This window comes from Leptopilina heterotoma, unplaced genomic scaffold, assembly GCF_015476425.1.
Source record: "Leptopilina heterotoma isolate Lh14 unplaced genomic scaffold, ASM1547642v1 Lhet_228, whole genome shotgun sequence".
Classification (NCBI taxonomy): Eukaryota; Metazoa; Arthropoda; class Insecta; order Hymenoptera; family Figitidae; genus Leptopilina; species Leptopilina heterotoma.
The window spans coordinates 700,613-844,791 of NW_025110946.1; the positions used below are offsets into that span (position 1 = coordinate 700,613).

Here is a 144,179-nt window from a genome sequence, read left to right on the forward strand (position 1 = left end):
CGACTACATGACGATTCGATGTTTTTATCATTCGACATTTTGAACAATCGACGTATTGACAATTCGATGTTTTTAACATTCGAAAAATTGATAATTCGACGTTTTGAACATTCGTCGTATTGACGATTCGATATTTTTAACATTCGACTAATTGATATAAATCGACGAATTGATAATTCGACGTATTGACAATTCGATGTTTTTAGCATTCGACTAAATGCCGATTCGATGTTTTTAGCATTCGACGTTTTGTCCATTCGATTACTTGGCATTCGACTATTTGATCATTCGACGACTGGGCGATTAGGGGGAGACGCCTTATTTTGGCCTAAATTCTAAAAGTTAGAAAAACCATTTGTTAGAATTTCAAAAGTTAGAATGTTTATTTGTTAGAATTTCCAAAAGTTAGAATGTTTATTTGTTAGAATTTCCAAAAGTTAGAATGTTTATTTGTTAGAATTACCAAAAGTTAGAATGTTTATTTGTTAGAATTATTAAAAGTTAGAATGTTTATTTGTTAGAATTTCTAAAAGTTAGAATATTTATTTGTTAGAATTTCCAAAAGTTAGAATGTTTATTTGTTAGAATTATTAAAAGTTAGAATGTTTATTTGTTAGAATTACCAAAAGTTAGAATGTTTATTTGTTAGAATTATTAAAAGTTAGAATGTTTATTTGTTAGAATTTCTAAAAGTTAGAATGTTTATTTGTTAGAATAGCCAAAAGTTAGAATATTTATTTGTTAGAATTTCTAAAAGTTCGAATGTTTATTTGTTAGAATTACCAAAAGTTAGAATGTTTATTTGTTAGAATTATTAAAAGTTAGAATGTTTATTTGTTAGAATTTCTAAAAGTTAGAATATTTATTTGTTAGAATTATTAAAAGTTAGAATGTTTATTTGTTAGATTTTCCAAAAGTTAGAATGTTTATTTGTTCGAATAGCCAGAAGTTAGAATGTTTATTTGTTAGAATTTCCAAAAGTTAGAATGTTTATTTGTTAGAATAGCCAAAAGTTAGAATATTTATTTGTTAGAATTTCTAAAAGTTCGAATGTTTATTTGTTAGAATTACCAAAAGTTAGAATGTTTATTTGTTAGAATTATTAAAAGTTAGAATGTTTATTTGTTAGAATTTCTTAAAGTTAGAATATTTATTTGTTAGAATTTCCAAAAGTTAGAATGTTTATTTGTTAGAATTATTAAAAGTTAGAATGTTTATTTGTTAGATTGTCCAAAAGTTAGAACGTTTATTTGTTAGATTCCCCAAGTGTTAGAATGTTCATTTGTTAGAATTTTTTTTGAGCAGCGAGTTTCCTTTCTATGTTACTGTTAGGCCTTAACTTCATTTACCATTTGTCCCAACAGTGTACAAGATTCTTCGTACACATGTTAGATGGAGCCAGAAGTAGTATTTACTGTATTTAAAGAAACATATGCTGTAGCAATTTCTTGATCTTGACAGTATATACACAATTTACAAAATATTAGTTTTTAATGAAAAATTCTAATACTATATGAAAAATATAATATTTTCCAGATAATAATTGAATGCTATTATTTAACTTTATATTTTTTGCCTCGTAAAATTTTATGTTTGTGTATAATAAAACTATATTAAAATGCTTTTAATATTATATATGTGACATCATAATGTCAATTTGACACAATTTTTTTGTCAAATATTTTCAGAGTTTTCTAGCGACTAAAAATGGTTAATTTAAACAGAACGAGTGATTTTTGAGCGAACTTTGGGTAAACTTTTTTTTTCTTTAGACAATATTAAATCGCAACAAAAATATCTTCGATGGAAAAAGTTACGCAATTCAAGTTTATATTTGTCCGAATTATAACTTTTACTTGTTAACCAATTAATGCGGGGTTGCCACAAGTCAGGGTAAGACAGGGAAAAGTCAAGAATTTTTAATAAAAGTACTGGAAAAAATTAAATTTTTAGAATTTATTAAAAAATTCGGAATTTTTGGGTCTTTTTTGTTTGCCTCATAAACTATGAAGTTGACAAGAATTCTAATACAAACCCTTCAATTTTTTCTATTTCTAACAATAATTTCTTTTTATGTAACTTCATTCTTGAAGAACTATCAATTATTATTCATTAAATAATTTATAAGTAATAAGTTTACTTAAAAATATCAAAATTAATTAGATTTCAAAAGAGTTGCGTTCACAACTTTATAAATAGATAAACTTCAAAGGTTTCAATTTGAAATTTTAGAAAATATCAATTATTCAATTATTTTCAAAAATTTTCCTCATTTCCATTATTTTTAATATTTACTATTTTAATAAAATTTTCCAAAAGAATTCCATTACTTGAACAAAATTTTAATAAAAATTTAACAGGAACTCAAATACTTACCAAATTTTTATAAATTTCTTCGTATATCAATTCAATTATTTTTATTTTTTTAATGAAGTTTCTCCAAAGAATTCAAATATATTCAGAGAATTGAAAAAATAGTTCTGAGAAATTCATTTATTTCGAAAAATTTAAATAAAATTATTTTAAAAGTTCTATTATTTTGAAAAATTTTGACAAAATTTTTTACAAGATTTAGTTAATTTAAAGTTCTCCTATATACAATTCAATTATCTTAAATATACAATTCTTCTTCAGAATTTAATTATTAATAAAAAAGTTGAATAAACTTCTTCTCTTGAAATCAATTATTTTCATAACTAATAAAATTTTTCTTGAGAATTCAATTATTTAAAAAAAAATTTGATAAAATGCTTTTATAAATTTGAAAAATGAAAATAAAATTGGTCATAGAATACAATTATTTTCGTAAAATACAACATTCTTCCTAGGAATACAAATAAATTTTTATTTACATTGTTCAAAGGTAATTAAAATTTAAAAATTATTATAAAATAATTCCAATAATTAGTCAAATAATTAATTTTCTGAAACTAATTGAATTACTCAAAAGAATTTTTGTATAATTTAAAAAAAACTAATTAAATTTTTGATGAATTTGAATTAAAAATTTTGAACATGATTGTTTTCCCCAAAATGTTGAAAAATAATTCTAAAATATTATTATTTTTGTATGTATTTGAATTTTTGGAAATATGTTATTGAAAACACTGAAAATATTGAAAAAAAGTATCAATTTTCTTAATTTCCCTGACAAAAAATTTTTGTCATGAAATTTTCTAGATTTTACTGACAAAAAATTTGTTTCCCTGACATCTCCCTGACTCTACTGACGTTTATCCGACCGGAAATAATTTGTAGATTTAATGATAGTTTTTTCGATTTGAAAACAAATACAAGGTGATGAAGCAATTCTGACTTCATATTCGTTTTCAGCGGGTAAAAATACTACAAGACATGTAGATCTGATTTAATAAACAGGCCACTTTTATTTTTTTGTGTACCTTTGTTAATGATTTTCAATATTATTAATGCTTCTTTCTTATTTGGATATTATTCGATAATACTCGACTTGTTGTCGCAATATCTTTTTTAAGAAAGGATTAAAAGAAAATTAAGAAAGTTTAAACAATTTTACAAAAGTAGACAAAATTTTATTCAAATCATTATCTATTATTAATAATGAAACAATATAAAAGGATTATAATTATAATTTTAATGAAAAACTTTTTGCACCGTTGTGTAAGGAGTTTTACAAAACGGGCACTTTTTTGTTGGAGTATTTTTATAAATATTCCAGCATCTTTCGCAAATTTTAAAATGTCCGCATGGCATTTTGAAACTTTGATTTCTGAAAAAATTTAATATTTAATTAATAATTAAATTATTCGATACAATTCAATTATTTTTATAAGAAGTCAAATTTATCGCAAGAATTAAATTATTTTTTTATAAATAATAAAATTCTCCTCAGAAATTTAATTAATTTCAATTATAGCTGTGCAAAATAATTCGAACCGAACTGTTCGAATTTTTTCGCCTAGGTCGAATATTCGACATTCGAGTTAGCTTAGTTCTAATGTCGAAAATTCGCCATTCGAACTAGCCCAGTTCGGATATCGAATATTCGACATTCGACATTTCGGCGTCCAAAACCGAATAAAACTCTGTTTGGTTCGAATTTTGCACAGCTCTAATTTCAATGTAATTTTAATAAACTTAAAAAATTAAATATTTGATTACAATTATTAACAGACACAATTTATTTTAAAAAGTTGCATTTGTTGGACGTTATATTCCACTCATTTATTTATGCCATGCGGACATTTTAAAATTTGCGAAAGATGCTGGAATATTTATAAAAATACTCCAACAAAAAAGTGCCCGTTTTGTAAAACTCCTTACACAACGGTGCAAAAAGTTTTTCATTAAAATTATAATTATAATCCTTTTATATTGTTTCATTATTAATAATAGATAATGATTTGAATAAAATTTTGTCTACTTTTGTAAAATTGTTTAAACTTTCTTAATTTTCTTTTAATCCTTTCTTAAAAAAGATATTGCGACAACAAGTCGAGTATTATCGAATAATATCCAAATAAGAAAGAAGCATTAATAATATTGAAAATCATTAACAAAGGTACACAAAAAAATAAAAGTGGCCTGTTTATTAAATCAGATCTACATGTCTTGTAGTATTTTTACCCGCTGAAAACGAATATGAAGTCAGAATTGCTTCATCACCTTGTATTTGTTTTCAAATCGAAAAAACTATCATTAAATCTACAAATTATTTCCGGTCGGATAAACGTCAGTAGAGTCAGGGAGATGTCAGGGAAACAAATTTTTTGTCAGTAAAATCTAGAAAATTTCATGACAAAAATTTTTTGTCAGGGAAATTAAGAAAATTGATACTTTTTTTCAATATTTTCAGTGTTTTCAATAACATATTTCCAAAAATTCAAATACATACAAAAATAATAATATTTTAGAATTATTTTTCAACATTTTGGGGAAAACAATCATGTTCAAAATTTTTAATTCAAATTCATCAAAAATTTAATTAGTTTTTTTTAAATTATACAAAAATTCTTTTGAGTAATTCAATTAGTTTCAGAAAATTAATTATTTGACTAATTATTGGAATTATTTTATAATAATTTTTAAATTTTAATTACCTTTGAACAATGTAAATAAAAATTTATTTGTATTCCTAGGAAGAATGTTGTATTTTACGAAAATAATTGTATTCTATGACCAATTTTATTTTCATTTTTCAAATTTATAAAAGCATTTTATCAAATTTTTTTTTAAATAATTGAATTCTCAAGAAAAATTTTATTAGTTATGAAAATAATTGATTTCAAGAGAAGAAGTTTATTCAACTTTTTTATTAATAATTAAATTCTGAAGAAGAATTGTATATTTAAGATAATTGAATTGTATATAGGAGAACTTTAAATTAACTAAATCTTGTAAAAAATTTTGTCAAAATTTTTCAAAATAATAGAACTTTTAAAATAATTTTATTTAAATTTTTCGAAATAAATGAATTTCTCAGAACTATTTTTTCAATTCTCTGAATATATTTGAATTCTTTGGAGAAACTTCATTAAAAAAATAAAAATAATTGAATTGATATACGAAGAAATTTATAAAAATTTGGTAAGTATTTGAGTTCCTGTTAAATTTTTATTAAAATTTTGTTCAAGTAATGGAATTCTTTTGGAAAATTTTATTAAAATAGTAAATATTAAAAATAATGGAAATGAGGAAAATTTTTGAAAATAATTGAATAATTGATATTTTCTAAAATTTCAAATTGAAACCTTTGAAGTTTATCTATTTATAAAGTTGTGAACGCAACTCTTTTGAAATCTAATTAATTTTGATATTTTTAAGTAAACTTATTACTTATAAATTATTTAATGAATAATAATTGATAGTTCTTCAAGAATGAAGTTACATAAAAAGAAATTATTGTTAGAAATAGAAAAAATTGAAGGGTTTGTATTAGAATTCTTGTCAACTTCATAGTTTATGAGGCAAACAAAAAAGACCCAAAAATTCCGAATTTTTTAATAAATTCTAAAAATTTAATTTTTTCCAGTACTTTTATTAAAAATTCTTGACTTTTCCCTGTCTTACCCTGACTTGTGGCAACCCCGCATTAATTGGTTAACAAGTAAAAGTTATAATTCGGACAAATATAAACTTGAATTGCGTAACTTTTTTCATCGAAGATATTTTTGTTGCGATTTAATATTGTCTAAAGAAAAAAAAAGTTTACCCAAAGTTCGCTCAAAAATCACTCGTTCTGTTTAAATTAACCATTTTTAGTCGCTAGAAAACTCTGAAAATATTTGACAAAAAAATTGTGTCAAATTGACATTATGATGTCACATATATAATATTAAAAGCATTTTAATATAGTTTTATTATACACAAACATAAAATTTTACGAGGCAAAAAATATAAAGTTAAATAATAGCATTCAATTATTATCTGGAAAATATTATATTTTTCATATAGTATTAGAATTTTTCATTAAAAACTAATATTTTGTAAATTGTGTATATACTGTCAAGATCAAAAAATTGCTACAGCATATGTTTCTTTAAATACAGTAAATACTACTTCTGGCTCCATCTAACATGTGTACGAAGAATCTTGTACACTGTTGGGACAAATGGTAAATGAAGTTAAGGCCTAACAGTAACATAGAAAGGAAACTCGCTGCTCAAAAAAAATTCTAACAAATGAACATTCTAACACTTGGGGAATCTAACAAATAAACGTTCTAACTTTTGGACAATCTAACAAATAAACATTCTAACTTTTAATAATTCTAACAAATAAACATTCTAACTTTTGGAAATTCTAACAAATAAATATTCTAACTTTAAGAAATTCTAACAAATAAACATTCTAACTTTTAATAATTCTAACAAATAAACATTCTAACTTTTGGTAATTCTAACAAATAAACATTCGAACTTTTAGAAATTCTAACAAATAAATATTCTAACTTTTGGCTATTCTAACAAATAAACATTCTAACTTTTGGAAATTCTAACAAATAAACATTCTAACTTCTGGCTATTCGAACAAATAAACATTCTAACTTTTGGACAATCTAACAAATAAACATTCTAACTTTTAATAATTCTAACAAATAAATATTCTAACTTTTAGAAATTCTAACAAATAAACATTCTAACTTTTAATAATTCTAACAAATAAACATTCTAACTTTTGGTAATTCTAACAAATAAACATTCGAACTTTTAGAAATTCTAACAAATAAATATTCTAACTTTTGGCTATTCTAACAAATAAACATTCTAACTTTTAGAAATTCTAACAAATAAACATTCTAACTTTTAATAATTCTAACAAATAAACATTCTAACTTTTGGTAATTCTAACAAATAAACATTCTAACTTTTAATAATTCTAACAAATAAACATTCTAACTTTTGGAAATTCTAACAAATAAATATTCTAACTTTTAGAAATTCTAACAAATAAACATTCTAACTTTTAATAATTCTAACAAATAAACATTCTAACTTTTGGTAATTCTAACAAATAAACATTCTAACTTTTGGAAATTCTAACAAATAAACATTCTAACTTTTGGAAATTCTAACAAATAAACATTCTAACTTTTGAAATTCTAACAAATGGTTTTTCTAACTTTTAGAATTTAGGCCAAAATAAGGCGTCTCATTAGGGGATATGCATGCGTCTCGTTTTAAGAAGGTCTTTGTTGCGTTTGATTGTTTCAGGAGAGAAGTTCGGAGCAAGAGAATTTACTTGCTCATTAATCATGGAGATGAAGTACGAAGGTAGTGATTCTAGAATTGTTGGAACAGGTGTCGTGATAGGTGATCGAAATTGGGATGAGAGTGCGAAACCATTGGGAAGATTGGAGGAAGGTTCACAACTTCAGAAAAACGACGATGATGAGACGAGTTTTGTGAGGTGAGCGATGGAGCTGGCGTTTCACCCAATTGTGGGAAATTCGAAAAGTTAAAAGTGTTTGTGTCCGTTGTCGATTTTTTTGGTCGAAGGATAGATTTGGCTTCCATGAAAGAAACTCTGTGTACAGTAGCGTAAATTCTTATTTCCTTCTGTAGGATGAATTCCGGGCAATAGATTTGGAGGTGGCAGAATGAGAGCCAGAGCAATTGGGGGCCGTCCATATACCACGTGGACAGTTTTTTAAAGATTTTTGACCCCCCCCCCTCCCCCTTGTGGACACAAAAATACATGGGATCGTGGACATTTTCAAAATTTTTTAACCCCCCCCCCCTCCCCCCAAAAGTGTCCACGTGGTATATGGACGACCATGGCACACTTAGGCGTTTTAGAAACTGGCATTGGGCAAGGGTTAGCTTCATCATGAGAAACACTCTCTCCACAAGATTTGCATCTTGGATTTGAGCGACAGTGTTTCGCAATGTGACCGAATCTCATGCATTTCATGCATATTCTTTGGTAGTGCCTTGAAAGGTGAGTAAAACAGTTTTCGACGGAATGTATTTCACAGACTTTGTTTTTTCATCAAAGATTTTCCTATCTAAACGCCTAGCTTGAACGATTTTGATTTTATGAACATGTGGTCCGACAACCTCGCCATGTTCAAGGATCTCGTCCATGGTTATGTCCAGATCAACATTATTCATAATGCCTTGACACGAAACAAAACTTGCAGGAATTATGCCAATTAAACCTTTTTCTTTCAACGAGGGGTCATTATAATAAGCTGATTCGCAGCTTTTCCGGATTTTACAACGACTCTGACTTTACCGCGGCCGCTTTGGTTGATATCAACGATTTGGTCAGGAAGCATCGGATGAAGCATGGGACCTATAGACATAGGCCCGAGATCTTTTTGGGAATCGGCGGACTTGGGATCGCGTTGAATAAATATCGTGCAATGAGTTCTTGAATTGTTGTCGTATCTAAGATTGAGGTTAGGAGTTTTGTTATTGCTAGCACCGCTGTTTGGGTCTGTTATTTTTTCTATTGATGGTGGAGCTGTCGGAGGTCCATTATTAAGGCAGTGCCTTTTTGGATTTGGAGAATCTGTTTGATCAGTTATTCCCTTTAGGAACAATAATTCGCGCGCGGCTAACTCAACTTCCATGTTGTTAGACAATAACGATTGGGATTCGTCAGTTTTATCCAGAATTTCGGAATTCATGGCTGATGTGCCGGAGGCAAAACCTCCGGCAAGTATGCTTTGATGCCAAGACAGGTCTCAACAAGAATAAATTCGGAAAAAGAATACAGTCAATAAAAATGGCCGCCCAAGGCGGTAGGAGCGACGCTCAGACGCGTCACGAAAATATGGTCGCCCTACTAAAAATAAAATCAGGAATCGTCATGAATGGTCAGAATTTCTGAACATTCCTGAACAGTCTCACCACTTCTGACATTTTCGAACGTTTCTCACCATTCCTAACCAAATACTTTTCAAGCTCCTCCCACTTTACTCCCACCATTTTCGAAGCTGTGACCATTTCTGAAATTCCTGACCATTTCTGAAATTCTTGACTATTTCTGAAATGTGTGAACACATAACCTATAAAAATTTTGGTACATCTTTCTAATTTTGGTAAAGTCTCATGAAAATTTATATATACATATAAAATCTTTCAAATTTATTTTTTACATTTCAGAATACATTATTCTATTATAAAAATTGTTCTTTTAACTTAACAAAACCCTATATATTAAAGAACCAGTAGAACCGGGTAGAATCAGGAGCCTACTTGCTTTAAAGTTGGTTATTGTCACGTAAGTTCCAATTTCAAACCAGTAGATAAGTATTTTCAGCTGGTTTGAATTTGGAATGTCAAGTTCAAAATGAACTGGTCTCAGTTTGAACATTACAGTCAACCGGAAATTCCAAATAGGTTACATTGTACAACATGAACTTGTTTCAACTTGGATATCGATTCACAATTGGAAATCCAAGGTGATTACAATTGAACAGATAGTTTTGAAAAAAAATATTTGTGGAAAAAATAATAAAAAATTCTTATGACCATTAATAACTTTATATTCTTAGCACGCTCCAAACATACAAACATTTTAATTAAACTGGAAGAATTAAATTAAAACTTGAACCCTATGGGAATCGAACCCCGTACGTATGACCTATCTATCTAAACGCTTAACGACCGCGGCTACCGAATCGACTTGAGAAATATTTTTCGACCTGTCTATGAAGGAGTTTACACCGTAAGCCTTAAATATAAGCCTCCGCGAGCATAAACGGATATGCCTCCATGAGGATATACTTGCGTCTGCGCAAAGTGTTTACCTGCAGCTGTGTTGTGAACACGGGGGTGACACTGGTGCAGTTTCCCATTAGAATAAACTAACCTGAGAGTTGACCGTCGCCACTGGTGGCGCTGGCTGGTTAGTTGGCCGATAATGAGTGAAAATGCATTAGAAAAAAAGAAAAATTTATTTTAGAATCAATAATATTAATTTAATGGTATTTATTTGTATATAATATTAATCCAGTATCTTTTTAGCATTTTTTATAATATTAAAAACTTAGAAAAAGCGTTTAACATTTTATTTATAAAGAAAATTGTGCAACAATTCATGGCGGGAAATTTAAATTAAATACTAAATAATATTATAATAAATAAATTATCAAACAAATTTTTAATTATACTGTAAAATATTATTAAATAATAGTCAGTAGCAATAATTAAAATAATAAAAAATAATTATAATTTTATTAATTTAAATTTCCCGCCATGAATTGTTGCAGACTTTTCATTATAAATAAAATATTAAACGCTTTTTCTAAGTTTTTAATATTATAAAAAATGCTAAAAAGATACTGGATTAATATTATATACAAATAAATACCATTAAATTAATATTATTGATTGTAAAATAAATTTTTCTTTTTTTCTAATGCATTTTTACTCAATATCGGCCAACTAACCAGCCAGCGCCACGGTGGTCACCAGTCAACAGTATGGTTAGTTTTAACTCGAGAGTGTCAGTCCCGTGGTTGTGAAAGAGTTTGCCTTGACCACGTGTTCGCGCAGGCGCAAATATATGCTCCTGGAGGTATATCCGTTTATGCGCGCGGAGGCTTATATTTAAGGCTTACGGTGTAAAAAATTTTAATTAAATATTTAATACATTTTTGCTCAAATGTCATTTGACCGCTTTGTAATTTTTTGCAAAAAATAACATTAAGCGAAATAAAAAACTGAAAATTCGTAAAAATTAAAATTCCCAAAATGACTATGCCAGACCAGCTCAACTGTGTTAAAAAAATTTCATTGATTTTCTAAAATGTTAAAACTTTTATGAATACCAAAATTTTTTTTGGGGGGTTTCAAGAAGAGACTACTGAGTATACTTCCTATAAGTTTCATTGCAACAGGAGCGGTCGAACACATAAATAATTAAAATTGTTTATAAAATTGTTATTAAAAATACGGAATTTTTAAATTTACAATCATGCAAATATTTTCTATTAAAAGAGTGTAAACAATGTTGTGTAAATAGTGTAAGTTTCATTAATTTATTGTAAACGGCTTTTGAGGCTTTTGAGTTATTAATTTTTTTTAAATTTTGTAATATTTTGTTAATGCAAAAAATATAACAAAAATTTAAAATTTCAAAAAAACGGTTAAAAGTGTTTTATTGTTTTGTTGTGAACTACAAATTTTTATAAAATTTCAAAATTCACAAAATTACAAATAGCTAACAGTAACAAATTCATAAAAATATCAATTCGAGAAATGCAAATTCGCAAAAATAAAATTAGCAAAAATAATGATACACAACAAAGCAGTTTCGCAAAAAATAACAATTAGCAAAAGTATATCTAACAATTTGTAAAACTTTCAATTGCGAAGAATGCAAGTTTGCAAAAATAACAAATTTGCAAAATAACAGTAAACTAAAATAAATATTTGTAAAAATGTAAATTTGCAATAATAATTCTTTGCAAAAATAACAATTGGCGTAAATGACAATTTAATGAATTCCAATTCGCGATTAATCAAACTCTTTAAATTTGAACTTGAAATTCCAAATAGAATGCATCCCCGATTCAAATTAAACCAAGATGACATTAATCCTTCACTGTGCTACATAAATTTGGAGTTGAAAATTCCAAACTCAAGCTTGTTGATTTTTAATTTGACAGGACAAGTGAAATGTAGTATTCGAGAATCCAAATTGAACCAAGTAGATACTTGAACTTAATTTTTATATTTGGAAATGCAAGCTGATACTTGTAGTACGTGCGAACTTGGAAATACAAGTAGAAATGATAACATTGGAAATCCATGTTAAAACAAGTCGAAACAAAAATTGAAGAGGACAATCCAAGATAGAACCATTTCAATTTTATCTTGGATATCCGTTTCAGTTACATGAATAGGATTTCCAAGTTAAAACCAGTAGAATTGCTACACGGAAAAGTTTTTCAATTTGGAAAGCAAGTTGACACCAGTAGATCCATGTTCAATTTCTACTGGTCTCAACTGGTTCTTTAATATAGGGAAGTTCTCATTTTTCGAATTGGTATAATTATTGAATTAATTATACAGCAAAAGTAGGTAAATAAATCAAAACATTCGGACTATTCTTTTAAAATTATTTAATATATTTATGTAATGTATATTTATAATATATTAATTTAATATATGTATATTTACTTGTAATTATTTAATATAGTTAATTAATAATAAATTTTGTTTCATAATATTAGTAATTTACTATACCAGTCAGTACTTATTATGAGAAGTATTTGCATTATAATTGAAATACAGTTATATTTAAATTATATATTATTAATCATTAATAGAATAATTTCTTACTATAATGATTATTAATAATTTAAATTTTAAATTTATAAAAATTTCAATATTGCATTAATAATTCATTATTATTATAAATTATAATGTTAAATTAAATTAATATTAAATACTAAATTCATTTTAAATGCAGATATAATAATAATTATTATTAATCTGTATTCGATCCCCGTAGGTTCCAAATTTTAATTTAATTCCGGGAATTAGTTTCAAGTTGTTCCGTATGTAAACAAACTGATATTAATTAATAAAATATATTTTTTAAAATTAATTTGTTGCAACTTTTTGCATATTGTTTAAATAAATAAAACAGAAGTGGCTTAAAAATATGGTCAAAAATGAGATACAAATGGTCTCAAATAGTCACCAATTATGGGCGGGGTCAACAAAGAGGAGGGGATAGTAGCAAACTTGTGACCACTTTAAACTTCCTCCTGATCAGTTTTGATAGATTTCTGACGAGATCCATCCAGAATCGTAAGAAAACTGGATTAAATTGGTCAGGCGGCCTGACCATTTGTCTGACCATTCCTGATTTTATTTTTAGTAGGGCGTGCCCCTGGCACTCGACGCTTATAGCTCGAACAATGTGTACGCAAAACGCTGCCATGGGACTGCGGCCTTAGGGTGAAGTCCCATGGCAGCAGCGTTTTGCGTTGCGTTTTGTAACTAGGCCATGAGTGCAAATATAAGGTTTGTTCTCGCTATAGCTACACTTTCTACAAAAGTGTACACTACGGCGTTCTCGTTACCAGAAGTGACGCAATAGTGTACACCTAACTCCCTAGAAGCCGGTGCACTTTTCCCTATTTTATTACACCCGATTGCGAGCGAGTGTAATTGAGTGTTCTGATTAAAATGGCGGTAAATGGACATTTTATTTAAAATGCATTAATTATTTTATGAACATAAAATTATAATATGTTTCTTAGTGACTTTTAATTTGTAAAATTATTAGTAAGCAATTCTTATTTTGTTAATATTCATATAAAGTACCACATTATAAACAATTAACATTGTAAAGCAATTTTTAAATAATTATTTTCCCATTTATTAAAACCAAACTTTATTTACATAGAATTTAAAAAAAAAATTCTTAATTTTATAATGGTAAACATATTTCTTAAAAAATAATAGAATTTATGAAAAAAATTAAGTTTGAAAGATAACCTTTAAGGTGCCGTCCCATGTCGGCGTAAAAACGTCAAAGCGTCGGCGTCAAAACGTAAATGCATGAGAGTGAAAGAAACAACCTTATATCACTATCTCGTTCACTCTCATACTTTAACGCCGACGCTTCGACGCTTTGACGTTTTTACGCCGACATGGGACGGCACCTTTAGAATATTTCAAAACATGTCGCTTCCGTTTTTCTTGAAACTTATGTGAAAATGAAGCTTAAAAATTCTAGTTTTATTCTCTGTAAACATTAGGCTGGAGTCCCATGATAGCGTTTTGCGTTGCGTTTTGTAACTAAGCCATAAGTGTGAGAGAGATACAGATATATGTTTGCTCTATTTGCACTCATGGCCTAGTTACAAAACGCAACGCAAAACGGTGCCATGGGACTTGACCCTTATAATGAGCAAATCGGTTGAAATTAAGAAATTAATTAAATTTTACAAAGATGTCAGAGTTTAAACTGTGTAAAAATTTGAAAAAATTAAATTCTGCTCGGTACATACATTTAACCTTCGAAATTCTTGTAAAATTTAATTAATATCTTAAATTTCCATGAATATTGCCCATTATAAAGTTTACAGGGAATAATAGAAATAAATCCTATTATTTAAAAAAAAAATATTAACATCATAAAACTGATAAATTTTTCTCTTAAAATCATAATAGTAAATAAATTTTGGCTTTAATAAATGTGAGAAATAATTATTTAAAAAATTGCTTCACAATGGCAATTGTTTATAAGGTGGTTTGTTTTAAATAAAATGACCCATATATTTATTTATAAAACCTAACTATATTACAGATTGTATGCAGTTTACAATAATTAAGATAGCGTTAATTTTTTTTTCATTTTTTCGTGCACTTTCTCTACACTTTTGCGTTCTCGCTAGATTTTGTACTTTGTTTAAGTGCGCATGCTCCGTTTTACACTCTTGTTACACTCGAGTGTAGCGGTGTAGCTAGCGAGAACAAACCTATTGTAAACATATATCTCCATCTCTCTCACACTCGTGGCCTAGTTACAAAACGCAACGCAAAACGCTGCCATGGGACTCCACCCTAAAGGCGCTTGCACACTTCCAAAATTTTGGGCGAGCAGCGAATTTTCATGGCCTTGAAACTCATATTACTAAATATGATTGGCTCTACAAAAAGCTGCGTGAAAATGTACTTTGTCAGAGCCAATCATATTTAGTAATGTGCATTTCAAGGCCGTGAAAATTCGCTGCTCGCCTAAAAATTTGGAAGTGTGCAAGCGCCTTTAGGCTGGAGTCCCATGGTAGCGTTTTGCGTTGCGTTTTGTAACTAGGCCATGAGTGCAAATAGAGTAAACATATATCTGTATCTCTCTCACACTCATTGCCTAGTTACAAAACGCAACGCAAAACGCTGCCATGGGACTTCAGCCTTAAGGCGCTTGTACACCTCCTCCGTTCTGAGTATATTCAGAAACGTCCAGCGTTTTGATTGGCTATGCTCATAGAGAATTTCCAAAACATTAAAATTTTTGGAAATTCTCTAAGAGCATAGCTAATCAAAACGCTGGACGTTTCTGATATACTTAGAACGGAGGAGGTGTACAAGCGCCTTTATGTTTTTGGTACAGACGGTCGCACCCCGTTTTTGAAGGGGTTGCAAGAAGACTATATACAGGAGAACTAACTCGCCTGCTTGTTCATAGAGAGCAGTGGTCCCGATTTTAACGTACGACTGGGTGTACTACCCCGAGGCGCACTAGTCTTCTGCACATCTCAACACATGCATAACTGTATAAACTCTATCTGTGTATCTTTAGATAATGTGTGTTTGTTTTGTTTACAATTTTCTTGGTCTAATGTGTGTGACGCTTGGAAGGAGAGAGACTTCGATATGGTGGGGATGACTCTCACCAGCCAGTTGGTATTGCTCAGCTTCTTAGGTCCCTTTCTTCATATCGCGTCACATATTATAATAGGAGCGATAATAATTTATAATATAACATGCCCTTTTTTTTATTGTAAGATAAAAAATGGTTATGAAAATCCCATTACAACTTTTATTATTTAAATTAACACTCTTCATCAAAACGAAGCATAATTAAAAACACTAGTGTTAAATACACTTCTCACTTTTTTTTAGAAATTTTTGTATTAAAAATATTAAGTTCACTTAATATTTACACTTATTATTCAATATGGAGGAGATAATAAAAACTTGCAGCTGTTACAGCTGTCAGATGGAATATATATAAAATATACACAGTTATGCATGTGTTGGGATGTGCAGAACACTAGTGCACCTCGGGGTAGTACGCCCAGTCGTACAGTACATTTCAATTATGCCTTCTTAGTTTGAACGTGTCGCACTCATATGTTTCCATGGAAACATATGAGTGCGACACGTTCAAACTTGGAAGGCATAATTGAAAACTACAAACTACTGTACACTCGTGCTCATTAATGCCTTCCCTCAGGGAAGGCACTAATTTCACGAACTTTGCCTACCATCTATATTGTATAAAAAATCAACCAATGGAAAAGTAAAATTCCTATGGAATTATTGGCACAAACTATAAAAAATATAGAAAGTGGGCAAAACGCGTCAAATTAGTGCCTTCCCTGAGAGAAGGCATTAATGAGCACGAGTGTACGTTAAAATCGGACCATCGGAAATACTCGAGTTGTTTCTCCTGTATATAGTCTTTTTTGAAAAGGTATACATCATTACGTATCCAACCCTGATTTTCATTTATTTTCATTTTTGTTGTCACTCGATAATCAAGAAATTTGCAAAAAATAAAAATTTTGCCGGTTAAGAGGAAAGTAAATATTTCATCACCTGAAATTTGCTGAATTCTTGTACTTTAGCACTGAGTTTATCAATTATCAAAATGTTAGAAATGTTATACTAATTATATCAGGATTCATTATTAATTCGTGTCAAGATTGTAGTGTGTGAAAAGTTGATCGTCAAAGATAAAATTTTTCTCTATATTTTACGAACAATATAATAATGAAGATAAATAAAACAATTATGATTCCTACAAGAATAATAAAAAATATTATTAACAAATTATTAAATGTGCATAAAAAAACAACGCAAAGTGTACAAACGGCAAGAGATGCAGCAGTTCGTGGTGGCCTTATCATTATCAGTGCTGTACTAATTGTATGGATATCAATTTTTCTATACACTGCTTTTTATTATGCATACATGCCAAGTATGTCGTATGTTCGACCGGTGCATTTACAATTTCGGTAAGTACTACCGAAATTTTATTATTTATATCCAGGGACGATCATAAGTAAACACCGTAAACACAGAAACATAACCTCAAAAAGATTTAATTTAGAATATATTATTCTTTATTAACATGACTTATGTCATAGTATATTAAATATTTTAAAACATTACAGCAAATATGTAGTACGCACACTATACAGAAATAGTTGATAAAATTAATGTCATACAATGAAAAAATTTGCAGACCATGTGATCACGCTAAGGGAGTTTGTAGTTTTCCGTCCGCTCATATACAATTAACGAAAAAGCAACAATTTCTGATGGTTGGGCAACCATATAAGGTTAATTTACATTTAGAAATGCCAGAATCACCTGCTAATAAGGAACTTGGTAAGAAATTAATTGAATTTCGAAAAGAGCTCAACTCGGTTCTTTACTATAGGTATGTTACTTGTTACATGAAAGAATGTTAAAAATTTAAAATAGTTAAAATATAGTTGTCCTTAATGAAAGAGCCTTGGAGAAAATTGATATTATAGTTGTCAGTTTTCTAAGTTGCTTGAAATTGTGACAATAAATTATTTAAAGATTTATAATTTTAAAATAATATTTTCGTTGGTTAAAAATTAATATAAACAAAAATATGTTGGGTAAATTTTTCCTTTTGAAAAAACTTTAATGAATATGAAATAATGTGAAAAATTGAAAGAAAGAAAATTTTCAAAGAATCTTAGTTAAGTCCTTTTCGAAGTTGACGATTCAATTATATCTTCCGTTTTTAAACTATTTTTTTACGACTATCTCACAGGAACTTTAAAGAATATTTAATAATATTTTATTATTTTAGGAATGTTCATGGTGTGCGCTGAATTAAAAAGTCAATACAATAGATTAGTTGATCATTCTTGTCGTTCTGCGATGCTTCATTACAGAAGTACATTGCTACATTTTATATCAACCCTCACATTTTCACCGATGATGATTTTCGGAACTACGGAAGAAACGCAAAATATTGTTCTCGAGTTGTTCGGCAATTTCGAGGAAGATCAAGTGAGTGTTTTGATATTATATACCTATTGTATTTGCATTTTATTTATTAATGAAATGGAACAAAAGTAATTTTGATGTTAATTAGAGTCAGCCAGTGACGCGTTTGTACGTGGAGATTCAATCACGACACATTGAATTTTATTCGGCTACATTGACAATAAATGCTCATTTATCTGGGCTACGATATTTGATGTTTCACTGGCCCATTTTATCGGCCATGGTTGGCATTAGCACCAATTTATTTTTCATAGCTCTCGTCTGTATCTTGTCGTATTTACACTTTGTTGCTGAAGAAGATACCGCGGAGGACGATTTTGAATATGAGAAAGGAGACTTTGAGGAGGAAAGGGATCTAAAATCAAACAATGATCGTAACTACATATTTTTATTTCAAACTATACTCTTAATATTATTATTATTATTATTACATAGGGGAGAGTTGGGTTGAAGCGAACGAATTTTATTCGGTCTTGGATTGTTTGAATGGTTGTCTAAGTCTATTATTACCCTTTCTGCCTTAACAAATTTCAAGAAAAGGGAAATACTTGGTTTATAATTTTTTACATTAGTCACGTTAAAAAATTTTAGAATGAACCCCTAAAATGATTTTAATAATTTATAAAAAATGTTATTAATAATGATTTTCCAAAGATGTAATTTTTGAACTTTAACTAACGTGTCCTTCGGACAAATAATTATAAGTGGATTCCCTCTCTACTTGGTTATTTTTCAACCAATAGGTAGAGAACCCTATTCTTGTTTGTATGGAATGAGCCGTTATTCTTTTTATAATTTATTTGCTGACTTTGTGCTTTGTTTTACTTTGATAACTGCCCAGATTTCCCAGTGTCAATCAATTTTATTGAAAGACAATGTAGTGAGGAAATCAATAAATCATATTGATAAATTTACTTAGCCAATTCGATAGTAGAAAGAAATGTGTGAACAAGGAAAAAAATTTCCTGTGAAAATTACAAGATTTCCTGTGCCATCCATGAACGGCGGTTGTAGTATCCACAAACGGCTGAGTTTGGGAAATACACAAACCAGAATGAGTCTTTGTCACAAACTTCAGTTTATGATTCAACAGCTTAAGGCCAACGCAGAATAGATCTGTAACCGGAACCGCAATCGTAACCGTAAGCGTAAGAATGAGTTAGAGAAGGATAAACAATATACCTATCCTTCTCTAACTTATTCTTACGGTTACGCTTACGATTGCGGTTCCGGCTACAGATCTATTCTGCGTTGGCCTTAAAGCACAACTTAACCTATTTGTATATTTTACGAAAAAGTTTGTGTTTTCTATAAGAAATTTTTTTCCGTGAAGACATCCTGTAATTTGAACTCAGGCCTTTCACCCTTAAGTTGTGAAATTCACAAAAATGTTGAAAGTTAATTTAAAATGTTTCCTTTCTTAGGTTTTTTTTCTTATTAATCCACCTTCACTATATTGAATCAAAATTCCAAACATTAGAATGTCTTTTAGGAGTTTACATGGAAAATAGTCTGTATAATTGTTTATAACATGTTATCTGGAAAGTCGTGTTTGTGTATAATTTGAATTGAACAATTCATTTAATTTTTAATTTAGATGTTACTAAAATTTGATTAATATAGATGGTTAAAAGTTACGGAGTTGGCCGTAACAGCAAGCAAAAAATTTCAAAATCAGGGAATAAGATGTCCGAATCACTAATTTTTTAAATTTATAATTATAGCACATCTCCGGTTTGCTTCACTCTCCCCTATTATAAAAACTAAAAAATAATTATATTATTATTAATTAATTTCTTTGCATTCTTTGCATGTTAGGATCTTCAGAAACATCGTCTTTGGAGGATGCTTCTTTACTTGAAGACATTACAAAACCTCATGAAGGACATTCATCACATTTGATGGATCCTGTGTTGGATAAACCCAGTTATATTCAAGAAATTTCAAAATTAATTGATGAAACAGCAGGAGATTTATCTTCAAAATAAAATTAATTCTAAACAAATATTTATATGAGAGATAAAAATAGACTGGTCTATTAAAATTTTAAATCAGGTATGTGATAAATTCTTTAAATTTAAAGGTTGCTGAAGTTGGGGTCGGCGCTTAGCATCGAGAACTATTTATTCCGATTTCGTGAAAAACATATTTGTCTATGTTAACTTCAGGGAATTTATATTTCAAGGGAAAGAAAAAAAGAAAAGTATTAATTTAAAAAATTTATAATTTTATTATAGAAAGTTGAAAAAAGATTCTATCTTTTCTAAAAATTTTGCCATGAAGAATGACATCGAAAGTGAAAATTAAAGTGATATGAGTATTCAATAGTATTGAATATTTATAAAATATTATTGACAAAATTGAAAATTAAGAATTTGTAAGTATTTATTATTTGTCAAAGATATATGTTAATTTCTATTTACAATATGTGAAAATTTTTTTTCTTCTTTAGAAGTAGAATATTATTTTTTAATGTATTTTCTCTTTATTTAATTATATGTTATTATACAACTCATTGTTCTAACCACGAAATGTTAATGTGATGTTTAAAATGTTGTAAATTGTATAATGACTTACAATTGTGTCATAAAGCTTTTTCATTTGTAATTTTGATTTTTTGCTTTAAAAATCTATTATTTATCTATTATTTCTATTACAAATAGAAATGGTGGAATTTTGATTTTCAAAACTCGAATCACTAATAGAATTCTCAAACAAATTTATAATCTCTAGCTAGGTGACCCTTTCGTTCCTCTTTTCTTTGTTTTGAAATAATAAATAAATAAATTGGAAGAAAGTCAAAATGAATGATAAAAAAGTAATTCTAGAATATTCTACGAATTCAATTTAATAAATTGAAAAATTTTTAGATTTTTAAAAGTTTGACATCTCCGGCAAATATGGACATAATTTCTATTTAATAATCACAATTTATTAATAATAATAAATTATTTTTAAACACAAGTTTGAATATTTTCAAAGAATAATGAGCATTTTTGAGTTACTCCATCAGTACATGTAAAAAGGCTGATCTCATCAGTTCCATTCGTAGAATATAATTGCATATTATTTAATCCTTACTTTGTTAATACTAACATTATGTAATTTATTAATTTTTATGTTAATTGAATAATTTCTCTTTGAAATATGAATTATTTTCTTCTTTACAAATTTTTCTCGAGACCGAGACGAGACTCTTAAGAATATCGTTTTGTCTCGTCTCGTGCGCAGCTATTTTATTTTTTAAGCAGTATTTTAAGAAAGTTAAGGGTTTTACCTTCGAAAGGAGACAAAAAAATTAATCTTCCTTCGAACGGGTTTTCCTTCCATTATACGGAATTTAACATTGTTTACATTTAAACAGGATCATCCCGTTTACTTTTCAAAGGATTCCGGCGCGCGTAACAAGAAGAACAAAGTGCTGCCTCCATGTGCCCTGCTTTTAAAACAGTGTTTAAAAAGCGCGCGAAATATTTGAAAATTATATTTGGAGAGAAAGAAAAGAGTTTAAATCGTCTAAATATATTAGGGCCGGTTCCACAACTGTATTAACCGAGTTTAAATCGATGAACTCGATCTAATTACATTACTACCGAGTACACAAAGCAAAATGTGTTTGAATAACAATTATTTATTATTTCTTCAAATGTTCAAATCTCGCCCCATAATGTAACCAACATGTCAACCTGAAAATTTCAAAGTCGTAGAATTTGATTTATCACATTTTTTCAATGTTTTTCTTTTACATTTGTGAATTTTAATATCCTCTCGATTGAAACAATAAAAAGTAGGAATATTAATTTTTAGAAAAATAATTTGACTACTTATCAGAAATAAATTTAAAAAATATATTGCGCGTGGCGAACCTGCCAGCCATTTCCGCTATTTGCTTTGTCATGAGGTGACGTTTCGTTTACTACGTTTGCTTCAATCTTGACAAGTTTAAGGTGTGTTCTCGAAAAGCGTTTATTAAAATCATTTAGAAAATTAACTGAAATAAAAAATTAAGTTTAACGAACTGCCCGGATTGCCCCTTTTTCCCCGAATCGAACGTAATTTATCCTGAAATAATTTTTTAGGTTAGAAAATCCTTGAAAATCGAGGTGAATTTGTTGCACCCGTTGCACCTCATCCAAGTTTCAATTTTTTTCAAAGAGACTTTGTGTGTTTGTCAAAAACTGAAAACACCACCATCGTCCATCAGGTGATCAGGTTTAGAATCAGTTTAGAATCATGGGTTTGACTATCAGCAGTGTGTTAACTCGACTTTTTGGCAAGAAGCAAATGAGAATTCTTATGGTTGGCCTCGATGCCGCTGGTAAGACGACCATACTTTACAAATTAAAATTAGGCGAAATTGTTACAACCATTCCGACAATCGGCTTTAATGTTGAAACCGTCGAGTACAAGAACATCTGTTTCACGGTGTGGGACGTTGGTGGCCAAGATAAGATTCGACCACTTTGGAGGCACTACTTTCAGAATACCCAGGTAAACATACGTGTTTTCATTTTTTGGTTAGAATTATATTGTTTACAAGTTGGTTCTACATAAAGTGTCAAAGTAATTTTTTACATATGCTTTCTTCTGAATTGTGAAATAAAAAAGTAAGTGACGTGTTGCTTAATTCAAGTCATTAGTGTGACTACATTGCAGTTATCTTTGCAGGGCCTTATTTACGTAGTGGATAGTAATGATCGAGAACGCATTAGTGAAGCGGAGAAGGAACTGGCCAACATGCTGCAAGAAGATGAGTTGCGGGACGCGGTGCTTTTGGTGTTTGCCAACAAGCAGGACTTGCCAAATGCAATGTCAGCCACAGAATTGACGGATAAGCTCGGTTTGAACTCGGTTCGTGGACGACGCTGGTACATTCAGAGTACGTGTGCCACTCAAGGCCACGGCTTATACGAAGGACTCGATTGGCTCTGCAATGAACTCGCCAAAAAGTGATACAATTCCATAAAATCGTCAAGCAAGTACTTTCCAAGCTCTGGCTACATCAGCGGTGATGCCAAGACACAAAGCGTCATTTTTTGCAAATCGAGCAAAATTTGTTAATGACTCTTTTGTTAATGACTCTTTTTAGTATCATAATATAGTGACAGGGGAGATAAATTGAGATTTATTTAATCTCAAAGATGCACATTATTTGTATCGATCCGATTTTTTAAAGAAACTTTCGTGCAGCAATCCGTTTTGTATAATCTTTGTACATACATTTGTACTACAAAACACCTTTATTAATACCAACACCTTTTTCTATAATTATCTAGAGATTTATATATTTCATTCATTTTTCTCCTTCATCGAATGGAATTTATTCAGTAATATTTGAATATATTTTTCCTTGTTAATGTTTTTTAGGGATCGTTAAAAAATATTTGTGAAGACCAAAATTATTCTTTAAAAACAAAGCTTATGTCTGTATGAGGTGAACATTTGAAAAACATATTGTAGTATAAGGTGTTTCATTTTTATGAAAAAGAAAATTGTCTTTTGCATTTTAAGATATTAGTTTGTAAGTCTATTGAGAATAATAAACTACGAAATAGTTCGAGTTACTAGTCTTTGACATTTATAGAATTTTTTATGTCCCTTTCCAAGTAGCACGGAGAATGTTACGTTTTATTTTAACATTATTAATTTTAATAATGTCTTCCCCAAGGGAATATTGCAGTAGTGTTACAGTTACAGTAATGTTACAAAGAAAGATCACAAAGTTCCGCCCTGTCTAAAATGGGAACAAAGAAAGTAGGTTGATGATTCAATTTGTAGTTAGAAAATACATATTTTCTATTTAAAACACATTTCCAACATTCACTAACAACACTCATAAAGGACTTTTAAAAAGATAAAAAGATTATAAAAAAATGAATTCCTTTTAAAAGATTAATTTAAAAAATGGACGGAAACTAGGACATTCAAAAGGGTTAAAATCTCTTTTTACAAATTAATCTTGTACTTTATTAATAACTTTAATTATTGTACAAAACATGATGGAAGTACAACCGTTATTTTTTATTTACTGTCCAGTCCATCATTTTTAAACTGTGCCTTTAAATTGTTCTCTTTATTTTTCGAATGCTTTTCTCTTGTGTATGCTCGTTATCTAAATAATATCTATTGAAACTACAAACAAATTATATAACATAATTTGCCATTTATGTACATGCACGCACTTAAACACACTAGGCACGCACGGATTTATTTGAACAGAAAAAGGAGAAAAGTTTATTTAAAGTTGCTGTTCAACACAAAGAATTACATTATTTCTACATTTGTTTTGTTTTCTTATAAAATATATATATATATACTATACATCCGACAAAAAATTCTCGATCGTCGATCGTCTTCAATAAATTTTGAATCTTAACTTCGTTACATATATTCGATTCTTGACAGGAAATTAAAATAAGAAACTTTATGTTTCTAACCAAAATAGTGTAAAATCTTAAAAATTGGATTTTGAACACGTTTTTACAAAAAGTTGATTAGTCAAAATATATTGAAAAAATTTCTTTTAAATGCTTGAAAGTTTACTTTTTGAATGTTTTGAAACTTGAATAAATTACACAAACCGAGTCGCTCCGAGAAATAGATTACTTCACCAGGAAATAAATAATTTGAGTGTTTTTTAATTTTTTTATTTGAATTCGATTATTTTCGAACCCATGTTTTGTTTGAATGTTCAATGGCGATTTTTTCACCGAGGGCCGGAAATGTATGACTGGACAAATGCGATTGAAGATCGGCACTTGTTAATATTTGTCCGCATGTCGCGCATAATTCTAAGTTTTTTATTTGGCCGTTAACTTCCTTTTTATGGACTTTAAAGAGTTCCTGTTGCTTTTTAATATCTGGCAATAGAACAAGAAGTTCGGTGAAGACACTTTCAAAAGTTGACGTGCCCATAACAGCTCGACAACGTTCATAATAGTCATTGGCATTACAAACATCTTGACGAAACAACCCACTGACAAAACGGAACTCATCAATCAATTCTTGATCCAACACTTGATTTACTTTCTCCACGAGTTGACGGTTCCTCTTTTGAAAATCAGGCGGCGATATATAGGGATAATTTTTACTTTGACAATCATTGTCGGGAATTATTGAATAACTTTCACCGGAACTGTTGGTGAACGTCAAACCATTGTCATTTTGCAGTCGTTTCACATTATTCAGCTTGACGAAAAATCCTGGCGGCGGCACTGAAGTGGAGAAACCAGGCGGTGGATTTGTAAGCCCTGGTGGTTTACTCCCCCCACTAGATAATGCCGGGAAATCCTTGGATTTGTCAAATCTATTGTTGTTTGTTGAATTTAAACTATCGATCTTTAATTCGGATCGTTTTCTTTGGTTATTATCCAGTGATTCATTTTCAATTTCATAGTTGCTTTCTTCTGCTTTCTTCTGCTTGTTTCTCGTATCCCTCTTCGGTAATGGTTTTTGATCATTAGGCGAGTCATTGGATTGAGAAAACTCCTTTTTCGGTGATTTCTTCTTTTCCGATTTCTTCGATTCTTCTTTCTTGGCATTGGGAGTATTCCAATCGATATTTAAATTTCCGTTTTGCTTGACTTTTTTCTTTTTCGCTTTACCTTTCGTCGCGTCACTTGTGCTTTTCACTGTGTTTGTGTCCGTCTGAAAAGAATTTCTCTTTTTAATAATTGTCATTTCTTGAAATTGTGCATTAATTTTACCTGTGGCGTTGTTGGTGGCGGCGGCGGCGGCGGCTCCCACGAGGAACTGGAGGGCACGACGGAAATAGTTGACTGTTTATTGTATTTGGAGGACTTGAGTAGAGTTGGAAAATCCTCACCAGAGTTTATGGTTGGCGGTGAGGCGGCGAGAGGTGCGGGGGCGACTTTCTTGGATTTCTGGGTGACGGCCGGTTGTTTCACGCAAGTGATCTTCGTCCATTGGGAAGTATTCGAATTGCTCGTTGAGGGTTCGGCTCGACCTAACGCCGGGAATTCGGAGTCTCTCGAGGGCCTGATTCTGATATTAGTGCCGTTCGCCTTATGGTTCACGTGAATGGAGACATTCGTGGGAGCTGAGTTTTGTTGGCGTTGGGTTCCACTCGTGCCGTATTTATTCGTGCTGGACACACTCAGGTTGACCGTTTTCGAAATGCCACTGTTTCCGGGTTCGGGGCCCAAGACGGGGAAATTCTCGTCCGTTATTTCCAGGGGTTGCCGCAGGGTACTGCGAATCGTAACATTACCACGGCCGCCCTTGTTCTTGGGTATAATTGGAGCCGAGTTTCCGAGACTTGGAAACTGTTCAGTGCTCTGAACGTCAACCAGTGGTTGCTGAACGTACATTTCCGGCGGAATGAAGTCACCGCCCACGGCGCCCGCGTCCTGCTCGCGAGGGTTCCAATCCTGTTCCCTCAAGTTCCTCGAGGTCGGCGGACCCATGCCCCGCCTGTAGCGATTGTCGCCCCTCGGCGCCAGAGTGAATTCCAATTCGAGGGTTCGCGCTTGTTTGGCCGCCGCTTTCCCCATTTGTCGTCCGTGAATCGTGGCCTTGTGAGCCTTCAAGTCGATGTTTGTTCGAAAAACGCTTGTGAACTTCTCCTCGGCGCAGGATCCTTCCTCACAGAGATAATGCTCATGTCGAAAATGCTCCCTGAGGTAGTCGTACGAACTGTAATATTGGTGAAGACCATCGGCGTCACAATAATGGCAGTATAAATGGTCCCTCCTCAAGTGTCGGTATAATTCGTCATTGTCCATGTAGCGTTTCACGCAGAACTTGCACTGCGGATGGCCCTTGTGACTCTTGTCGTCCAAGTCTCCCTTTACAAGATGCTGATTCAATTCGTGTCTCGAGTAGGAGCGCCTTTCGTGCGAAAATATCTGCAAATAAATTACGCTTTTTATTTATTTATCTCTCTTGTGAATTAATGATGAATTAATTTCATGAATAATTATGAAGAATTCACCTTTAAATTGTCGACACAAAGTTCGCAAAAGAAACGATCGTGCCTCCGTCTCATGTGATCGTTTAAACTGGTAAAGCTACTCAAGACTTGTCTCTCGGGACATATTGAGCAACTGTGAGCCAGCAATTCAGTGAATCTCTCCTGGATTTCGAGATTTTCGAAAAATATGTTGTATCTCTCGTCGACCAGCGGTCCTTTCCTCAGATGTCGAAATGGCTTTTGCTCACGAGTAAATACAACTTTTGGAAGATCCTGACGACAAATGGGGCATTCATTTTGTTGACAAAGTACACGCATTCGTGTACTGCATTCGTAACAAACGGGATGTTCACACATTCCAATGCTAAAGATGTCAACATTTTTGTAACAAACAATACAAGTGTTGCTACCGAAACTGTCGTTTCCTTTCGACATTTTCTCGACTGGTTGAGTTTTCAAAAATCTCAATTATACAATAAACAAGCGTTAGTAATTGAAAATTCAATACATCCTTTTCAAAATCTTTAAAAAATCCCTTATAAATTTAATTGACTTGTAAATAAATGTTTTGATAAATGTGCACAACTCCTGTTGAACCAAATCTGCAAGTAAAAATAATGGCTCAATTTCTTTATCAAATTGCAATTCAGTTTACTTGAAATTTTGTGTTATTATTTTCCAATAAGAATTTATTTTTAGAAACATTTTCCAGTAGGTATTCGAAAAAGGCTAAACCTGAATATTTCTCTAGCTATTAATAATGACATTGACTGACGTTTTACTTTTCTAAATTTTTGTTACACATGGCTATGACAATTTATTGAAATTCAAATGAATTCTACACTAGTAAAAAAGCACATAAGAAATAGGTACGAAATTGAACTCATCGCATCGTTTACGGAACTTATTAACAAAAGAAATGAAAGAAACTTTCTTACCTACATTCTGTAATCTATTACATGCATAACATGTTAAGTAATGTGAAATATCACAGTAATTGAATGATTTGATTTTATTAAAAATGAATGTAAACTTACTGTCGTTAAATATTCTTCAAGGATGCCAAATATATTCTGTCTTGTGATGGTTTTTAAAGTACTATTTGATCCCAAAATAGCTATACTTTTATGAAAATTGGCAACAAACAGATGGTGAACTATCAGCAATCGTGAAGGTTATCAGTATATATCTTTTTCAAAAACAAATATATTGTGAGCGAACTGTTTCTCACACAACATGCATTTTATTCCATCCAATAACTAAGTTTTTTAATTTCAAATTTTAGACACGTCAAGAAATTAATTATTATTATTCCAAAGTTGTATTTTTGATTGCAATCATAAATCATTGCAATAGTAGTAGGCATGAAGTAGTATAGGTAAAGCCTAAAGCGTAAAGTAGCCTAAAATTCTTTTTGAGCGGAAATTATCAGAACTGCATGTGTCATGTGTAAATGATGATTTGATTCTTTTTTCCCAACTTCCTGGCGCTAAATTTAAAACTCATTGTAAAAATTACTAATGAAATCCTGTCAGTTTTAAACTTGAAAACATTTTGTTTTGTTTGTGGTTTTAATAGGCGGTTAACTCAAATGACGAAAAGTGTCTCAATTTTAGGGACACAATTAAAATTTTAAAAATAATTAATTACTCGTAAAAATGTTTAAAACTTTAACATCGCTTTAATAATTATTGATTGAAAGTATATGGTACGTAACGTAACATACGTTACTTGTGTACCTTATGTAACGACTTGCCCGTCATAACCTTAAAATTAACATGATGGGAGGTGATGGGAGGCAGGCAGTCAAAAGGAAAAGGGTCAAAAGTGTTTATAACTTTTGCAATGATTTTAAAATAAACAATGTAATGAACATTATTTCACAAATGAGTAAATATTTTGTGCAGTAGTTGTTTCTTCTTTCTTCACAATGGTATTTTTGTAGAATTTAAATGATGTTTATTAAAACGATTAAAACGGCTACAAGGGAAGTTGTGGAAGCAAGTTGTGTTTCCTTCTCCTTCCAGTTTCAACTTTTTATCACAAAACCAAGTAACTCTATTGACTCATAGAAAGAACATATTCGGATACGAAAGAGAAGAATTTCTCCGCTTAACTCCGTTGTAAATCATATGATTTGATACATGAACAACTTGATACACTTTCCAATGAAAGTTCAACTGTCGAACAAAAACGATTCACATGTGCTCCACATAGTGGAAGGAATTTCCAATTATTTAATTTAATTATTTACATACTTGGCTAGATTTTTATTAACTAGCTCAAAATGATTGTTGACAGAGGTTTTATAAATGTAATAACATTAAGTGTAGGATTTATGTTGGTGTTTTCGGCTTTTCAAACGATGGGCACTATAGAGGTGAGTTATTTTCAATATTAAATTTAATTTTCAAATTTATTAATTGTTAATTATTATTATATCCCTGTGTTATGTTCAGGCATTATGGGATGTTACTTTCGTTATTGTAGATACACTGTAAAAAAAAATTTCTGTAGATTTACAGTTTTGTTTAGAATTTTATAAAAACTTGTAAAATAACTTCTTTAAAAGTAGTGAATTTAAAATCCCTTCTGTAAAATTAATACTTTTAATGTGTCAATTTTACAATTTTCTGTAAATTTACTACTCTGAATGTAGGTAATATTTTTGTCTTTTTATTACCTACATTCAGAGTAGTAAATTTACAGAAAATTGTAAAATTGACACATTAAAAGTATTAATTTTACAGAAGGGATTTTAAATTCACTACTTTTAAAGAAGTTATTTTACAAGTTTCTATAAAATTCTAAACAAAACTGTAAATCTACAGAAAATTTTTTTTACAGTGTAGATATCAACAATGTGGCATCAAATGCATTTGTTTTAACAAGTTTCTATTTATAATAATAAAAGTATTGCTTTTAATAATAAATTATTAAAACATTCTAAAGTTTGTTACCATTTTTATATATAATTTTTAATTATTTTTAAACAAATTGTAAATTTATACTTCATTTTTTTATAAATACAAAGGAACATAAGAGTCAAAATCAAAAAATCGACAATATGTGCCTAATTTTTTAAAAGAAAATAAAATCTTTGAAATGTTGAAAAAATTGTCTGTTTTGTTAGTTATGTTCTAAAATATGTCAAAAATCATAAAATGCAAGATCAAGGAATACTTATTAGCTTAATAATATTTTTTTTAGTAATCACATATTTAACCTATTTCAATATGATGATATTACAAAAAAAAGTTTATAGTAATAATTAATTTTTTATTTTTAGTTAGTTTAATTATTTAATTACTGAATTTACCTGTTAAATAATAATAACATATTATTTAGCGTGTTAATCGTTTTAATATGAATTTCTGAAAATATTTTTTGATATCTAACCAAATAGATTTTAGAAATTTTCTTTCTGTCTATGTAACGTCTGACTTCACTCCTAAAAAAATATAATTATGTCAGACGGGACACGATGACAAAAAATAATAAACATGAATTTTTATTTTTGTTATTATTCGAAAACTTGAATTTAGTTTTAATTGTACATTTACACAAATAATATACATATACTAGAAAATTTTTTTATACATTAATTACAATTTAAAAATGTTCGCCTTTAAAAAAAAACTTGTGGACACGATGACAAAAAAAGATGTACTCTTTTCTTAATATTATCAAAATATCATTTTACTGATTTTTAAATTGATTTTGACATTTCTCTATGCTCACGTATTATCAAATTTATATCGTACTTGATTTATTTCATAGTTTTTCAACTTTTAATTGCGATACCAATTTGAAAACCGGTAAATATGTGTGTGAGGACACGATGACATTAAAAAATTCCAAATCTGGGGACACGTTAAAAATTCTTTAATTTTCGCATTTAGTGCTATAAAAATTCTCACCACTTTCCTATATTACACTTTATACATTGGAGAACACGTACACGAAGATAAATTTTATTTTATATAATAAAAAATTGAATTAAAAATTTTTTTATATCGTAAAATGTATATAGGGACACGGGACACGATGACATTTTGGACATATTTTTACTATTTTGTACCTGTTGTATCAATAAAAAATTAAATTAAATAACCAGGTATTGTAGATAAAATTATACTCTGCAAGATGTTTGTATTTAAAATCATGAATTTTTAACAACCAAATTATTATTTATCTAGGACAAGATTTCAACGATTTTTTGATTTTAACCCATAAATACTTTGAAATTCCTTTGAATGATAAATTACTAGTTTTAAGATTAGGTCTCTGCATCAAACATAATGCCCATGTCGCCAGATTGAATAATACGAAAGAATTTGCGCTAAAATAAAGAAAAAAATTTGTTTTAAATTTAAATGAATATTCTAACAATTTTTAAAACTATAAAAGGAACATGCATTTATATTTTTTTCCGAAGATAATAATATAGTAAACAATAGCTTACTTATACAACATTTTATAGGATAATAAAAAAAAAGTCACAAATGTTATGAAAATACCATAAGCCACGTAATAATTTATTTCTCAAGTCTGGTTATTTTTAACAGTTATTTATGTTTTATAACAGAGAAATGAAAAAATTGAGAAAATCAGATTTAGAATATAAATTGATATGTATGTGTGTATGTATATTGTACATTGGTATATTTTGAACGAACTACATACTTTTGTATAGGAACAGTTTCAAAAACTGAATTAATTACATGATTTCACGAAAGAGAGATTCTGATTTCATTGCATTTTTTACGTGTTCTTATAAAACCGGTTTTCATTATTTTTAATATTAATAAAACAAATTAAACATTTAGGATAATTTGAGATTTTTTAAGGAAAACTTAAAAGAAATTTATACGAGAAGTAATAAATAAAAATAGGAAAATTTTAATTCGTTTTTGAAAAAAGAATAATCATCGTATCGGTATTAGCTGCTAATTTATACGGTCTTTTCCTTTGTATAGTAATTTTATTAATACACTGCTTCCTTATTATAGCTTGTTAACATTTAATCTGTCTTTTTTAATTTCACGATATACAAGACATATTTGATAATTAGTTACTTTTCTCTTTAATAAAATGTTAAAATGCATATATTTAAGATAATTTTCTTAAAGCATTAGTCTAAGGTTTATTTATTATTTAATCGAAGAATAATTTATTTTTATTATTATATATAGGTATGGTTTCATTATGAATAATTATTAATATATTATTAACATGCTAATTTTACATTGCACCAAAAGCAATGTAATTATAAAAATTATTTAATTAAACAAAAACGTTGTTTAAATTTAATACAGTTTTTTAAAGCCCTTTTATAGCATCTTTCTTTGAATACTTTTGAATAACTTAAATTATTATTTATGCAAATCAGTCTGGAATTTATAAGCAGAATTGAGAAATAAATAAAAATGTTGCATTTCACACTTGTCCATTTATATTTTTTTAATAAAAAGTAAAGAATGGAATTTTTTTCCAAATGTCATTTCCTAGTGTATAAAGTAGAAAAAAATGATAAGATTTAATTCATTTTATTTCATCATCAATTTTTGCAAATAAGATAAAAAAATGTTATTTCAAAAAGATTTGTAGATATATAATGTTAATTAATTTTATAATAAAAAATGTCTAATTATAAAACATACATATAATAAGTAAAAAATTAAATTAGGTGTTTTTTCGACAACCTAAAAATAATTTTTTAACACGTTTGGTTCGAATATCGCCATAAATAAACAATATAAGAAAACATATGTGGCCTGAATAATTAAAGTAATTATTAGTGTCTTATCGACCTCCTTCACGAGAGATAGGCGTATAAATTTACAATAAATAAAATAAATTAAGAATCAAATTTATTATTTTTTATTGTATGAATTTGAAAAATGTATTTAATTTTAAATCTTTGCATATTTTTTGTCAAAATGGATTTAGAATATTTTTAATAAATTTCTTATTAAATTCAAAATAAATTGATATTTATGATCTAAAATATGTTTTTTAGAGATTTTTCTATATTTAAATTATTTATACTTTTCTAACATGAAAAACGCCAATGTCTGCGTCTCTTATAAATTATTTATAATATACAAACCATATGCTAATAAATTTAATATTACTCGGTGGTAAACTAATAAAATAGACATTTTCATTTAATTTTAATAAGTTAGTTAATTTTACGTTTTTAGCTTTTGTGGATTTATATGGGATTTATAGGCAAATAAATTATTTTAGATATAAATATTATAATTAAGTGTGCGATGCATCTGTTGTTTATTCGATTCGAATGTTATCAGCATTTCTTTATACAAGATAAATAATAATGAAATAAACAGTCTTTCAAAATTCGTATCGAAAGTTAAAAAATTCCAAGCTTGTATAAAAAAAGAACATTTTTTACCCTAATTTATCATAAAATGGCGTTTTGTTTTTTTCTTAAATTTTTAAAAAGAGATTATAATGCGGGTACTCAGGTATTTTTCATGACATTAATAATTGTTACGAAAGAAATCAATACTCGAGAGGAATTTAACTGATCCTCTTATTAAATCCAGGTTATTGGTTTTCTTATCCGCAGGTAATAAATATTGTCTGATTCATACTGATAATAAAATGGGCATTTTTAATTAAAGACGAAAAAAAAGTTTTTTTCTAGGGTACAAAATAGTTTATGAATGAATATTGCTGATTAGCGAACATTATTTTGACATTTTTTTTATTACTTTAAATTTATTAATTTAAATTTAATTTCTAGTGAATAAGAGAATACCCCGTCTTCGTTATTTTAATTTCATGGCAGTTCCTCGGTCAGTTTATCATGCACACTAATTTCCATGACTTGTTGGGATTTAGCTCTAATTTAATAAATTTATTAGGTACTTTAAATTGGTTAAATAGAACTAAAGTTACACGACTATCAAAAAAAGTGCAAACATTTTCAAAATGCCATATTTTTGGCCAATTTGTTTTTCACTACTAAAATAATAAATTTATAGAAGTACGGCCTCATCCCATCAATTTACGAAAATTAGTGCGATGAACTGACGTGAAATCCACCTATTTATTCGTAGGGGAACATAGTCTAGGTCGGCCACCTTTTTGACTTTTGTTTATAACTTTTTTTTAAAAATGAATTTGGACAATTGAAGTATATGGTTGGAAAGTCCTGTTTAATAGGAACATCTTTTCTGTACAAAGTAAATTGATTGGTTTTAAAATGAAAAAGTTATAAAGATTTAAAAAAAAAAATTTGTAGTCGAGGTTGGCCATTACAGTCAAGGTCGGCCATGTTTAAAATTCAAAGGGCATTAATCGTTAAAAAATAAAATAACATGTTTGGAGTTACGGAAAATTGATTCTTTATTGTTTACAGTTTGTAACTTAATGAAATAACAAAATAATAACAATAAACAATATAAAAAAATAAATATAAATAAAAAAAAATTTTGCACTAAAATATTAATAAAATTAAATAAAAATATTAATAAGATGATCAATTATATTATGAGTTATACAGAATTGCAGTTTTTGCAAATGAAGTTGCTCGTCCTCATCTTTGCGCATTTTAAACACATAGTGGCCGACCTTGACAGTAAGTAACATTGCCGAATTGTTGTAACCATAAAAAAATACGTTTCGGGATTCGATTTTTTACTTTGTTTTTCTTTCAACCATGAGTTCCACAAATTTTCTGCATACTTGCCTTGACGATTCAATTTGTTTTTTATCTTTTATTAATGGTTTTTCACATTATGCACAAAACTTTTTTTGAGCTTTTTTTGTACCGACGTCACAGAAAACACAATTTTCGATTTTCCGAAAATGTAATTGAACAAAAAGTTAGGGCGGTATTCATAGTCCCGACTTAAGCAAGGACTTAAGCTTTGCTTGATCAAGTCGGTCTTATTCGAATGAGTCGAGCTTAAGACCGTATGTATTCATAGTCAAAAATAAGCAATTGCTTGGTAAAGGAAATGCAGCTTAAGAACTTCTTGACCAAGCAAATGCTTAAGATGATCTTATTGAGCGTTCGGCTTTTTCCGTCAATATTCTCTTGTATCTACCAATAAGCGATAGTAGATAGCTTATATTCATTAGAAAAAATGACGCTAATGCACATAAAATATCTGATAAGGGAGAGGAGGGGGGGTCAAAAAAACTGAAAAATATGCATATTTTAATATTTTTATGATAAAAGTTATAAAGTAAAAGGATACAAGAAATGACTACCAGAATGATGAAAATTGAAATATTCTTATTCCTCACGAAATATTATATTTAGATTCTAAATTTTTCTGTATTAAAAAATAGAAAAAATTATTTTAACTATTATTATATTGTTTCTAAAAAAAATTATTGAGTCAGAATCAGTGAAATTTAAAAAAAAATAAGGAGTATTTTTATAATCGAAATGAAAAAAAGCATTTTTATTTGGCCATTGTCTCTAACAAACAAACGACAGAAAAAATTTTGTTTAAAAAAAGTTATTGTAAAATGAATTTTTTTGCAACTTTTTATAAAAAAATCTTATTTTTCCTAAAACAATGAACCAAGAGTGCATATAAACGGGGTAAAACAATTAACTTTCATTTGGAACTACAAAATTTTTAAAAATAGTATTTTTTAATAATTATTTAATATTAACAGTTTTATTTCCTCATAGGGTGTCGATTTTCTTAGAATCAATTATTTTTACAAATTTTCAAGTATAGCGTATATAAATATTTCAACATGGGGAACAAATTCTCCGGATGTATGTGTGTGGATGCATATCGAAATGTTTTTTCAACATTTCGATGAAAAAAAATACTTTTTATTTCTCGTGAAAATTTTATAAATTTTGAACCTTTTTTCTAAATTATTAAATTTTAATTATTATTAAATTGTTTTTAACAAAAAATCTTTTCATTTTTATTATAAATATTTATAAAAAGACAATAAGTAATTGCTTAAGTCATGTAAAGCGTTGACTTAAAATCATAACCTCAATTCGTTCAAATAAGTTCACCGGCAATGTCAAATAAGATCATCTTATTTGACTATGAATACTTGTCATTCTTAAGATGGGACTATGCATCTCAAAATCGAAGCATTTACTTTATCAAGCATATGCTTAAGTTGCGGCTTAAGGCAATGCTTATTGCACGACTATGAATCTAGGTGGCAGCTTAAGTCGCTGCTTAAGAAATAAGTATCGACTATGAATACCGCCCTTAGGTTACACTAAGACAAGCTTCGACAAGCATGCGCGTAGGTGGCGCTAGTGAACTTGTCCAAAAAATCGCGATGGCCTACCTAGACAGTAAACCAACCTTGACTACATTCCCCTATTATTGTATAAATAAAATATTAATTAAACTTTTTTTTTTTACTTATTTTTAATATATAATAACAATTTTATTTTTTTAATTTAATTTTTGTTTCGCACTATTCATAAAATTATTTCTTTAAGTTTTTACTTAGATCTCGAATTGACTTCAAGACAGAGTATTTTTACAAATACATGGAACTTTCATATAATACTGTATTCCGAATTGTTATATTTACCTTTTTTAAATAAATATTTAATAATTATTACTTTTCTATAGAAATTAAAATTTTACAAAACATTCAAATTCAAAACCTTTTTGAAATTAAAGAATTTTAAAAAAATTGTTATAAAACATGAAGAAATCGATCACTCCGAGTCATTAAAGATGACCGAATGATAAAATCATTATTTTATATTATAAGAATCTTGTTATTGTAACTTTATCAAAATTATTTTCATTTCAATTCAATTATTTTCTAAAATTCTTCTTTAAATAAATTATTTTTAATAATTTTTGAAAAATTTCTTTGAAAATTTTCAATTCCTTTTGTTTACAATTCAATTTTACGAAATTTCATCTATTATTCGGAAATTGTTCAATCAAATATAGGTATATTAGAAAATAAAAACTTCAAGTAACTTAAAAAAAATTCAATTTAACTTTTTCAAAAAAATTAAATGTATACACAATTTTTAGTTAAAAGTATGAAAAATTCAAACATTCAAAGATTATAATTTGAAACCTTTTCAAAATTTAATTATTTCTAAAAATTTGAATTAGTAAAAATAAAAATGCTTACTAATTGTAAGTAGTGACTGACTTTTCGCTTTTGAATTAGTAAATTTTACTATTAAATTAGTAGAAACAATATAATAATAATAATATTCCCTTGCTGAAAGAGGCTTTCAAGGAGGCAAAAAGGAACCTCAAAAAAGAGATCCGCAAGTCGCGACGCCGTAGCTGGAAGGACCTAATTGAGGAAGTCGATAAGGACCCATGGGGCCTGGCTTTTAAAATCGTTGCTAAAAAATTAGTAACGAGGCAAAAGACCCCCGGCCTGGACAATCCCGATTGGGTCAGAAAGATAATAAGTTCTTTGTTTCCTCCTGCGGAGCCATACCTTAGAAGGGACTGGAGTTCAAAGCAAAGTCGAAGAGGAAGAACTCTTCACACTTAGTGAACTGCAAAAAGCAGGCAAAAGATTAAAAACAGGCAAGGCGCCTGGAATCGATGGGATAAGTAACGAGATCCTAAAGTTGGTGATCGACACTTCACCCCAGATTTTGCTTCGATGCTTCAATCTTTGCCTTGAGAGAGGAGAGTTCTTCCGCGACTAAAAGCGACAGAGGTTGGTCCTCCTGAGGAAAGGTGAAAAACCTCTACACGGAGAAAATTTCTTTCGTAATGATTACAATAGTCTATATTACAGCTCGGATATGTGACCACTTTTTGTAATGATTACGAAAACTATGTAATTTATTAAGAATTTAGTAGGAGCGATTACTAAAGTTACTTTAATGAATCCAAACACTGTATTAATTGTGTTGAAATTTATTTTTTGGAATCATTAATAGTTTAGATGTACAGGTTCAGAAAGGGTACTGTGGGCATTCACGCAGAGACTTGTTATAATTACAATAGTCTACGTTAAAAGGAAATCTTGGATACTGTTCACATTTGTAGCGGTCTAAGGAAATCAGTGATACAGACTGTAGTAGCCTTTACAACAGGACTATTGTAAAATAAGGTAACCGCGGCTGCCTTGCCTTCTTATTTTACTATAGTTCTTCGTAAAGACTACTATTGCTATATTTCTGATTACAAATGACTGTTGTAAAGTTAAAAAAGAAAATTTTCAACTAAAATAAAATTTTTTTGTAATTCATGACTTGCGTAAAGTACGTAAGTTACCTAAACTATTAGTACAATTTACACTAATTCGCCCATTACGTAACTTAAGTTATTTACGTAAGTGTAACTTACGTTATTTACGTAACTTATATTTTTACGTATCATACATTATTTACGTAACTTACGTAATTTACGTAAGTTAACTTATTTAGCTGTGTAACTTACTTTTGTTATTTACGTAGCTTGCGTAAGTTATGTAACTTACGTAAGTTGTGTAAATTATATAACAATTTATACAGGCAAGAAATCTTGTACCTTCGCTGCGTGTGTTAGAAAAAAAATGTTCACTATGGAAATGTAATAAAAAATAGACCTTACAATATTAAAGACTAGCAATGAACAATAATTTTATTAATTATTGAGAACGAAGTGATTTTTTTACATTTAAAGTGTATAAGTCTTTCTCGCAAGCGGTGAACTTTCATAGCAGTTTGTATATAAGGAAGTTTAAGTCATGTATAAATATGTGTAAATAGCGATCGTTATTATGTTATGCGTTTAGTATTTAAGTTAGATTTATGTACTTAGGGTTTAGTGAAATTGTCTAGTTTAATAATATAATTAATCTTGAAGGGGGTAGTCTTGGAAGAGTGAAATTAATGTGCAATACATGATTAGAAGTCATGAATTACAAAAAAATTTTATTTTAGTTGAAAATTTTCTTTTTTAACTTTACAACAGTCATTTGTAATCAGAAATATAGCAATAGTAGTCTTTACAAAGAACTATAGTAAAATAAGAAGGCAAGGCAGCCGGTCACCTTATTTTATAATAGTCCTGTTGTAAAGGCTACTACAGTCGGTATCACTGATCCCCTTAGATTGCTGCAAATGTGGATAGAATCCAAGATTTCCTTTTAACGTAGATAAAAGTTTTGTAATCAGTCACATAGACTTTGTGCTAACTCATATTTAGTTCGTATTTATTTCAAATAAATTTTTAATGAGTACGTTCGACTTACAGAATTGTTACAACGAAGCTACTTTAGGCATTACGAAAAGTGGTCACATATCCGAGCAGTACTGTTCGACTATTGTAATCATTAATAGAAAATTTTTCTCCGTGTAAATAAAGTCTCATCATACAGGCCTATATGCCTGCTAGATACTATGGGCAAACTGCTAGAGGATATGGTTCTGCAGAGAATGCAAAGCCACTTGACCGGAGAGAATAGTCTATCGGATCACCAATTTGGTTTCTGTAAAGGCAAGTCCACAGTTGATGCCATCCAGGCAGTTGTGGACATAGCCAAAGCAGGAAATAACAAATTGGGACCTGGGAAAAAGAAGAGCTTCTGCGCGTTGGTAGCAATTGACATACGCAACGCGTTTAATTCCGCAAGATGGAAAGATCTCATCGAGTCGATGGAAAAGAAAAACATGCCGCCCTACTTGTTGCGGATAATGGATAATTATCTTAGCGACAGGTGGGTTATATATGAGGGAGACACCTGCACTCTCAGGGAAGAGATGCAGCGTAGGGCACCTCAAGGCTCGAGGGTTGGTCCATTTGTATGGAATGTATCTTACGATGATTTTCTGCGAATGGATCTGCCCGAAGGTGCGGTGATCATCGGCTTTGCGGACGACGCGTTGTTCGTGTGCACTGCCGAAAGTGAGGAGGCTCTTGGGACATTGGTGAACGAATGTCTGCGACTAGCAAAAAGCTGGCTGGATACCAGAGGTCTTGAAATGGCCCTGGAAAAGACCGAGGCACTGCTAGTCACAGACAGACGTGGTTATGAGCTCCCACGAATCGTGATAGACGGATTCGAGGTCAAGTGGAGTAAGCAAATTAAATATCTTGGTGTGGAGTTAGATGGAAGGTTAAACTTCCACCACCACATGGCTACGGCGTCAAATAAGGCGATCGAGTGTGCGGCTAATCTTTCACGGCTAATGCCAAATGTTGGCGGACGATAACAACGCGTATCATCTCTGCAAATAAGACGGTATCTACGAGTGCTGTGCAGGTCCTTGCAAGTGTCCCGCCAGCAGATCTTTTGGCGAGGAAAAGGGAAGAAATGTTTCTCTTTTCTAAAGAAAGCAGTTCCACGGATGAGGAATTGAGACCAAGCAAGGGCCTGATACGCAAAGAAGCGAGGCACAGGCTCATAGAAAGATGGCAAGAAAGATGGGATGGTGAGGAAAAAGGTCGATGGACTTATCGCCTTATCCCGGCACTCGCCACCTGGATAAATAGGAAACACGGTCAGGTTTCCTATTATATGACTCAGGCGCTCACAGGTCACGGGTGTTTTAACTCGTACCTGTGTCGCTTTAAATTACGCGAGGACGAGGTGTGTGCATATTGCCAGTTCCCTGAGGACAACGCGGAGCACACCCTCTTCTCATGCAGAAAATGGGACTTGAAGAGGCGGGCCATGTTTGAAAGTGTAAACAGTCAAGTTACACCGGAGAACATGGTATCGCTGATGACCCAATCAGAAGAGAATTGGCGGCACGTCGAGAACTTCATAATCTCGGTTATGTCGAGGAAAGATCTTGACGGCCGCCAAAAAAGCGTAATTTAAACAGCTTTCAAATTTATTTGTTCGTTTCTTATTAATTTATTTTGTGATTTATTTGTCCTTCTACATTTTTTAATTTGTTTTGTTTTGTTTTATTCGTTTTTGTACAGTTTTGTCTTTTCAACGCTATATACCTGTTTACATTTTTTTTCTTTTCTTTTTTATATCCGTTTACAATTTTATCTTTTGACTTTTAACACTTCTTAAACAATTTTTTTTTTATTATTGTTGTGCTGTAAATTCCGCTTAGACTATGAAATAGTTTTAATCATTTTTTTAACTACGGACGCAGGAAAACCGCAGAGAGAAGAAGAAGGTCGCATTAGCGACAGAGTTGGAGCGCCACCCTCGAAGGCTAAAGTCTTACGACAGTTCCGAGGGAGGGTAAAGGGCTCCAGAAGAAGGGTTACGGGTTTTAGTGGGTCGGGCTGGCAGTAGGTCGCCAGTTTATTAAATTTACTATTAATATATATATATATTTATTTTTCTTTTTTTGTATTTCCTTTTGTTTTATCATACCAACCCCACATAACCTTGGAGCGCGGAATCCAAGGTATCTGTAGGCAGATTTCCCAAAAGTCCCTAAGCAAAAAAAAAAAAAGAAAAAAAAATAATAATAATAATTAATAATAAATAATTTATTGATGAATTGAATGTTTCTTAAAATTGAACTTACATTTAAAAAATTTTAAAAATAAATAAATTTTTAAATAGATAATTAAAATTCTTTTGATGAATTTCAATAAAAGTTTTAAGAATAATTTCATTTTTCGAGAAATAAGATTAAAATTGTATTCAAAATAATTGAATCTCTGCAAAAAAATTTAATTGAATTGAGAAAAGTTTTTGAAAATAATTGAAATTTTGCCAAGAATTTTATTAAAATTTTTGAAAATAATTGAATTTTGGAGAAAAATTTTATTATTTTTAAAGATAATTGAAATTTTGTCAATAATTTTTAAACTTTACTTCTGAAAATAATTGAATTCTTGAGACGAATTTTATTAAAATTTCTTTTTAAATAATTGAATTCGTTTGTGAAATTTTATTGAAATATGTATTAGACATTGAAAATAATTGAATTTTAACAAATTTTTGAAATTAATTAAATTTCTATGAAGCATTTAATTAAAATTATTTTGAAAAAATTGAATTGTTAAAAAGAATTTCATTAAAATTTTTGAAAATAATTTAATTCTTGCAAGAAATTTAATTAAAAATGTATTGACAATAATACTTAAATTCTAATAAATAAATTATAGGAAGGTTTTTTAAAATAATTGAATTTCTTTGATGAATTTTAATAAAAATTTTAAGAATAATTACATTTTTCTAGAAATTCCATTAAAATTTATATTAAAAATAATTGAAATTCTGCGATGAGTTTTATTATTTGTGACAGAGACAGTTGAAAGGGAACTACGGTCCGAAAAAAAGATTTCGAGTAAAACGACTTTGAAGTTTACCAAGATGATTTTTTTGCACTGTTTTTTGTCAAAGTACCTAACTTTGAAGTTGAATTGTGAGAAAACTAATGCAGCTAGAAATCTGCGGTTTAATGCGTTGGAAAGAGAGGCCCGTTTACTATAAGAATCAATAAAAATGTGAAAATCGATTTTTTCGACCCGAGGTCCCTTTTAACTGTCCCTGTCACATTTATGAAAATAAATGAAAACCCTATAAAGTTTTTTTTATTATTTATGAAAATAATTGAATCTCGGTAAAAAATTTGATTATTTATCAAAATATAATTGAATTATTGCGAAGAAATTTATAAAGAATTTGTAAATAGGTAATAGAATTCCTGTGCAATTTTTATTATTTAATTAATTCATTCAAAATTGAAATTTTAAAAAATTGCAAATTGAAACCTTTTGAAGTTTATCTATTTATGAAAATTGTAAACGCAACTCTTTTAAAATTGAATTAATTTTGTAATATTTAAGTAAAATTAGATTTCCAGAATTTCGATCAAAATTCCCTGACTTTTCCAGGTTTTTTCAAAGTTTATAAAATGTTGTTAAATTTAAAATTTAAAAATATTTTTATAGAAATTATTTGATTTCAGAATTTCGGCAAAGTTTTGAGTTGAAATGATAAGAATAATTCAGATACTCTCCTTTCTTTAATTTTCTCAGGCCTTGTCTTAATTTTGTTGCTTTTGAAGTATTGTTAAATTGCGCCACAGTATTAATGGATTTAAAATTTGTTTCAGCCCTCGGTTTTGGAAAGTATTCACAAGGAAGATCCTTCGTTTACAGGGAAAGGATACACGAGTTTAGCGATAATTTACGCAGTGTTCGCATCCTGCAACTGGTTGGCGCCATCATTTATCTCATTAACAGGACCGCGAATAACAATTCTGACCGGTGCATTTTGCTACATATTTTTCATAGCAACATTTCTATGGCCATCGACGAATCTTCTGTACACTGCATCAGCTTTGGTGGGTGTTGGTGCAGCATTAATATGGACGGGTCACGGTCAGTATCTCACGGAGAACAGCGATGCCGAGACAATGACTCGAAATGCTGGATTGTTTTGGGCAATTTTTCAATTGTCGCTATTTGGCGGCAATCTTTGTGCATTTTTTGCATTCACAGAGGAGGAAATTCAAGAAGCAAAACGAAGAATTGTTTTTCAAGTATTGACGAGTTTGGCAGTGATTGGAGGCGGTGTTCTACTGCTAATGAAGAGTGCACCGCAAAATTTTGTCCTTGGCGAAGCTGAGGGTGTATCGAGTGCCGATAAAGAACTTCGAATACCGGAGAAGCCAAAAGAGAAACCATTGATGTCTGCGTGGCATGCAATTAGAGATGCTTTCGTACTATTCATTACGCCGCAAATTTTACTTTTATCATTGACATTTATTTACACAGGACTTGAACTTACGTTCTTCTCGTCAGTTTATTCATCGAGCATTGGATTTACCGAGGGAATGGGCGAATCGAGAAAGAGGTACATACCCTTGTCGGGTATTTGCATTGGAATTGGAGAAGTAGTTGGTGGTGCCATTTTCGGTATTCTTGGTACAAAGCGAACCAAATCGCTGTCTGGTTGGCCAGTTGTCGCAGCAGGATTTGTTATGCATTTAATCGTTTTTCTTATCACTTTACTCAATCTGCCGAACAATGCTCCGTTCAAGGTAATTACTTTTCAAAATGATACATTTTCTTCGCGAAACGTTAAAATAGTTATTTACTTAGCATAATTTAATTTTAGGATACCAATGACGTTGGATTCATCAATCCCTCTCCAGCACTCGCTCTGGTTGGAAGTCTTATTCTCGGTTTTGGCGACGCATGTTTCAACACTCAAATTTATTCCCTACTCGGCGTCATTTACTCGAAAGAAAGTGCTCCTGCCTTTGCACTTTTTAAATTCTGTCAATCTGTGGCAGCAGCCGTCAGCTTTTTCTACAGCACATATATCGGTTTACATTTGCAATTAGCAATTTTATTCTTGACAGTGATACTAGGAACTGGTGCTTTTTGCATTGTTGATTTGAGAAATAAGAGAGCCAAAAATACTATGCAATCTGTGATAGATACAACACAGTCAGAAGAATCGTGTGTCAGTGATTAGAATTCTTATTTCAAAAATTTCAGTGTCGGTTGTCGGTTTCGATAATTAATTAACAATAAATTGTTAACAAGCAAATCTAAAGAGATACCACTGCACATGCTTAACTCTGCGTGTTGTTTACAGCAGATGTTGACCAACCTCAATTTTATTTTTCTCGAGATTACTAAAAACGTGAAACGGAAATCATGTAGAGTGATAAATGTCATAAAGTAATGACACTACACTGGAAGATTTAAATGATGGGGTTTTGTAAAGCCGCTGTCAGGGCTCGAACCAGTTCAAGTATTTTAAAATACGGACTTTACGGACCAATTACTGATAAAAATATAAACAGTCCGAGTCAAATAAGAGAACATTTTACTTAAAACTATAAAACATAAAAATATCGATCACTCGGAGCAATCAATATCTTCATGTTTTATAATAATTCAAGTTGGCCCAGTGAAAAAATCATTTACAATTCAATTATTATTTATAAGAAGTTCCAACTAAAATTCTTCATTAAATCGATTTTTAATAATTTTCGAAAAAGTTCTTTGACAATTTTCAATTTTACGAAATTTCAATTATTCGTAAATTCTTCAATTAAATAGAAATTTTAAATAATTTTTAAAAAAATTGAATGAAACTTTTTCAAAAAAACTAATTTCAAAATTTAATTCACGCTATATTGCTTTTAATATTCAATTATTATCTAAAATTTTAAATCAATTTTTATGTGAAAATTCTACAAGAATTCAATTATTTAAATACAAATAAAATCCAAATAAATAATTTATTCAATAATTTAATTAAAGGAATTTAAGTAAAATTTTATAACAATTTTTGAAAATAATTGAAAATTCTTTGATGAATTTTATTAAAATTTTAAAAAATACTTGAATTCCTGAGAAGAATTTAAATAATAATTTATGCGAAGAATTTTATTAAATTTTGTTTAAATAATTAAAATTTTGACAAGAAGTTTATTACCATTTATGATAATAATTTAATTCTTGAGAAGAATTTCGCTATCTATTTATAAAGATAATTTAATTCTTGACGAGAATTTAACAGAAAATTTGAAAATAATTTAATTTCTGTAAAGTATTTTATTACTTTTCAAAAGAATTAAATTCATTTGGTGAATTTTAATACTTATGAAAATAGTTGAATTTTGGAAAAGAATTTTATTAAAATTTCTTAAAATAATTGATTTTATGGAGAGATAAAAACTCCAAATAGTAAAAAAAAAAAATTCAACAAAATTTTTTCAGAATTCTATTATTTCTAAAGATTTACGTTATATTGCTTTGAATATTCAATTATTATCTGCAACTTTAACTGAAATTCATTTTTAAATCAATATTTATTAGAAAATTCTACTAGAATTCAATTATTGAAATAAAACAAAAATTATTTATTGAATAATTGCATATTTATAAAATTGAATTCTTATAAAGAATTTTATCCATAAATTTTTAAATAATTGAATTCTTTTGGCGCATTTTAATAAAATTTTTGAGAATAATTACATGCGATTGAAATTGTATTAAAAATAATTGAAATTCTGCAATGATTTTTAATATTTATGAAAATAATTGAATTCCTAGAAAGAATTTTATTATTTACGAAAATAATTGAATCCCTGTAAAAATTTTATTATTTATGAAAATAATTGAATGATTGCAAAGAAATTTATAAAAAATTTGTAAATAATTGAATTCCTATTAAATTTGTAGTATTTTAGGTAAATTGAAGGGCTACATAAAATAAGGGGACGAACGCGAGGCTTGGAAGGGATACTACCAGTCGGGTAGCAGTGACAATCCTTGATATTATCCCTTTCAATCACGCGTTCGTCCCCTTATTGCAACTAGCCCTTCAATTTACTAAAGGTTTGCGTAGAATTTTAGTTACATTTTTTTTTAAATAATTGAATTCTTTTGGACGATCTTATTATAATAGTAAATATTGAAAATCATTAATTGAGGGAAATTTTTGAAAGTAATTGGAATTTTGCCAAGAATTTTATTAAAATTTTTGAAAATAATTGAATTTCAGAGAAGAATTTAATTATTTCTAAATATAATTGAAATTTTGACGAGAATTTAAAAGAATTTTTGAACATAATTGAATTTCTGCAAAAAATTTTATTACTTAATTTGAAAATAACCGAATTTTTGCAATAATTTGTAATTTCTTTAAAATTCTCCAAGTTATATCGTACAATTTACGGGATTTACAAACCTAGTTCGAGCCCTGCGCTGTTCTCCTTGTAGGCCACACTAAAGGTTTTTTATTGTCATTAAAAATTAATATTTTGAGTCTGACGTGTTGCCCTTGCAACACAAATAACTACATATTCAAAATTTTTTAAATCAACTTTATTCAAAATAGTTTTCAAATCAACGAAAACTGAATTATGATACTCGATAATTTGTTGACATTTTTTCAACAAATTCGCAAGGGTCTGCACGATTCTGTTTCTTCCTTTAGCTGTTGCCTTAGTATAATAATAATAATTTTTCGATTAATTAAAATTTAAGTCAAATTAAAAGAAATTTGTATACAAAGTAAAATTATAGATTTATTAAATTTATAATTGCTTTGTGCTCCGATACTCGATAATTATCACGAGATTAAGTCTTGTGGATATAAATAGTAGTCAACATAAAGAAAATTTTTTTTCCAAAAAACTATGGTTTTTTAGATAAAACTTATATTTTTACAAAATGAATACAATTTTAATTTAAAATTAATTATTTTAACACTTTAATTTAATTTAAAATGGTGTCAATCATCATAAATATTTGAATCAAAATAAATTATTTATTATATTTTTAATTCAATGTGTAATATCGTGTATTCTTTAAATGTTTCCTTTTTGAGAACTTTAAGAAGTAAAAAATTATCACTTTGTAAAGTAAAATTCATAAGCACTATATGCTTTATGTAAATATTTTATTTTATGTAATTTCATTGTATACTCATTTTTTAAATGTGCATATTAAATATATCAAAATATATTATCATATATCAAGAAAACAAAAAAAAATTAACTTTATAAAAAATATTGTAACTAGCAAAAATTTGTCACTGATGCACGAAAATTTGAAATGCATTCTAATAAATCTTCCATTATACAAGTTGTGGTTAACTTGCAATACTTAAACTTAATAAGTACTAATTAATTAGAAATTACATAATAAATAAGCCGAAAATGACTAATTAATTAGTATTTAGGTAATTAGATGAAATAGAGAGAAGTAAATGTGTCATGAATTTGATTAGAAATTAATTGAAAATATAAGGTAATCAAAGTTCAAAGAATGCCAAATGTAACAAAAATATTACATTTTTCATTAAGTATAGATAGGAGATGAAAATCGTGATGTATATAGATATATTGTGCAAAAATTGTGTAAAATTTAATGACATTGTAATAATTGTAAAATTGAAACTAAAATTATTTTTTCAGTGAGTAATTTTTATATTTTAATTATTTATTTTTAAATTAAAATGAATAGAACTTTAAACTTTGATCACATATTAAGATTTTTAAAAAATTATAACGAGAAATACGTAACATAGAAATATTGCTCAATTATTTTTTCAACGTACAGAAATGAATGAAACAAATGTGTTCATTTGTTTGTAATAATTAATTATGTATTGTGTCTAAATAAGTTTCTTATGATTTGTATCATAGAATATTTATTAAAATATTGTGTGTATATATATATATATATATATATATAAAGTTTATTTTGAGAGAAAAAAGAAATCTTTTGGTGATGGAAAATAAAATTTATATACATTTTTAATATTATATTGATATTTTTAATTTCCCCCACTTTTCTTACATTTTTATACCAATTGTCTCAATTTCGATTATAAGTCATTCGAATTTTTTTATAATTCTCAGAAATATTTAGTATAAAACATTCAAAATAGTATTTTTTAAAACATTATTTCATTTAAATAAAATTTGTTTACTGTACAAAATTATATGAATTTTTTAATTATAATAGGTGTATGTAATAAATATATTTAAAAAAAAAATTTTTTATTAAACATTCTAGATATTTTGTAATTTAAAAAAATAAATATTTTTATTGTAAATTTTATGCTGTTGTATAATTTTTAAATTACTGATATTTCTCACAAGTGGTGTTTTCATATTCTTTTGGGATATATAAGAAAAAAATTGTCAAAATTTTCTAAGGAAGTGAGGAAAAATTTTTTCATGATTTTCCATGAATGCAACCATTATTATGGGACGTAATTCTGATCCTTTTTAATAATATTTTTTTAAAACCTTTTTATATTAAACATAATCATTTTAAAAGAAAAAAGAAAAATTTTCTGGTTAATTAAATTTCTGAAAGCAGCACTGTCGCTATTAAATTGGGCGGTAATAATTCAAAATGATAAAATTTTGAGAATTCTTGAAATTTACAAATGATAAATTTTTTGTATTTGCATTTTTATTTGAATGTATTAGGTAAAAAAATGAATATAATAAAAATATATGCAATTAAAATAGCGAATACGAGAGAGAATGTTAAGAGAATGTGTTAATTTCAGAAGAAGTTTTAAACATTAAAACCTGTAGGACAAGTTTTTTTATTCTCGAACGAAATTGACAAGTTTTTCGAGGTGAACAAGAAGTTTATCGATTCTCTTCTTCCAAAAATAACTGAATATATTTAAAAAAAAATTGAATTTCATAATAAAATTTTATTTTTGGGTTTATCTTATTTATTGAAAATTGTTGTATTATTTATTAGGTTTATTTTATCTTTATGTTATAAACTTAAAACTGAATAAGTCGAAAAATTGCATTACAAGTACAATTGAAAGATTAATAACTAATTAGTGTGTACTTTTTATACTTATTGATCACAGTTAATTTCCTCGTCAACTTAATTCGTTTTCTTAAAGGACGCATTTTCCTTGGTTTTGCAAACACCATTCAGGTTGCAAAGTATCACTATTAATTCCTTTTTTAATCAATCGTTCCCGATGTCTTAAAAGTCTTTGCTCGGCTGATCTCCAACTCGATTCTGGATTTGTCCAAAGCCTTTCGGCTAATGCCGCGGCCCTCGGCCAAAATTTCATATCCAATGATAAACTATCCACTTGTTCCGACCATAGAGCTGCTTCAGCTCCTAAAGATTTCGAATTAATTATTATCTTAAATTTTATTATTTTAGAAATTGTAATTTTAAGAAACAATTTTTTGTATTCAAATTCAATTTTTGGAGATTTAATGAACAAGAATGAAAAAGGGAAAAAGCGAATAAAAATTCTAACTGTAGTAAAAAGTGAAAATTATAGTCAATTCCAAAACTATAAATAAACTATAATTGATTTTGTATATTCTAAACGTTCGAGAATAAATTAACAATTACCGAGAACTAATTTTCTTTTTTCATCGTCGACTCCTTGATTAGCGAGTATTTTATATGGCGAATTATCATAAACGAGTTGCCAACCTTTGTAAGGTGAACACCAATTATTACCTTCTCCAACCCAAGAGCCAAATCTGAATAATAAAAAACAAGAAATGTACATAAATTAATGCCTTCCATATTCCTTTCAATGCTTCTGTTGAAGTAACAGTCTTAACGATAAAACGATTTAAGACGAGTTAAAAAAATTAATAAATTTCGTAAACTCACCCACAATCAAAATAGAGAGCATCGTAGTTTGAAAGAATAACACGTAGATTTTTATTTAATAATCGTTTAATTGTCGAATCAACTTTTGTCGTCCATATTTGTACGATATATTTCTTTGGATCTAAATAATCGATATTTTCCTCATTCGTCAAATCGCTTGTCCAAAGAATTGCGGGCAATTCTTTGCCTCCATTTAATTTCTTCAACAAGCTATAAGCCCTATCTTGAAAATTTTTCCAAAGTTTGTGGAAATTTTTCGTATCTCGTGTCCAGTTTCGGGACTCCATCCATTTGCCAATGGACGCCGAGGAATTCCAACAATTGACATTTATTTCATCGCCGCCCATGTGAAACATATCGGGTCGAAATGCTTCCAAAAAGTCCTTATAAATTCCCTCTAAAATTTCATACATTCTTTCGCTGGTGGGATTTAATTGTCCGCAAGGTGGTTCAACGCAATAATTATTCCAGGGGTCAGCATTAAAGCAAACAACCGCATCATCTCCGACCTATTTTAATCAATAATTTCATTCCTATTCATTTTTTTGTCCTTTTACAATTACTTCAAAATAATTTATGTATGACAGTCAAATTTTTAATTTTATTATTTTTTAAAATTTTATAAATGAAGAAGAAAGAAATTAAATTAAATATATGATATAAAAAATTGTTTTGTGTTATTATTTTTGTAAGATAAATTAAAAAATTATTAAATTTTCACTAATTTCAGGGTTGCCACGCTGTTGCTCATTTCAAATTCCCTGACTTTTTCAGGTTTTTAAAACTACATTTGTTGTTGCCAACAAACATTTTATTTTGTTCTTCCCTGACTTTCCCTTGAATTCCAAACAAAATTCTTACTTCTCCTTGACTCTAAAGAATATTTTCATTCAGTTTAAAAATTATTACTCAAAAAAATGTTTCTATTGCTTCTTTTTTAAATAAATATTTAATAATTATTACTTTTCTATAGAAATTAAAATTTTACAAAACATTCAAATTCAAAACCTTTTTGAAATTAAAGAATTTTAAAAAAATTGTTATAAAACATGAAGAAATCGATCACTCCGAGTCATTAAAGATAACCGAATGATAAAATCATTATTTTATATTATAAGAATCTTGTTATTGTAACTTTATCAAAATTATTTTCATTTCAATTCAATTATTTTCTAAAATTCTTCTTTAAATAAATTATTTTTAATAATTTTTGAAAAATTTCTTTGAAAATTTTCAATTCCTTTTGTTTACAATTCAATTTTACGAAATTTCATCTATTATTCGGAAATTGTTCAATCAAATATAGGTATATTAGAAAATAAAAACTTCAAGAAACTTAAAAAAAATTCAATTTAACTTTTTCAAAAAAATTAAATGTATACACAATTTTTAGTTAAAAGTATGAAAAATTCAAACATTCAAAGATTATAATTTGAAACCTTTTCAAAATTTAATTATTTCTAAAAATTTGAATTAGTAAAAATAAAAATGCTTACTAATTGTAAGTAGTGACTGACTTTTCGCTTTTGAATTAGTAAATTTTACTATTAAATTAGTAGAAACGACTATTTATTAGTAAAATCTGCTAATTCAAAAGTAAAAAGTCAGTCACTAATTCAAATTCGAAACCATTTAATAATAATAATAATAATAATAATAATAATAATAATAATAATAATAATAATAATAATAATAATAATAATTTTAATAATAGGTAATAATAATAATTAATAAATAATTTATTGATGAATTGAATGTTTTTTAAAATTGAACTTACATTTAAAAAATTTTATCAATAAATTTTTTAGATAAATAGATAATTAAAATTCTTTTGACGAATTTTAATAACAATTTTAAGAATAATTACATTTTTCGAGAAATTAGATTAAAATTGTATTAAAAATAATTGAATCTCTGTAAAAAATTTGATTGAATTGAGAAAAGTTTTTGAAAATAATTGAAATTTTACCAAGAATTTTATTAAAATTTTTGAAAATAATTGAATTTTTGCGAAGAATTTTGACGAGAATTTTTTTAAACTTTTGAACATAATTGAATTTTTGCGAAGAATTTTATTTCTTTTGAAAATAATTGAATTCTTTTAAGAAATTTAATTAAAAATGTATTGACAATAATACTTAAATTTTAATGAATAAATTATAGGAAGGCTTTTTAAAATAATTGAATTTCTTTGATGAATTTTAATAAAATTTTTAAGAATAATTTCATTTTTCGAGAAATTTCATTAAAAGTGTATTAAAAATAATTGAAATTTTGCGATGAATTTTATTATTTATGAAAATAATTGAAAACCTATAAAGAATTTTTTAATTTTTTTAAAATAATTGAATTCCTGGTAAAAAATATTATTCTTCATAAAAATAATTGAATTATTGCCAAGATATTTATAAAAAATTTGTAAATAATAGAATTCTTGTAAAATTTTTATTAAAAATTTATTAATTTGAAATTCTAAAATTTCAAATTAAAACCTTTTGAGGTTCATCTCATTATGAAAATTGTAAACGCAACTCTTTTAAAATTGAAATAATTTTGAAATATTTAAGTAAAATTAGATTTCAAGAATAAGCACAATTAGAAAACAATAATTTTCCAGGATTCCGATCAAAAGTCCCCAACTTTTCCAGGTTTTTTCAAGGTTTATAAAATTCCCTGACATTTCCAGGTTGCGTGGCCACCCCTAATTAACTACATTAATTGTTAATAAGATAAATCATCAATAAATAAAATAAATGAAAATAATTATTTTGATTTATTTTTGTTGAAAAAAATGATTTGTTTAAAAATAAAATAAAATTTCTTACCCATTGCCAACCTTCGCCAACGTGTGCGGGAGCATCAAATTCCGGCAAGATACGAACGCCATTAAGAAGTCCAAAATTAATAATTTCCTGCACATCGTTCTCGGTGTAAGTTTTCTCACGACTGTAAGCTCCGTATTGCGACATTTTTGGCCACGTTTTGCTAACTATTGGAAAACTATGCGAATCCGTTATATGCCAATGAAGAGTATTTAATTTCGACATTCCCATACCAGCGATAGTTCGCAGAATTGAATCCTTATCCATGAAATTTCGACTTGAATCTAATAAGAGTCCTCGGTAGGGGAACACTGGTTGATCCTCAATGTGAACACCCGCTAAAATGTGAATTTCATCTCGCAAATCGTCAATAACAATTAATTGCGATAATGTTTCCAATCCATGGCGAGCTCCGAAGTAGGATTTTGCAATTATTTTTGCGTTTATCTGGAAGAAGGATTGTTTTTTATATTTTCTTTAACCCACTTATATAATTACAATCTTTTCAATACTTACAATCTTTTCTTGGCTCTCTGACAAATGTAAAGTGTAGGCTTCATCAGTGTCGATGGTCATTAAAATATTGTCGGATTCAACTTGAAAGGTGACGATTAATGTGTGACCGGACGATTTTTTCGTGCTCAGACTGTTAATATTTTCCTTGAGATTTTGAAAATTTGTTTTTAAAAGTTCTCCAATGCGTGTACCCAATTTAATACCGTTAATTTCAATTTTTTCTGGATTCAATGTAACGGTACGTGAGTCCATTGAATGATGTTTTGTCGGTTTTGGCCAGATATTCCCATCGCCACAAATTAATTGACATGTTGAGAGTGCTTTTGGATTAGTTACATTTGTTGTGATTGCCAATTTTTGACAAAATCCTGCCTTGCACTCGTAATGCCATGGACTGCAAACAAATTCAATTCAATTGTAAATTTTAATAACCAAATTAGCTAATCAATAATTAATTTTATTTACTGTCAATGACAAAATCCAACACATATACACACACGTTAGTAACGAGTAAAAGAAACCTAATAATTTACTTTCACCTTTCATAAACATTATAATAAGCCTACTTTTACACTTTATTAGACTTTTCAACTTTCTGTACGTGCATTATAAGAAAACTTTTTTAATTTGCTTTTGATATGACTTGGAGAAATCTTGATTTTTCAGTTATTGGAAAAATAAATTATGGTTTTAATTAGTTTTTGGTGACTTGATGTGGATTGAAAAAAAAATATTATTTAATTATTCTTACCTAAGAAATTCAGCATAGTTGACAGTGAACAATTGTGATGAGAGAAGCGCAAATATAAAAAGCATCCCGCCAGTGATAATCAACATTGCGACTGAACGTTGAGAAAATTTCAGCCTTTTTAATCGAAACATTATTCTCCCACTTGATACTCCGAAGGAAAAAGTGAAAGGAAGGGAATCGTTAGGTTTATAATTTCATCTCTACAAGAAATCGAACCGAACCGAACCGAACCGTATTCAAATAATAAACCGAAGAAACCAAAACCACGCAACAAAGGAAAATGTATTTTCTGCGATAGCGATTATACCTGAGATAAGTTAGTAGATGGATTATAAATAGATTTTCAAGTATTCATTTCTCACTAAGTATTTATTAAATAAATTTGGTAAATAATTTTTAATATATGATAAGAATTCATTGATTTAAAAATTTATTATTAAAAAGAAAAATCTGCAATGAGGAAAACCTCACGAAATTTTGACGAAAGTGTAAATAAAAAATGTTATCAATATAAACGGTCTTTTTCTTAAATTTAACAAAAACGTTAAATTTTTATCTTATTTCTTTTCTTTTATTATCTCTCGACCAGGAAATTCCAAACTGAAGACGAAAGCAAAAATAACTCAAGTAGACACTTTTTTATTTTAAAAAAATTATTCAAAGATATTTATTAATTTAAACAGTATATTTAGAAAGTTGACTTAACATAATTGAATTAAAAAAAGCAAAATTAAAAAAAATTATTATGATATATTATTGCTGAATTTTTACTAACAAATAGCAAATAATTAATAATATTTGTTTAAACATAAAAAAATCTAAAGTACTTAATTTATTCATCGCCGCGAATTGCTCGATATTTTGCCAATTCATTAGGAAGAACTCGATTGAATTCTACAAGTAAATTCGCCTTCAATTTCCTATAGCCGTCAATTTTACCTTTGACTTCTTCATTCTTTGCTAGTGCCCGCTCAATGCAATCTTTTGTATAAAGTTGTGGATTTTTACCTTGATCGATGTAGCTAGACAAACATTATTTATTATAAACGGGACAATACATATCTAAAAAGTTACAAAAGCAACTACATACAGTAGAGACTCCATTATCCGGACTAATGAATCGAAAAAAGTACAAAATAAACGAATTTTCCATTTTTAATTTTAGGCATTTATTTGCATGTTTTTAAATAAGACTGAAACGAAATAAAACTCATAAAGTCAACATTAATAAATGTTTAATTAGAAAAATTTCAAAAGATTTACATAAATATTTTCTTAAAATCCATTAAAATTAATTAAATGCTTATAAACTTTAAAATTAAAAACAAAAAAATATTTGAAATTTGTCCGGATAATCGGGTCAATCGCATTAATTACAAAAATAATGAATAGAATGTAAATTAAACTTTAAAATCAAGGAAACAATTTAAAACATAAAAAATAATATGAGTTTAAAGAGTCAATATAAAATATATATATATATATATATATACATTTTCAGTAAATTATTTTTCGGAGATACTTAGATATTAAAATTTTTAATTCATTACTTACTCAAAGACTTCTAAAGGAACATGGACATCTTTAACTTGAGATTTTAGTTTGTCGATTTCTTGTAAGCCGGTAACGATTCCCTGTCTATTTAAAATATTGTTGATTAGTATTAAAGTTTCTTTATTGTTTTCAATTTGCTCTACATTATTTAAGAACATTGTAGTCTTAGAAAAATGGTTTTAAAACAAAAAATCCAATTGTTTCGCGAGTAAGAATTTCCATTGTTTTTTTTCTAATAATGAGAATTTACTAGTACACTTTTCATATCGATTATACCCTATCCATTAAAGCCTAAAAACATGTCATGCAGTTTCTAGTTCAAAATAGTATATTATTGAAAGATAACAAACATTTGGAAATAGACATTAAAAAAATAGACATTTTAATTAACCATTGCTAGGTTTAAAACTTAATCCTGTAATTGCGTTAAAGAAAAGCTGAATGGGCTGATTTTAGTTGCTAAGAAAGCAACTAAAATTTAAAAATATCTTTCTATTACAAAAATTTGTATATTATTATATATTTAAAGTTTAAGGGGAGATTCCACTGATTTTAAGGTTTTTTTCAAAGATTTTTTTTCATAGAAAAAAAATGTTTATTACATAAAATTTTTTTACAATAAAATGCAGGTCTTGAAGTAAATAAAAACATTTTTGATTTATTTATTTTTTTATTGATGTCTTAGAAAATGGCTGCCGAAAGTGGTCCTCTCTAAAAGTTGTTTACACTTTTTGTTTGAAATGGTTAATCCGAAATGAAAAATAAAAAAGTTTCTTAATCTATATACCATTTTGGCTATCGTGTGAACTAGAATCAGAAATATTTATTGAAAAATAACGGAATGACAGACTCTTTGAATTTTTCGACCATAATTTTGCAACTTAAATTGTTTCTAACTTTTTTTTAAATATTAATGGATCTTAAACATCCTAGTTCACACGAAAACTACACATTAAAGGAACATGCTGTTTAAATTTCAAGTTATTTCGTTGAAAAGTGTCAAAATAAGAGTGTAAACAAGTTGAAAATATGCAGTTTCGAGAAAAACGCGTTTAAAGTTTGAAGGACCAAATATACAAAAATTTAACTTAAAGTTATACATATAACCTTTGTTATGTAGCAATAGACATTTCTTATAGTTTAAGAACTACTCTTTCAATCGGTGCACAAGAAAAACTGTAAATTAAAAAATAAACAAATTACATTTAATTAATAAAAAAACACCTATTTTCGAGGTGGGAGGGGGATGTTTTTTCTACCCTCCTGCTCGCGAAACTATTTTTATCGTTTCAGACTGTTTTTTCCGTAAAAATTTACATGTTTTGAAAAAAATCAGTGGAATCTCCTCTTAAACAGAAGTGGAGTGTGTCAGTGTGTGGTGTACAAGGCAATTTTAGGCTATATTTTGCCAATAAAAATCCAAAAGGATTGATTATACTTGAACATTAAAGTTCGTCATAAAGAGAACTGAAGATATTTCGTACTAAATTCATGGTTATAAACAATAAACTTGTTATTGCAAAATAATGCGTGAAATCAAAGAGTACAAGTGCAATAAAATTTCTTTTTAAATTGCGTAAAATGAAACTTACATTTTTTGGTTTAGTACATTTTGACCCTGTGGTTGAAAATCACTTACAACTATTCGAGTTAATCTCATATTTTCAATAAATAATTCTAATTTTAGCTCTAAATCTTCCAAAGGAGATGCCATTTTTTAGTGTTTACGTTTACAATCTTTGGTTTTCTAACCTACAAAATCACTGATTGTCTGCGGGGGCTGCGCCTGCGGGGTCTGTGGTCTTTCGACACTAGCTCTCTTCTTAAACTGAGCGGTCAGTTCATACATTTAACAAAAAGTGTTGAAAGTACGGAAGCGCTCATGCGCAAACCCTAGCAAGTGTGCTTGCCTACCGCTCTGAGCATCTCGAAGCAGCTCGGCATGTGTGCATATAGGCACACCTGCACGTGTGCTTTGAATGTTTTGATTCTCATCATTTTTCATAAATTAATAAAAACTAAGTGCCTTATTTAATTAAACTGTTAACAATAATTATAAATATTGCTTAAAGTAATAAATAAAATATATTTTATTGAAAAGCGCTTAATTTAATTTATTTCACTGATTTTTTTTCAAAAAAATTTACATAACCTCAATATAATTTAACATCTACTTTATGTTAAAAGCAAGAACTTTATTTTGTTTTAAGATAATTCTATAACATTATTGTTCAAAGTATATAATATAGTTATAATGAAATTTAAAAAATTTAATTTTATTTGTTATGAAAATATTTATTATCAAAAAAAAATTATAATACTATAACATGCGACACAATTTTAGATGGAGTTTGCGAAGGAAAAAATAAAAATAGAATACAAAGAGGAAAAGCAATGCATTTTTGTAATTGACAATAAAGTGAAAAAAGCTATGATGGATGGATAATAAATAAATAAAATAAATATTAATAAATAATAAAATAAAATAATAAAAAATAAATAAAATAAATAAATATTTTCATAACAAATAAAATTAAATTTTTTAAATTTTATTATAATTATATATTATATACTTTGAACAAAAATGTTATAGAATTATCTTAAAACAAAATAAAGTTCTTGCTTTTAACATAAAGTAGATGTTAAATTATATTGAGGTTATGTAAATTTTTTTGAAAAAAAATCAGTGAAATAAATTAAATTAAGCGCTTTTCAATAAAATATATTTTATTTATTACTTTAAGCAATATTTATAATTATTGTTAACAGTTTAATTAAATAAGGCACTTAGTTTTTATTAATTTATGAAAAATGATGAGAATCAAAACATTCAAAGCACACGTGCAGGTGTGCCTATATGCACACATGCCGAGCTGCTTCGAGATGCTCAGAGCGGTAGGCAAGCACACTTGCTAGGGTTTGCGCATGAGCGCTTCCGCATGAAAGTTATCCATCAATTGAAAACTACGTCTGTGGTGCAAGTGGTTATTTAGGTTATTTAAATACCATGTTTTCAATTGTTTCTAACTTATTATAATAAAGATTATTTCATAAATAATTAATTTAACATTTAAAGTAATTAAAAAAATTGAATAGCATTATGTTCTTCTTGGATTGAATTTATCTGACTCCGAAAATAAGAGGAATTAATTTTTAATCTTGTAAACATCGTAAACATAAAGCACGAAATTTATTAAACAACAAATCTAATGTAATAGTATAAGTTTCACATTTAGGATAAAAATGTCATTGTCTCCACAAGATTTGGTACAGTTGTTAGATATTGTGAATGAGGAAAATGTCAACATTAGCTTTGAAAGTCTTTCAAATCAATTGCATCAAAAATTTGCCAAGGAAAATCATTTTAAGGTATTGGTATCATTTACTTGATGAAATTTGCCAGTTTGCTACAGCAAATGTTTATAATTGTATTTATTTATTTCAGATTGGAATGACTCTTTTGTTATTATTGCAACACAATGATCTCCTTGCGAACCAAATTCAACGGGTGATTGCCGTTGGGATTTTGTACGATCTTTATCGAGGTGAATCAATTGCCTGCACACCTTTCGCATCGGTGTTCGTGCAAATCTTGAAGGCACCCGAGGAATCGACGGTTGGTGGAAAAATCAGTAATCCTAGTCACGTTCCAGCATTGTCGCAATGCGAGAAAAATTTACTTGCAGGATTATTGGGTCCGAAGAGCAATGAAATAATGAAAAAATCCCCAAGACAAGTGATTGATGAACTCTACTTTGTACCTTCGTCCCAACCAGATTTAACAAGTTTGCAATTGCAAATAGTGGAGCGTCAATCGGAACTTCCGGCAGTGACAAAATGTGGCAATCCAGTGATTCTGCCAGAAACTGAACGACTCAATCCGAAGGATAAGGACAAAACTGCGAGTAAGAAGGTAATTGAAGAGCTGGTCACTGGGAGTCCGCCCCTTTTTGAGCAGAGTTACCGCCCGGAATTCCTCCGCCTCGCGCCGCCACTCTTCCAGACACTGGGCGATCCGGTTTGGATGAATTTCACGGAGCCGACCCAATTCACCGTCGAGTACGACACCAGCATGTGTGTCTCGAATTGTGCCGGCGCGAGGCGACTGATGGGCAAAGCCTTCAAAAGTGTATTGACCCTTCAGCAGCAACAGTACCTCGTCACGGTCCTCGACAAGGATCCCAAACTCGTCTACCACATTGGACTGACACCAAGTAAGCTCCCCGATCTAGTGGAAAACAATCCCTTGATTGCCATTGAAGTTCTGCTGAAATTAATGCAGTCAAGTCAAATCACCGAATACTTTAGTGTTCTTGTCAATATGGAAATGTCACTGCATTCAATGGAAGTTGTCAACCGATTGACGACAACAGTTGATTTACCAACGGAATTCGTTCATCTCTACATCAGCAATTGCATATCGACTTGTGAAACAATCAAGGATCGCTACATGCAGAATCGTCTCGTTCGTTTGGTTTGCGTCTTTCTGCAGTCCCTCATTAGGAATAAAATTATTAACGTACAGGAATTGTTTATAGAAGTGCAAGCGTTTTGCATAGAGTTTAGTCGAATTAGAGAAGCAGCTGCATTGTTTCGATTATTAAAACAATTAGAGTCTGGTGATGTTGGTGGTTTAAATACTCCAGTGATAAAGAGCAAAATAAACTTGAGTTGAGATAAATCAATGTTTTCCCAAAGAAATTTCTAAAAATTATGTACCAAGAAACTACGTAAACTACGTAGTAGTTTTTTTCACTCATTTCCACTCATTCATAGATTACAAATTTTTCAAAATATTCTTGTTAATGAATTGTAAAATAAATTTGTCGAGATAGTTATGAAAATTCAATTTTGCATTGTGAATAAATTTATATATCTAATATTTAACTAGCAAATCATTTTTTTACAATAAATAATTATTTTGCTTTCTAACAGAAAGTTTTTTGTTTTTTTTTATTTATTCAATTCAATAAATATAATTATAAATGATATAAAGTAGAGGGATGTTTAATTAATTAAAGAAATTCAAAATACATAAATTATTTGATACTATATATTATATTCGTACATTTTCAAGTTTTTCTAAAATACACTTATGGAAGTTATACATACGTCTATTCAACAATTTTGACACTGTGAATTTATTGTTTGTATGCATATCTGTTACTATAGATCTAATATATAGATAATTCAATTGCCTTGTGTTAATTTGTTATTTTGTTTTTAACAATTTGTGTTGTTTCACAACAATTTGCTACTTAGTTTTCTTGTTCTTCGAATGAAAAATTACTAATTAAAAAGTCTTTCGACTATAAACATGCGCTTTTTCCTTCCTAATATAAGATTTAAATATTTTCCCTTTCTTAAGTTCAACTTATAAATATTAACAGCGATTTTTCTTTTCATTTGCTAATGTGGTTCGTCAAAGAGAATCTATACAAAAATAATTAATAACATTTAAACAATTTTCATTGATAATATTTTTTAGGAGAACAAAAATATCTAACTTAAACAAAATGTATTTCTTTATTTACAGGTGATTAATATCGTATTAAAATTTGTTTTTAAAATGATTAGATTTTAATCTAATATGGCTTTTATTTTCTTTAGAAAATTATGCTTTGCAACTTCATCCTAAAGATTTTTAAATAAATACGCCGTTTTGAAAATATACTTATTTACTTAAAAGGGAAATTTTCACTTTTTATTAACAAATAAGCATATTTTCAAAACATTCTTCCAGAAAATACTATCAATAATAAAATTTAATTCGTTTAAATGTTAATTGATTATTTTTACTTTAAGAACTTTAGATTATGATGACGTCCTTAAATACAAAATTTTTCTAAAATTGTAATTTTCTTTCATTCGTAGTAACAACTTTTGCTGAGTAAAATTAACAAAAAAGAGTGTAATACACTTTAACAATCATGTCTATATTTTTTTAATTTGTTTTTGGAAGAATATTAGAAAAAATATAGAAAATAATTAATTAAAATACATAATGAATTATGTAGAAATCAACATGTTTAGTTTAACAAAAAAATATACTTTTTAATATCGCCCAAGTATATACTTGGTAAATAAAAAAAAATTCAAATTTTTTATAGCAAACATAATTTTTAATTTTTCAAAACAGGAAATCTACTTAAAAAACCTTTATTATAAATAATCGTAATTTTGTTAAAATACGATTTCATTTTTTCACCTAATTTATTTATTTCTGATAATATTAAATTTCAATTCAAAAAACAAAAAATATATAATTTTAATCAAGTTCAAAACGAGAAATTTTATTCATTTCTTTAAATTAAGTTTTATATGTCTCAAAGATGTTTTATATATTTGGCATTAATTACTAATTATATAAATGAAAAATATAGAAAAACAAAAAAATAGGAGAGCAAAAAATGAAAATCTTAATAATATGAAATTGCAAACAATTTTTGTAAATTCGTTCATTCATAATTTGTGTTAACCGATAATAATTATACAACAGAAATAGTTTCAATGTAGTGTACTAGTTATTTTGAATGACGTGAAAAATGTAAATTATAAAAAAAAATTTTAAAAATATTGTAGTCGATCCTTAATAACCACGTATTATAAGTAATATGTACACGATCTATTTCTATTATCTCTTAACAATAATGAGACACATTTTTTTAAATATTATATACAAGGAAAATAGATTACATGACATAGTAAAACAATTATATAAAATTTAACAAGTTATTTCTCAAAAGCAAAAACAAACACTGAAAATTTGGATTCTTTCTACAATTTTAAATGATTTATTTTTAAATTTTGAAAAAGAGTTTTTTTTATAATAACTTTTTTTCTTAAGTTCCAAATCATAAATTTTTTTCCGGATGAAAATATTCTTCGTTTAATTATTTTTTATACATATCAACATTTGATTAATTAAACACCAAAATGTGGATACTATTGAGATTTGAATTCGGAATTTGGATTTTTCAGTTTCTTAAGTTTTTTCGTGTTTTTCACTTTAATCATACTTTTCTTATCTTTAGCATCTAATTTGTTTGACTTTAGTTTCATTCCCTTCACGTGCATTTTCATTTCTTTCTTAGGGACTTTTTTACCTTTCAAATTTTTCATAGCTTCTTTGCTAGTTGTTTTTGTCTTTGCTTTCACGCGATTTGTAACTGACAAACCGGGCCTTATCCCGGGCCCGGTTAGCTTATACTAGGCGGGCATTTTCACTTTTTTCTTTTTGCCCTTCTTCTTCTTTTTGTCATGATGAAGTTCCTGCTTTTTCGATAGACACTGACGACAATACCAGTCTTCATTTGAAGCAGGAGGGACTTGCATGCCAACGCACACCCTAGAAAGATAGTGAAAACAATTGAAAATTTATGTTACTATAAATTAAATTTCTGATTCAGGGCTCGAACCAGTTCAAGTATTTAAAAATACGGACTTTACAGACCAAAAATGAAAAATTACAGACCAATAACTGACAAAAATATAACCAATCCGAGTCAAATAAGAGAACATTTTACCTAAAACTATTAATTCAATTTTTCATAACTATTTTTTAGTATTATTATTATTATTTATTTTTTAAAACTATTTTTAACTTTTTTCGATAACTCCGAGTCGAAGACTCGGAGTGATCGATTTCTTCATGTTTTATAATAATTAAAGATGACCCAGTGATAAAATTATTATATTCAACAATTTTTAACTAAAATTCTTCTTAAAATCGATTATTTTTGATAATTTTCGAAAAAGTTCTTTGACAATTTTAAAAAATTCACGCTGTATTGCTCTTAATATTCAATTATTATCTGCAAATTTAACTGACATTCATTTTTAAATCAATATTTATTAGAAAATTCTACTAGAATTCAATTGTTTAAATTCAAAAATAAATAATTTGTTGAATAGTTGAATGTTTCTTAAAATTCAATTCCGATAAAGAATTTAATCAACAAATTTTTAAATAATTGAATTCTTTCGACGAATTTTAATACAATTTTTAAAAATAATTACTCGTGTTTTATTATTTGTGAAAATAATTGAATCCCTAAGAAGAATTTTATTATTTTTGAATAATATATTTCATTTTTGCGAAGAATATTATTACTCTTAAAAATAATTGAATTTCTGCAATAATTTGTAACTTTTCGAGAATTAAATTTTTTTTTCGTGTTTCTTCTTCTAAAACTTCTTTTATAAAGCATTATTTTTAATAATTTTTGAGAAAGTTCTTTGAGAATTTTCAAATTCATTTGAATACAATTTATTCAATTTTACAAAATTTCAATTATTCGTAAATTCTTCAATTAAATATATGTATACATTAGAAAATAAAAACTTAAAATAATTTTAAAAAAATCCGCAATTAAACTTTCTCAAAAAATAATTCCACAGAATTGTTACAGAAAAATTCAGATTTTCAAAGATTTTAATTTGAAACCTTTTGCTTCCTCGTGAGGAAGCTTTGTAGTCGTTTAATTTACAAAATTTTTAAAAATCCTTTTAACAAATTTTCTTCTATATATAGGACTATGTTATATAAGACCCTGAACAATTGTCCGGATGTATGTATGGATGTGTGTATGTGTGCATGTGTGTATGTATTTATGTATGCATGTATGTATGTGTGTGTGTGTGTGTGTGTGTGTGTGTGTGTGTGTGTGTGTGTGTGTGTGTGTGTGGATCCCGATTTTTGTGAACACGATAACTCGAAGAGGTTTTAACGAATTTGGCTAAAATTTACCAGGTATAATTATCATAAAAATATTTCGAAATGGATTGATGATAGACTTTAAAAAATTCTCAGAAAAAAAATTTTTTTTTTACTTTTTTCTAAAAAAATTTTTTTGAAAAAAAATTTTTTTAAGTTGGTTATTGAAGTTAATCTATAATAAAATCTTATTCTTTGCATCAAGACGAATCGATTGGTATATAAAAAGTATAAATTGTATGAAAATTTACAGAGTTAATCACAATTAAAGCTAAAAAATTCGCATTTTTATCAAAAAATGAGTTCTTTCCGCAAAATTATGTTGCCGTATAAGAAAATCTTACTCATTTATTTCTAAAATCTTATTCTTTGCACCAAGACGAATCGATTGGTATATATAAAGTATATATTGTATTTAAATTTATAGAATTAAACCCATTTATACCCAGTAAAAAAAAACTAATTCAAATGAATTGAAATGAATTAACATTTTTGGTAGGCTCCAATTCGTATTTGTCACAAAGCGGGATTCACTCAAGCTCTTTGTATATTCAATTGAATTTAATTCAATATGTACCAATCTGTCCAAACGAATTCGCATTCGAAAGAAATGGCCAAGGAATGCATTGAATTCGTGCTAACGAATTGAAAAAAAATTAAAGGCTCAAAATTTGTCCAGTGAATTGGTACGGATAGAAGGTTCGGAAGTTCAATACAGTTTCACGAATTCAGGAAAATTGCATCATGGCTCCAATTCGTATTTGTCACAAAGCGGGATTCACGAAAGCTCTTTGTGAATTCTTTTTAATTCATTTCAATTAGTTTTCGTTTACTGGGTAGACAAAAAATTTGAACTTTTAATAAAAATTCATTTTTTCTTAAAAATCATGTTGTACAATAAAATGTTATTATTTATTAAAGTAAAGATTTCCTTTTTTCTTGTGGCCTAATAGCTTTAAAGCCATTAGGCCACAAGAAAGAAGGAAATCTTTACTTTATTATACTTGGCTTAAAATGAAAAAGGAGTTATACACTCCATATACTTGTTATTATTTATTGAAAAATGAATCAAAAATCTTATTCTTTGCATTAAGACGAATACCGTGTGCCTTATACCGCGAAAATTTCAACTTGTAGAAATCGCAAACGGTTGAATGAAATTAAGCAAATTTGAAACAATGGTTTATTAATTTAACAATAAATATTCTTATATTTTAGCAGATACTAATAATAATCACAGAATTCGTTATAAATCTATTAACTGTATTTAGTACCTAATAACATTTAATTAAATATTTTTTATGAAAATAGTAATTATTATTAAAATAACAATAGTATTTGGTCTAAATCATTTTGAAATTATTTTTTAATTCCTGCGGTTCTCCTTTAACTTGAAAAGAACGATTTGTCACTTTACATATTATTTTTTATGATAATAACGACCCACGGTATTTGGCGCACAAGTTCAAAACGTTTTCCAATTACCGTGTTGATAAAATAAAAATAAAAATACGTTGAATCATAATTTACCACGAAGTTTTGACTTTAAAAATACATTAATTAATCGAATATACAAAAAATAACAAGTTTAAAAGTATTAATAATAAATAAAAGCGATTTATATAAAACTGTATTTTTGCATTACAATGAGCAATTTATCAAACTTTCCGCACCTACGAGATTTAAAATTTTTTAAAACGAGAAATATAAGTTAACTAACTATAATTTTTTATTTATTAAACACGTACAACATGAAAGTAACTAAAAATAATTGAAATATAATAATTAATTTTTATAAAAGAGTTAAAAATCATAAAATCTTGGTCCAAAAAATATATTTTTATATATTCTATAAGATGGTTATAATAGTTTAATAATTACACATAAGTTAATAAACGCAAGAATGTTGAAAAAATTATATTTTCCACAATTTTTGATTTTTCAAATATCAATAATTTCATAATTTCTGACCGAATCAGGTTCAAAAATAGGTTAATCGAAGCCTTTTTTAATGCTCTACAAGTTGGTAATGATACATTTAAAGTTACTTTTATATTTTTCAACAAAATTTTCAAAAAAGTGTTATTTTCGAAAAATTTAGATTTTTAAAACTTTAATATCTCAGGCTAATATAGACGAAAAATGTTCAATGAAGGCTCAAAAGATGCGTCTGAAAAAACTACAAAACTAAAGAAAAACATTTATAGGTGCCCTAACATTTTTTTTAAGTTATAGCCAAAAAACTTTTTTTTACAAAATGAAAAAAAAAATATAGTTAAATTTTATGAATCGGTCTGAAAATACTCTCATTTTATGTCCCCCCGGGAGACCTACAATATAAAAAAAATTGAGGCCTTTAGCTCTTTCTCGTTCTGAGATATTGAGGCAAATGTAATCTTAGTACACACACACATACTCACACATCGGGACATTTTTTTAAAATCTGCTTTTTGGACTTCTGAGATAAAATTATATCAAAATTTTTTTTTATTTATTTATAACATTTATACGGGCATTGCCCATTCGTGCATAAAGTACTAAAAGATTAGGTATAATGAAAAAAAGTTTATAAATACATATGTCAAAAAATCACAATCGAAAATTTTGCTAATACAATCCTTCCTCTATGAAAAAGCAATTTGACAAAATTAGCGAAACCACGGTAACTCACGTACCCACGGTAATACCCACATTCACCCTATATTGCATTTAATATTCAATTAGTATTTAAAATTTTAACTAAAATTTATTTTTAAATCAATTTTTATTAGAAAATTCTACTAGAATTCAATTATTTAAATACAAAAATAAATACTTTATTGAATAATTGAATGTTTTAAAAAATTAAATTCCCATAAAGAATCGTTATCAACAAATTTTCACATAATTGAATTCTATCAACGAATTTCAATAAAGTTTTTAAGAATACTTACATTTTTCGAGAAATTCGATTAAAATTGTATTAAAAATAATTGAAATTCTGCAATATGTTTTATTATTTGTGAAAATAATAAATTGAATCCGTAAGAAGAATTTTATTACTTTTGAACAATACATAAATTTATTTTTTGCGAAGACAACTCTTGAAAATAATTGAATTTTTGAAATAATTTGTAACTTTTACAAAATTGAATTTTTTTCGTGTTTTTAACTAAACATCTTCTATAAATCTATTATTTTTAATAATTTTTTAAAAAGTTCTTTAAGAATTTTCAAATTTAATTGTTTACAATTCAATTTTACAAAATTTCAATTATTCATAAATTCTTCAATTAAATATATATATACATTAGAAAATATAAACTTAAAATAATTTAAGAAAAAAACCAACAATTATAATTTAAAATTTTAACTGATATCCATTTTTAAATCAATGTTTGAGATAATTCTATGTACTAGAATTCAATTATTTAAATACAAAAATAACAATTTTTTGAATAATTGCATGTTTCTTAAAATTGAATTCTCATAAAGAATTTTATCTATAAATTTTTAAATAACTTAATTCTTTTGATGAATTTTAATAAAAATTTTAAGAATTTTTTCGTGGAATTCGATTAAAATTGTATTATAAATAATTGAAATTCTGCAATGAGTGTTATTATTTGTGAAAATAATTAAATTTCTAAAAAGAATTTTATTATTTACGAAAATAATTGAATCCTTGTAAAAATTTTATTATTTATGAAAATAATTGAATGACTGCGAAGAAATTTATAAAAAAAATTTGTAAAAAATGAAATTCCTGTGAAATTTTTATTATTTTTTGAAAATAATTAAAAGTTTGTGTAGAATTTTATTAAATTTTTAAAATAATTTAATTGTTATGGAAAATTTTATGACAATAGTAGATATATGAGGCTCCGGATCTTAAAAGGGCACACGCGCGAACACACGGCAAATAATAATAAAAAAGTCAAAACCCAGAGGTTACACCCCCCTATCCCCATGTTTTTGGGGTCGCTGAAACCGAATATGACCATGAAAAATTTTTTTCATCGGCCATTTTCCCGCTACCACCCCCTTACATCTGCTCCCGGGGGTTGGAATTTCATTTTTAAAAAAAGTGGAGTAGGTTGTCTATTCCTATGTTTTTTGGGTCGCTAAAACCAAAAAAGACTACCAAAAACAAATTCTTCCCTTCCTTAACCCCCTACAACCCCCTTAACACCCGAAAGGTGGGGGGTCAAAATTCGAATTCAATAATTTTTGATAATTAATATTTAATTTTCAATTTCCCAAAAATCGTTTCGTTTTATTTGAAAAAAATTATTGCAGGGGGTTGTAGGGGGTCGGGATGGAAAGGATTTGATTTTGGTAGTCTATTTTGGTTTCAGCAACCCAAAAAACGTAGGTTTAGACACAGTAATCAACTTTCCGTGAAAATTCGAATTTCGACCTCCCACCTTTCGGGTGTTAAGGGGGTTGTAGGGGGTTAAGGGAGGGAAGAATTTGTTTTTGGTAGTCTTTTTTGGTTTTAGCGACCCAAAAAACACAGGAATAGACACCCTACTCCACTTTTTTTTAAGCTGAAATTCCAACCCCCGGGAGCAGATGTGAGGGGGTGGTAGCGGGAAAATGGCCGATGAAAAAAATTTTTCATGGTCATATTCGGTTTCAGCGACCCCAAAAACATGGGGATAGGGGGGTGTAACCTCTAGGTTTTGACTTTTTTATTTTTTTGTGTGCCTATGTAATTTGGCCCCTGGAGATAAAATTTTGAAGTTGTTCAAAATGAATTTTAAATTATTGTTTCTTATACAGAATTTCAAGGCGAAACTTTTTTTCTAATAAAAATTTTTTATATAATTTCTCGTTTTCACGTAAATTGAAAAAAACGTGATTTTTTAAGTTAAGAAATTTTAATGAATTTTTGACTTCAACTCGTGACTACTTCGTTAAATATTAATATTTTTCCACAAAATTTACACACAATATTCTTCAAACTATTCCAAGAGTGAAACAATATTTGGAAATTTAAAAAAAAATTGTATGTCAAAGTAAATAATTATTTAAATAATTTTGTCGGAAAAATGATTCTCCTATTTTCAATTGAAAAAGTTGAGTGACGAATTTTCGTTTTCGGAAAACTTTCAGCGACAAAAATGTTCATTAATATGTTAGGAAGTTTTTTGGAAAATATCTCGCCATTTGATAATAAATTAAAGACAATAAAGCAATTTTAACATCGTCGCGCTCTGCTGTAAACGTAAACAATGTCTAACTAATGTCCGCACAAAAAGTCTTTGCCCCTCAGAATTTGTTAACTTTACAAGCTTATAACTCTTTTAAAATTTTTTTTTAATTTTGGAATAAACAGTTAATAAAGCGTAGTTTATCTGTGCAAATAAATATATGCTATTCTTAAATGGAAAAAATTTTGTTCCTATAATTTGTAATCAAATATGTATAAAAATGTCCCTTAAAAATGATACTTTATAAAATGTATGTACTTTCACTAGTCCCTGTGATGTTATTAACAATGGAAAAAATTTACAAAACTTATAGCAGATTTGTTAATAATTAACCTTTATATAGAAGTTTAAAAAATCCTAAAATTATGTTAATTATCGTTGTAATGAGCATTTTTATGCTAATGTGCTATCTGGCTTTAGAATGAAGATACACGGAAAAAAAAAGTTCACGAATCTCTCGTGAACTAGTATATCACTTTTGGATGGGACACAAAATTCTTGAAAATCAACAAACACAGTTCGTCAAAATTTCAACAACTCCTTCACTAGAAACATAGTACTGTTTCCGAACTTTTCGTCAACGTTAACGAAAAATTCGTGAACTTTTAAAAAATGCTAAAAACAAGAAAAAATAATTTCCAGACACTACTTTTTTTATAGTATTTCACTTTATTTGATAACTTGACGCCTATTACGCATCCAACTACACAGAATACACAATTTTATCGCCATTAAAATTCGTAATTCGCTTCACGGGATTCGAACCTAGTACCTATACCCTATAACATAATATTTCTAACAACTAACCGCCACGGCTAAATCTAGATACACTGTCCTTCGACAAACGAAACGATTAGCTTTGTCTGCTGTAAAACTCAGGACCGTGCAAAGTAGAAAAAGTCCCTTATCGTAACTTTTAATTCATTTTATGAATTATTTGTTTCACAAAGGAAATTAGCAAACAAAAATATTCACTAAGTAATAAAAAACACTGATTCTAAATAATAACTTTCATCAAAGAATTTTCCCGAATGTAAACACCGATGACACCGACTGAATGATGAATGCTTGATCAGCCATATTTGATGCGCATTACGAACTGCGCATACTACTGACACTCGCGAGTTCACGATTTTTTCGTGAACTTGTACCTCTACTTTTGACGAACTACTCTTCCTTAACAGTTCATCAAAAATTCATTAAATTTGTTTCAGTTTTTCGTTGACGTTCGCCATTTCTAATCAAAAGTGAATGAAAATTTTGAAATTTTGTGTCCCATCCAAAAGTGATATACTAGTTCACGAGAGATTCGTGAACTTTTTTTTTCCGTGTACAGCTTTGCGACAAATTGTAAAATATCCAGTACAACATTCAAAAATATTTAAGCTAAAAAGTTGTTAATTAATAATTTAAATTTTTAAGAAAAACGGCATTTTTTGGATTGAATATTGAATTGAAAAAAAATGTCAGAAAAAATTTAGTGCCACTTGCTGCTCGAAAACATGGCTCACCAGTAAACTATACCTAGGCTTTGGGAGTCAGGGATGTATAATGGAATATTGCAGTAGGTGAAGCCCCTTTAACATAAAAATATTTACGACTATTCTGATTTTCCATGACACATCCCTGAGTTTAAAGGCCTACAAAGGTTTGGTCTTGAAATTGACCGTAAGAAACTCTCCGGTCGGCAAGTTGCACTTGTCTATGCGACCCTTTTTTTCTACGTTTTTTTTACTAAAAGTGAAATCGACACCTCATTAAAAATTGAAAATTTTCTAAGGGGATAAAGAGCACAATTTAAATGGCATTCAGATACAAGTCTTCAAATTTTGTTTAATTTTCTAAAATATACATTTTACAATTCATCGCAAAGCTGTATATCCCACACTGAAAAAAAAGTGCTGTTGAATCAAATATCTCCATGCTATTGAATTCCCCGTCATTGATTCAATGACACATTTATTAATCGAAAAGTATATTGCTTAAAACGAAAAAATGAATCTGTTTAAATTAAAAGTACGGTACTGTAGAATTAATGATATTGTGCAAATTGTTTCTATAGTTCATCTATACATAGCAACAGAATAATTTATTGCTTCTTTGACATTATTCATTTGAAGCATCTAATAGATAAATTTGAAGAAAATGCATGTAAATTTAAATCAAATGAAAAATTGTTTGCTCTAAAGAAGCGCGCTCTGAAAACGAAAGCATATGCTTTCGTTTCAATGAGTGGTGCTATTGCGGACTGCCTATAGCATATGCTATAAAAATAAGAACACTATGTTTTGAGACATTGACAGGTACTAAATTTATTGAAATACTTACCCACATATATTTATATGTTTATTAAACCTGTCGTTTTTGAGATTCCAATATAAAAAAGTATTATTTAAATTCTTTTAATTAATTAATGACTAGTTAAATATAAATTCCCTATATAAATTCCCTTATATACGCGAAAAATCTCGAGCACGGTATTTAACCACAAAGTAAGTGCCCAACGTTGAGAAGCGGATGTATTACATTGCAGCGCGGCGGTTCTCGTCTATCACGGAAGTTAAGCGTCGTTGGTCGCGGTTACTAAATGGATGGGTGACCGCTTGGGAATAGCCGTATTTTTCTGACTAAAAAAGATAAGTGTGTTTGAATGTGTATGTGTGTGTGTGTGTTTAGCCGTTGGAAAAAATTAAAATAATAATAAAGATGCATATGTTAGTGTGAAAAATTGAAAAAAAGATGTGTATAAAAAGTGTTGTGTTAAAGGTGTGAGAATTAATTATAGTATATAAAAAACATGTGAACAAAAATTCCCTTTTTTCAATTTATTGTTGGTATATATTTAACCACATAAAAGAATTGAATTAACAGTATGGTGTTATTCAATCGATAGCAACAACTAAAAAAATTAAGAGTACAAATTTTTGAATCATAAAAATGATGCTTTTAAATTTAAAAGTTATAGTCATTGACTCAAAAGCATATACTGTTAAATTAAAAAATTTTGTTTATTGATTCAAAAGGATTCACCTTCGAATTAACATAGTATGCTGTCAATTTGAGAAATATGCTTTTGTTTCAAAGAAAGTGATACTATCGAATCATTAGAATCGGTGCTTTCAAAACAACAGCATATACGTTAGGCAGCCCGTTATGACACTATTCAATGAATCAAACCCATATGTCATTGATTCAACAGCATTTTTTTCTCCGTGCAGTAAAAAAAAACTAATTCAAATGAATTGAAACGAATTAACATTTTTGGTAGGCTCCAATTCGTATTTGTCACAAAGCGGGATTCACTCAAGCTCTTTGTATATTCAATTGAATTTAATTCAATATGTACCAATTTGTCCAAACGAATTCGCATTCGAAAGAAATGGCCAAGGAATGCATTGAATTCGTGCTAACGAATTGAAAAAAATTAAAGGCTCAAAACTTGTCCAGTGAATTGGTACGGATAGAAGGTTCGGAAGTTCAATACAGTTTCACGAATTCAGGAAAATTGCATCATGGCTCCAATTCGTATTTGTCACAAAGCGGGATTCACGAAAGCTCTTTGTGAATTCTTTTTAATTCATTTCAATTAGTTTTCGTTTACTGGGATCTTTATTCTGAAGCCAGATAGCACATTAGCATAAAAATGCTCATTACTACGTTAATTAATATAATTTTAGGATTTTTTAACCTTCTTTATACAGGTTAATTATTAACACATCTGCTATACGTTTTGTAAATTTTTTCCATTGTTAATAACATCACAGGGACTAGTAAAAGTACATACATTTTATAAAGTATCATTTTTAAGGGACATTTTTATACATATTTGATTACAAATTAGGAACAAAATTTTTTCCATTTAGGAATAGCATATATTTATTTGCACAGATAAACTACGCTTTATTAACTGTTTATTCCAAAATTAAAAAAATTTTTTTAAAAGAGTTATAAGCTTGCAAAGTTAACAAATTCTGAGGGGCAAAGACATTTTGTGCGGACATTAGTTAGACATTGTTTACGTTTACAGCAGAGCGCGACGATGTTATAATTGCTTTATTGTCTTTAATTTATTATCAAACTAGCGCCTCCGACGGCCTTCGGCCGTCTCCGTTGCTTCCGTTTTATGTTCATTTTTGTTCAATTTTTAAAAGTTTTAACGTTAATTTTTTCAATTAATGTTGTTTTTAATAAAAAAATTCTATTTCACTCTTTTAATATTTCCTTTTTCATTTCATGCATAAAATTTTCTAGTTATTTAAATATGTTATTTTTAATAGTATTAGTAGAGTATAAGAATAATTTGAATTTTATTACATTTAAATATTATTATTATTATTATTTATTATAACAATATTATTATTTTTAGTAACAACAACAATAATTTTCACTTCAGATTGTTTAATTGTTAATAATTTTTAAACTTTTATATATAATTATATACACTGAGAAAACTGGAGAGTCAAATTCAGAGGTTCAAAAAGTGTATGTTTCCTTTGCTTATGAAGAGAGTTAAATAGTCCTTCTAAAATAAATTTTGAATTGATAATGGAAATCTACTTGTATATTCTCTCCCATTATATCTGAGAGTTAAAAGTTGCGCAGAAAATGTGTACGATCTGATGCGCGCGAAATTATTTTTCTGACATTTTATGTATTTAATTTAGGGGTTAGGTTGCCATATTTATTCATTTCGCGCCGGATAAGGAAGGGATTTCTCAAGATAGTTAATTTGTCCCTCTGTTATAAACTCATTTTCCCTCCAAGAGAAATGGCACGAATATCTGTCAATGGTGTATTTGAACATTTAGATTGTTATCCAATAGCTAACTCTCAAATATCAACGATTTGTCCCTCCAGATGTTTAGTCCAATACTCCAGTTTTCTCAGTGTATTTTTTTGTATTTTATAATTGTGAATAATATTTTTTTTATTAAAAAAAAGTTAATTCAATGATTATATGTATAATATAAAGAATTTATATTTTAAGGCTATGCTAACAGTAGATTTCTTTTGTTCTTCTGATGAATATTATTATACTCACAAAACAGTCTATTTAAATAAAAAGGAATCTTTTTACTATAAGCGGATTTTCCTTTTAATATTTGTCTAAGAGGAATTCCTTTTCTATTAAAAGGAAATTCCTTTATATTATATCCTTTAATTATTATATAAATGATTTTTGTTTACTATTAAAAAGAATCATTTTATCAGTAGTTTTATTTATTTTTATTATCTGTGATTCATTAATTTATATTTATTTAATTGTAATAATAATTTTTTTATTTGGGACTCAAATTAATGAAATATTTGAAATTAAATTTAATTTCAAATAAAATAATAATAGCATAAGTCTGCAAATAATAAATTGATATAGGCAAATAAAATATATAAAAAGAAGAACTAAATTTCTTTTATCATAATTTCCATAATATATATAACCTTTTATCAATTTTAAAAATTTCAAAAAGTTATGAATTAGATACTACATTTTTTAATTAATTAAATTACAGTTTTCGAATACATAAATAATTGTTATAATTATCCAAAATTGACAATATTTTATTTAAATTTTGTATTTTGTTTATTTTATTAAAATAATAATTTAATTTTTATTATTATTATTAATCATTAAATTTATTTGTGCAGATTACCTTTGCATTATATAAAGAGTAAATAAACTTTTTTTATTTTAATATTTTACTTCAATAAAAAAGTTCCTGATATTTTCGCAAAAAATACATGTTTTGTCCTTTTTTGAAAATTTTGTTTTTTTTACTTTTCGCCCCACCCTGGGGCGAAAAGTTAAATTCTATTTTTAGCCTACTAAAACTATTTTCTGATAGGTGATAAGTAGTACATAAGTTAAAGTATACGTAAACAAGTAATTTAGTAAATAAAAGATCTTTGTTTATTTGACAAAAGCTTTAGAATAGTTGTAAAGTTAAAAAATTGAAATTTCAAAAAAAAAAAAATTTTTTTGGTTTATTTCACGTAAACCGGTTTATTTTTTGACAGAGTACTTGTCCAATGTCAAATAAATCATTTTTAAACAAATAAACCCAAAAAAACGAAAAATAAAAAAAAATTTTTTAACAACATGTAAAAATACCGTCAACTGGGGCTATTTTGTGCATCCGGGGGCTATTTTGTGCACGCGAGTTTTTTAATGAAAAAAATTATTAAAATGAATTATTTTAATCTGCTATTTTGTTAAATGAAAGTTGGATTACATGACAATAGAGAGCACTAAATGTTATTATTTAATTCTTTGGCAATTAAGAGAAAAAAATTCCTAAAAACGGAAAATTTGTTTAAAAAATTTTGAAAGTTCGGAAAAATTATACCAGATCTTCTAGAGTTTTAATGTGTCTCATAAACTGTGTTAGATATTTGTTTTCAATTGTGTTGTGATGATACATACGTAATGCGCTAACTTTTTATTCATTATTTTAAGAGAAAAGTGGAAAAAACTGAAAAACCAGGATTCCATGGGGCTATTTTGTGCACTTAAAAAAATCAAATATTTTTCATAAATATTTTATTTAGTAAGTAAAGAAGATTCTGTTTATCATTTTAATACATTTTTGTCTTACTTTTCTGTCAAAAAACTGTAAATACGTTAATTAAAATCATTAAAACGATTAAAAGCTCTACCGGTGCACAACGTAACCTCAAAAAATGAACTTTAATTAATATTTATAAGTTTTTAAAATTAGTTTTAAAACTATTTTCTCGTTTCTCTTAAAATAACTTGAAAGTCATATTAGATATTAATATGTTATCTATTTAACCTTAAAAATATTTATTTCAAGTTTTTTAAAAATATCATTCAAAACCATTAAAAAAGCTCCTATTGAAATGATGTTTTAAAGTTATTTATAAGTTTTAAAACGATCATTTTATAATTATATTAGTATATTATTATAAAATATATATTAAAAAAGAAAAAAATTTTATTTACTATCTGCGTAATATACAATTTAAAGAAAGATTGTTAATTTTTAGTAAATCCAAATTTTAGCAAAATTTTAGTGCTTTATTTTACATTTTTTGTATAATATATCTACAAAAAAAATGTTACTAGGTCATTCTTTTTTTAATTTACTCTTAAATATATACACAAAAGATTTCATGAAGCAGAAACGATTAAAAAAATTGTTTACGCAACATTATAGAAAAACAAAGTTCGATGCACAAAATAGCCCCATCCCGGGAGTTATTGTGTTCACGACTTTCAATGACTATAACTAAGACAAAAAAATTTTTTTCTTTGCAAAATTTATAGGAAACCTTCAGAAGGATGTCCACAACATATATCAAAAGTTGATTTTCTTTATTCTCTTAATTCTGAATTTAAATAAATCTTTGAATCAAAAAAAAGCTATTTGGTGCACAAAATAGCCCCGGTTGACGGTACATTTAACTTTTCGCCCCAGGGTGCGTTTTTGGCTTTAACAATAAATATAAAAAATCTGACTGAAGATATTTGACAAATACCTTTAGGTATCTCTTCAGGGGACCCAAATAAGGATCTAAAAAAATCGCGATGAGAATAAATTCAAAAAATATACTTAAAAGTTGATATTTTCTTTTTCGAAAAAATTTTCAAAAGTAGGTTAAAAAAAAACTTTCAATATAGACACCACAAAAATGAACAGAATTGCACACACTGAAAAAAAAAAGTATTGAACCAAGAAAATTTTTCTTGGTTGAAGCAAATCGTGGGATTGAATACGGCCAAGACTATTAAAGTATTGATTCAAGAAAACGATTTTCTTGACATAGGATATTTGGGAGAAGAACATATATTCTTGATCCAAGAAAATATGGAATTCGACCAAGAAGTTAGTCTTCTTATACAAAGTATGAAATGTATTAAATAAATAAAATATTTTCTTGTTCTAAGAATATATATAGTTAATTGAATTATTTTATTTGATTCATTCAATTTTTTGTAACGTTCGTTCAAGTAATTCAAGATTTAAATGAAGAAAACATTTATTTTGTGAGAAGAACAGATATTCTTGATCCAAGAAAATATGGAATTCGACCAAAAAGTTAATCGACTTGTACGAAATATAAAATGTATTAAATGAATAAAATATTTTCTTGTTCTAAGAATATATATAGTTAATTGAATTATTTTATTTGATTCATTCAATTTTTTGTAACATTCGTTCAAGTAATTCAAGATTTAAATGAAGAAAACATTTATTTTGTGAGAGAACGCAGATATTCTTGATCCAAGAAAATATGGAATTCGATCAAGAAATTAAGTAGCATGTAAGAAATGCAGAATATATTAATTCAAAATCATTTATGTATCAAATCAAGAAAGTATGTTCTCTGTCCAAGAAAATATTTTCTTGATTTGAGAAAATTTATAGATTTCAATCAAAAAAATACTTTCTCAATACAAGTAAATTATTTACTTAAATTACCCCCATCCCATCTTTTCTAATACTTAGGTCAAACATTTTTATTATTTAATTAATTAACATTTATATTTTTTATTTAAATAATTAAATAATTGTTATTTTACATATATATTTACATTTAATTATTACTTAACACAAATACAACAAATATACCTTGAAAGAAAATTTTCCACGGTCGGAGGAATTGAACTCGGGTTGCACGCACCAGAAGCCGTCACGCTACCACTATGCCATCCTAGGCTCAATGGACAGTTTTCAAAAACTGATATTTAAGTTGCATATACATTTGAAGAAAAATATTTTCTTGGATCAAGAACACCGGCATTGTGTTAAGTAAAAAAAAGTTTCAAAGCAAATAAATAAAATGATTCGATTCAAGAAACATGAATTCTCCAGACAATACTTTATTATTTCGCTTAAGAACATGATATTCTAGATTCAATACTTTTTGGTACTTCGGAAAAGTAAAATATTTGTTTGAAATAATTACATATTGAGTTCTGCCAAAGGTGTATTCCACGTCAGTTCAACACAAAAAATTTTATTAGGTTTTGGGATTCGGTTGAAATTGGGTAGATTATATCCTCTGGTGGTAATAAATAAAATCCCCAAGCGATTTTGAAAAATTTCAAAAATTGGCGGACATATTGGATTTTTAATTTTTTTGTACCTTTTTTTGAAAAATATATATCTCTGCTTGTTCTTAACAGATTTTAGTTTATGACCTCTTGAATTGTTCGTATTGAAATATACTTTTATTTAAAAAATTAAAATTAAGAAAATTATTTAAATTTTTTGTTTAAAAAATTAATTTAATTTTTTGAAAAGCCATAGAAAAAATATGCTACCTTCAATTTTGATCATTTTTTTACCATTTGTAGCCATAAATGTGCTGAACTTGTCCTGAAATTTTCATCGTGGGACAGCCAGTAGTTTTTGAGAAAAAAAATAAAACGTAAATCCTCGCATAGCGCTGTAGCGCTCAGTTTTAATGCCGCACGATTGTAAATGGAATTTTAATGAAAGTACGAGTTTTTATTAACCCTAGAACTAAAATATGATTTTTTTATAGACTAACGAAAAACTGGGGTGGTTTGGTTCCCCAGATTTGAAACAATTGTAAAAGGTTACCTTTTTTGTAATTTTTTTAATTTGTCAACAATGTGGCTAATTTGAAAAAATTAAACGGATTTTAAAAGGTAAATAAAGAAAAACTGTAAGACCTCGGAAACTCCCCCGTAAAAAATAGAAACCTCCTTTGTAATAAATGATTTTGATTCTATTTTAAAATCATTTAACATTTGTATATATTGTAAATAATATTTAAATTTTCAAGTTGCCTTAATCAAAATAAAATTGTCTCTATTTACCTTTTAAAATCCGTTTAATTTTTTTAAATTAGCCACATTGTTGACAAATTAAAAAAATTACAAAAAAGGTAACCTTTTACAATTGTTTCAAATCTGGGGTACCAAACCACCCCAGTTTTTCGTTAGTCTATAAAAAAATCATATTTTAGTTCTAGGTTTAATAAAAACTCGTACTGTCATTAAAATTCCATTTACAATCGTGCGGCATTAAAACTGAGCGCTACAGCGCTATGCGAGGATTTACGTTTTATTTTTTTTCTCAAAAACTACTGGCTGTCCCACGATGAAAATTTCAGGACAAGTTCAACACATTTATGGTTACAAATGGTAAAAAAATGATCAAAATTGAAGGTAGCATATTTTTTCTATGGCTTTTCAAAAAATTAAATTAATTTTTTAAACAAAAAATTTAAATAATTTTCTTAATTTTAATTTTTTAAATAAAAGTATGTTTCAATACGAACAATTTAAGAGGTCATAAACTAAAATCCGTTAAGAACAAGCAGAGATATATATTTTTCAAAAAAAAGCACAAAAAAATTAAAAATCCAATATGTCCGCCAATTTTTGAAATTTTTCAAAATCGCTTGGGGATTTTATTTATTACCACCAGAGGATATAATCTACCCAATTTCAACCGAATCCCAAAACCTAATAAAATTTTTTGTGTTGAACTGACGTGGAATACACCCAAATACTAAATTGTTAATTCAAGAATTCTGTTCAATGCTAATAATTACTTGACACAAGAAAATGAATTTCTTTCTTTAAATGAATATGGGATTAATTGAATATAATTTTTAATCAACTTGAAACAAATATTTACTTATATTAACCTTCGTATTTTCTTGAATCAGGATTATATGAGCGTTGAATTAAGTAAAAACTTTTTTAAAGGAAACAAAAGAATGATTTAATTCAAGATCTTACACTTAATTTAATTGAATAAATAAAATATTTCATTCCAGAAAATATAACATCCCAGTAAAAAAAAAAGTATTCAGAATAGAGAAAAAGTATTGGTGGAGACGTTCGGTGAATGCGTTTTCGCGACAAAACCGTATTGGTGGGTCACGGTGAATACATTTCGCTTACCGTGAATACTTTTTTTAAAAACTTTCGATTTAAAGATTCCTAAGCAAAGTTGAGAATATTTATAAAGAGCGTAAGTGACCTGAAGTATAAAAATGACTATTGCGAGAAGGAAATAAGAAATTTAAAAAAAAACGAAAAATTAAATGTGACAAACAGATTGTCAAATGTTGATCAATTACCATATGCTTTTCTGTGCCTACAACGTATGATGATTAAAAGGAACTTTGACGTTACCGGCGGAACTTACTGTTTCACATACATTTACTTGGATTTCTCAAGTTTCTGTCGGTATCGTCAATGTTCCTTTTCATCATCATACGCTGTAGGTTTGTCACATTTAATTTTTCGTTTTTTCTCAAAATTTCTTATTTACTTCTCGCAATCGTCATTTTTATACTTCAGATCACTTACGCTCTTTATAAATATTCTCAACTTTGCTTAGGAATCTTTAAATCGAGAGTTTAAAAAAAAAGTATTCACGGTAAGCGAAATGTATTCACCGTGACCCACCAATACGGTTTTGTCGCGAAAACGCATTCACCGAACGTCTCCACCAATACTTTTTCTCTATTCTGAATACTTTTTTTTTTACTGGGATTCTCGCAAGAAATTAATGTATTTGAAACATGAGAATATAGAGATGCTTCAAGTAAAAGAAATGCTTAGATTAATTAATATTTCTTTGAAACAAAATAATTTTTAATTGAGTTGAAACAATTATTAACTTGTATTAATCTTCCCATTTTCTTGGCTCAAGACTATGGGTGTTGGATGAAATAAATAGTTGCTTTAAAGGAAATAAAAAAATTATTTGACTCAAGATACCAAATGACTCAAGGTAAATTACTTGACGTGAGAACATGATATTCTTGATTCAATACTTTTTCGAGACTTGGCGCATGTAAAGCAGTTCGTTTGAAACAGTAAGATATTTACTTATGTCAAACCCATATTTTCTTATTTCAATAACTTTGATCAATGCTCAAAATTACTTGACACAAGAAAATAAATTTCTTCCAATAAGAAAATATGGGTTTGTTTCAAATAAATCAGGTCAAGAAAATGCATTTACTTGATTCAATGAACTTTTTTTTTCAGTGCACAACTCCGGACATTTATTTAGGGTGATAACACCCTTCTATAATTAAAATTGCAATGCTCTAACTATTTTCGTTCGAAAGATAATGAATTTTAAAGGTTTTGGCAGTTTAACTTTTCGCCCCAGTCTCCCCTATATTATATTTTTATTAGAGTTTTTCTTATTAAGAAAAACAAATTACAAATTACAAAACTAATTGTGTTCATAATATGAAAATTACAAAGTAAAAACGCTACAGATATTTTCCATCAGTTTATTATATTTTTACTTATATTAGGGCCAAAATAAATGAAACCGACCACTTGAAAAATTAAGGCAAAACTCCAAGGATTAATTTAAAGAAAGAAAAATCAGTAACCTTCTATATTATAGAAATTGTGTAGATTTTTCTGCAAAAATACAGGCGAAAATTTTTTTATATTAATACTTGGAGTTTTGCACATCAATACATGGTCATTTAATTTTTCCAAAATATTAAGAAGATTCTTGAATTTGCAATTGTTTATAAGAATTGTTAATAACAATTTAAAATTTTAATTTTTTAACAATCTTTTTATTTTATCATTAAAGTATAGACATTAAGCTTTATTTAAAAGAAATTACTTTATTATCATTATTTGTTTCAAAGTAATAATAACATGCCAACCTAGCCAATAGTTCTACCTACGCCTATGGTTGAATGAAATTTCGAAAACTGAAAATTATGCGAAATGATGTTTCGATGATAAGAATTTCGATGTTTTGAACATTAGGAAATTGAAATTTGAGGAATAATCATTCGCTCCAATCATAGTAATACAACACTATCCTACCTAATTTTTTTACACAAAAACATTTTTATAATAAAGTTCAAAAATTTAGAAATTAAAAAATTATATTATTTTATTATTATTTTATTATTATATTATTTATATTAATTTATTTTTATATTTATAAGAAAATACAAAATTTTTATAAATTAAAAGAAATCTAAATTTTAGTCAGTTAAGTAATTTTTAGTTTTATTTAAGTATTTCAACATTAAATACTATTATAAAAATACTTTAAAATGAACAGTATCGATGGTCACTTTAAGCTTTAATTTTTTACCAATTTTTAAGAATTTAAAGTTAAAAATCAGTAATCAAAATTACTTCTAAAATAAGTCAAAAATATGATTCTGAAACTGGCACCTTATTATTATGGCACCTGTTTATTACCTTCAAGACTCTAATTTTGAACTGAAATAAAAAATATTCTTTTTTTTAAGACAACATAAATTTTTTTATAATAAAAAACTGGGTACTTGTTTAAGATTCATTTAAAAAATATTAAAGCATGTAAAGTATTATTCTTAAATTATATTAAGTTTTTAATAAAACAAGGCAAACTCAAGGATGAGCTCAAGGATTTTTAACTGATTCTAGAAAGTTATTTAAATTTCTTTACAAGTTTAATTGTTGAAAAAGTAGATAATGTTAGTGACTTAGACGGGAAAGATGTTGATTTATTAATTGCAATTCTTAATTACAAAAAAGAAAAATTATTTTATATAATTAAAAAGTAGTATTTTACACAATTTTTTTAAACTGACCTCTTTATCCTTATTTTTAATCACAAAATTTTTTTTGTCTTATTCTTTTTGAATTTTGAAGAGAGAAAAAAACGTGTTCTTAACTTTGCACTTTTATTTTTCTGTATTATATACTGTAAAAATCTGTTAATAAACTGTAACTACTGTAAACTGTAACTACTGTTGAAGCAATTGTAAACAAAGAAAATACACCAATAGCAAGCGTCTTCGCTAGGATTTCTGACCAATAGCGACCGTCATCATCGGTTTTCAGCCAATAGCGACCGTCATCATCGTCTTTCAACCAATCGCGACCGTCACCATGATATTTTCAAATAACAGCGACCAACATCATAAAATTTTAGCCAATAGCGACCGTCATCATCAGATTTTAACCAATCACGACCGTCATCACCGTATTTCAACCTATCGCGACCGTCATCATGTCATTTTCACAACCAATCACGACCGTCACTCTCAAACTCCTGCCAAAAAAATAGCTGTTTTTCTATTAAGGAATTTGTTTACAAACGTCAAATCACGTGAAACTATATCCTTTTTACATAAAAGGATTTCATTTAAAAATCAAAAGAAATCAGAACGTTTTTCTTTTTTCCAATAAACTTCTAACCTTATTATATTCGAAAAATCCCTTTTACAATAAAACTATTTCTGCTAACGATTAAAGGACATAATTTAAAAGGAAATTAGTTTTATGTTGAATAGATCATTTTTGTGAGTGTACAATAAAAATATTTTACTTTTATTTATATTCTTATATTATGTTCAACACACAATAATAAGGACATAAAAAATGCTATTGTGGACTTGCAACCTTAAAAAGCTGTTTATATTTTGTTGTTTCTTAATTTTAAATATATAAATAAATGAAAAGAATACAACGTAAAGTTTTTGCTTTTTGATTAAATAGCGCCTCAGACGGTCTTCGGCCGTCTTCGTTGCTTCTGTTGCATGTTTATTTTTGTTCAATTTTTAAAATTTCTAATGTTAATTTTTTCAATTTATGTTTTTTCAAATAGAATTCCATTTTATTAAAAATATTTTTTTTAAGTATAAAATTTTCTATTAATTTAATTATATTTTTAATTTGAAATTATATGTTATTTATTATATGTTGTCGTGCACATGAAAAGGGCCCATATTGTCGGTTCTAGTTTTCGAGATAATCGCAATTTAGTAATTTTGGAGCAAAATCTTAATTTTTTTTTATTTTTTATTATCAATCTACATGTTTTGACAAGTCAAATCATGCGGTTTTCATTAATTTACCAAGAATTTAACTGTTTGATTTCATTGGTTCTTTAGAAAAATGAGGTTTTGGCGTTCTAAACTTTGAAATTCCGTACCCAGTAAACGAAAACAAATTGAAATGAATTAAAAAGAATTCACAAAGAGCTTTCGTGAATCCCGCTTTGTGACAAATACGAATTGGAGCCATGATGCAATTTTCCCGAATTCGTGAAACTGTATTGAACTTCCGAACCTTCTATCCGTACCAATTCACTGGACAAGTTTTGAGCCTTTAATTTTTTTCAATTCCTTAGCACGAATTCAATGCATTCCTTGGCCATTTCTTTCGAATGCGAATTCGTTTGGACAAATTGGTACATATTGAATTAAATTCAATTGAATATACAAAGAGCTTAAGTGAATCCCGCTTTGTGACAAATACGAATTGGAGCCTACCAAAAATGTTAATTCGTTTCAATTCATTTGAATTAGTTTTTTTTTACTGGGTAATTCAACGAATTTTTAATCAAAAAAGTTCTAAGACCACTCAAAATTTTCCAAATTTTGCCAGGAATACGCCCATATAGATAACTCCAATAGTGCCAAAATGGGCCCTTTTCATATGGACGTCCACATATTATTTATTTAGTAGTAAAATAATAATTTCAATGTTATTACATTTAGTATCATCTTTGGTAACTTAACAACAATAATAATGTTTACTTCATTTGTTTAAATGTTAATAATTTTTTTTAACTTATACATATTTTTTTTGTATTTTATAATTATATAATTATAATATTTCTTTCAATTTTCAAAGCAAATTAATGTAAATGACCATAATATACTTTATGTTTTAAGGCATATGCTCACAATAGGTTTCTTTTGTTTTTCTGCTATAATGGTTGGAGGACTAAAGTTCCAAAACAGAAGTTCCAATGAAAAAAAGTTCAAAAGATTTTAATTTCCAAAGACTGAAAGTTCCAAAAGTTATCTTTTTTTCAAAACTTTTTTTTTCCAAAGACCACAATATTAGTCATAATATTGTCTTTTAACTTTCTCTCCCTATTCATATTTGTCTCTTTCATACATTTTTTGAATCATTAATGTTTTTTAAAATTTTTGTACTTTTTACATATATGAGGAGTAAGCTTTTAAAATCTGATAAACCCCTTTTATCATGCCACCCTTCAAATAGTAAATCTTTTTATAAAAAAGCTACAAAGTAACACTTTATAAATAAAACAGAAATTAATTTTTTAATTTCAAACATGAGAAAAATTATTTCTCCAACACTTGCTCTGAAAGGAGTACTTTTCTTGGTAGAAAAGTGTGGCGAAAGTAGAACTTTTCTCAACTGCTCTGAAGAGCGTGGCGAAAGTAAAATTTGGCGTGGCGAAAGTAAATTCAGCGTGGCGAAAGTAATTTTTAGCGTGGCGAAAGTAAATCATGAATTTATTCTTTTTTCTTGTTCTTTGACCGAGATTTATTTTGTATCTAACTTCTTCCCCACTCAAAACATTCGTCTTTTATTATATTAAACATAAGAACATTTTAAATTAAAATTAAACGAAACTCACGAAGAAACCTTTCCTCGCAAGGCGTTGGAGAAAACGTAGTGCACAACTCGTGGTGAAAGAATGATCTCGAAAAATCACACTTTCGCCACTAGTTGTACAATGTACTATTCTTCTAATACTGAATGCTTAGGTAAAATTCTCCGACCAAGCTGTTTTCTTACATAGCACACGATTTGATAAAAATGTTATTTAGATATTTCATTTCCCGACTATTTCCCGGTTTTTCCCAGTTAACCAAGAAGTAGTAGACACCCTGAATAAATTATTCATTATTGAATATTTTTTTCTATTTAAAACGTTCTGTTTGTAATTAAAGTCTATTGTAATAAGGGAATTTAAAGGTTTTCATCAAGGTTAGGCTGAAATATTTTTTAAATTGAAAAATCTTTGGTAATAATTTTTTTTTTAAATTGAACATTGATAATAAATCGATTTCTAACGAATGCTTTGAATGTGTTTATCTCAATATTGCTCCTCATTACATTTAAAATTATATTGGAACTTTCGTGTTTTGGCACTATTTTTTTTTGGAACTTTTGTCTTTTGATTCATTTTTATTTTGGAACTTTCGGATTGGAACATTTGTTTGGAACTTTTTGTGTAGAACTTTTGATCTACAATCATTATAATAAGATAATTAGATTAGATTAGTTTTAGATTTTAGTTTTAGATTTCTTTGTATTCTTATATTATAAATAATACTTTAAATTTTCATTTTTAAAATATAATTAACTATTTTAATTTTTATTTTTAAACTTCTTTTTATTTTTAAATTAACTATTTTTAACGAAATCACTCAGAGCACTAAAAATATTTTTGAACGAAAGCTATAGTTTATACAAAATATACAAACAAAAAATAATCAAAAAACTACCGTGTGTCTCCTTATGTATTTTTTTAGTAATGATATAAAAAATACATCTTTCCACAAATAATTGTTTTATTTATTATTGTTTAGTTATTATAAACGCGTATATAATTAATATGTTTTTTTTTGTTTTAATATAATTTTAAGCTACCAAAACAACAGAAATTCTTTTTGTTTGTGTGGTGTTCTTATGCCATGTCTTTTTTAAGAAAGGATAATTCTCATACTTAATTACTATTCATCATATTTAATTAAAAATTATTATCATATTCAACAATTAGGTTAGGTTTCTTTTAGTGTCCATGACAGCTCCAAACGACCGGGGTGGTCGGCCCCGACCTAGCTTTAATATATATACACACAATTTGACAGCTAACCTATTTTGTGTTTCTAAAAATGTATTATACCTATATATTTTTTTAAATAAATTAAAACTTCTAATAGTTAACAATCATGATGTCATGTCAATTATGATTATATATTAAATATTGTTATCACTTATATATGTGTTTTGTGTTTGTGAATAAAAATGTATGTGTTGTGTTGTGACAGGCTTGCTTGTGTGTGTCCGTGTCCGTGTGGTTCCACCTTTCGAGTTCTTCGATATTTCGATTTCAACTCGAACTCTCTTTTTTAAGAAAAGGATAGCGAGATATTTTCCAAAAAACTTCCTAACATATTAATGAACATTTTTGTCGCTGAAAGTTTTCCGAAAACGAAAATTCGTCACTCAACTTTTTCAATTGAAAATAGGAGAATCATTTTTCCGACAAAATTATTTAAATAATTATTTACTTTGACATACAATTTCTTTTTTAAATTTCCAAATATTGTTTCACTCTTGGAATAGTTTGAAGAATATTGTGTGTAAATTTCGTGGAAAAATATTAATATTTAACGAAGTAGTCACGAGTTGAAGTCAAAAATTCATTAAAATTTCTTAACTCAAAAAATCACGTTTTTTTCAATTTACGTGAAAACGAGAAATTATATGAAAAATTTTTATTAGAAAAAAAGTTTCGCCTTGAAATTCTGTACAAGAAACAATAATTTAAAATTCATTTTGAACAACTTCAAAATTTTATCTCCAGGGGCCAACTTATTTGCCGTGTGCTCGCGCGTGTGCCCTTTTAAGATCCGGAGCCTCATATTTCAAATCATTCACGGAAAAAAAAATCAGCCTAATAATGCATGGAGTCTATTGGTTCGATTTTTACATGAGCCCATTTTGCAAATATCACACAGGAGTTTACTAAAAATGCATGGCTTTTGTGACTTTTGCCACAGCACCATGCGAAAATAGGATGGATTCCAAGCTAATCACGCATGGTAGTGTGCGTGCAATATACACAACAGACGCTCATGTGTTTTTAGCCTAGTATTTTTTTCCGTGTTGAATTGAGGAAATTTTTTGAAAATAATTTAAATTTTGTCAAGAATTTTATTAAAATTTTTGAAAATAATTGAATTTCGGAGAAGAATTTTATTATTTCTAAAGATAATTAAAATTTTGCCAAGAATTTAAAAAATAAAATATAAAAATAATTGAATTTTTGCAATCATTTGTAATTTCTCTAAAATTCTCCAAATTATATCGTACAATTTACGAACTTTTCATCCTTTTTCAATAAAAATTACGGACTTTTACGGGATTTACGGACCTAGTTCGAGCCTTGCTGACTGAAAAAACTGAAATTTCCAACTCACCAATGATACCAAGCATCGCAATCATCACATCCTACCATGGGTGATCCATCGTCTTGGCTTCCGCACGCAGGACAAATCCAAATTTGATTTCCACTTTGATCCTGTAACACTCGTTTCGTAAGAGAAGAAATATCAAAGGCAAAAGGGAATTTAACAACCTAACCCATCCTTTAAAGGTGTTTCAAAATATTCTTATTTGCTCTCAATAAATTATTGAAAATATATTTTTTAATAATATAATTACATGATATGTATTTTCAAATGATGAGCGCAAGTTTATTAAAATGTAATGAATGAAACTTGCATATGCTGAGGGATTAAAGATTCGTTCTGTGAAAATGAGACTCTGCTCTTTTTTAAGCAGTATAATGATTTTATCAAAATGATATAATGAACAATGTGACATCATACGCAGATTTCGATTTAAAATTTATATTCCTATACGTTTGACTTGTCTCTTCTTTATTTCATTTTTTCCCTTTTCTTCAAATTCTATAAATCAATCGTCAATAATAATTCCTTTCCTAGTCACTAAAATTTTCATATATATTGGAGTAAAAATATTTTTTTATCCCACATGCACAAAAATGGCGCTTTTAGATAGCTGACGACAGGGAGTAAAGTCACTCATTTGTTCGACCATATGAAAATGGCGTCCATTTTCTCCCAAGAGGCAAACATAACAGCTGATCCCATGCGTTATTTTTGCCCATGGGAGAAAACGGCCGCCATTTTCATATAAGTCGAACAAGTGAATGACTTTTACTCCCTGTCGTCTGCTATCTGAAATCGCCACTTTTGTGCATTAGGAATAAAAAATATCGTAAGAAACACGGGAATAAAGGCAGCCAATTTGTTTACGATGATTTTTGTGACACTCGTGTCACAAAAATCACCGTAAACAAATGGCTGCCTTTATACCCTTGTTGCTTAATATACTATTAATTTCTGCTTATTTTTATCTACCTACCTAATTTCATATTATGGGATTATTATTCTATCAAACCTTTTAGTATTTTTTACTAGATTTTCCAAAACTACTTTGAAAGGAAAAAGAAAATAAGAATTGCGATTTGCAATTTTACGTTTAAACTTTAAATATAAAATTAATTTTTTTATTTAACAGCAAGGAAGGGTAGGGAAAGAACTTACCGCTGAAGCAGTTGGTGGTGAAATCAATATGTTTCCTCCATTTTCCTTGTCTTCTTTTGTATCTTCTTTTTTCGCAACTGCAGCTGGTTTCACCTCTGTACCGTGAAAACTTATTGTTATATACCTAACAGCTTGGTCATGCTAATTTTTTAAGCAAAAAACCATGCGCTTTCCATGCAACTAATTTTCCTTATTAATAATAATTAGCTACTTGCTTCTACTCCAGTAGCATTTCTAGTTTCTACAAATTTAAAAAAAAAGTTAAACTCAACTTAAAGAAGACAATGAAACAGTTTTTCTTCAAAGAATACCTATTAGGATTGTACAGTAGCAATTTTTTTTATTTTCAATATTTTTCAACTTTAAAAATTCTAATAACCCTTCTAATTAACAAAAATGCATATCACTTTTATCAATCAATCGACAATAAACAAATTTTGTTAAACTATAAATTACTAATATATTAAATTTTAATTACAGATGAAATTTGTTATTAACAACTAAAATTGTTTATTATAATTATAGAATTGATATTAAGCGATCATTTTTTAAGTACATAATAATAAAAAGTTTATTTTTTTCTATTAGTGCAAACAGTACTTTATAATGTTTCTTGACTAAATTTTTAAGAGAATACAAAAATAATAGAAAGAAGTTCTTTCATTCATATATACCTTTTAATTTCATAATGACGTATATAAAAAAAAGCTAGCTCCTATTTACAAAGCATTGCAAAGAAGAGACAAGTATAATATTCAACAAAATTTTAATCATACGTCAAATTAAAATGAAAAAAATTTGAGGCAAGCATTAAATCAATTTTCTTCACAATAAATCATTAGAAAAGTATGTGACAAGTTGTCCACAATAGGCAAGTATATGTCTTGCGCATGCATAGAGCTCACAACAGGAAAACATGTAAAGCTCTCCATAGGCTATGCATTATTGCTCGTATAAATTTGCCCATTGTGGACTCAACCTGACGCGCTCTGAAAAAAGGTACTTAAGAATAAAGTGACCATACGTCCCGGATTGTGCGGGACTGTCCCGGATTTTATCCCTTTGTCCCGCAAAGGCTAGCGTCCCGCAAAACGTCCCGCATTTGACATAAAATGTCCTGCATATCCCGGAAAATAGTTAAGAATATCCTGCATCTACAGGTTAGCACAGTAACGTATAAGAGTGAGAGAGATAGACTTCGTGATATTTTAAGAAAAATTCAATTGTCAGAAGAATATGTGATTTAATGTTACAAAATAAGCATAATATAAATATGTAAATGCCATAAGACGCGCGCTGTCTCAATTCCCCTCCAATTTACTCCTACAAATTCCCTGTTCCTTTTTTCTTGTGGCAAATGACCTTCTTTTTTTTTTTTTTACTAAATGATATAAATAAGAGGACGTCCCGCATTGACACTATTTCCATATGGTCACTTTATACTTAAGAAGCAAAAAAACTAGCTTATGTTTGTCATATTTTCAACGAAAATATACAAAGGGGATTAACTCTCAATATAAATAACCGTTGTTTAACTCTTCATTACGTCTAAAATAATTAATAAAAACTGATTTTAGTTTCACAGAAATAAACAGAAATTTTTAATTGAGGTACAAATAACACAGCCACACAAAAAAAATAAAGTGTCTTGATCTGGGGTCGAGACATATGTATTCCGATGTATTTCGATGCGCTGAATCCGAATCCGCCATCAGAATTTGGCCAATGGGTCCTGGTTTCGCCCTAACCTCGAAAAATACCCTAAAATCGTTAAAATGGTCACTTTTGATTTATCAAAATTGAATCAAATTGAATCTAACCGCATATTGATAATTTTCTCAGATTCCTTAATTTAAATAAACTATTCTATAAGCTTTTTAATTGAAAATTCATATAAAACATTAAATATATCGAACCTAACCTCAAAAACACATCTAAGATTCCAAACAAACAAATTATACCATACACAGCGCAATAAAAATTATGTAAACTCATGAAAGTTACAACTTAGGTGTTTCTATGATTGCTGATTACGAATCCGGTGTTAGTTTATCATAATTCAAAATTCGTAAGACTTTAAGATTATAAAAATTGATATACGATTTGCCTAACAATTCTTAACACTTTAAGATTATAAAAATTGATATAGGATTCGTCATCAAAGGTCCCGAAAAACCGAGAGTAATAAATTTTAAAAAATCATTAAAATAATAAAGACCGCCATATTGGATCCGCCATTTTGAATTTTTAGAAACCGACATAGGATTCGTCATCAGCGACCCCCAAAAACCCCCCGAGTAACGATTTTCAAGCCAATCCAAACAAATTTTAATTATATTGTTCGCCATATTGGAAAAGCCATTTTGAAATTTGATAAACTAACACCGGCTTCGTAATCAGCAGTCATAGAAACACCTAAGTTGGAACTTTCATGAGCTTACCTTTTTTTTATTGCGCTGTGTATGGTATAATTTGTTTGTTTGGAATCTTAGATGTGTTTTTGAGGTTAGGTTCGATAGATTTAATTTTTATATGAATTTTCAATTAAAAAGCTTATAGAATAGTTTATTTAAATTAAGGGATCTTAGAAAATTGTCAACATGCGGTTCAAAAGTGAGCATTTTAACGATTTTAGGGCATTCTTTGAGGTTAGGGCGAAACCAGGACCCATTGGCCAAATTCTGATGGCGGATTCGGATTCAGCGCATCAAAGTACATTGGAATACATATGTCTCGACCCCAGATCAAGACACTTTATTTTTTTTGTGTGGCTGTGTAACACAAACAGGACTCGAACCAGTTTAAGTATTTTAAAATACGGACTTTACGGACCAATTAACGATAAAAATATAACCAGTCCGAGTCAAATAAGAGAACAAATAGAATTTTTCATAACTATAATCCATTTGTTTTTTGTTTACAGTATTCAATTTTTCGAAAATTTTTTCAAAAAAATTAATTTCAAAATTCAATTATTTTTAAAAATTCACGCTATATTGCTCTTAATATTCAATTATTATACAAAATTTTAACTGAAATTAATTTTCAAATCAATTTTTATTAGAAAATTCTACTAGAATTCAATTATTTAAATACAAAAATAAATATTTTGTTTAATAATTGAATGTTTCTTAAAATTGAATTCTCATAAAGAATTTTATCAATAAATTTTTAAATAATTGAATTGTTTTGACGAATTTTAATAAAATTTTTAAGAATAATAATTATATTTTTCGAGGATTTCGATTAAAATGGTGTTAAAAATAATAATAATTCTGCAATGAGTTTTATTATTTATGAAAATGATTGAATTCCTAAAAAGAATTTTATTATTTACGAAAATATTTGAATCCCTGTAAAAATTTTTGTTATTTACGAAAATAATTGAATTATTGGGAAGAAATTTATAAAAAAATTTGTAAATAATGAAATTACTGTGAAATTTCTATTACTTTTTGAAAATTAGAATAGTAGATACTTATTACATATCATTGAATTGAGGATAATTTTTGAAAATAATTGAAATTTTGCCAAGAATTTTATTAAAATTTTTTAATACAATTGGATTTCGGAGAAGTACTATCTAATTATTTCTAAAAATAATTGAAATTTTGACGAGAATTTAAAAAAAACTTTGAACATAATTAAATTTATGCGATAAGAATTTACTTTTGAAAATAATTGAATTTCTGCAATCATTTGTAATTTCTCTAAAATTCTCCAAATTATATCGTACAGTTTATAAACTTTTCATCCTTTTTCAATCAAAATTACGGACTTTACCTACCTTTTTTTAAAAAAACGGACTTTTACGGACTTCAAGCAAAATATTACGGACCTACACGGAGAAAAATTTTCTGTTAATGATTACAATAGTCGAACAGTACTGCTCGGATATGTGACCACTTTTCGTAATGCCTAAAGTAGCTTCGTTGTAACAATTCTGTAAGTCGAACGTACTCATTAAAAATTTATTTGAAATAAATACGAACTAAATATGAGTTAGCACAAAGTCTATGTGACTGATTACAATAGTCTACGTTAAAAGGAAATCTTGGATTCTATCCACATTTGCAGCAATCTAAGAGAATCAGTGATACAGTCTGTAGTAGCCTTTACAACAGGACTATTGTAAAATAAGGTGACCGCGGCTGCCTTGCCTTCTTATTTTACTATAGTTCTTTGTAAAGACTACTATTGCTATATTTCTGATTACAAATGACTGTTGTAAAGTTGAAAAAGAAAATTTTCAACTAAAATAAAATTTTTTTGTAATTCATGACTTCTAATCATGCAATAGCACATTAATTTCACTCTTCCAAGACTACCCCCTTCAAGATTAATTATATTATTAAACTAGACAATTTCACTAAACCCTAAGTACATAAATCTAACTTAAATACTAAACGCATAACATAATAACGATCGCTATTTACACATATTTATACATGACTTAAACTTCCTTATATACAAACTGCTATGAAAGTTCACCGCTTGCGAGAAAGACTTATACACTTTAAATGTAAAAAAATCACTTCGTTCTCAATAATTAATAAAATTATTGTTCATTGCTAGTCTTTAATATTGTAAGGTCTATTTTTTATTAGATTTCCATAGTGAAATTTTTTTTTCTAACACACTCACCGAAGGTACAAGATTTCTTGCCTGTATAAATTGTTATATAATTTACACAACTTACGTAAGTTACGTAAATAACAAAAGTAAGTTACATTAATAAGTAAGTTAACTTACGTAAATAACTTAAGTTACGTAATGGACGAATTATTGTAAATTGCACTAATTAGGTAACTTACGTACTTTACGCAAGTCATAAATTACAAAAGAAAAATATTTTAGTTGAAAATTTTCTTTTTTAACTTTACAACAGTCATTTGTAATCAGAAATATAGCAATAGTAGTCTTTACGAAGAACTATAGTAAAATAAGAAGGCAAGGCAGCCGCGGTTACCTTATTTTACAATAGTCCTGTTGTAAAGGCTACTACAGTCTGTATCACTGATTTCCTTAGACCGCTACAAATGTGAACAGTATCCAAGATTTCCTTTTAACGTAGACTATTGTAATTATAACAAGTCTCTGCGTGAATGCCTACAGTACCCTTTCTGAACCTGTACATCTAAACTATTAATGATTCCAAAAAATAAATTTCAACACGATTAATACAGTGTTTGGATTCATTAAAGTAACTATAGTAATCGCTCCTACTAAATTCTTAATAAATTACATAGTTTTCGTAATCATTACAAAAAGTGGTCACATATCCGAGCTGTAATATAGACTATTGTAATCATTACGAAAGAAATTTTCTCCGTGTAGTTCGAGCCCTGCACAAACATAACTTTTAAACAATTTACTTCTTAGGTACTTTTCTTTGAAGCGTGTCACATATATTCTCAAATAATTTCAAAATATTTGTTTCAGGTTTTACGTTTTCTTTCGAGTTAGCAGTAATTTTATGTCCATTTATTTTTATAAACATTTCTCATTAAATATGTAAATAGATATTATATAATTTTTTGTTAAATTAAAAATTATAGAATATTCGCTACCACGCAAATTAAGAAACATTTTATAAAAAAAAATTTATCACATCATTACATACTAAGAGATTTTGAAACAGAATTATCCATTTAGTATGTCATTAATAATGATTTTTAGCTTTTTTTTGTTGAATGTATCATATGAAAATGTTTTTCTCTCAAAAATATGAATAAAAAAAGATGCATGTAATGATAATTCACTTGACTAATTATTTATGTGCTTAGAAAATTTAATTGTTTTAAACTAAACTTTAAAAACAATGCAGGTATTTTAAACTGAATGTGTCGAGCGGGCGGACGCACGCTCTAATATCAGTCAGTTCAGGCAGCAGTGAGAGGCGCTCACTGCCACTCGCCTCGTATTAGAAACTCTCAATTGTTTGTTTCAAAAATTCTTCAAATTCAGTGCACTTGTAAATTTGGTGATAAAGTAGATTTTAAAAAAGTGATTCATGAAACCAAGTTTAATAAAAAATAGAGTAACCTGATTTTGACAGAAATTCCAAAAATTTGATTGTTTATTTGATCTAATGTTCAAAGTACTGAATGATTATTCGAGTTTTAAAATCTAGGTCAAAATCAGGAGATTCAAAAAATCAACTATAAATATAGTAAGTAAAGAATATAAAAATAAATTTTGATATAAAAAATCGTTATGCGAACATAAGAAAAGATAGGTATAATATATAATAATTTTTCTAATTTCTACAGAATAAATACTAGAGCACAAAAAAAATAAATAAATAAATAAACGAAAAAAGATTAAAAGAATCAACTAAAAGAAAAGCTGTACCATCACCACAGAACACAGAAGAAATATCAGAAAAGAGAATGAGGGATATGGAATATGATGGGGTGTATGATCTTCTCCATTTACAGCCTGGATGGGTTGGGCTGACTTTCTTTAAAAATAATTTCTGCAAATTTTGTCTTAACGTATTAGTATAAAAAATACTTGTTTGCGTTTCTTTAACGAGACAACTAATATAAATAAAAAAATTTATTTCTGAAAATAGATACGATAAAAATAATAAGAAAATATTATACAAAATGATGTGAATTTATGTGAAATTGAAACAATTATAAATAATAAATTGAAATGAAAATATTTATCACGTTTGTTTTTTAAGGGTAAGAAAAAATACTTACAACATAGAAAAATGTTGATTGCTGCTGCTGCAATGGAGGACTTGGAGTTTTAGGATAGGAATATATAGGAGGTGATGCGAGAGGTTTAAAGATGGGTCGTTTTGTTCGGGGAGTGGATGAAAGTGATAAACTAGAAGAGAAAGAAGATTCTGAAGAGAGAGCGGGATATAGGTCTATATTGCCCTCCTCTGATTTCTTACTTGGTGCCTTCTGTTTTGGCGGCCGAGTAACGAGAGCCGAGATTTTCGCTAATTCCGGACTTGGCTCTCTTTTTATCGCTTCCTCTTCCGGTTTCTTCAATAATGGTTTTATGGTTCTAAAATAAAAATAAAAATACTAATTATTAATTTTAAATTCAAAAATTTATTAAATTACTTAAAAATATTAATCTAGTCTTACATTTTTTTCATAGGAGCACTATCGGGAGTAGGAGGTCTTGGAGATGACGTTCCAAGTTTGAGAGTAAGTTTAGGAACTGCAATTTCATGTGGAATTACAGCTTTTTCTTCTTTCTGCAAACACATATATTTATTTACTTTTAGAAAAATTTTAAAAACAAGAATAGTAAAATAAAAACAGGATTGCCACGCTCATTTCAAATTGCCTGACTTTTTCAGGTTTTCCAGGTTAAAAAACGAAATTTTTCCAGGTTTTTAAAACTACTATATTTTTCTAAAAATTTACGCTATAATACTTTCTCTTCAAATTTGAATTAGTAAAAATAAAAATGTTGACTAATTGTAAGTAGTGACTGACTTTTCGCTTTTGAATTAGTAAATTTTACTATTAAAGTAGAAACGACTATTTATTAGTAAACTCTTCTAATTCAAAAGCAAAAAGTCAGTCACTAATTCAAATTCGAAAACATTTTTACCAATTCAAATTTAAAGAGTTTAATATTCAATTATTATCTAAAATTTTAACTGAAATTCATGTTTAAATCAATTTTTATTAGAAAATTGTACGAGACTTCAATTATTTAACTACAAAAATAAATAATTTATTAATGAATTGAATGTTTTTTTAAAATTGAACTCTCATTTAAAAAGAATTTTATCAACAAATTTTTAAATAGGTAATTAAAATTCTTTTTACGAATTTCAATAAAAGTTTTAAGAATAATTAGATTAAAATTGTATTAAAAATAATTGAATCTCTGTAAAAAATTTGATTAAATTGAGAAAAGTTTTTGAAAATAACTGAAATTTTGCCAAGAATTTTATTAAAATTTTTGAAAATAATTGAATTTTGGAGAAAAATTTTATTATTTTTAAAGATAATTGAAATTTTGACGATAATTTTTAAACTTTAGACCTTAATCGAATTTCTGCGAAGAATTTTATTACTTTTGAAAATAATTGAATTCTTTTAAGAAATTTAATTAAAAATGTATTGACAATAATACTTAAACTTTAATAAATAAATTATAGGAAGGCTTTTTAAAATAATTGCATTTCTTTGATGAATTTTAAATAAAATTTTTAAGAATAATTACATTTTTCGAGAAATTCTATTAAAATTTTATTAAAAATAATTGAAATTCTGCGATGAGTTTTATTATTTATGAAAATAATTGAAAACCTATATAGAATTTTATTATTTTTATGAAAATAATTGAATTCCTGGTAAAAAAATATTATTCTTCATGAAAATAATTGAATTAAAAAATTTGTAAATAATAGAATTCCTGTGGAATTTTGAAATAATTGAATTCATTTTTGAAATTTTATTGAAATAGTATACATTGAAAATAATTGAATTTTGACAAATTTTTGAAATTAATTAAATTTCTATGAAGAGTTTAATTAAAATTATTTTGAAAAAAATTGAATTGTTAAAAAGAATTTCATTAAAATTTTTAAAAACAATTTAATTCTCGCAAGAAATTTAATTAAAAATGTATTGACAATAATACTTAAATTCTAAAAAAAATTTATCGAAAGGCTTTTTAAAGTACATAATTGAATTTCTTTGATGAATTTTAATAAAATTTTTAAGAATAGGGTGATTCTTCATTCAGTGGTCACTTTTGCTTTCCCACTGTTCCCTATTTAATAACTTGAAAAATTGTTATCTAATCTACTTCAACCTTTTGCATAATTAATCTTCAATATGTTTTTTAGTAATATCATAATCGAAAAAAATTTTTAATTTAAAACAAAAGTTGTAATTCGATTGCAAATGTTCAAAAAATGCACATTTGTCGTTTCTCCACACATGAATCATGAAGTTTAATATGTTTTATTTTGCACAAACTTTATTTTAAACGTTTTTTTATTTATTCTATTCGAAAGTTCATCTCGAAAACTAAGTTTTTGTGTGTCGTTTTCTAATTTTCATTAACAAATCTGTGTAAAAATATTTTTTTAATATTTTCCCCACTCTTTTTTTATTTGGAACTGGAGATTACAATTTCATTGATTTTCATTAATTTTGTTCCCTTTTTTAGTGCGGTTTTATTTGCCATTAATATTATTAAGTTAATAAGTTGTATTTATGTTAAATTTGCAAAAAGAAATATAATTTTTAGATTTAAAACTACAAAAGTTACTATTATTTTATAGCGTATTTTAATGGTATGTAAACTCCAGTTCCGCCAAAATTACCAAATTCTAAATGTATAAAAAAAATAAAAATAATAGTGATTTAGAGTAAGCAAATCTCTTTAATAATCTGCAAAAATTGTTTATTTTTATGAATTTTTACGGTTTTAATTAATTTTTTTCTGTGATTCGTAAACTCCAGTTCCTGTAAACTCCAGTTCCTAATTTCGTTTCGCGTAATGGAAGTGTTTTGTTTTTTTGAATGAATATTATTAACCTCGATTAACTTGTATCAAAACATGTAATTCCAATAACAGGTATGAGTAAAAATATTATTTATTTATTAATTAAAGCAGTTTAAAGTAATTATTTGCTTATTTACACTATTTATAATTATTAACAGTCAAAAATTAACTTTTTCAAATAAATTATTTAACCTTTAAATTACAAATTTTTAAATTGTTTGTATATAAAACTAAAAAAAGAATTAAGCTTAAATATCTATAAAATAATCATTCTCAAGCTTTATTAAAAAGATCTAAATAAAAAATTTCCAAAAATTTAATTAAAAAAAAAAATTTTAACATATTCAAAAGTTACCACTTTGTGGAGAATCACCCAATAATTACATTTTTCGAGATATTCGATTAAAATTTGTATTAAAAAATAATTGAAATTCTGCGATGAGTTTTATTATTTATGAAAATAAATGAAAACCTATAAAGTTTTTTATTATGTATGAAAATAATTGAATCTCTGTAAAAAAATTGGATTATTTATGAAAATAATTGAATTATTGCTAAGAAATTTATAAAAAATTTGTAAATAATAGAATTCCTGTGAAATTTTCATTATTTAATTAATTCATTCAAAATTGAAATTTTAAAAAATTGCAAATTAAAATCTTTTGAAGTTTATCCATTTATGAAAATTGTAAACGCAACTTTTTTAAAATTCAATTAATTTTGAAATATTTAAGAAAAATTAGATTTCAAGAATAAACACAATAACTTTAGAAAACAATAATATTTTTGAGGATTTCGATCAAAATTCCCTGACATTTCCAGGTTGCGTGGCAATCTTGAAAAAGTAAAAATTACAAATTACAGAAAAATAATTACCACAGTCTTTTTGTTTAAATCCTTTTCTTTACGCTTTTCGCGTTTCTCTTTTTTCTCTTTAATTTTCTCCAGTTTTTCTTTCTTCTCACCTTTTTCCTTCTTTACTTTTTCGCCTTTTTCTTTGTGCTTCTCTTTTTTGTCTTTCTTCTTCTTAATTTTATCTTTTTTCTCTTTTTTATGCTCCTTAGATTTCTAGAAACAAATAAAATATAATATAGGTACAAATATTTCGCAAAAGTAATGTAGATAATTTGTTTGATACACCAAATTTTTAGTTTTTAATAAGTAAAGAAAAATGAAAATATCAAAAATATTTACATGTTATTTTATGAAATTTAAGATTTCGTTTCCTATCAAAATATGCAGTTGATTTAAATCAAATTACAAAGGTCGACAAAATTAAAATATAAATTTTGGTACGGCAAATTTCAAAGCTGTTTCTGATAGGTTTTTTCATGTTGATTATGAATCCGTTATCATTTATTTTTGATTTATATTTTTTTGACGAATAAATTTTCTTAAAGTTTAAAAATAAAATCTACAATTTTTTCTAAAAATGTAATAAAAGATTTTGGACAACAAATTCGTAATCAACACGAAAAAACCTAACAAAAATCGGGCAATCGTTGTATTTGGTTTTCTGTTTTTCAAAATGGGCTCAATGCAGGCTTCACAGTGCCCCTAAACGGAGAGAAAAAAAAGTAAGCGGCTCTACCTGTCGGTAGAGCGGTTGCGTTAAATGCGAAACAGCCGTTCAACTTGAGGTTAAGCACGCTGCTTACTCTCGAGGGGAGAACGGTTCTCCTTTTTGGGAAAAGCGGGTACACTTTTTGGAAAGTAAGCGGCTCTATTTGTGTGGAGAAGAGAACCGATACTCCTCAAAAAGTATAACCGTTCGACGTTTGCGGCGCAACTGCTGCGCTTTATAAAGGGAAAACAGCGCTCTCTTGCCAAATCAAACGGCTCACTTTTTTTTCTCTCCGTGTAAGAAGTATTTTAGGGGAAATAGGGGACTGAAAATTAAAAAACAGGGGACTTTTAGGGGACCATAAAAATTGGTTAAATAAAGATAAAAATATAATTTATTTATACAGGGTTGCCACAAAAATTTAACTTTATTTTTCCCTGACTTTTCCCTGATTTCCAAACACAACTTTGACTTTTTCCCTGACACTAAAGAATATTCTGATTCACTCTAGAAATTATTAGATACCCAAAAAAATGTTTTATTAAATTTATTTACAAATTTCTTCAAAAGTAAAATTATTTGAAAACATCAATAGTTTTATTTAAAATAAATATTCGTATCATTTCAATTTAATTAACATTTTCTAGAATTTTTAACTAAAATTCTACTTTAAATCAATAACATCAATTATTAGGGGAGTAAAGTCGAGGTTGGACCACTGTCTAGGTAGGCCATTCGCGTTTTTTTGTCAAGTTCACTAGCGCCACCTACGCGCATGCTTGTCGAAGCTTGTCTTAGTGAAACCTAACTTTTTGTTCAATTACATTTTCGGAGAATCAAAAATAGTGTTTTCTATGACGTCAGTACAAAAAAAGCTCAAAAAAAGTTTTGTGCATTATGTGAAGAACCATTAATAAAAGATAAAAAAAATTAGATGAAAAATTTTTTTTTTTTGTGGATTCACTGAGAGAAATGGATAGTCAGATTTTGATGTTAAAAAGATGATGTTACACGATACTATCATTATGCTACTGCTAACCATCACAGATGCTAAAAAAAATAAAGTTATGCTACCCCGTACTACCAAGATGTTACTCCTGATGATATTGATGGTAACGGTGACTATCTAGATAGCTGTCTGTATACGTAGCATTAAAGATGGTCACCCTAACCACAATTATGTTACCCACTACTATAAATTTCTCTCCGTGTTCTTAATATATTAATTTAAATAATTCGTAGGCCAGTTTTTCCACAATTGTTTGTTTATTAACTTTTGTTGTTAAAACAACGTTTCGGTAGTAGCCACTACCCTTATCAAGTTTAAATTAAAAGCACTGAAAAAAATTTTTTTTTGAGAGTAACAATTGATTTTATAATTTTATATACTTATATAAAATCCGGAAAAAGTGTATACTTACATAAAGCATTGTCAAGAAAATAATTAAGTTTTTGTAAAATAAAGTATTTTAAATATTATATCATTTTGGTTCAATTAATAAAAATTTTGTTTTCCTTTTTGTTGTTATATAATTAAAATTTAAAAGGATGATTTTTTATCCCTATATTGTATATAGTGATAATATAGATAATATATAAAAAAATAATAATATATAAAAAAAAATTGAATCGTCAAGGCAAGCATGCAGAAATTTTGTGGGACTCATGATGGTTGAAAGAAAAACAAAGTGAACAATCGAATCCCGAAACGTATTTCTTTATGGTTAGAACAATTCGGTAATGTTACTTTCTGTCAAGGTTGGCCACTTTGTACTTAAAATGCGCAAAGATGAGGACGAGCTACTTCATTTTCAAAAACTGCGATTCTGAATAACTCATAATATAATTGATAATCTTATTATTATTTTTATTTAATTTTATTAATATTTCAGTGCAAAAATTTTATTTTATTTATATTGTTTATTTTCATTATTCGTGATTCTATTTTGGATCTCTTATTGACAAATATCGACTACAGTGTTGTACATTTATCAGATGAAATTTTGTTATCGCCGGATGCTTATCACAGGGATCACAGTGGCATTTCCACTTGAAAATAGGTAAAAAAAGGGGATTTTTCAAAAGAAAAAAGGGGATTTTGACAAACACGATAAAAATTATTTTGTTACAACATACAGGATTTATTTTCTTAAACTTTTATTTTTCCTTCTATTTACAGCTTTTTGGATTAAATCTGACTTCATTTGCTTCTTTTTTCTTAAATAATTTAAGAAAAAATAGCCATTTTTTCTTTTTACGGTATAATATGGAGTTTTCTAAGGTTTGTTTTATGTTGCGCGCTATTTAAACATTTTACAAAAATAAAATCAGGGTGTCCAACAAGGATTGAGAAAAAGATTCCCTGACTTTTTACTTTCCTTATTTCTTCTTCGACTATAATATGGTTAATAAAATAAAAGAAAAAAGTAATCTCATACTTAGAGGAAAAATCCTCTTCTAATATCCTCTTAATGTTTTCCTCTCAAAACAAAACTATTCGACTTGAATGTATATTATTTTTATTATTAATTAATTCATTGTTTTATTATTGACATTTGTCCAAAACATTGAATATTTAAAGGAAATAAATAAAGGAATAAATATATATTAAATAATGTAAGAAAAATAACTTTTAGTTATTAAATATAATTATTTAATTAAAAACATTAAATTTAGTGCATAAAATTAACTTTTCTTCATCAGTTCATAACCACAATTTGTAAATAATATCCGAGAGAAAAATCCTCTAAAGTAAAGAGTATTAATTTTGATACCATATATAAGAGGAAAATATGCATTCAGTTTAGAGGATTCCGCATTAAATCAAGATTACTTCTTTTAGGGTGAGCGATAAATTAATATCGAATTAGAGTAACAAATAGTAATAAAAACCAATTTAGTCTTGTTAGATTACAAAATTTTTAAATCCACAAAAAATTTTAACTTTCTTATTAAATTTATAAAAATGTCCCTGACTTTCCTGAACGCTGAACACCCTGTAAAATCTTTTTAAAAAAATTATTAAATCATAATTTTTACTTTTCAAAAAAAAATTTACTGAAAAAGGGGAATAGGGGAGAAAATATTTGAATTAAGGGGATTTAGGGGATTTATTTTTTTAAGGGGAAAAAATAAGGAAAAAGGGGAAAAAAAGGGGACGAACTGTGATCCCTGTTATCATCCACCTCTTATTTATGAAATTAAATTACCTATGGTTGTGGGTGAGTTTTCAGATTTTTCTTTGAAGTTTAATTTTAAAAGAACAGATTTTGTTTCTATTAACAATTACTTGTTTGAAATAAATTGAAATCAGGAGTTTGCAAGTGCAATATGTCATCTAAATGATGCTTCGGAAAGAGTACGTTGTAACGCCGTGGATGAAATGGTGACAATTTTTTAATAGGCATGTGAACTGTGCATTTGAACTTTTTATTCCTATATCTTATTGCAGGCCGTCTACTTATCCTATTTGGTTTTCCAATGAACTAAAAAATTTGATGATTAAGAAAAAAAAACTGCTCATGCTGTTTACAAACGCACAAGGGAGTTGAGCGATTACGAACATTTTGCCATTTTACGTTCTAAATGTAGAAAACTTTCTGAGCACAATTACAATCAACGTTCTAAAAGTAGAAAACTTTCTGAGCACAATTACAATCAACATTTAATTGAGACTGAAAATAATTTAATCAATGATCCTGGGAAATTTTTGAATTTTGTCAATATAGGAATAAATCAAAATCTAGTTTTCCCAGTCAAATGTATTTAGATGACAGTAGAGTTGATGATGATTTCAGTATCGCTAATTCTTTTGCCAAATTTTTTAAGTCAGTTTATAATTGTCCAGACAGCACTGCCGCTTATCGACCACACATTTCGGGGGAAGTTGATTTGGACTTCGGTTTTGTTTCCGGGAGAGATTTGGAGGTAAAGATACGGGCTCTGAAAAATAACAAGAGTACGAGCCATGACGGTGTACCAGTTTCTTTTCTGAGGTCGTGCTGTTCCTCGATCATTGAACCCCTTTTGTTGATATCTAATGCTTCCTTAAAAATTGCCTACTTTCCTAAATATTGGAATTTGGGAATTATTTAGCCCATTTACAAATCTGGTGACAAGTCTAGTATTAGAAACTACAGACCGGTCACCATTTTAAGTGCCATTCCTAAGCTATTCGAAAGTCTTCTTTATGATCAATTGAATTTCGCATTCAAGAATGTTTTGATTGAGGAGCAGCATGGTTTCAGGAGAGCGCGCTCGGTCTTGACGAACTTATGTCTCTTTACTCAGTATGTGTCAAACGCCTTGGATTGTGGCTTGCAATTAAATATTGATAAATTACGAGCATATGGTGTGTCGGATATGGTAGCGAAGTGGCTGTCATCCTATTTGCGTAACAGGCGTCAGGTCGTGAGGGTCAATGGCACCCTATCTTACGAATTTTATTCGACTTCGGGAGTGCCACAGGGCTCTCATCTGGGTCCTCTGCTTTTCTTGATTTATGCAAATGACATTAATGATTGTTTTTTGCACAGTAAGTTTCTTTCTTTCGCTGATAATCTGAAAATCTTTAGAATTATCAGGTCTCAAATGTGTTCTGCAGGGTGTCTAGCGAATTATGATTTTCAAATTCCCGGCAAAATCCCGGATTTCCCGGACCTAAAACTAAATTATTCCCGGATTTATTTTTAAGACATTAATGACTATACCATTAAAATTTCATAATTTTTTAAATACAGTGGAAACTGAATTATACGAACTAATTCAGGCAGGATCTGGTTCAGATAATCAAAAGTTTAAATAATAGAAATTGCAATTATTTTTTTTATATTTGTGGATAAATGATTATTTCTGAATTATTTTGCAATACCCATGGCATTTATGTCTTCTTTTAGATATTTACATTAAAAGTCACTGAGGTTCAACTGCAATAAGTTAAAAATATTAGGATTTATAATTAAACTTTTAATTGAAGACTTTAAAATGTTAAAAATGTATGCAACAATTATATAAATAATAATAATATACGGTCAATTCTACGTCACAAGTATATTTTATTTATAGTATATGGAGTGTATAACTCCTTTTTCATTTTAAGCCAAGTATAATAAAGTAAAGAAAAGTAAAAATTTCCTTCTTCTTCTTCTTTTTTACTTTATATTTTATTTATTCCTTTTAGAAAAAAGGTATACGTATCCTTTATTTATCTATTCTATAGGGGGACCAAAATATTTTTTGCAAACTATCATTATTTGTAAGTATGTATTAGATAAGTTTTCTAAATTCAATAGTTTTAGAGTTATAGATTTTAGAGTCTACACGGAAAAAAAAGGTCTGGAAGAGATATCCATAAAAATATTGTTGAGCAGAATATTGTTGTGTTATCCAATTCAATGGAAGAGACAACTTTCAGGATGGAAGCACATTCCATATTCAATGGATGAGGGAGCCATATTATATTGTTGAATCAAATATGGATGTGACATCCATAGGCATGGTTGGGCTTACAATTCATGCTATGGATTTTCACATATGGCTGCCTCATCCATATAAACTTTGGTTGGGAGATCCATAGTTAGTTCAAAATTTCGATACATGTTGCGCGCAATTCATTATCATGGCATCCATTTAAAAATGGTCGTCTCAATTTGTCCGTCGCGTCGGTTTCCTGTCACGTCTATATAATCACGTTGTGAGTTTATTGTGTATAAATAGTGTTATAATTGTTTATTATTTATTATCGTTATTGTCTATTAGTGTTTATGTAAATTCATTTTCATGAAATATGTGTAGAGTATATAAGGAATATTATATGCTCCAATATTGTAGTTGCGTGTATAGTGTAGTGGATAGCGTTAGTGTTTAGTATGCGTTAGGTCTAGGGTTCGTGTCTCCCCCCATCGGTTAATAATTTATTTCGTTAATATGCGGTTATTCAATAAGTGTTGTGTATTAATTAACAAAAATTTGTATAAAATATCTCAAGTGACATTGAATCTAATTAATTGAGTGATTCCAATTTTTTGTTTCCCATTTCCAATACTATGGATCACCCAACCATAGGTCTTTTGCTGCTCCAACAATATACAGCCAGCCATAGAATATGGATGCAGCAACCTTAACTATGGATATCCCGTATTTTTCAATATAATATGGCTGTGATATCCATGTATCTGGATGTGTCAACTATTCCTTTTTCTCCGTGTACTTTTAAAAATCCAAAAATTTGGTTACCTACACGGAGAGAAATCTGCTGTTAATATTACTTGAAAGAGCACATTACTTAAATTGCTTAACGTTTCTCTTATATTTTTAGCATCGATTCATATACTTATTGTAAAAATACTTTCAATGCAATAAGCATAAGAGACAGTAGCTAATTTTGCACGAAATCTTTATTATAAATACAAAGAGAACGTGCTATAAAAGTATTAGAGTCTTCTTAGATTTCTTCTCTCTCTCTCTCTCTCTCTCTCTCTCTCTCTCTCTCTCTCTCTCTCTCTCTCTCTCTCTCTCTCTCTCTCTCTCTCTCTCTCTCTCTCTCTCTCTCTCTCTCTCTCTCTCTCTCTCTCTCTCTCTCTCTCTCTCTCTCTCTCTCTCTCTCTCTCTCTCTCTCTCTCTCTCTCTCTCTCTCTCTCTCTCTCTCTCTCTCTCTCTCTCTCTCTCTCTCTCTCTCTCTCTCTCTCTCTCTCTCTCTCTCTCTCTCTCTCTCTCTCTCTCTCTCTCTCTCTCTCTCTCTCTCTCTCTCTCTCTCTCTCTCTCTCTCTCTCTCTCTCTCTCTCTCTCTCTCTCTCTCTCTCTCTCTCTCTCTCTCTCTCTCTCTCTCTCTCTCTCTCTCTCTCTCTCTCTCTCTCTCTCTCTCTCTCTCTCTCTCTCTCTCTCTCTCTCTCTCTCTCTCTCTCTCTCTCTCTCTCTCTCTCTCTCTCTCTCTCTCTCTCTCTCTCTCTCTCTCTCTCTCTCTCTCTCTCTCTCTCTCTCTCTCTCTCTCTCTCTCTCTCTCTCTCTCTCTCTCTCTCTCTCTCTGATATTTCTTTGTCCTGTAAAACATTATTATATATTATATGTAGTATTTAATACTTGTTGCTGTTATAAAAAGATAATATTTATTTAATAGTAAGTATATTATTTAAAAATTATTGCATTTTTATTCGTGTTTGAATATATAAGCAACATGTGAAAATTGTTAGGTTATGTTATTGCAAACGTCACCGCTTTGTACGCGTTCCGTTCCTCGAAACCATCCAGAGAAATATATGTGCGTGTGAGTTATGTGTGCGTATACGCAGGTAAGATTGTGTTGTATAAAGTCCGCCTGAAAATCAGTCGGAGTTCGAGCGATTCTTATAAGAAGAATCTAATACTTTTATAGCACGTTCTCTTTATATTTATAATAAAGATTTCGTGCAAAATTAGCAGCTGCTTTTTGTGTTTATTGCATCGAACTCTCCATTACATTAACCCCTTCAGTGTGTAGCTAAAATATAACAAAATGGTCCCAAAATGTGTAAGACCTTCTTGTAAATAAATTTTCATGACAATAGGTACTAAGGGGTTTTTGGGGTCGCTGATTACGATTCCGGTGTTAGTTTTCAAAAATTCAAAATGGCGGATCCAAAATGGCGGACACGATTTTGAAAAATTCATTGGATTCGCTTAAAAATCGTTACTCGGGGATTTTCGTGGTCGCTGATTACGAATCTGACATTAGTTTTTTAAAATTCAAAATGGCGGATTCAAAATGGCGGACACGATTTTGAAAAATTCATTGAATACGCTTAAAATTCGTTATTCGGGGGTTTTCGGGGTCGCTGATTAGGAATCTGTTATTAGCTTTTCAAAGTTTAAATGGTAATAATTATTAAAAGAATTTATCCACTTTTAAAATTTTTCAAAATTTTTGGCGACCATTTTGGATGAAAAATTATTTGTTTTTAAAATCTTACTTCAGATTCGTGATCAGCGACCCCAAAAACCCCCGAGTAAAAATTTTTAAAAGAATTTATCCATTTTTGAAATTTTTCAAAATTTTTGGCGGCCATTTTGGATGAAAAATTATGTATTCTGAAAATATGACTTCAGAATCGTGATCAGCGACCCCAAAAATCCCCGAGTAAGAATTTCTAAAAGAATTTATCCACTTTTGAAATTTTTCAAAATTTTTGGCGGCCATTTTGGATGAAAAATGATTTATTTTGAAAATCTGACTTCAGAATCGTGATCAGCGACCCCAAAAACCCCCGAGTAAAAATTTTTGCGAATATACGTTAAGATGTTTTCTTGTTCGGGCCATGACGTGTATACACGTCATCCACTGTTTGGGCCAGTTTTTTTCATGACGTGTATACACGTCATCCACAGTCAAGGGGTTAAATAGATGATTTCGTATACAAATTATTATAACCTCAAGCTAAAATTCTATTCAGCAGTGACTAATAAAATTTGTAAAGATTCTGCAAGCAATAATAGCAACAGATTTCTCTCCGTGTGTGTAATTGAATTCTTGACGAGATATTCGTGAAAATTTTTAAAAACAATTGAATTTCTTCGAAGAATTTTATTACTTTTGAAAATAATTGAATTTTGTAAAGAATTTTATTAAAATTCCTAAAAATTATTGAATTTCTGTGAATAATTTTGTCATTTATCCAGATAATTGCATTAAAACTTTTGTAATAATTAAATAATATTAAAAAATTCATTCTTGTCAGAAATATAAAAATTTTTTGAAGGTTTTATATTAGAATTAGTGGTAGTTACATAGTTTACGAGCCAAACAAAAAAGACACAAAAAATTCTGAATTTTCTTATGAATTCTAAAAATTTAGTTTTTTCCAGTACTTTTAATAAAAATCCCTGACCAATTCTACTTTCCCTGAATTTCCTGACCTGTGGTAATCCTGTTATAAGAACACAAACTTTAGTACAACTTTTAAATACTGTTTTAAGAAAGTTTAGTACAATAAAGAGTACAACGGTAAATATCAATTTACATTTAACTAGTCTTTAAGGTTCAAATATAAATTCAAAATATTTATTGAGACTTGACTTCACCAAAATACTAACACTGTGTGACAAAATAAAACAAAACCGCCGTTGAAAATATTTGCTATTTATCGATTTTCATTCCATTTTTTTAACTTTAATGAGGTTTTTAGAATAGTATTCGAATTTAAAGATTTTTTTCATAATAATTTCTTAAAAGTGTACTTAATTCTGCGTAAAATGATCATTTTTTGAAAAAATTTTAATATAAATTGAGGGAGATACGTGAATTTTAAGATTTTAAAATTTTTTCGCTAAATTTACAAATATTTCAAATTTGTTGTGGAATTTACATTAGGGCACTTTAAATTTTGTTTTCACTAAATTTAATTGATCAACTAAAACGGCATGCATGTCAAACTTGTTTTTGATAGATTTAAATAAAGACTGAGTCCGTATTTAGAGGAGAGGGGTCCGGTTAAATTTTAACTTTTCTATATTTATATTGTTTGAGTGTGTCAATGTTTTTCTAACATTATTGAGGATTCAAATCTATTCTATAATCTTCAAATAAAGAATAACAGATAATTATTTAACAATTTATATAAGAATGCTTTAAAATTTTTTAAAATATAAATTTGAAATTCTACCACATTTTTTAATTATTTTTTATTGTCGAACTTTTCATATTCTTTTTCGCGATACTGAACAATTTTATTAATTTTGATAATATAGAATAGATTTTTTCAAAAATGCTCATTTTACGCAGAATTAAGTATACTTTTAAGAACTTATTATGAAAAAAATCTTTAAATTCGAATACTGTTCTAAAAACCTCGTTAAAGTTGAAAAAATGTAATGAAAATCGATAAATCGCAAATATTTTCAACCGCGTTTTTATCAATTTTTATTTTGACTAAACGAGCAATACACGGTTAAAAAGGTGTGCTTCTCCCCTTTCAAACAAAAGAACAATTTTGAAAATCGGTTGAAAATTACGGAAGTTACGAGTAATTCTTTACATGAGTAGGTCCATGCTTAAAAAATCAAAGTTGTCCCCTAGTTCTTCGACTTTGTTGAAACTTCAAAATTTTAAAGTGGAATACATGCCAGTAAAAAGCCCAAAATCGATTTCGAAAAATTTAAAAAAAATTTGGATTTACGAGGTTTTTAAATTTTTTTTTGAAATTTTGAAAATGATATATCTCAAAGAAAAATGAATTAAATTTTCAGGAAATGCTTATTGTTTACTTACAATTTAGAAAAATATTTCGTAAGAAAAAATTTTTTTTTATAATAGGGGAGGTGGGGGCGAAGCGACGCACTTTTCTTCATTTTAAAATATTTTCTAATCCCGATTATATTTTGAGTTCTAACTTGTATGATATGACGTATCAAGACATAACGCAACTTTTGTTAATGTATAGTTTGTTGATAGGCTAAACCTGAAAAAAGTTATAGACAATTTTCTAACCACGAAAATAGTGGGGCGAAGCGACGATAGCGGGGCGAAGCGACGCACTCAAAATTACCTGCATTTTAAACGAATTATCTTATCTAAAAGTAAATAAACAAAGAAGATTATTGTAAATTTATTGTTTATTTAAATATTTGTTAATTAAATAAAAGTTTAATAATTTTTAAAATATAATTTTCAAATCAAATTAAATAATAAAAATATAAAATATTTTTTAAACATGCTCTCTAAATCTGAATATGTGAAAATTCACATATTTGTACGTTATAAGTCGTCTTCTCGATCAATAAGTGCATATACACTTATAATAAGTGAAATTTCACTCAGAATAAGTGAAAAATTCACTTATTTATAAGTGTATATGCACTTATTGATCGAGAGGACGACTTATAACGTACAATAAGTGAAATTTCACATATTCAGATTTAGAGAGTGAGAAAAATGTTTTTTAGCTTTATTCAGAGTCTGTCGTTAATTCTTCATAACTTTTTTTAAAAACCGCCATTCGTCGGCTCTTGATGCGTCTTGGTACCGCTGTCACTTAGCCCCCTCAAGAATGCGTCGCTTCGCCCCAAGGTACATTTTTTATTTCAAAATATTATATCTTCATTTCTAAACGTAAAATCCAAAAATTGTTTATAGTTCTTAAAAGTACTGGTATTAAACTTTCCAAAGCACATACTTTTAATTCCAAGTAGCAAAAATAAGTGGCAAAAAATTTGATATCTGTTATCTCGAAAAACTAAATGCCCAGAGGTCAAAAACACATTATTTATTGTCAAACGCTTATAAGTTAATAAAATAAAATTTGTTTTGCCACCAATTATGAAGGTTAAAAAGGTGCAATTAATAATATATTTTTTAAAAAATTAAACGTTATTGTACTCGAGAAATGTTGACTGCGTCGCTTCGCTCCATGCGTCGCTTCGCCCCCACCTCCCCTAAATTATTTAAAAAATAATTTTTAAATAAATTATTTAAAAAATAATTCTTAAATAAACAATTTTTTTACTTTTAATAACAATGATTCGATTCCCACTTATTTCACGAGTATTTTCCAAAAAAAATTTATGGAGGGTCTGAAACTTTAGAAGATATACTCTACATACAAACTAATGTTCAAAATCACCTATAATTCGTAAATTTTAACCGAATTCAATTTTTCTTTTTGGAAAATGACAGGCTATAAATTTGTAAGAATACTGTGCATTTTTTAAATTTTTATTTGTTTAAACAAATTATTATTATTATTGTTAATTACTAACTTTTTACATATTGTACCTAGAGAGGTGTACAGAACACATGCAAATGAAAAGTGTTAAAACGATTTTATAATTATTTGTTAATCATGATTATAATTATTACATAAAAAACAAATTGCCTATATTGAAAAATTTTGAAATTTAAATACTTTCGAAGACATTCACAACAAAAGCACTTTATTGAGGTTACAAAATTAAGTAAAATTAACTTTTGGAAAGCAAAATAACAGAATTAATATTAAATTTAATTGTTATAAACAATTTTTTAACCAAGTTTGCTTTTTTTGGAAAATTTTTTTTTCTTTATAGAATCAGAAGTTTATTAGTAGCTCTGAAATAAAAGCTTAAAAAATATAGTTCTTTAAAATAATTATTTTTATAAACATTTTTCTTAACAAAAATTTCATAAATTTTATGAAATATTTTTGCGTAAGTAAATAATATCACATACCTACTAACGATAGGATAAGTGTGTTAATTGTGCTGTGGTTGTTTTGGTTATTGTTTTGAATTATTATTATTATTAAATAATTAATGTTATGAAAATTTTTTATTAACAATAAATTAATAAATTTTCTAAAATTTATATGACAAATCAAATAATGTTTTAAGCTTATTTCAGAGCTACTATAAACTTCTGATACTATAAAGAAAAAAATATTCTAAAAAAAGCAAACTTGGTTAAAAAATTGTTAATAACAATTAAATTTAATAATAATTTGTTTAAATCTTGCTTAAATAATAATAATTATGTTTTAAATCTACAACAGTATTTATGTAAGGTCCGGTAAATTGTATAATTAGAGAAAAATACACCTCTCTAGGTACAATATGTAAAAAGTTAGTAATTAACAATAATAATAATAATTTATTTAAACAAATAGAAATTTAGAAAATGCACAGTATTCTTACAAATTTATAGCCTGTCATTTTCCAAAAAGAAAAATTTAATTCGGTTAAAATTTACGAATTATAGGTGATTTTGAACATTAGTTTGTATGTAGAGTATAGCCTGAAAATCAGGGTGTCTACTAACCGGGAATTCCGGGAATTTAATGTGACCGGGAGAAACCGGAAATTTGCCGGGAATTTTATACCAAAGCGGGAATTTTTTCACCAAAATTAAAAAAGTTTTATTATTTTAATTTGTTTTTAAAAAATCACATTTTATTTCAATTTTTATAGATATTTATTCTGTTCTCTAAATTTAAATTAGTTAAAAATAATTAATTTGATATTAAAAAATCAGTCATCAATTCAAACATATTATGTAAATAAATTTTTAAAAATTATGGAGTTAATAGAAATATTGTGAAATTCGACTGAAAATATATTTAATAAATTTCTTAAAGAATTTCATTAAAAACTTTTCAACAAATTGAATTTTCAAAGTATTTTAATTTAATAATTGAATTTTATAAAGAGTCATATTATAATGTATTCATGTTTTTAAGGGCGAAGATTAATAATTAAAATTTTTATTAGTTAATTTAAAAAAATATACATATGTACTTAAAATTGTTTTAATAAAATTGAACCTTCGCAAATTTTTTTTTTAATCCAAAAAATAAGATTGTTGTAATTTTTTAATTCTACTGTTTCAGGATAATTGAATTTTTCTAAAGAAATAATTAAAAATTTTTGAAATAATTGAAATTTCTTTACATTTTTTGAAAAATAATTGAATTCTTTTAAAGAATTTCATTTAAATTTTTCGAAAATAATCAAGGGAAGTTAGTGACCGTAATTATAATTTTATTTTTAAAATTTAAAGTCCCTCTAACAGTTTTAAATCAATTTTTTGCTTCTAAAAATTATATTATTCTATTATTATTCAATAATTATAATTATTGAACTTCTCTTAAATTTTTATAATTTCAAATTTCTGAATGTTCAAATAAATGATATTTATTTATTTCTTGAGCAAATTAAATGTTTATTACTTATTAAGTAAATAATTAATTATTGCTGCTTATTATTTTAATAAAATTCTTCACAAGAATTAAATTATTTTCATAAATAGAGAAAGGTAGATTATGCGATTGCATAATTGCATAATTTTTTAAAATCAAGTAGAAACATTATAATATTATGTTAATTCATGTTTTAAACCTTTTATAACATGTTTCTAGAGCGCATAATATTGCATAATTTTTTACTCACTGCATAATTGTACTTTTTTTGCATAATGATCGCATAATAGGCTAAAAATTTTCAAGATAGTGCTTTTCTTAACTAAAAACCATGAACATTTTTTTCAGTTTCTTTATTTTTAAAATATTTTTTTAAATTAAATAATAAATAAGTTTTTAAACTGTTAACTAACTTGTTAAATGTTATTGAAAAATTAAATAAATCTTAAATTTTAAAAAGCAGTAAGTGCTATATATGATGAGTAAAATCGTTTCCGGTCATTTTCCCGAATGTCTAATATTTATCAAATGTCTAAAATCTCGAATACTTTTCTACAAAATTTTGTATGAAGATGTTTCCGTTGTTAAAATTTTTTTCGGAATCTTAAAGAAAGCACAGCAAAGATTTGTTTAGTGTTTGCCTCATTCAATTTCGTTTGGTCGTTCAAAAGTTATTTAATTATTATTTAATACCTGTTTTGTTTATAAAAATTTGTATAAACATAATATAAACAATTGATTTGTTTTCTTTGCTGAATTAAGTGTGGTGGAAACATTTCTTTTTATGTAACCGTTTCAAATCAAAAAAAATTTTGTAAATGCAACATAATTTTGTAAAATGAACATTTTTTAGCGCATAATTGAAGCAGAATTCTTTTTAATTGCATAATCATGCTCATTTTAGCGCATAATTAACGCAGAATTCATTTTTTTAGTCCCATAATTCCACATAATTGTACACAATTTAAGCGCATAATTGTGCACAATTTTAGCGCATAATTAGAGGGACTCAAAATGCATAATCTACCTTTCTCTATTCATAAATAATAGCAGTCTTTGGAAGGATTCAATTATTTTTAAAAATAGTAAAATTCTTTGCAGAAATTCAATTATTATCAATATAATTTTAATAAAATTGAAAAATCAAATTTTCAATTATAATTATAAAGAGAGATTATTTTTAAAAAATTGAAAAAATTTAATTCTTTCTTTAATTCAATTATTTTCCAAATTTTCAATTAAAATTATTGAAAAAACATTATTTTCAAAAAATTTAAAGATTTATTTATGTTCGAAATCAAATTTAAATTTAAATTTGATGAGAAAAAAAACCGGGAAAAAATTAAGATATAGCCGGGAAAAAACGGGAATTTTGTTGAACGAAAATAGCAGACACCCTGGAAAATGCGCTTTTTACGGTTGCGCGCAAGGACAAAAAATTCAATATCTCCTACAGTTTCAGACCCTCCATCAATTGTTTTTGGAAAATACCTACTCGTGAAATAAGTGGAAATCGAATCAATGTTATTAAAAGTAAAAAAATTGTTTATTTAAGAATTATTTTTTAAATAATTTATTATAAAAAAAAAATTTTCTAAATTGTAAGTAAACAATAAGCATTTCCTGAAAATTTAATTCATTTTTCTTTGAGATATATCATTTTTAAAATTTCAAAAGAAAATTTAAAAACCTCGTAAATCCAAAATTTTTCGAAATCGATTTTGGGCTTTTTACTGGCATGTATTCCACTTTAAAATTTTGAAGTTTCAACAAAATTGAAGAACTAGGGGACAACTTTGATTTTTAGGCATGGACCTACCCACATGAATATACAAAAAACGGTTTTTTGACCCTAAAATTAAGTTTTTGGGGTGTTTGGGAAATTTCAAACACTACTTTTTTCAGTTTTTCAAGACGAACAATTTAGGATATGTCCGATTTAAAGTGCTATTTTACTGTCACACAGTGTAGTCTTACAAATTTTATAAATTTCATGAATAGAGAAAGGTAGATTATGCATTTTGAGTTCCTCTAATTATGAGCTTAAATTGTGCATAATTATGCGCTTAAATTGTGTACAATTATGCGGAATTATGCGACTAAAAAGATGAATTCTGCGTTAATTATGCGCTAAAATGAGCATGATTTTGCAGAATTATGCAATTAAAAAAAATTCTGCTTTAATTATATGCTAAAAAATGTTCATTTTACAAAAAACGGTTAAACAATTTCCTGAAAGGCCCTATCGCGAATGTCTAAAATCCCAGATACCTTTTTCTCGAAGATTTATGTACCCAAATTTTTTTTTGTTTTTTATTAAAAAATGGATATATGTGCAACTCCAAGTGGGAATTTAGTTTTTTCGGAGTAAGTAAACTAATTGCAATAAAATTCAGGAATTTTAATCTACACATAAAAAGAAATGTTTCCACCACACTTAATTCAGCCAAAAACGAAAAAATTGTTTATATTATGTCTATAGAAATTTTTATAAACAAAACAGGTATTAAATAATAATTGAATAACTTTTGAATGACCAAACGAAATTGAATGAGACAAACACTAAACAAATCTTTGCTGTGGTTTTTTTAAGATTACAAAAAAAATTTAACAACGGAAACATCTTTATATACAAAATTTTGTATAAAAGTATTCGGGATTTTAGACATTTGATAAATTAGACATTCGGGACAGGGCCTTTCGGGAAAATGACCGGAAACGATGTTACTCATTATATATAGCACTTACTGCTTTTTAAAATGTAAGATTTATTTAATTTTTTAATAACATTTAACAAGTTAGTTAACAGTTTAAAAACTTATTTATGATTTAATTTAAAAAAATATTTTAAACATAAAGAAACTGAAAAAAGTTTACATGGTTTTTAGTTAAAAAAGCACTATTTTGAAAATTTTGAGCTTATTATGCGATCATTATGCAAAAAGAGTACAATTATGCAGTGAGTAAAAAATTATGCATTATTATGCGCTCTAGAAACATGTTGTAAAAGGTTTAAAACATGAATTAACATACATAATATTATAATGTTTCTACTTGATTTTAAAAAATTATGCAATTATGCAATCGCATAATCTACCTTTCTCTGTTCATGAAAAATTTCATCGATGAAACAAAAGTTTCCAATTGAAAGTTTCAACGGCACTTTGCTAAATTTGGTGTGAATTCATCATTAAAAGATAAGAGAAAAAAATAGGGAAATTTTCAATAGGGTACACGTTCAGGGGCCAAAATTATAAAAAGGGGACTGACTGTGAAGCCTGTCAATGCTACTAATAAAAATAAAAAACAACGTACCTTATCGACCTTCTCCAATTTCGCGTGCTTAGTCGGCACTGGTGGAACAATAGGCAATGCCAAAGGAGAAACAACAGGTGGTGTATTAATCACAGGTGGTGGTACCACTGCTGAAGTAACAGGTAATATTAATTCTTTATCAGGTATTTTTGCAATTTTTTCATTCTTTTCTTTCTCAATTTTCTCGGGTTTTGCGGGTGGAATTATCGGCGCATACTTCTCGCGATCAACAGCTTTCGCTTTTCCCATTGAATAGTCTTCGAGTTTCATTGGTGGATTGAGAAAACGTGGTGGTATTGGTAAATTCGCCATGCCTGGATGAGTATGTGTTATGCCTTTCGGAAGTGGGAGAGGAAATCGTGGAAACATTGGATGTCCAATTGGAGGCGGGATGAGACCAGGGGCTGGAAACGGTGGAAAGAATGAGAATGGTAAAAGATTATGTGGTTCGCGTATTATGGGTGGAGGTTGAGGAAGAGGTGGAGGTGGAGGATGATGTTGTTGATGGTGGTGATGGTGGAGAGGGGACTCAGGGCGTTGGGGAATTTTGGTTCTGTCCGTTAAGTCCATTTCTAATGGTTCCACCATCATTTTTGTCTGCGAGAAAAGTGAAAGTGCACAAGTAATAAAATGGAATACTTTAACAATAACAATAACAATAATGATAATAATAATTACCTTCTTGGTGTTGACAGACTTGAGAGTTTTGATTTTCGGTTCTTTTTTCTTAGCGATTCGTTCGCGTTTCTTTTTCTTTGTCTCCACGGGAAGAGGGAGACTGAGCTCGGGGGTTTTTGGAGTGCTTGGCGTACCGGGAGGTGACATGTTGTCGAAGGTGTAAGCGTAGGTGGCGGAACTCTGTAATGCAGATACATCACCATCGGGGAGTACAACATCCGGTGTGTGAGGAGTTTTCTTCTCCTCGCGTTTCACTTCGATGTCAGAGCGCTCGCCAACATCGCTAATTAGAGACGGTGAGTTTTCCCTCGAGACTTTTACGTCCTTGTGCTTGTGCTGTTCTGTCTCCTTCTCGGGTTTGGAAATCTTTTTGAATATGTTTAGTTTGCGTTTGTCTGGCTCGGACGGGAGTTTATCAATGGACTCCTGCTTCTTGTCGGGAGGCGGTGCAGTACTTGACACGTCGATGATTTTCTCCGCCTTTACCTTCGACTGGGCGTTTTTTGCCTGCTTGGGACTAGCAGACGTTTTCGGTGCTTTTATCGCGGAAGGTGTGCCCGATGGTCCGGGTGTTTTGCCGCCACCTGGCTTCAGGGCTTTCAGTTTAGCCAACTCCTTCATGCCAGTTAGTTTTTTCACCTCGTCCGGCTTAAACAATTCCTTGACCCGATTTTTCTTTTTATTTTCCTTGTCCAATTTACGTGCCTCCGGCGTTTTCTTGACGATTTTCTTTGGCTTTTTGTCGGACTTTAGTTCTGGTGGAACCATGGGATAAGAACTGGGCGGGGGCGAGTCAGCGCGTACCTGTTGAGGAGTACGAGCTTCAGGGAGTTTACCTTCGCGTGCTGGTGATAAAAACCCAGAAGTTGTCATCATGACGCTGTGAATCTCGCGCAACGGTCTTCCCTCCTCGGTCAATTTCGGTCGCTTCGTTATTGGACTCTCGAATGAAACGGGATCCCCGGGACGCTTGAACACTCCTTGGGGCGACAAACTGTCCGCTGCACCTGCTGACAAGCCGTTTGATTCTGGCGACTCGGACAATCCATTCGTCAAGGTCTCCGACTTCTCCGCGGGATAATCTTCTAAAATTAAATCAAATTACCAAGTTGCTGAAATTCACAAGACAATATGTAATTATAGACTTGTAATAGTCACCCTCAGTTTCAGGATACATTGCCGGCAAGTGCTCGTGTACATGCACTGGTCGAGTGACAACTTCACGACTACCGGGCTTTAAAAAATTCAAGTGATTTTCTCTAGCCACAGGAAGTTTTGGCACTGAAATCGGACATGGAATCGAGTCGACATTTCTCACATATTCCGACAATTCCTCTATGTTAATATTCATATGCCGAAAAGCTAATCCCAAATCGTCGAGATTAGGTTCCGTTCTCCCCACTTTAAAGAAATTAAACTTTTAATGACACTTTCATTTCTTTAAATTACTTTCTGCCGCAAGATAATTTCAACATACATACCAACTTCGCAATATTGATGTGTAAGTCTTGATATTCGTAGAAGATATTCGTGCATGAGATCAACCAAAAACTCCAAAGGTGTGGAATTAATGGAATGCCAACCAACAGTTTGGCACATTTGAGCCACCACAAGTCGCAGAACTCCGCGACTATAATCCGTCGTCATTGTGCAAGCTGAATGACTAAAACCATTTGCTCCTTTTTAAAAACTTGATTAATAGGCCACTGCAATTTTTACTTATTATTTTGTTAATCCCAATAAGTGAGAATATATTTAAGAAACAAATCGAGAAAAATCCAGAATTCAAGTTCAAAATTAATTTACCTAACTTATACAGTTTCTGCTTCGTTGAAAAAAATTAAGAGAATAATAAATTTAATGTTTATCAAATGGGAATTAACTATGTTAAAACCACAGTAAAAATGTTGAAAGTAATTAAGTATGGATTCTCAAGTTGAAAAAAAGTAAATACGTGGATTGTAACTATTTTCGCTTTTTTCCAATCAAAGGGGAAAGTAAGGTTAAGAATATATTTTTCACAAATAACCTACATACTTTTTAGAAAAAAATTACAATTGCTGTTCAAAACATATGGTATAATTAAATTTATTAAATTTAATAATTTCCCTCCTCCAAAAGAGAAAAATAATCTGACAGGAATGTGTACAATCTATAAAAGAAATTGTGTCTCACCTGATTTTCTAAAGTAGAGCATGAAATTTACGACCTCTGAATAATATTGACCTCACTCCCATAGCAAAATTATATACAGAATATAAGGTCACTCATTTAAGTTATGTTTTAATGTTATTAAACATGTATGTAAATTATTTAAAGATAAATAAATCGCAAGAATATATTTCACCTTCTTTCACATCACGAGCGTCCGTCGCCATATTAATACTGAATGAGTGACTGTACTATATATATATATATATATATATATATATATATATATATATACTTATTGACTCATTGTCATTTATGCATATTTATTTAATTTAATAAATTGTAAACATTTCTTTAAATTTTCGTTTAATTTATTCTTTATGTAATTATTTAAAAATTACATTAATAGAAAAAAAGATGAAAAAAAAATAATTGGAGTAAACTTACCTTCAGAAAGTAATGTAATTTCCTACTTTATTATCAATTTTAGGTCTTAACTCACAGCGCCCTCAGCGGAACGTCGAAAGTTCCCTAAATCATATGGTAATAGGGGATGCAGGTCTTCTTCCCAGATAGAAAAGAGCATAACGACTATTAAGTCTAATTCACAACTAAAGAATTGCAAGTTTCACTAATTTCATTTGAAACGAATTTTAAATTGAACGAAACTCGTTGCTTCTGAAATGACATTTAACCTAATGTGAATGTAAACGAATCATATTTATAAAGAATTATAATACTCAATACTTTTAAATTACTGTGATTAGTGTCAGTTTAATTATTTATGTAACAAAATTTTTAAATCTTATAAATTTCTAGTTTTATAAAGTAGATTAAATATAAGCGTAGTTTTAAATAAATTAGTTTCTTTAGAATAAATATTTAAAATAATAATTTTGTAAACGAATCAATAATAAATATTATTTTCGAATATTTAAATGTTTATTATTGCGAATTTTCTTAATGGAGTAATATTTATTGATATAATTTCAATTTTTGTTAGGTAATAATGAAAGTAATTTTTAAATGCTGAATTAATTAAAGATTTCAAATTTAATTTTAAAGAAATTTGAATTAACTTAATTATAGTTGACACTATTTTCCTTGTAACGTAATATTATTTTTGACAAAATCTAATGATTTGTAATTCACAATAAATCGAATTCTCTCCAAACCTAAAAAGCAATGTTTTATCTACTGAATTAGTTATGACTTCATTTTAGAGAATACATTTTTACAGTAATAATTATATTAATGAAATAGAAATGAACTTAATTTTTAAATGCAGAAATGACAATCGATATGAATCTTTTTAGATCATATATGAAAGTTGGAATAATATCTGTTTGCAACAATTAATTATTGAGATAATTTATAAATGTCCAATTTGTTACAAATTCTATTAAAAACTTGTTTGAATATTGATTTAACCTTTTTTTCATTTTGTCAAATTATTTTTTAATACAATGTGAACTTTTACGAAATTTAATATTGCATATTTCTTCAGGAATCGAAAGTTTGTATAACCTAAAAACAATGTTTATGAATCTGTGTTTTTAATAAATTTAATATTTTTTAATTAATTTATAACAAAATTATAATATTAAAAATTAAATTTTAATGTAATGTTTAAGTATACATTATGTAAATTAATATAGACTAATTTTTATTATTAATAAATGTAATTAAATGTATAATAAACTGAATCGTTATGTATAGTGTAATTTTTATTTGTTTTATTTTATATTTTCTATATATCTAATTATATCAAATAGTTTTTTATTCAAGCACTACCTATCAGAATGTCTTTCTCATCCCTGGTATTTGCACTAATTAGTTTCTGAGAATATTTATCGAAACTAGCAAAAACCTATTTCAGTTTTTCTAGGTTAGCTCGTATTTAAATTTTATCGAAATATGAATTTTTTTTTTTTGAATTTTCACATTTTTCAGTTTTCTAATACTGATATCTGGGAACAATGGCTATTAAAAGTTTATTAAAAAAATTCGCTATGATTATAATTTGAAAAGCAATAATTCCTTTTTAATTTCAGATAAAGAAACAAAAATTTGGTTAAAAATTGTTTCAGTTATGAATTTTTTTTTTCTTGACTTTTTAAAATTTTTCGTTTTTCTGAAACGGGCAAGTGAGAACGCTGACTATTAAAAGATTATAAAAAAATTCGCAGTGGTCACCATTTGAAGAACAATAATTCTTTCTTAATTTTTGACATTGAAAAAAATTCGATCAAAAATTGTTCAAGTTATAAATTTTTTTTTTACTTTTTCACATTTTTCGATTTTTTAATAAAGCGAATGGTGACATTTTGAAGAGCAATAATTCCTCTTTAATTTCTGACAAAGAAAAAAAATTTTGGTCACAAATTGTTCCAGTTATGAATTTTTTTTTTTTTTTACATTTTCACATTTTTCGGTTTTTTTATGCTGGCGGGTGGGAACGTTGGTTATTAAGAGTTTATTAAAAAAATTCACAATGGTCAAATTTAAAAAAGCAATAATCCTTTATTTCTGACAATGAAAAAAAAAAGTTGGTAGAAAATTATTCGTATTATTTATTTATTTCTGTACATTTGTCTACTTGCGGTTATACCGAACCGCGGGTTTTGATTTTTTTTTTTTTTTGACTTTTTTGACTTTTTTCGAAACCAAATATTTCGAATCAAATATTCTTTCTTGTTCAGAAATTAAATAGAGATTCTTTCTCTTTAAATTGTGCCCATTACGGATTCTTTTTATAAATTTTTAATAATCAGTGTTCCAACTTCCGTTCTCAGAAAACCGAAAATTCAAAAAGAGTAAAAAAAAATTCTTAACTCAAACAATTTTTGACCAAATTTTTTTTCCATGTCACAATTTAAGGAGGAATTATTGCTCTTCAAATGGTGATCAATTCAAATTTTATTGATATACTTTTAATAGCCAACGTTTTCACCCACTGGTTTCAGAAAACCGAAAAATTTAATAAAGTCAAAAAAAAATTTCGTAACTGGAACAATTTTTTTCCAAATTTAAGGGGGGAGGGGGGGGGGGAGCAAGTTAAATCTTACGAACAGCAGAAAAAAATGGCGCTAATGTATAGAAAATGTCTTACGATGGTGTTTTTGTTAGTTACGATAATACTTTCAGAAACTAAAGTCAAAACTTAGTGCACATTTTATGTGTTGCACTGTGTAATTGAATGTTTGTGTGGTATTTTATTAATTTTTTTAAAAAAAGAATTGAATTCCTAAGAAGCATTTTATTATTTTTGAAAATAATTGAATTGTTACGAACGATTATATTAGAATTTTTTAAAATAACTCAATTTCCAAGAAAAAATTTATTACTTTTAAAATAATTGAATTCTTGTGAATTGTTTTAAAGTATTTGATTATTATTTTTGAGAATATAGTTTTTTTATTTCTAGTATTATCAAATTTAAAGTAGTGAAAATTCTCAAATAGATAAAAGTTTTGTTGATAAATCAATTTTATAAAAAAATTATTCCTTTATTTCTAAAAAAATTGAGATTTTGTAAAAAAACTTGTTATTGTGAAGTAGAAATGGACGATTGTGTACAAAAATTTAATTGTCAAAATAGAAATTATACAATTTTTTTTTCTTTTCTAAATAACAAAATTGTGATTTTGTATCAAGCTTTGATCACTCAAATTGGTTTATTTAGTTAGGAGAAAATAATATTTTGTATGAACACAAGGGTTAAAAAAATCATTTCACCAAAAATGTTATTAAAATTTTATTTAAAAGTAATTCATTTATTTATAAAACTTTTTCATATTTATAACAATAATTAAATGCTTACGAAGAGTATTATCATTTACAATAATAAAAATTGATTTCCAACGAAGAATTTTATTACAATTTGTGAAATTAATAAATCAGGATAATTAATTAACAAACTCAGTTAAGGGGGCAACCCTAGTTGTAGCGCGCAAAAATTGACCATTTTCATAAATTAATACAAAAAATTCACTAACATTTTTTAACAAACAGGAATTCTTCTCTGCATATCGGTTATCTTACTCTACTATTATTTTCTATTCTCCTCTCTTCTGATTCATATTTATAACAATAATTGAATGCTTGCGAAGAGTATTGTTATTTACGATAATAAAAATTGAATTTTTACGAAGAATAATATCACCAGAATTTGTAGTTTAAATTGTATACTTTTTGACAATAAATTGTTTTTTTTTTATTTAATTTATGAAAATGGTCAATTTTTGCGTGTTACAACTAGGGTTTCCCCGTTTAATAATCAAATTTTTTCGTTTGCATGTACATAACAATATATTAATACTAATAATGAATTGAATATTACGCGCGTAACATTTGCCAGTTTTGTTAATAAATTTTAATTTTAGAAATGTTATTTTCGAGGCACACTTGACACCTTTCCAAAGATCCTAAAGTTCTGAACGTTTAAATGAACGAAATTTATTTATTTCTTCTACAAATTAAATTTCTATTGGAATTATTTTGCGTCACTATTCAAAAAATTAATTACTAAGTTTCTAAACATAAATATTTTATTTTTTAAATGTTTTGTGATTAATATTTTAAAAAAATATTTTCAATAAAAAATATTTCGTTTATTAAAACGTTCAAAATTTGAGGATCATCCTTTCCACTGTAGCACTTGGATCGCAAATACATTAGTATGCGCAGGGCGCAAAATATTTTATGGGAGGAGTGTTCCCGCAGATACAACACATTTCAGGAGGATGGTGACACCATACATAACCTCAAAAGTAAAATATTTTTGAAATTGTTTGTACAACAAATAAAAATATAATTAAAATTAATTTGATCACACTTTGAATGATTTAGTTATAAAATGTTAAAAATACATTTATATTGAGTTAAAATATTTTTACAAATAATAATATTTTAAAACTCTACATTTTTTCTTTCAGCTTTAGAGAAAAACTACAATTTTTATCCAAATTTAACGAACAATAGCTCATTTTACTCGTTGAAACATTATCTATAATCGTAATCTTTTTAATGTTGTTGAAAATACGTTGTTAAAAAATTGTTTAAAAAATAATATTTAAATTGTTTATATTTTTTAAACACAATATTTTCAACAATATTAAAAAGATTACGATTATAGATCATGTTTCAAAGAGTAAAATGAGCTATTGTTCGTTAAATTTGGATAAAAATTGTAGTTTTTCTCTAAAGCTGAAAGAAAAAATATTGAATGTTAAAAAATCATTATTTGTAAAAATATTTTAACTCAATATAAATGTTATTTTAACATTTTATAATTAAATCATTCAAGGTGTGATAAAATTAAGTTTCATTATATTTTTTATTGTTGTACAAACAATTTCGAGAATATTTTACTTTTAAGGTTAGGTATGGTGTCACCATCCTCCTTCAGATACTATCACCTCTATAACAAACAGAAAATCTTCTCTGCATATCGGTCATCTTACTCTACTATTATTTTCTATTCTCCTCTCTTCTGATTCATATTTATAAAATTAATTAAGGGCTTTCGAAGAGTATTATTATTTACGATAATTAAAAATAAATTCTTGCCAAGAATTTTAATAAAATTTGTAAAAATTAATAAACCAGGATAATTAATTAGCAAATTAGTTAAGGGGGCAACCCTAGTTGTAGCGCGCAAAAATTTACCATTTTCATAAATTAAATAAAAAAAATTCACTAACATTATTTAACAAAAAAAATTTATTGTCTAAAAGTATACAATTTAAACTACAAATTCCGATAAATAATTTTAAAAAACATTTAAAAATGGAGGCGTGATGCGCGATCTTGTCAAGGTCTGCATAATTTGCGGTGACTATGATTTTAAGGAGCTGGTTCATCTGAAATCTAGTCTCTAATCAAACTATTAATTTTTTTATAAAAAAACCCTTTTTTTACAGCCCGTGTAGAAATCACCATGCTATGCCTAAAATGATTATTGGCCCTAGCTTGGACCTAACTTGGCAACCCCTTTTTATATATCCTGGGCTGGTCCTAACTTGGTACTAGCTAGGAGATCCAGTTATGACTTAGAAAAATTTTTAGGAAAATAAAGTGTCAAAATTGATACATGAAAAACATGTAAAAATTGATAAATATTCTCAATTAATATTTATAAAATTAATTGATAATCATATTTGTTTAAACAATTTATTGTTTGACATAAATCAGAAAATTATACAAATACTATAAAATAAAGTTAATTTATTAATTTATTAATTCAGCAATTGTTTAAACAAATAATTGTTATTTACTAACTTTTCACACAATCAACCTAAGAACTAGCAGTTTTTTCTAATTTTGCAATAAGTACATACTCAGATTAGGTAATTACAAAATTTTAAAAGACTACAAGTGTCTAGACGCTTTATTGTCTTAAGAATTAATAAATAACAACAATTTTTTGTTTAAACAAATGCTGAATTGTTAAAATTATAAATTATCTTCATATTTCACTACTCAAGTGTAATAATCGCGAAGTTAGATAAAAAACTGCAAATTTTTAAGTAATTTGTTACAAAAGTTAATAAAACAGCAAAATTTATTTATTCCCTGGCGGGTTGGGCTACCGTAAATCTACCCAAGTTATGGTAGATTTAAGGTAGGTTTTGGGTAGACTTAGAAAATTGCTATTATTCAATGAAATATTATAAAATAAATTATTGGGAATAATAAAGTAACATTTGTAGATTAAATTTTTAAATTATATTATGTAAATTAAACAATTATAAATAAATTATTGATATGTAAAAGTGACAAAGTAGTTTCCAGTGAATATAGTGGGTTTTAAATAGCATATTTAGTGAATAATGAAAAGAAAAAATTAGGAAAACTTATTTGATTTAACAAAAGTAATCATTAAAGCATTTATTTATTACATATTTAGGGCAAATTAATGTTTACTTATTGAATAATTAATGTTTAAAGTTGGAGATGTCAGTTCTACCGTGAGATGTATGCGTGTGTGTGTGAAGCAATGATACCCAGTAAAAAAAACTAATTCAAATGAATTGAAACGAATTAACATTTTTGGTAGGCTCCAATTCGTATTTGTCACAAAGCGGGATTCACTCAAGCTCTTTGTATATTCAATTGAATTTAATTCAATATGTACCAATTTGTCCAAACGAATTCGCATTCGAAAGAAATGGCCAAGGAATGCATTGAATTCGTGCTAACGAATTGAAAAAAATTAAAGGCTCAAAACTTGTCCAGTAAATTGGTACGGATAGAAGGTTCGGAAGTTCAATACAGTTTCACGAATTCAGGAAAATTGCATCATGGCTCCAATTCGTATTTGTCACAAAGCGGGATTCACGAAAGCTCTTTGTGAATTCTTTTTAATTCATTTCAATTAGTTTTCGTTTACTGGGTAATATACTACTTGATATATCGCTGCGCATTTCTCACGACAGATGGCGGGACTGACATTTTCCTGTAACGCGCAACTCAATTTATTGGCGCGAAACTTTGGAATATTTAAAAGTTCCTAAAGAAATTGGATTCGTTCACAATTAAGGGTATAGAAACCCAACCCATCGATGAGATCCTCTTCGAATAGAAATTCGGTGCCAACGTCGAATCGAATAATCTTTAAATTTTATACCGAAACTTCAAGAAAAATAGAGAAATCAAAAGCAAAAAGGCAAAAAGCAATTAAAAAGTCAAGTAATTTGGGTTTTACATAAGAAAACAATTTATTTTCTCTACTTCAAGCTGAATTAGCATATAATTACAACTTCGTACAACCGTTCGCGACAAGTCCCAAATTCCTTCTGAGTAAACTGGCCGCTCAAGCGGGCCCAGGTACTTCTACTTCCTGCTCTAGGTATGCGCGCGCCATCCAGGTTGGAAATTTGCCTGGTTCGAGCCGACTCAATGTTTTTGGAATCGTTTGCAATATCATAAGTATAATTATTAATAGAGATATTGAAAAAGAAATTAAACTTAAACATTTTACAATAATTAAAAATAGGTCTCTATTAATTAAATTTATAAGGATATTAGCTTTCGTTTCTTTATCTCTATCTTTGTCCCTATCGCTATCTCTATCTCTCGTTGAATTAAAATGTAAAAGACCTTTTGTATTTCTTTTAAGAAATCTCACTATCAACACTCATACATCGTACTTACAACAATCGTTTAATTCAATTATCATTCTTAAAAATTCTAAAAGTTTATTATATTTAATTATGAAGTTGACTAATCTATACACTTATGTGAAAATAGTCGTCGTTGCAAAAATGTTTATGATTTATAAAGGATTACATTTGTCAAATTTGTTTTACTAATGTTGAGTTATATATATTGAAAAGCAATGATAAAATATTAGATTTAAATTAATTAAGGATGTTAATTCAAAAGTTCAATTTTAAAATTGATGTAGTACTCATCAAGTTTCAATTTAATAATCGCTTGGATAGGTTGCAATTCTCTTCTTTGACATTTTATAGTTTTTACGTGACTCTTTTTAGCAAAAAAGGCTAAGTTCAATTTTATGAGACCCAGATGTTTAGGCTTTTGTTTGCAAAAAGGGGCGATACGAGATTGAGCATTGCTATGTTATTTTTAGTTTTATTACTTTTACTGCAGGGTTTGGGTTTTTACTCTATTTATTGCCTTCTAGTCTGATTTCAATTTCTATAAAGTCATAAAGGGATTTGCAACCCACCGATTTCATACCATTCCTTCTAACTAGCCTAAAATAACAAATTCGAGAGATGAGATAAAAATTGGTTTTCCCTATTTTCTCTGATTTTCGTTTTTGTAAGAAAAAACGAAGAGAGAAAAGACATATTGTAATCTATATATATATATATATATTTTTTCTAGTCAAATTGTCCAACGCGTAACTGTTTGCCAATCATATTATTTAATTAGTTTAATTTATTAATATCATATACATATTTTATTATTCGAAAGTTTACCGCGCTTTCATCTCCCTCGATAGTGCTGTTTTTAACGGCGAGCTCGCGAATCTTACGCGCTCGTTACACTTCTCCCCTTAATAAAAAGGCACATCTTCGGATGTGTCTTTTTCAAAATTAAATAATAGTAATGTTAATAATAATAATTAATTCTAGTTCAAGGCTTTATTCGCAAATGATTGTCTTATGTTTTTGAAAAAGAGAATGTGGCACCATTTATTTAAGCGTCGTTGTGGGTGCTCCTTAAGCGAAAGGGCACAGTACTTCAAATCTATGTTGCATGTGTTTCGTGGTTGATTACGGTTGACAGCTGTTCGACAAAAATATACTGGAGAACACAATAACAAAGTAAAAATTTAGAGATTTTGTTATTATTTAAAACACGATAAGATGAGGTAATAGTGGATTGAGAAATCGGATTTTTATTTCTCTTGAAAAGAAAGGTATGTACATAAAATATATATATATTTCCGTGTGCTGTAATTCCCTTTTTTTTGAACATGTTCATAACCTCACTTGCTTGTAAATTTTGTTTTGAACGTTCTAAATTTTGCTCTCTTTTATATACATATGCATGCATATATTTTTCTACAGCAAACTTTAGACGTATCTTAAAAATGCATGTTTAATTCTATTTACGTGAATGATTTTCGTTTGTTTTGGTGTAATTTGTACTTCGACATTAAGGTTATCTATTACGCGTGTGATTTTAAAGGGACCTGAATAATGATCATCGAATTTGTCATGCCTAATTTCTACAAGAACATAAACATATTGTCCTACTTCGAATACGCGTTCATTAATTTTTCTGTCGTAATACTTTTTACAGCGCACCTTTGCCGCTTCAAGGCGGGCTGTCGCAAGGGACTCTGTTTCAATTATTCTGTTCAGGAGTTCGTCTACTAATTGAATGTACGTTAAAGGGACCTTTTCATCGGCAAATTCAGATGGAAAACGAGCTTTCCTTCCGAACACGATTTCGTGGGGTGTTAAACCCGTGGATTCATGGACTTGGGTGTTAAAAGAAAATATTGCATATGGCAACCATCGGTCCCAATCGGAACGCTCGGCGTACGAACGTAAGTATTCTACTAACGTATGATGGCTTCTTTCCAGGGAACCGAGGGATTGCGGGTGATAAGCGGTCGAACGAATTTTGCGGATCTTGAATAATTTTGCGATATTGTCCATGATGTTGCTCATGAATTGAGAACCTTGGTCTGTATGGATTGTTTCCGGACAACCGAATATACAGATCAATCCTTCGACTAATGCTACAGCGAGGTGAGAGGAATCTATCTTCGAGAGTGGGACAGCGCCTGAGTATTTACTCAGGTTATCCTGCCAAGTCAACATATACGCGTTCCCGGATTCTGTTGTAGGTAAGGGCCCAACTATGTCAATTTGAACCTTTTCAAACGCTCTGATAGGTGTATCGGTTATTTTCATTGGCATCTTGGTTTTTACGCGTGTTAATTTTCTTTTCTGACATATTTCGCATGTTTTTACGTATTTTCTAACCTCGTCCCTCATATTTTTCCAATAAAATCGCTCTCTTATCCGCTCTAAAGTTTTAGTCTCGCCTTTATGGCCACCGGTAGTTGAATCGTGACATTCTTTAAGTATTTCGCTTCTTTTTTCAATTTCCGGAATTTCTATTTCCCCTGTACAAACCGTGATTTGATAGTTACCTTTACCGAAGTGAGCACGAAAAATTTGTTCGATCGTTGACCACGATAATTTGTCGAAACCATTTCCAGTACGAGATATACTGAAACTTGTTAATTTCGACAAATTAAGTGCCTCTTTCAATGTGTTAACGGCAATTTCAATATTTTTCGCGTAGACTGCAGAATCGAATTTTTCTTTGATGTATAAGTTAAATACTAATCGTCCGCCTTGATTGTTCGATGTTACATAACCTATAATTGCTTCTGGGTCTTTCAGACACGAGGAGGTGATGACGGAGTTCTCTATTAATTCTCGACCTAAAGGAGTGGTAAGAATGCCGTCGCATGAAACGAAATTTACAATGTTATCGTCACGCATCCATAACTTGTCTTTACTTAGTTGGAACAAAGGAGTAAGTACCGAATTTCCTTTCTCGCTATTATTGTGAAGTACGGTTCCCTTTTCTGTGATTTTACTTTCGTTTAATTTGATTCTTTTTGCAGGTTGTCCATCATCATCTGAAATTTCGTTTTTGTCAGTGTCCCGCCCCTTTTTTAACATCGATAAACAGTTTCCCCACATCCCTATCAATTTTACCTTTTCGTTTTCATTTAAAATATCGTCGTCTGTCTCGTCATTGTATTCACATGGAGTTTCAGGGGAAATACGAGTTCTCTTGCAAACTCGTTCAACAGGTAGCCTTTCAACATTATCCCCGCGAGACCAAACAATTGATAGACCGGGTTCTTTATCACACTGTACTACGGATTCTCTCAAAGAATCCCCGCGTGACCAAACAATTGGTCCACCGGGTACTTCCTCTTTTTCCAAATCACACTGGAATTCATTTTCATCGACACCAGAGCCTCGTTCATTAGAGTGGGGCGAGTTTCGCGAATCAGTTTTGTCGCAGCTAGTGGTCGAAAATTCCTCTAGGCCTTTGAGTGAACCGACCACTGCTGTTATTAAACAAAACGATTCGCGCTCTTTTGAAACATATGCATCTGTTCCTTCTATCATCCCACAATCCTGAAGAGTCCCGTGACGATCAAAATTAGATTTTGCTACCTGTTTCCCCCTTTTCTCGCGAAGTACTGTATCGTTCGTCTCGTCAACTCGATTTTTGCCCTGGTGATTGGCAATATACGTGCTGATACATGCTTTTTCTATAGGAAACTCGCTATAAACAATCTGTCCATTTTCATCTATTGAGTCAAGTTTTGTGTCTAAATTACTCTTGTCACACTTATCGTCAGTCTTAGAAGTTACGGGATTGCGCGAGAGGGCATCTGCGTTCGAATTTACCCTACCCGGTTTGTATATTATCTTATAATCGCATTCGAGCAATTTTATTTTCCAGCGCGCTAGTCTCGAACTAACCGTGGGGTCTTTTAATTGATCAAGCCAAACTAAGGAGCGATGGTCGGTTACTAATGTGAATTTTTGGCCAAATATATATGGCCTGAAAATTTTTACCGCGAAAATTATGGCAAGAAGCTCTTTTTCCGTAGTGTTGTAGTTCAATTCGGCTTTGTTGAGTGTTCGAGAGGCATACGCGATAGGTAAATCCTTACCAACTTCTCCTTGACTAAGGATAGCACCAAGGGCATAGTCGGATGCGTCGGTAGTAATAACAAAAGGTTTAGAGAAGTCCGGATACTGTAAAATTGGTTGAGAGCAAAGAATTGATTTTAGGGTCTCAAAAGAACTATCCGTATTTTGAGTCCATTTAAAAGGCGCGTCTTTCTTTAAAAGCAATGTTAAGGGCTTCGCGATTTGGGCAAATTTCGGGATAAATCTCCTGTAGTAATTTGCTAGGCCTAAAAATTGTTTAATATTTTTGCGATTCTTTGGTTGTGGGAAATTTTTGACGGCGTCCAATTTTTTGGGATCGGGTTTCACTCCCTCTGCTGAAATAATGTGACCGAGATATCCGATTTCTTTGCACAAAAATCTACATTTATCCGGTTGTAGAGTGAGACGCGCAGTTTTTAAACGGCCTAGTAATTTTTCTAGTTTCTCGCTGTGCTCTTGGATAGATTTAGAATAAATAACAATGTCGTCCATGTAAACAAACATTTCTACGCCTTGGAGACCCGATAGAACCCGATCCATTAATCTTTGAAACGTTGCGGGGGCAGTTTTTAACCCAAAAGGCATACGATTAAATTCGTATAACCCGTATAGGGTGGAAAAGGCTGTTTTGTGTCTATCCGCCGGGTCAATTTCAATTTGGTGGAAACCGGACGCGAGATCGAGCACACTAAAATATTTAGCTCCTCCCAATTGATCGAGAATATCAGTTATATTTAGCAAGGGATAAGCGTCCCCGGTAGTTTTTTCATTAAGTCCGCGGTAGTCGATCACCATTCTCCACCTTTTATTGCCCTGTGAATCAGGCTTTTTGGGAACAACCCAGACTGGTGAATTATAAGAAGATTTTGAAGGGGAAATCGCGTCATAACCCTTTAAATTATTTGTTTCCGTTTCAATAACCTCTTTGTGGATCTGGGGATACCTATAATTTCCTTTGTTAACCGGAATATCATCGGAAGTGTTAATTTTATGCTGTAAGACGTTAGTACAACCGAGTTTATCCCCCTTTAAAAAAAATTGATAGGGAAATTTTACTATTGATTTTAAAAGGCTCTCTTTTTCTTCCTCGTTCAAATTATCTAAGTAAAGTTCATTTATTAGTTTTTTATATCGATCTACTGAATCTTTCTCTCCCTCACACCTAACCTTTTCATCTTGCTTATTGTTTATATCGGGTTTTGGAGTGAAACTAATATTTTCTATTTCTTCTAGACTAATTGGTAGAATTGAAAGTTCGACGTCCCTGGTGCCGGTATTAACACAATAAGTAAGGGCTTTCCCGTTCTCTACAGTTACCAAAGACTGTCCCAGAAAAACTTCAGGGCCAGCTGGTATCAAGGGCAAATATCCCTCTGATAAGTCGACGTTCGTCACCGGTAAGGAAACTACTTGTTTCGTCCTTGCTTTTAATATTAAGGTAGTTCTCTTAAGTGGGGTGGAGAAATTAAAAGTGCCTGATTGATGATAAACTTTGTTTGTTTGTAGGTTTATTACAGAGTTACCGAGAAACGGCATGCCAACCATTCCATGGCCGCTAATGGGAAAGTTGTTTGGAACTACCTGAAAAAAACAATTGACGCCATTTATTGGGATGCGAACCTCGCCAAGGGTTTGAACTCCTTCGGTTGTGATGCCAAATAAATCATACTTAACCCTTGAGTTAATCGCTGTTATTTTATCTACCAGTCTATGTTTAATCAAATTTAGTTCAGCTCCCGTATCGATAATGAAATTAGCGCTTCCGTTTTTTAGATTGTTACTTTTTAAATTAATGTGGGGTGTCGGTACTTTCCCGCTCGATTCGAAAGCTAATATTGTTCGTCGGATAGGCGCAGTGTTTTCCCGAAGCTCGCTTGTGCACCAGTCAAGTGAGCTTATTCCTCGTTTAAATCGTCCTTCTTTTGTTCCCGATTTTCGTAAACCTTTCTTAAGCGAAGAAAACATTTCTCCTGTAAATGACCATTCTTTTTACAGAAAGTGCAGGACAATTTATTTTTATTTGCATTTCCGTTATTCAATAAGGGACAATTGTGTACAATATGGTCAGGACTTTTGCAAATAAAGCACTCGCGTTTTTTTTTGTGGTGCTTTATTGCAATCGCGAGCAACATGGCCAGGTTCGTTGCAGTTGAAACAAGCTTTATTGTCGTTAACTGTGCGTACACATCCTCGCGCTAGGTGACCCGATTCACCGCATCTATAACAATTGTTATTTGACGTTGCGGAGTTATCCCTGTTTCCCGAGTTCGGAGGTTGATTACGATTCCCTCCCCCTCTACCACGTTGACCGCCACGATGCCCATCGAGTTTTCTAATGCGACCGTTTTTATCGTAAGGGTGATGTCGATTTTGATTATTGCCGCTCATTTTATTTCTCCCTTCATCTGATTTTTCTTTAGCATCGCTTTTGCTTTCAGGTGCCCGTCTGTCTAACTTCTGCTCGTGTTCGACTTCCCATTCGGCTTGTTTCGCGAGATTCACGGCATCGTCCAAGGATCCAGGTCTTCCCACCCTTACTCGCCACACGAGGTCTCGCTTTAATCCCATAATGAAATTTTCGCGGGCCGTGGTGCGGGCCGACTGCACCATGTAGTGAGCGGCCTCGTTTGTATTTTGATCCTCTATTAATTCGACTAAACTTGCTAATATTCTTCTCACGCGAGACCCGTATGATACTACACTTTCCTCCTCAAGCTGAGCGACCGTAGCAAGAGCGGAATGTAGTTGACTGGAATTCCGATGTTCTGTAAAAGTGTTTTTTAAATGCAGTAATAATTCTTCTAAAGAATTAATGTCCCTGTCCTGGAGAGAATCGAACGCATTCCCGACAACTCGCGAGAGGACCATCAAAAATAAGTGGTTTCTATCTTTCGATGCCATTAAATTACGCGCGGAGATGCAACCCTTTATAAATTGGCCGACTGGCATCGATTGCCCATCAAAACTGTTCGGAAGAAATCCCAAGGCTTCTTTAAGAGAAATTGGATTCTCAGGATCCTTTAGAGGCAGCGTTAACAATCCCGACTTTGACGTACTTGCGCCTGAAATACTGCTACCGACATGCACCGGTGTATGACTAACACGCGGTAAAATAGGGGTTCGCTGCTGAATTACAAGATTATTCGCGTGATAATTTGAATTTTCACTGTATTCAAAATCGATATCTTCATTACTCTCGTCCACAGGTTCAAATTGGTTATCATTTTCGACATAATTTTCATTACTTCCTACAGTTCGAGAGCTAACTCTTCGAACTCTTCCCCGTTTGTTAATTGCGGTTTTATTCGCGACTCTACCCGTTGGTTTTCGTCCCCGTTTTGCTCTTTCTATTACAACATTCGCGTTTGAATTTTCACCCCTATTCGCGTTGGCGGAATTGCCGCCTCGACGGCCTTCTCCTCCTCTACGGACAGCACTACGAGTATTCATTTTAATGGATTTTTGCGGAGAAATAAACAATTATTTATTGCAAATAAATCTCAATAATTCAAAAAAGGGTAAATTATTATTTATTATTATTTCTTTTCTTTTTAAATTTATCTAAAAGATTGGCAAACAATTTAACAAAATTTATTTTTTTTTTTTGGACAATTGACTTACTACTTTGATGGTCTTGAAGACAGCTGATTATAAGATCGGCACTTTGACACTAAAATTATCCCCTTCAGGGAGAAAATAACTGTATTTAACAATTTATTTTCTTTTTCACAGCACTACACTCGCGAATCAGCTCTTCGGATATTATTCCCTTTTGCGCACACAAGTTGTTGACTGGATATCCAAGGTTGCCTGCAGTGGTCAGAGGGATAACTGGCGGATCTCAAAACCACTGTCTGCGATACTGGTGTATAAAAAAAAAAACACCCTAGCCTCCAGGTCTAAAAACCGCCCAAAAACCTTGAGGAGTTATCGCGGCAATGCTCCTGTCGTACCTCGTCTTCTTCTTCTGCTACCACTCGATGTCGTCTTCTTCTTCGCCTGCTGCTGGAACTTATTTTTATTTTTTTTTTTGCCACTGCTCGAACTCGTTTTCTTCTTCGCCTACTGCTGGAACTTATATTTATTTATTTATTTTTTTTTTGCCACTGCTCGAACTCGTCTACTTCTTCGCCTGCTGCTGGAATTTATTATTATTTTCCGCCACTGCTCGAACTCGTCTTCTTCTCTTGCTCTCGCACACTTGGTAACCTTTCGTTCTAAGTTACTAAATTCACCTTTACTAAAAAGGCGGTTTGAGAAGCAAAATGTCTCTTTTCAACTTTTATTTCCCACTTGTCACTGAAGTTAACTTTTGAAATTTATTTAATTTAGACCGACCGACGTTTTCTCACGCACCAAAAGTTCACGATCACGGATTTCACTTATTTCAAAACCGGCGGGTTTGTGAGTATCCCACTTCTGACACCAAAATTTTCCTGTAACGCGCAACTCAATTTATTGGCGCGAAACTTTGGAATATTTAAAAGTTCCTAAAGAAATTGGATTCGTTCACAATTAAGGGTATAGAAACCCAACCCATCGATGAGATCCTCTTCGAATAGAAATTCGGTGCCAACGTCGAATCGAATAATCTTTAAATTTTATACCGAAACTTCAAGAAAAATAGAGAAATCAAAAGCAAAAAGGCAAAAAGCAATTAAAAAGTCAAGTAATTTGGGTTTTACATAAGAAAACAATTTATTTTCTCTACTTCAAGCTGAATTAGCATATAATTACAACTTCGTACAACCGTTCGCGACAAGTCCCAAATTCCTTCTGAGTAAACTGGCCGCTCAAGCGGGCCCAGGTACTTCTACTTTCCTGCTCTAGGTATGCGCGCGCCATCCAGGTTGGAAATTTGCCTGGTTCGAGCCGACTCAATGTTTTTGGAATCGTTTGCAATATCATAAGTATAATTATTAATAGAGATATTGAAAAAGAAATTAAACTTAAACATTTTACAATAATTAAAAATAGGTCTCTATTAATTAAATTTATAAGGATATTAGCTTTCGTTTCTTTATCTCTATCTTTGTCCCTATCGCTATCTCTATCTCTCGTTGAATTAAAATGTAAAAGACCTTTTGTATTTCTTTTAAGAAATCTCACTATCAACACTCATACATCGTACTTACAACAATCGTTTAATTCAATTATCATTCTTAAAAATTCTAAAAGTTTATTATATTTAATTATGAAGTTGACTAATCTATACACTTATGTGAAAATAGTCGTCGTTGCAAAAATGTTTATGATTTATAAAGGATTACATTTGTCAAATTTGTTTTACTAATGTTGAGTTATATATATTGAAAAGCAATGATAAAATATTAGATTTAAATTAATTAAGGATGTTAATTCAAAAGTTCAATTTTAAAATTGATGTAGTACTCATCAAGTTTCAATTTAATAATCGCTTGGATAGGTTGCAATTCTCTTCTTTGACATTTTATAGTTTTTACGTGACTCTTTTTAGCAAAAAAGGCTAAGTTCAATTTTATGAGACCCAGATGTTTAGGCTTTTGTTTGCAAAAAGGGGCGATACGAGATTGAGCATTGCTATGTTATTTTTAGTTTTATTACTTTTACTGCAGGGTTTGGGTTTTTACTCTATTTATTGCCTTCTAGTCTGATTTCAATTTCTATAAAGTCATAAAGGGATTTGCAACCCACCGATTTCATACCATTCCTTCTAACTAGCCTAAAATAACAAATTCGAGAGATGAGATAAAAATTGGTTTTCCCTATTTTCTCTGATTTTCGTTTTTGTAAGAAAAAACGAAGAGAGAAAAGACATATTGTAATCTATATATATATATATATATATTTTTTCTAGTCAAATTGTCCAACGCGTAACTGTTTGCCAATCATATTATTTAATTAGTTTAATTTATTAATATCATATACATATTTTATTATTCGAAAGTTTACCGCGCTTTCATCTCCCTCGATAGTGCTGTTTTTAACGGCGAGCTCGCGAATCTTACGCGCTCGTTACACTCCTCTGTTTTATCCACATTCAAAACAAGAAATAGGAAAACCAACTTTCCAAGATGAATTTTATTTAAAGCAATTCTAAAAATTGCATATTGAAATTAACCTTTTTTTAATTTAATCGATTTCAATGACAATTATTAGTATATTTAATAAAATATAAAAAATAAAAAAGCAGAAAATAAATAATTATACTAAGAAAGATAAAATATGCAATTTTTTCCCATTTTTCTAAAATAAATAGAAAATTTACTTTTTAGACCAATTAAAATGAGATTCTAACTCCTCCTACTTTAAAAAAGCAATTTTTTATTCGTTGGTCCAACATTACAAAAAGGGAGTGAATATTTAATTTTTAAAAAGTTACATTTAGTCTTAACCCATTAAGGGCATTTGAAACTTGATGACGTCACACATGCTTTGCACAAACTGAAACGTCATCAAGGTTCAAATGCCCTTAAGAAAAAAAGATGTTTGGCCAATAAAAATAAATTCCTCCTATTTTCAAAATGCAATTTTTGTTATGTTAGTTGAGTGAAATTAATATTTGAAAAATAAAACATATATAATACCAACCCCCAAAGAAAAAATGGATGATTTAGACCAATAAAAATAATAAACAAACTTCTCCCATTTTCAAAATCAATTTTTCTATTTGTTGGTTTAGTTAAACAAAATGGAGAAAAAAGTAATATTTAAAAAATAAATCATATATTTCTGTTCTATTGAAGAACTCTTGTTCTTTAAGAAGGAGGAGTTTAAATTTTATTTTAGTTGGTCTAAAACATCCATTTTTTCTTTTGGGGGTTGGAATTATATGTTTTATTTCTTAAATATTAATTTTTTCTCCATTTTGTTTAGCTCAACCAATAAATAGAAAGAAAGGTTTCTTTAAGAAGGAGGAGTTTAAATTTTATTTTAATTGGTCTAAATTATTCATGTTTCTTTTTGGGGGTTGGAATTATATGATTTACTTTTTAAATATTAATTTTTCTCCATTTTGTTTAACTGAACCCATAAATAAATATATCTGTAGGAGGAGTTTGATTTTTTTTATTGGCTAATAGCAGTCTCTTTTTTCGTGAGGGGTTGGGACTAAATTTTATATTTTTTAGAGTTTAATATTTTCTCCATTTTGTTTTATTGAAGCAACAAATAGAAAAAAAGGTTTCTTTAAGAAGGAGGAGTTAAAATTCTATTTTAATTGGTCTAGAACATTTATTTTTTTGGGGGGTTGGAATAGTACGTTTTAAATTAAAATATTTAATTTTTTCTCCATTTTGTTTATAACCAACAATTGAAAAAAAGCTTTGATTAATAAGGAGGAGTTTAAATTTTATTTTACTTGGTCTAGAACATTCATTTTTTCTTTGGGGGTTGGAATTATATGTTTTATTTCTTAAATAATAAATTTTTCTCCATTTTATTTAACTGAACCAATGAATAAAAATATAGGAGGAGTTTGATTTTTTTATTGGCTAATATCATTTTTTTCGTGAGGGGTTGAGACTTATATTTTTTAAAGTTTAATATTTTCTCCATTTTGTTCTATTGAACCCACGAATAAAAAATAGTTTTTATTAAGAGGGAGGAGTTTAAATTTTAATTTAATGGGTCTTAATAAACATCCATTATATCTTTTGGGGGTTGGGACTAAATTTTATATTTTTTAAATATTACTTTTTTCTCCATTTTGTTTAACTCAACCAACAAATAGAAAAAAAGGTTTCTTTAAGAAGGAGGAGTTTAAATTTTATTTTAATTGGTCTAAATCATCCATTTTTCCTTTTGGGGGTTGGAATTATATGATTTATTTTTTAAATATTAATTTTTTCTCCATTTTGTTTAACTAAAATAACAAATAGAAAAATTGATTTTGAAAATGGGACTAGGAGTTTGTTTATTATTTTTATTGGTCTAAATCATCCATTTTTTCTTTGGGGGTTGGTATTATTTATGTTTTATTTTTCAAATATTAATTTCACTCAACTAACAAATCAAAAATTGCATTTTGAAAATAGGAGGAGTTTATTTTTATTGGCCAGACATATTTTTTTCCTAATGGGTTAAGACTAAATGTAACTTTTTAAAAATTGAATATTCACTCCCTTTTTGTAATGTTGAACCAACGAATAAAAAATTGCTTTTTTAAAGCAGGAGGAGATAGAATCTCATTTTAATTGGTCTAAAAAGTAAATTTTCTATTAATTTTAAAAAAATGGGAAAAAATTGCATATTTTATCTTTCTTAGTATAATTATTTATTTTCTGCTTTTTTATTTTTTATATTTTATTAAATATACTAATAATTGTCATTGAAATTGATTAAATTAAAAAAAAAGTTAATTTCAATATACAATTTTTAGAATTGCTTTAAATAAAATTCATCTTGGAAAGTTGGTTTTCCTATTTCTTGTTTTGAATGTGATTAAAACAGAGGAGTTCGAATGTCAGTCCCGCCATCTGTCGTGAGAAATGCGCGGCGATATATCAAGTAGTATATTATCATTGCTTCACACACACACGCATACATCTCACGGTAGAACTGACATCTCCAACTTTAAACATTAATTATTCAATAAGTAAACATTAATTTGCCCTAAATATGTAATAAATAAATGCTTTAATGATTACTTTTGTTAAATCAAATAAGTTTTCCTAATTTTTTCTTTTCATTATTCACTAAATATGCTATTTAAAACCCACTATATTCACTGGAAACTACTTTGTCACTTTTACATATCAATAATTTATTTATAATTGTTTAATTTACATAATATAATTTAAAAATTTAATCTACAAATGTTACTTTATTATTCCCAATAATTTATTTTATAATATTTCATTGAATAATAGCAATTTTTTAAGTCTACCCAAAACCTACCTTAAATCTACCATAACTTGGGTAGATTTACGGTAGCCCAACCCGCCAGGGTTTACTCAAACAGATACCTACAGACTGCAATATTATTATCATTAGTAAAATATATTTTTAATTTCGTTCGCTGATTTTAAGTTTCGTTTAAGTTGGTGCTAAACACTAAGAGATATTGCAATTCGAATGTGGGCTGACCCACCCAGGTCCAACCCAGGACCTACCTGGGCTTCCTAGTTTCATTAGCAAAAATTTTTAAGTCCAAGTCTAAAAAATTTTTTGCAACAAAAAATTAATGCTTAAAATGATTTAGAATAATGAAAAACGTGTTTTTAACATAAATTTTTTTGACATTTTTTTAAAAAGTGGGTCATCGCTTAATTAATTAGGAAAAATTTCCAAGTCCAAAAGACGAATATTTTTTTTAGACCAAGAAATTAATGTTAAAAATGATTGAGAACAATGAAAAACCTGTTTTTAACGAAAATGTATAGATATTTTTTTTCTTGATATAATATAAAAATATTAATTTTTGAATTTTTATATTTGGATATTATTTTATTATTATTGTTGTTAAACTATTTTTTTTTATTTATTATCGTGTATTAGTGTCAATAATTACTATATTGAATCATCAAAAGCAAGTCCACAAGTCACTGACAATAAAAATTTTGATCTCAACTAGTTTCATTAGCATAGTGGTTAGGGCGTTAGTCTCGTAGTCCGTAGGTCGTAGGTTCGATTCCCGCGTGCGTTAGATTTTATTTACTTCTTAGGTTTGCGTTTATTCCGATTTTTCTGCATTCGTATAAGTATATGCAATTTAATGATTATATATACTGTAAAATAATTTAATTAACAAATTTCTAATTTTTTTATAATTTTTAATGTATATATTAGAAGAATATATATTAATCTCTACATATACTAACATTATTTATGAATTCGCTTTTGGTCATCACTTAATTGAAAAAAATTATAATTAATTAAAACTAATACTTATTATTAATAATTTAGGTTATTTCTTTAACAAATATTATTAACTAATTAAAATTATAATGAAATAGAAAATACTGTCTGAGATGGTCCTTTCTAGGTCCTAAAATGGACCCATAAACTGGTCCTAACTAGGCTCCCAAGTTAGGACCAGGCTAGAATCGCATCACCAGCCATTGTTGGTCCAACCTACACTGCCAACCTAGGACCAAGTTATTAACAGGGCAAAATAGGTAGGACCTGGCTAGGACCAATTTTCATTTTCCACACGGGAGCTAAAAAAAATTTTTTTTTTTTTTTTTTTGAAAATTGAAAAATTGAATTTGAGCCATTGCAATTTTGACAAAAATTAATTTTTTTTTTATAATCGTCACCGCAAACCCCTTTTTTATGCAGACCTCAACAAAATCGCGCACCATACGCCTCCATTTTAAAATGTTTTTTAAAATTTTCAATTGGACATATTACCCTACTATCATTTTGTATTCTTCTATCTTTTGATGCGTATTCTCTACTACAATCGACGCAAAAACATTTGTTCCCACATGGCACAAAGCAGTATGTCGGGTGAATATTTGTTTGGCATATAATGCATGTAGATCTGATAAAAATTGTATTCTTACAAAGAATAAATTCACCAGAATTTGTAGTTTAAATTGTATACTTTTAAACAATAAATTGTTTTTTTTTTAAATGTTAGTAGATATTTTTTTTTTTTATTTAATTTCTGAAAATGGTCAATTTTTCGTGCTACAACTAGGGATGTCCCTTTAGTAATAAAATTTTGCAGTTTGCATGTACATAACAATAGTAATATTAATAATGAATTGAATATTACGCGTGTAACATCTGACAGTGCTGTTAATATATTTGAATTTTAAAAATGTTATTTTCATTGCACACTGGACATGGATCACAAATACATCCCAGTAAACGAAAACTAATTGAAATGAATTAAAAAGAATTCACAAAGAGCTTTCGTGAATCCCGCTTTGTGACAAATACGAATTGGAGCCATGATGCAATTTTCCTGAATTCGTGAAACTGTATTGAACTTCCGAACCTTCTATCCGTACCAATTCACTGGACAAGTTTTGAGCCTTTAATTTTTTTCAATTCGTTAGCACGAATTCAATGCATTCCTTGGCCATTTCTTTCGAATGCGAATTCGTTTGGACAAATTGGTACATATTGAATTAAATTCAATTGAATATACAAAGAGCTTGAGTGAATCCCGCTTTGTGACAAATACGAATTGGAGCCTACCAAAAATGTTAATTCGTTTCAATTCATTTGAATTAGTTTTTTTTTACTGGGTTGGTGTCTGCATGGCCCAAAACATTTTGTGGAAGGAGTTTCCCCGCAGATACAACACATTTTAGATACTATCACTTCTATAACAAATAGGATTCTTCTCTGCATATTGGACATTTTA

The 144,179-nt window shown here is 28.5% G+C and overlaps 8 protein-coding genes across 12 annotated transcripts; 4 read left to right on the top strand and 4 right to left on the bottom strand.

Moving 5' to 3' along the window:
• Positions 1 to 16,674: 16,674 nt before the first annotated feature.
• Positions 16,675 to 20,831, top strand: LOC122502328 (seipin). 2 transcript variants are annotated; one of them, XR_006301629.1, is made up of 6 exons: positions 16,675 to 17,191; positions 17,422 to 17,567; positions 18,025 to 18,227; positions 18,313 to 18,598; positions 20,043 to 20,279; positions 20,462 to 20,831. XR_006301629.1 is itself a non-coding variant. In XM_043612315.1 (5 exons), the coding sequence occupies exons 1-5, from the start codon at positions 16,947 to 16,949 to the stop codon at positions 20,210 to 20,212; spliced, it is 1,050 nt and encodes a 349-aa protein (XP_043468250.1). In that variant the 5' UTR covers positions 16,675 to 16,946; the 3' UTR covers positions 20,213 to 20,831. The 2 variants fall into 2 exon arrangements, 1 of the variants encoding a protein (XP_043468250.1); XM_043612315.1 differs by having other exon boundaries at positions 20,043 to 20,831.
• A 1,180-nt stretch (positions 20,832 to 22,011) lies between these two features.
• LOC122502330 (ADP-ribosylation factor 2) lies at positions 22,012 to 23,788 on the top strand. The gene is made up of 2 exons (XM_043612316.1): positions 22,012 to 22,715; positions 22,893 to 23,788. The coding sequence occupies exons 1-2, from the start codon at positions 22,458 to 22,460 to the stop codon at positions 23,175 to 23,177; spliced, it is 543 nt and encodes a 180-aa protein (XP_043468251.1). The 5' UTR covers positions 22,012 to 22,457; the 3' UTR covers positions 23,178 to 23,788.
• A 379-nt stretch (positions 23,789 to 24,167) lies between these two features.
• Positions 24,168 to 28,567, bottom strand: LOC122502326 (E3 ubiquitin-protein ligase ZNF598). The gene is made up of 4 exons (XM_043612313.1): positions 28,194 to 28,567; positions 27,178 to 27,758; positions 25,931 to 27,091; positions 24,168 to 25,871 (listed from the first exon to the last, which is right to left on the bottom strand). The coding sequence occupies exons 2-4, from the start codon at positions 27,589 to 27,591 to the stop codon at positions 24,885 to 24,887; spliced, it is 2,562 nt and encodes an 853-aa protein (XP_043468248.1). The 5' UTR covers positions 27,592 to 27,758; positions 28,194 to 28,567; the 3' UTR covers positions 24,168 to 24,884.
• Positions 28,568 to 28,788: 221 nt separating this feature from the next.
• On the top strand, positions 28,789 to 44,682 carry LOC122502327 (UNC93-like protein MFSD11). The gene is made up of 3 exons (XM_043612314.1): positions 28,789 to 29,536; positions 43,142 to 44,071; positions 44,149 to 44,682. Exons 1-3 carry the CDS (start codon positions 29,444 to 29,446, stop codon positions 44,509 to 44,511), a joined length of 1,386 nt encoding a protein of 461 aa, XP_043468249.1. The 5' UTR covers positions 28,789 to 29,443; the 3' UTR covers positions 44,512 to 44,682.
• Positions 44,683 to 49,213: 4,531 nt separating this feature from the next.
• Positions 49,214 to 54,735, bottom strand: LOC122502331 (chitooligosaccharidolytic beta-N-acetylglucosaminidase). The gene is made up of 6 exons (XM_043612317.1): positions 54,267 to 54,735; positions 53,516 to 53,909; positions 53,003 to 53,446; positions 50,178 to 50,686; positions 49,908 to 50,041; positions 49,214 to 49,664 (listed from the first exon to the last, which is right to left on the bottom strand). Exons 1-6 carry the CDS (start codon positions 54,395 to 54,397, stop codon positions 49,432 to 49,434), a joined length of 1,845 nt encoding a protein of 614 aa, XP_043468252.1. The 5' UTR covers positions 54,398 to 54,735; the 3' UTR covers positions 49,214 to 49,431.
• A 154-nt stretch (positions 54,736 to 54,889) lies between these two features.
• On the bottom strand, positions 54,890 to 57,649 carry LOC122502332 (mediator of RNA polymerase II transcription subunit 10). Its single transcript, XM_043612319.1, has 3 exons — positions 57,413 to 57,649; positions 55,821 to 55,904; positions 54,890 to 55,288 (listed from the first exon to the last, which is right to left on the bottom strand). The coding sequence occupies exons 1-3, from the start codon at positions 57,532 to 57,534 to the stop codon at positions 55,099 to 55,101; spliced, it is 396 nt and encodes a 131-aa protein (XP_043468254.1). The 5' UTR covers positions 57,535 to 57,649; the 3' UTR covers positions 54,890 to 55,098.
• Positions 57,650 to 58,760: 1,111 nt separating this feature from the next.
• Positions 58,761 to 60,702, top strand: LOC122502333 (CCR4-NOT transcription complex subunit 11). The gene is made up of 2 exons (XM_043612320.1): positions 58,761 to 59,189; positions 59,266 to 60,702. Exons 1-2 carry the CDS (start codon positions 59,064 to 59,066, stop codon positions 60,493 to 60,495), a joined length of 1,356 nt encoding a protein of 451 aa, XP_043468255.1. The 5' UTR covers positions 58,761 to 59,063; the 3' UTR covers positions 60,496 to 60,702.
• Positions 60,703 to 60,855: 153 nt separating this feature from the next.
• LOC122502334 (transcription initiation factor TFIID subunit 3) lies at positions 60,856 to 120,915 on the bottom strand. Of its 4 annotated transcripts, XM_043612324.1 has the most exons (11): positions 120,708 to 120,915; positions 120,014 to 120,195; positions 119,691 to 119,933; positions 118,533 to 119,617; positions 117,855 to 118,451; positions 100,218 to 100,409; positions 96,953 to 97,065; positions 96,754 to 96,869; positions 89,844 to 89,938; positions 88,692 to 88,792; positions 60,856 to 63,168 (listed from the first exon to the last, which is right to left on the bottom strand). In XM_043612324.1, exons 2-11 carry the CDS (start codon positions 120,177 to 120,179, stop codon positions 63,030 to 63,032), a joined length of 2,847 nt encoding a protein of 948 aa, XP_043468259.1. In that variant the 5' UTR covers positions 120,180 to 120,195; positions 120,708 to 120,915; the 3' UTR covers positions 60,856 to 63,029. The 4 variants fall into 4 exon arrangements, with proteins under 4 accessions (XP_043468259.1, XP_043468258.1, XP_043468256.1 ...); XM_043612323.1 differs by lacking the exon at positions 89,844 to 89,938 and having other exon boundaries at positions 96,554 to 96,869; positions 118,533 to 119,614; XM_043612321.1 differs by lacking the exon at positions 89,844 to 89,938 and having other exon boundaries at positions 96,554 to 96,869.
• Positions 120,916 to 144,179: the final 23,264 nt, after the last annotated feature.

Excerpts from the sequence above, each read along its gene's own strand:
- LOC122502330 (XM_043612316.1), top strand. The coding sequence starts at position 22,458 with ATGGGTTTGACTATCAGCAGTGTGTTAACTCGACTTTTTGGCAAGAAG. Across the intron at positions 22,716-22,892 it reads ACTACTTTCAGAATACCCAG|GGCCTTATTTACGTAGTGGA; the intron begins GTAAACATACGT and ends TTATCTTTGCAG.
- LOC122502331 (XM_043612317.1), bottom strand. The coding sequence starts at position 54,397 with ATGTTTCGATTAAAAAGGCTGAAATTTTCTCAACGTTCAGTCGCAATG. Across the intron at positions 53,447-53,515 it reads CAGAGAGCCAAGAAAAGATT|ATAAACGCAAAAATAATTGC; the intron begins GTAAGTATTGAA and ends TCCTTCTTCCAG. Across the intron at positions 49,665-49,907 it reads AAAAAGAAAATTAGTTCTCG|GAGCTGAAGCAGCTCTATGG; the intron begins GTAATTGTTAAT and ends CGAAATCTTTAG.
- LOC122502327 (XM_043612314.1), top strand. The coding sequence starts at position 29,444 with ATGATTGTTGACAGAGGTTTTATAAATGTAATAACATTAAGTGTAGGA. Across the intron at positions 29,537-43,141 it reads AAACGATGGGCACTATAGAG|CCCTCGGTTTTGGAAAGTAT; the intron begins GTGAGTTATTTT and ends AATTTGTTTCAG. Across the intron at positions 44,072-44,148 it reads CGAACAATGCTCCGTTCAAG|GATACCAATGACGTTGGATT; the intron begins GTAATTACTTTT and ends ATTTAATTTTAG.
- LOC122502333 (XM_043612320.1), top strand. The coding sequence starts at position 59,064 with ATGTCATTGTCTCCACAAGATTTGGTACAGTTGTTAGATATTGTGAAT. Across the intron at positions 59,190-59,265 it reads CCAAGGAAAATCATTTTAAG|ATTGGAATGACTCTTTTGTT; the intron begins GTATTGGTATCA and ends TATTTATTTCAG.
- LOC122502326 (XM_043612313.1), bottom strand. The coding sequence starts at position 27,591 with ATGTCGAAAGGAAACGACAGTTTCGGTAGCAACACTTGTATTGTTTGT. Across the intron at positions 27,092-27,177 it reads TTTGTGTCGACAATTTAAAG|ATATTTTCGCACGAAAGGCG; the intron begins GTGAATTCTTCA and ends ATTTATTTGCAG. Across the intron at positions 25,872-25,930 it reads CGCCACCAACAACGCCACAG|ACGGACACAAACACAGTGAA; the intron begins GTAAAATTAATG and ends AATTCTTTTCAG.
- LOC122502328 (XM_043612315.1), top strand. The coding sequence starts at position 16,947 with ATGAAGATAAATAAAACAATTATGATTCCTACAAGAATAATAAAAAAT. Across the intron at positions 18,228-18,312 it reads GCAATTTCGAGGAAGATCAA|AGTCAGCCAGTGACGCGTTT; the intron begins GTGAGTGTTTTG and ends GATGTTAATTAG. Across the intron at positions 18,599-20,042 it reads TCTAAAATCAAACAATGATC|GATCTTCAGAAACATCGTCT; the intron begins GTAACTACATAT and ends TTTGCATGTTAG.
- LOC122502334 (XM_043612321.1), bottom strand. The coding sequence starts at position 120,179 with ATGACGACGGATTATAGTCGCGGAGTTCTGCGACTTGTGGTGGCTCAA. Across the intron at positions 96,870-96,952 it reads AGTGCTCCTATGAAAAAAAT|AACCATAAAACCATTATTGA; the intron begins GTAAGACTAGAT and ends TTTTTATTTTAG. Across the intron at positions 88,793-96,553 it reads AATCAACATTTTTCTATGTT|GATCAAAGTGGAAATCAAAT; the intron begins GTAAGTATTTTT and ends CGAGTGTTACAG.
- LOC122502332 (XM_043612319.1), bottom strand. The coding sequence starts at position 57,534 with ATGGCATCTCCTTTGGAAGATTTAGAGCTAAAATTAGAATTATTTATT. Across the intron at positions 55,905-57,412 it reads AATGTACTAAACCAAAAAAT|ACAGGGAATCGTTACCGGCT; the intron begins GTAAGTTTCATT and ends TATTTTAAATAG. Across the intron at positions 55,289-55,820 it reads GTTCCTTTAGAAGTCTTTGA|CTACATCGATCAAGGTAAAA; the intron begins GTAAGTAATGAA and ends ATGTTTGTCTAG.